Source organism: Suncus etruscus, chromosome 18 (genome assembly GCF_024139225.1).
Source record: "Suncus etruscus isolate mSunEtr1 chromosome 18, mSunEtr1.pri.cur, whole genome shotgun sequence".
In the NCBI taxonomy this organism is placed as follows: Eukaryota; Metazoa; Chordata; class Mammalia; order Eulipotyphla; family Soricidae; genus Suncus; species Suncus etruscus.
Genome location: NC_064865.1, coordinates 38,484,106 through 38,625,912, shown reverse-complemented (window position 1 = coordinate 38,625,912; position 141,807 = coordinate 38,484,106). Strand labels below are relative to the sequence as shown.

Genomic DNA, 141,807 nt, shown 5'->3' with positions numbered 1-141,807 from the left:
ACTACACTTCTTTTGACTATCGTAATTAATGTTTTTCTATTTTAGTTTTTAATATTAGGAATCGATGTTGTATTACATTAAGGTTTTGCTTTCTTGACTTTAGGTTTGTGAGTTATATATTATTGTCTATAATTTCCCAAATGATATTTTTGTCTGTTCTCAGGGTTTTTTGCGTGGGCGCATCATAGGCAAAATACTAGGTTTATAGAAGGTTCCATCCATTTTGGATGGGCCCTCAAGTTGTTTATTTACACAGGGAGGGTCTCTGCCTTAAACATTTTGTTTTGGTTTGTGACTTAAGCTCCCATCTATAAATAGTCGACATCAATTTCAGACATCTTATGGACTTCAGACTGGATTAAGAACTTGGACTAAGTTCAGATACCTATTGATCATCATTGCAGTGGCTCCCCACTGTGCAGAGGGTGTATGTGCCTCTTCTTCCGAAATAAAGGCCTAGTTCAATGCCCTCAAAGATGGGCTTTCTGGTCTACCTGAACTTGAATGAAAATGGAGCTGGAGAGATAGCATGGAGGCGAGGCGTTGGCCTTTCATGCAGAAGGTCATTGGTTCAAATGCCGGTATCTGCCAGGAGCAATTTCTGAACGTGGAGTCAGGAGTAACTCCTGAGCACTGCCAGGTGTGACCCAAAAACGACCACCACCACCACCTACAACAACAACAAATAAAGAAAAGGTGCTTCTTCTTGCCTGCTACACAACCTTTCTGGTGTCTCTTCGAAAGATCTATGTACGTCTTAGATTTATCTTCTCAGGAGCTTGTAGTTGATTCCTTGATACATGTTTCTGGTTTTAGACACCCTGTGCTTAGGTTAGAAGTTTTTCTTTACATTTTCCTGTGATGCGCTTATGCAAACAGCCGCTCTTTTATTATTGACTAATTTTTCTTTTAAAAAAAAAAAAAAAAAAAGGGCTAGACAGGGTGGCAGACACGTGCTCCGAGCTGGAAGAAAAGGGCCTCATTCTCCATCCCTCCATCAGTCAACCTCTTCAGGGGCTGTCCTGCTACATAATGGCGCCCGCATAGCCTGAACCTGGACCCTCAATAACTGTAAGTGAAATACTTCATTGGAAATTTCCTATGCTGACCATCAAATGGTTTCTGTGGTTAGTCATGTGGATTTTGCCACCCTTTGTCTTACGCATTGGTGCTCTAGTATACAAGTGGATTATTCCATTTTGTTTAGAACTAATTGGTTTTGATCTAAGGACAATCACTGCAGTTGGATGGTTGTGGTCTATATTTCAAATGAAAACTGCAGTGTCTCCAGCCATCATAGTTTGTGGAATTTCTGTGTTGACTAACGTTATTATTGTGAGCATAGTTATTGGCTGGTATTTAGGAAATAGAAAGTGTAGAAATGGTGAGGCTAAAACCAGTATAGATAATAAGGAAATCTATCTGATGAAAACTCAGACCAAGGTGTGGGCTGACGAATCCAGCCCCACCATCAACAATATAGAAATTTTTGCTGGAAGAAAAACAACTCAAAATGTTAAGCCTGATTCTAGTAGTGACTCAGGCAATAATCAACCTCCAGTGTTAACTCCACAAGTGAGGCCTCGTTCTATTCACAAAATTGAATTGCACAGCAGTGCAGATTCAGACGATGAACCACATGCTCGGTCTCAGAGCTCTATTCAGAGTAATTTTGCTAATCCGGCCTCATCCCCTATAGACCGGGTAAATGTTTCTAACTATGTACCCTATCAGATGGAAGAATTAGATTGGTTTAAAAGAGCATGTAAAGAGCATGGGCCAAAATCACCATACAGTGTGGAGTTATTAAGACTTTGGAGTCATAACTCATCTTGGACTTTGTATGATTTTAAAAGAATCGCTGAAATATGCCTGTCGTCTAAACAGCGAACTGAATGGGAAATGTACTATTCAGAAGGGGTAAAAGCTAAATTATATAGCCCGGATGGTACGAAAAAGCAAGTGGCAGGTGTTACTCTATCGTATGAATTATTGATGGCAGAAAATCAATTTGCAAATATTCAGACACAAGCAGCTTTACCTAAGGAAATCTTAAATTTAATTAGGGATATTGCATTGTCATCATGGGAAAAAATTGATTCTAACAGCATTGGTAGAGGAAACTTTTTAAAAATTACCCAAGGCCCTTATGAGTCATTTCCAGAGTTTGTAGGTAAGATTAAAGATGCTCTGAAGTTACACGTGGAAGATGAGGAGATGAGAAACTTCCTAGTAAAATCTTTGGCCTATTATAATGCAAATTCAGCCTGTAGATTAGTATTGAATACATTAAATGAAAAGGCAGATGTGAATGATTACCTTTATGCCTGCCAGAATGTCTATGGGGAACCCCCACCCCCACCCCACTTAGACTCAGTACAAACCTCCCCAGTTACCAAGGGAACAATGCCTTACTCCCCTCGGGGACAGAACACTTTCCGGAAACCAGGTCTTTGCCCAAAATGCAAAAGGGGTCACCACTGGGCGAAAGATTGCAGATCCAGAAACCTCATTAATAATAACCTAAGTAGAGGTTTCAACACAGTTCCCAGGAGGCAAATCGCCTGCTACCATTGTGGAAAACAGGGACCTATCAAAAGAAATTGTCGTCTCCTTATAAATTCAGCTCCTCAAGAACACACATACAAGATGCAGGGAAACGCCCACAGGGCCTCCCCCCAGGCCCTTCAAAATCAGGGTCAAAGTTCACAGACAATAATCCTTCCAAGCCCAGCCCAAGAAAATTCATCACGATAAGAGAATTAATCCACTCCACTTCAGGGAGTGCCGGATTAGATATATTATGCCCAGAGGACATTACAATTTACCCAGGAGCATGCCCTTACATGTTAGAAACTGGCATTGTAGGCCCGCCACCCCCAGATACCATGGGTTTGATCCTTGGCAGAAGTTCCCTCAACATAAAGGGTATATCAGTAATCACTGGTGTCATTGACTCAGATTCCATGGGAGAAATCATTGTAGTTATTACTGTACCAGTTACATGGACCTTTAAAAAAGGAGAAGCGATTGCCCAGATAGTAATAGTGCCTTATGTCAAATTTGGAACTTCAGATAAGACTAGAATTGGAGGTTTTGGAAGCACAGATCCGGGTGCTGCTCAAAACCCAATCGTGGCTCTGGTTACTAAATGTAAAGATGAACACCCAATGATCAAACTTCACTTGGAAGGCAAACCCTTTGATGGAATGATAGATACGGGTGCTCAGGTTACTGTAATTTCTGATAAAGAATGGCCAGAAAATTGGCCTCTTCAGGAAATCCCGTATTCCCTAGAAGGAATAGGAGGCCTGAGTTCCTGTCTGTTGAGTACGAGGACTATACTATTTTACGGCCCAGAAAATCAAAAAGCAATAATCAGACCTCACGTGGGCCCATTTTCACCATCCCTGTGGGGCCGTGACCTACACAAACAGTGGAAAGCAGAATTCCACATCCCATTAGCTCCAGAAGAGCCCGAACCTTCTTTTGATTTAAAAACCCAAAATTTTTAGTGGGGGCCACTACCGTAAAAACACCAGCACCAATAAAAATAAAATGGAAATCTGATGAACCAATTTGGACAGGTCAGTGGCCCCTTAAAACTGATAAATTAAAGGTGCTGACAGAATTAGTGGAGGAACAGCTAAGTTTAGGACATATTGAACCATCTTTTTCTCAATGGAATTCACCTATATTCACTATAAAAAAGAAATCCGGTAAATGGAGACTTTTGATGGATCTTAGAGCTATAAATTTATCCATGATACCTATGGGCAAATTGCAGACTGGTTTACCATCACCTGTAGTTATTCCAAAGGAATGGCCACTAATTATAATTGATCTGAAAGACTGCTTCTACCATATTCCTATCCACCCAGATGATAAAAAACGTTTTGCATTCTCAGTTCCTTCTCTCAATAATACCCATCCCTGCAGACGTTTCCAATGGACTGTTCTCCCCCAAGGCATGCTGAATTCCCCAACCATGTGTCAGTTTTTTGTAGATAAGGTTTTGAGCCCTGCTCGTAAAAAATTTCCTCAAGCCATGATATTTCATTATACAGATGATATCTTGCTCACAATGAACAACGAAACAGATTTACAGGAATTATACTCTTATGTTACTGACTGTTTACAAACATCAGGACTGAAAATAGCTTTAGAAAAAATACAGATAATGCCACCGTATCAATATTTGGGTTTTATTTTGGACCGGACGTCTATACGTCCACAAAAATTTTCTATCAAAAAAGAAAACCTCAGAACGCTTAATGATTTTCAAAGACTTTTAGGTGACGTAAATTGGCTACGCCCTGCACTAGGAATCCCAAATGCAGAGTTATCTAATCTGTTTAAAACGTTGGAGGGTGATCCTGCTTTAGATAGCCCGAGAAATTTAACAACAGCTGCAAAAAATGAATTGGACATCTTCTTGAGCAGATTACAAAAATCGTTTCTCTCAAGATTCATCCCAGGAGAAAAGGTATTACTGTTAATCTTCCCTACTATAGAAACCCCCACAGGGGCCTTGATGCAACAGTCAGGATCTTTGGAATGGGTGTATTTACATAACAAACAACCTCGCTCAGTTGTCCCCTACTTACAACTGATTTCAGAGATTATTATCAAGGCAAGACTCAGATCTATATCTTTACTAGGTTTTGATCCAGATATAATAGTTTTGCCAGTACCAAAAAAGGAAATTGAGTCAATATTGCCAATTAATGAATCTCTACAAAGGGCCCTCTCAGATTTCACAGGAGAAATATCCTCCCATTATCCAGCAGGAAAAATTTGGGACTTTTTAAAGAAAACTCAGTTTGTTATTTCTTCAATTGTTCGGGATTCCCCTATTCCCAATGCCAAGGTTTTTTACATTGATGGATCCCAAAATGGAAAAGGAGGAATAACTGGAGACAACATTAATATGACCATAGATACCAAATATAAATCTGCACAGAAAGTTGAATTAGCAACGTTAATTTACCTATTAGAAAATGTATCTGAGGGCCGGGTGGTGGCGCTGGAGGTAAGGTGCCTGCCTTGCCTGCGCTAACCTAGGACGGACCGCGGTTTGATCCCCCGGCGTCCCATATGGTCCCCCAAGAAGCCAGGAGCAACTTCTGAGTGATAGCCAGGAGTAACCCCTGAGCCTCACAGGGTGTGGCCCAAAAACCAAAAAAAAAAAAAAAAGAAAATGTATCTGAAGCCATGAATATAGTTTCTGATTCTTTGTATGTGGTAAATTTATGTCATGTGATAGCCACTGCATCCCTTAATGCTAATAACCCGATCATACAGGACTTACTTAAACAATTACAGCAGCTTCTTCAAAAACGAACTGAGCCCATCTTCATCACACATATTAGAGCCCACTCAGGTCTTCCAGGACCTATGGCTCAAGGAAATAAAACTGCTGACTTGCTAGCAATGCCTATATTTAAATCACCTGTAGAGGAACATTCAGCCCTACACACAAATGCTCGCCGTTTACATGTGAATTACCAAATTCCATGGAGGCAAGCTAGAGAAATTGTAGAAAACTGCAACGTATGTGCACCGTTAACAAAAAAGACTCACATAGCAGGAGCAAACCCAAGAGGCTTACAATCTAACGAACTTTGGCAAATGGATATAACTCAAACAGATTTATTTCCAAGGAAACCTTATCTTCATGTTGTGGTGGACACTTATTCTCGGTTTATGTTGGCAATTCCCATGTCTTCTCAAAAATCTAAGGCTGCTTGTAGTTTTCTTTTACAATGTTTCTCTGTGATGGGTATTCCATATTCTATAAAAACTGATAATGGGCCAGCCTATGTTAGCAAAACTTTTGAATTTTTTTGTAAGGAATGGCAGATAAGACATCTCAGAGGAATTCCTTACAATTGTAGGGGACAGGCCATTGTAGAAAGGACTCACAGAACCTTAAAAACTCAATTGCAAAAAAAATAGAAAAAGAGGTTTACCACCAACGGATTTGCTATCTTTGACTCTTATCACACTAAATTACTTTAACTTACCCCAAGGGGAAAGCTACACTGCAGCGGAAAGACATTTTAAAGAAGATATTCAGAGACAAGAAACAACCCATAAACCTATTTGGATCAAGGAGGATGAAAAATGGATAGCTGGCTATCTTCTCCTAAGAGGAAGGGGTTATGCCTATGTTTCTATAAATGATGACCCTCCCAAGAAATTTTGGGTTCCATTACGTCTTGTTAGAAATCGGGCTAGCACAAATGATCAGGTTCAGACTACAAACTCCCCTTCAGAGAAAAAACAGAATACTTCAGACACTAACAGCAGTAATATTACTAAGGTCTCTGGGGCAGGGAACGATTTAGCTGTCACACACCATACAATGAGTGAGACTGATGGTAGTGATAAACCCTTACACTCCGAGATGCAAAAGGAAAGACAGGAACCTGTCTTAACTGGGCTCCAAAATATAGAAAACTCTTGCTACATGAACTCAATATTGCAATGCTTGTATAATATTTCAGACTTAACTCAGTATTTTTATAAAGATCATTATAAAAAGGATATTAACAAGAAAAATCCGATGGGGCATGAAGGTAAATTAGCCGAAGAATTTGGTCGGCTCATCAAAACCATGGGAAATGGATTTCATAGATATATTAACCCTGAAAGCTTCAAAGTAACAATTGGTTTACTTAATGACCAGTTTGCTGGACACAATCAGCAGGATCCTCACGAACTACTGATGTTCCTAATAGAGGGATTACATCAGGACTTGTTTACTGTAAATCTAATGACAGACAAAACTACACATCTCATGGGAAATGAAAATTATGAACAATTTAGTCCAGAACACCAAAAGGCTCATAAATCTATTATTTATGATCTCTTTCAAGGACAATTCAAATCTATACTCCAGTGTCTCACTTGCCACCAAAAGTCTGAGGTTTATGAGACATTTGTTCATTTGTCTTTGGCTGTTACATCTACAGATAAATGTACATTACAGGAATGCCTCTCTGAATTTTTTTTTTTTTTGGGGCCACACCCGGCATTGCTCAGGGGTTACTCCTGGCTGTCTGCTCAGAAATTGCTCCTGGCAGGCACGGGGGACCATTTGGGACACCGGGATTCGAACCAACCACCTTTGGTCCTGGGTCGGCTGCTTGCAAGGCAAACACCGCTGTGCTATCTCTCCGGGCCCATCTCTGAATTTTTTAAAGAAGAAGAATTAAGAAATGACAACAAAGTTCTGTGCAACAGTTGCAAAAATAGAAGGGATTTTTTCAAAGAAAACGTACTTATGGAAACTGCCACCAGTACTTATAATACACTTGAAACGTTTTGCTTTTGATGGCAAACAAATAAAAAAATTGCATACTTACGTAGATTTTCCTTTAGAAGACCTCAATTTAGAGGAATTCACTTCAGAGAATAAAAGCAAGATTAAGAAATACAACTTATCATCGGTGTCAAACCATTATGGTAAAGTTCACTATGGACACTGTACTTCATACTGTAAAATTGCTGCAAAACAACACTGGATAAATTTTGATGACAAGAAGATCAAAAAAGTCCCTAATACATTGGTGAAATCCACAGCAGCATACATCCTGTTTTATACTTCTTAGAGATCTACAATGAACACCAGATAATCATTTTACTTCCTTATCAGTTGCTATTAATGCTCTAGGATTCTTTCCACAGGCATGATCAATGAATATAGATTGAAAATCATGAATCCCCAATGTGTTTCCTTGTAGGATGGATTTATGTCTTAATTTCATTATTGCTCTAGGTCTCAGTTAATCATGAAATTTTACAAATTAATTTAGTCAAGGTTCACCTGAAAGAGAAATTTCTCATCATATTAATGTTGTTTTTCTTTCTAGGTATACTCATTTAACGACTTTTACTCTTTTTATTTTAACATCATTGCTTTATTTCCCTCAATTTAGGTTTTAAGACGCTTACATAATGATAATTTTAGGTGGACTTTCTTCACAGTGCTTCTTGCCTATGATTGATTATCATAAAGTTACTGTTATACAATAACTTTGTATATATACTGATATACACGTATAGTAGAGTTGTCCATGTTTGTATTATGCATGAAATTCTCTTTCAGATCTGCTAGGCAAAACCATAAAAAAAAAAATTTTTTTTGTGAATTTGAAATGATTTATCTAAACAATTGCCGGCTATTACATTTTAAGGAGCTTTTAATTGATTCAGCTGAATTCTCTTTTCTTTTGCTCTATTTTGGATCCTTTCCAACAAATATTTTTTAGTATGAGTGAGTGTTATGGCCATATTTTTTGTGAAGTCTGTGTATGTATGTCTTGTTTAGTGTCTGTCTGTTCTGCATATTTTGTATATAGTTTCCTTTTTCCTAACTTTATCTTCCCCAAATTAGTCTTCCTTATCCTTCCTTCTCTCTTCCTAGTCCTTAACATTTTAATTTTCAGGATTTCACATGTGCAACCCATCTCCTTCACCCACAACTACAAGCTTCCTGATCTCGGCGGGAAGAAGAAATCCATGACTGTTGGAGTTTTACACCATATATGCTGCAAACTTGTTGGAAATGAAGCCACCTGGGATTTGTGTCACAATGTAACACCAGAGAAAAGATCCATGGACAAGACCCACAGTCTCTGGATCCCAGTTAAACTGTGCTATCTGAATTTCTGGTTTTCCATCCACATACAAAATGCTATTGTTGACCGTTTCTACAATGGCTACCCCAAGATTGCACCGATCCCAAAGGAAATACAGAAGCCCAACCAACTTATGATGTAATAATGTAACGCTTGGGGATGCCCCAACACATGGATGACTGTACTGGCCTTCCTTCTTCATTCAGCTTGATGTTATCTCCTGTACAAGGCTTCAACCGGCTTTTCCAGACCCATCAAGTGTCTTCTGCCGGTCTTTTTGGAGTTCCAGACCCCTCATATTTACAGATTGGTATTGAACTCTGTAGAAATTACATCTGTTGTTTTTCCTATAACTGTAATCCTTTGAAGTTATGTTTGGTACTACACTTCTTTTGACTATCGTAATTAATGTTTTTCTATTTTAGTTTTTAATATTAGGAATCGATGTTGTATTACATTAAGGTTTTGCTTTCTTGACTTTAGGTTTGTGAGTTATATATTATTGTCTATAATTTCCCAAATGATATTTTTGTCTGTTCTCAGGGTTTTTTGCGTGGGCGCATCATAGGCAAAATACTAGGTTTATAGAAGGTTCCATCCATTTTGGATGGGCCCTCAAGTTGTTTATTTACACAGGGAGGGTCTCTGCCTTAAACATTTTGTTTTGGTTTGTGACTTAAGCTCCCATCTATAAATAGTCGACATCAATTTCAGACATCTTATGGACTTCAGACTGGATTAAGAACTTGGACTAAGTTCAGATACCTATTGATCATCATTGCAGTGGCTCCCCACTGTGCAGAGGGTGTATGTGCCTCTTCTTCCGAAATAAAGGCCTAGTTCAATGCCCTCAAAGATGGGCTTTCTGGTCTACCTGAACTTGAATGAAAATGGAGCTGGAGAGATAGCATGGAGGCGAGGCGTTGGCCTTTCATGCAGAAGGTCATTGGTTCAAATGCCGGTATCTGCCAGGAGCAATTTCTGAACGTGGAGTCAGGAGTAACTCCTGAGCACTGCCAGGTGTGACCCAAAAACGACCACCACCACCACCTACAACAACAACAAATAAAGAAAAGGTGCTTCTTCTTGCCTGCTACACAACCTTTCTGGTGTCTCTTCGAAAGATCTATGTACGTCTTAGATTTATCTTCTCAGGAGCTTGTAGTTGATTCCTTGATACATGTTTCTGGTTTTAGACACCCTGTGCTTAGGTTAGAAGTTTTTCTTTACATTTTCCTGTGATGCGCTTATGCAAACAGCCGCTCTTTTATTATTGACTAATTTTTCTTTTAATAATTGTAGACAATATTGTTTGTTTACTAAAAACAAAAGGGGGAATTGTTGTGTATGTAAATATTTTGGGGGATTACTATGTTGCTCACCCTAATCTGTGCCCTACCCTAGGGTGTGACCTGGCATTCTGCCCCCACCCTAGGGTAGGACCTGATTCTGCTTCCACCATTGGTTGGTATCTGATCCCACCATTGGGTGGGACCTGACTCTGGACTATAAGAGCAAGGGTCTGTGGAAGGCGGGGGCTTTTTTGCTGGCTTGAACTGAAGCTGAGTCTTTGGACTTCAGTTTTGTCCATCCGAATAAAGCAAATATTTCCACGAGCCTGATTGTCTGCGAGCTGTTTACCCGCCGTTTCACCTCAGAACCGTGGGCTAGACAGGATGGCAGACACGTGCTCCGAGCTGGAAGAAAAGGGCCTCATTCTCCATCCCTCCATCAGTCAACCTCTTCAGGGGCTGTCCTGTTACAACTCCTGACTCTGTGCTCAGAAATCACTCCTGGCTTGGGGAACCATATGGGATGCCTGAGGATCAAACCAAGATCTGTCCCAGATCAACCATGTGCAAGGCAAATGCCCTACCTCTGTGCCACTGCTCCAGCCCTTTGGCCAGACTCTTCAAGGCTCCCAGGGGTCCCCCACGCCCAGAATCGTTGGACTCCCATGATCCTGCTGGGCCCTGCAGGGTCCCTGTGGACGAAGCAAGCATCAGGGAAGGCTCCATCCTTCCTATCCAGGCTCTCACTCTTCCCTGGCTTTGTAGTCTTTGTGTTGTGTTGCTGTGTGTCTTTGGCTCCTCTTTGACCTCTCTAAATGCCTGTTTCCTTTCACAGTCCTGGTGTAGGTCTCTAATCACACATAGAAAAAGTTAAAAATCCACTGAAGGTGTCTCCTTTGAAGCTTCCCTTTCCCAGGAAGAAGTTTTTGTTTTGGGGCCAGAGCAGTGGCACAGTTGGTAGTCATTTACCTTGCACATGGCTGACCCAGGACGGATTTTGATTCAATCCCTGGCATCCCAAGCCAGGAGCAATTTTTGAACATAGCCAGGAGTAACCCCTGAGCATCACTGGGTGTGACCCCAAAACCAAAAATATTTGTTTTGTTTTGTTTTGTTTTCACTGGGGACCACACCCAAGGACGCTCAAGGGTTACTCCTGCTTCTGGGCTCAGAGATCACTCCTAGCATGGCTCCGGGGACCCTATGCAATGCTGGGGATAGAACCTGGGTCAGGCGTGTGCAAGGCAAGTGCCCTTTCTGCTGTGTTATGGCTTAACCACCCCACCAAGCTAACTTTCCCTGCCCTCAGTCTTCACCCACAAGGATGCTTCCTATCCAGCCAGCTGCTCAGTCTTCTGGTACCACAGAGCTGCAGTGTCCCCTGCATCAGGCCAGTACTGGCATCCTCTCTGCCCACTGGGCTGTCCTGCCACCCTGCATCCTGCACTACTAGGACATAATAGGTGTTCAGCCAACACTGACTGAGGTATGACAGGGCAGGGAAGCTTGTAGCCATGAGGGGCCTGAGGCCTGGTGCTGAAGATGACCTGGTGGCAATGGGAAGAGATGGGGTGAGGGGCCTAAGAATGCTGAGAGCAAAAGTACCTTGGGCAAGGAGGGTCCCCAACACACAGGTCATTCTCCACAGAGGACAGGGAGCCCCTCTGGCGTAAGGGACCAGGCCTCCTTCCCCAGGTGTTGTTCTCACACTCACAGATGCACATGTGACCCACACATGTGCACACGCACACACGTGAGCGCTCACATTTCCCATCCCCCGACATTTCTGGCCCTGGCCAGGCAGGCAGGCAGGCGGAAGGTCTCATCCAGGCCAGGGCTGGCTCAGCCTCCCGCGGAGAAGGTAACCCCGATAAGGGATAAGGTGGGTAAATTTCAAAGGGGCTCTGGCGGTGGGCAGGGCCCAGATAGTCTCCCCACTTCCCGCCCTGAGTCCAGCCCCCAGGCTGCGGGCAGAACAGGTTCTGATTGTGCTCTTATCTGCTGCGGTTGGGAGAATGGGGGGAAAGGCAGCCACTCTGGGGTGTGGGAGTGACGCAGCCCCTCGGCTCACCCCCCACGGCCAGCTGGCAGCTGACGCACAAGCGCCCTCCAGGAGGGCAACTCTGTCTCCACCCTGACTCAGTTTCTTCAGAAGGGAACCCTAGGGTGCTGAGGAAAAGGGATGGGGTAGGGGGTGCCACAAAGGACGGTGGGAGCACTGGGCCCCAGCAGACCCAGACTGTGGGGTGTTTCCTGGGGAGATGCTAGAAAAGAAGGGTTCAGGACTCCAGCCCCTCACTGCCCTGTGTTCAGCCTGCAGCTCTGACCTCTCCAGATGTGCCCAAACCAGGGACCCCTTTTGTCCCAACTGACACCTCATTCAGGGCTGGCTGCTCCCTGTGACCCACATCCTGTCCCCCACACAATGGGGAGAGGTATTTGCTCTACACAAGGTTGACCCTGGTTGCAGGGGTCACTGCAGCTCTGTGGCACCAGGAGGCTGGGCAGCTTGCTGGATGGGAAGCATCCTTGTGGGGGGAAGGCTGAGGGCAGGGAAAGTCGGTCTGGGGGGTGGTTAAGCCATAGCACAGCAGAGAGGGCATTTGCCTTACACACGCTTGACCCAGATTTCATCCCTGGCATCCCATAGGGTCTCCCGAGCCATGCTGGGAGTGATCTCTGAGCACAGAGGTAGGAATAACCCCCGAGCATCCCTGGGTGTGGTCCCAAAATAAAAACAAAACAAAACAATTCTTCCAGGGAAAGGAAAGCTTCAAAGGAGACAGCCCCAGAGGATTTTAACTCTTCCTATGTGGGATTACTCACCAGGATTGTGAAAGGAAACAGTTCAATTGCCGGCATCCCATAGGGTCCCCGAGCACCAATAGGAGTGACTTCTGAGTGCAGAGCTAGGCGTGGCCCAAATCCCTGAGCATCACCAGCTGTGGCCCTAAAACCAACACAGAATGAAGCTGAAATATTCTGGGGAAGGAGTGGCCCTTGGGAAGGCACCTGCCATTGTGAGTGCAACATACTCCCCCAAGTCCATATTTTCGGAGGGTTGGGGTTCGGGTCATACTCAGCAGTGCTCAGGGCTTACTCCTGGCTCTGTGCTCAAAGATCATCCCTGCTGGGGCCTGGGGAACCATACGAGGGTGTTGGGAACTGGCCCTCAGGCTGGTTGTGTGCAAGTGCATTACCATGTCCAATGCCCCCGATGTAGCTGATACAACAGGATATCAAGTAACTCCAGGGTCCCCTATCCCACTGTTGTGGCAGCCCCCTACTCCCCAGGCTTGGAGAAGGCAGAGGCTGAGACTGTTATCTCAAGGGTCAGAGGAATATTCCACCACAGTCTCCTGGATCAATGTGGGAGGGTTCAGGACCCCCGTGAAGGGAGGCCATGGAATGGGTATTGTCCTTGTGTTATGGGTGGGACGTAGGGAGAAATAGGGACAACATTGTCCTCCTAAGGAAGACTAAAGAGGATTTGGGGCCACAACCATGCTCAGGACAGCCTCCTGGCTTTGCTCTCAAGGGTCACTCCTAATGGGCTCAGGGGACCATATGGGGTACTAGGGATCCAACCTGGCAGGGAGCAAACACAGGTTGGACACATGTAAGGTAAGCCCACTTCCTGCTGTGCTATGGCTCCAGCCTGGGAGCTCAGAGAACAAGCAGGGGAACTGGAGGATCTAGGGGTTCAGGAAAGAGTCTGCAACTGACCCTTGATCACACAGGGGTACTGACCGGGGTCGCATCAGAAACAGGTGATGGCAGGGCACTGCAGATAAGTCTGAATCTTCTTCCCAGATATGACCTTAAATAACATGGTTTAAACCCTCAGGCCTCCAGACCCCAGCCACTAGATTGCCACAGAGTGTGGTACAGTGGGTTAAACAGGCAGTGCATGGCTGTGGGTGAGCACAGAGTGGGGACAGGGTGCCCAGGCTCCCCAAGCTGACAGCCTGGCATTGGCTCACCCTTCAGCAGCACTGGGGGTTCTTTAGGGACAAGAAGGAGGGGTTTAGCTGGTGTCAAATACACAGCCAAAGGGGTTGGAGTGGTGACACAAGTAGTAGGACGCTTGCCTTGCATGCACTAACCTAGGACAGACGGCGATTCGATCCACCAGCATCCCATATGGTCCCCCAAGCCAGGAGCGATTTCTAAGTGCATAGCCAGGAGTAACCATTGAGCATCATAGGGTGTGGCCAAATAAAGCCAAAAAAACCCCCCCAAAAAAACAGCTGAAGTCTCAAAGTGTAAAGGCATTAAACCAAGATGTGTCTTTGGGTCAAATCCCGAGGTGGTGCTAGACACTGAACAGTGCCCAGAGGTGGGGTGTCACCCCCAAGTCTAATAATGGGCTAAGGGTGGGCTCTTTCCTCCCTCCCAGAGCCCACTAGAGTGCCCTGCCGAAGCCCCCCAATGACAGTCCGTGTCAGCCCTGCTGGGCCCATGGCAGCTTCTTGTGCCCTCCTGGGCCTCCTGCCTCCAAGCTGATCTTTGCTTTTTCTCCTTCAGACTCGGTCGAGAGTGCAGTTGGAAGCCTCTGACACCCACTGGACTGCTCATTCCCGGAGACATCCTGAGACGCTTCCTGGGCCCCAGAGCGAGGCTGTGCCCATTGGTCAGTGCTCCCTCTCTCTGGTGGTCTTTCTCAGTAAGGACTAGATTTGGCTTTGAATAATGAAACTCACTTCACAACAGCTAAAAGCCTATTTCTTGTTTGTTTGTTTGTCTGGGTCACACCCGGCAGTGCTCAGGGGTTCCTCCTGGCTCTACGCTCAGAAATTGCCTGTGGCAGGTTCGGGGGACCATATGGGATGCCGGGATTTGAATCACCGTCCTTCTGCATGCAAGGCAAACTCCCTACCTCCATGCTATCTCTCTGGCCCCCTAAAGCTTATTTCTTAAAAGTCACAAGGAATGCCGTCAGCAGAAGGACGGGTTTTTTATGGAGTGGGTTCACAGAGTACCAAGTTCTTTCCAGATCTCGCCATCAATCACCCTTTGTCCTAATGGTCTCCAAATGGTAGCCAGAACTCCAGCCATCACAGTTGTGTTTCAGGTAGCACAATAGAGAAAAAACAAAGAAGGGAGCAAATGGTACCTGCCCGTTTACTTAGAGGAAAGAGTCGTAGATATGGAAGGGTCATGTTTCTACTTGGTCACAGAGTTACAGCTGGCGCTAAGGGATTCTGGGAAAGTTGTATTTCCAGGAAGCCAACTCCCCAGTTCAAAATTAGGGTCTCAGGGGCCAGAGCAATAGCACAGCAGGTAGGGTATTTGCCTTGCATGCAGCTGACCCGGGTTTGATCCCTGGCATCCCATATGGTCCCCAAGCCTGCCAGGAGTAACCCCTGAGTGCTACTGGGTGTGGCAAAAAAAAAGTAAATAATAATAAATAAATAAGGGTTACATGGAACCAGAGAAATACCATCAAGTAAAGTGCTTGCCTTGAATGCAGCCCACCCTGGACGAATCCCCAACATCCCATATGGGCCTCCCCTCCAGGAGTGGATCCTGACAACAGATTCAGTAAGAACTGAGCACAGAGGGTGGGGTTCAACCTCACCCCAAAATCAGGGTCAAGGTTAGTGGGGGGCTTAGTGGCTAAGACCCCCCAGCCTTTCCAGCCTGAGTCCAGCCCGGTGCTGCCCACAAGCAGGTCCCACTCTCTGCTCTCTGGGTTTACCAGCTCCCAATCTATGTGTGGCCAGAAGGAAGAGGTGTGAGCGCAGCCAGGCCTGTGGCATTGCGACCCTATGTGTGAGCCCCACAGCAGCCTCCAAAGGGCTGGAGCGTTCGATAGCACACCACTTGCCTTGCACATGAAAGGCCTGGGTTTGCGTCCTGGCACCCTATATGTTCCCCTGAGCCCTGCCAGGAGTGATCCCCAAGCACAGAGCCAGAAGTCAGCCTTGAGCACTGTGGGTGTGGCCCAGAACAAAACAAACACATTTAAGAAAAGACACAATATCAAGAGAATGTAATAACCAAATTGTGTGAGCACCCCAGTACCTCGACTGTGAGTGTGACTCCAACTACAGTGAGTGTGACCCTGGCTAAGTGTGACTCTGATTTGCGTGACCCCAACAAGTGTGACCCTAAATGCAGCAAGTGTGCCCCAGGCATAGTAACTTGGTGCATGAGGCTGTGAGCTCTTGCCCAGGCATGTGCTGCCCAGTGACTGCAGGAACCCCATCAAGAGGCAGGGAAGAAAAAAGAATTTGGGGCTTGATCACTGAGAAAGCGGGGAGCTGACAGACCACCACGCTGGCCCAGCGCCTGCCAGTGATGCTGGGGCTGCTGGCAGTGCCTGGTATGATCAGAGCTCAGCGTCAGTCAGGGCTCCCCCAAGACCCTCCTGGTAGGGAAGAATCTGGCTTCAGCGGGGCAGTGGGGGTGCGGGCATTCTGAAGACCATAGAATCTTCCAGAATTCCAGGAGACTCACTGTGGGCAGTGGCACAATTGATTCCAGAATAAAAATGACAGTGACTGAACCTCACACTTGTCCAGACCTACCTCAGTGATAGTCCAAGGAGATGCAGAGAAGGAGGGGGCCCTAGAACAGCCCTCAGCCCTGGGCAAACAGGACCAAGGCTCCCCCACTTGCCCGTCTGGGCCTCAGGGAGAGGCCTGGACTGGGTGGCCTGGCATTGCCCCTGCCTTGCACGGCTCCCAGTCCTCAGAGATGTGGACATTGAGTTGTCCGGCAGCTGCAAGCTCTGAACCCTGAGCACAAGTGACAGGCCAAGCACGAAGGCCTGGGGCATGAAGGCCAGCTCCTGCCATGGCAGCACCTCAGGGTCCTTCCCCAGGCTTCTCTGCCACATCAGCCAACACCTCCTTCAGGAAGCCCACACTGACTTTCCTAGCTGGTGCCCACCTCTGGTACCTTTCCCACTCACTATCGGGGCATGGATGACTCTAAACTTCTACTGATGCTTCTGGATGATCCTGGCCCTCCCCTCCTAGGAGGAGGGATCCTCTTGATATAGTCCCTAAACCCCACACATAATATATACTCAGGAAGTTTGACTAAACTCCTTAGTAAATGGGAGAGTCAATGAATGAGTAGTGAATGAATGAATGAATGAATCAGTGTATGAATGAATGAGTGATGAGTGAGCTCGTAAATGGCAAAGTGAATGAATGAATGAATAAGTATATAAGTGAATGAATGAGTAAATGAGTTGGTGTGAATGAATGAATGGGGGTATGTGTGAATGAATGAATGAGTGTGAGAATGAGTGAATGAGTGAATGAATCTGAGTGAAGATGTGAGTGAGTGAATAATCACATGAGTAAGTGAGTGACTGGATAAGAGTAAAAGAGTGAGGGGCCAGAGGGATAGTGCTTCGGTAGGGCATTTGCCTTGCACACGGCTGACCCCTGATGAACCTCGGTTCGATCCCCGGTGTCCCATATGGTCCCCCAAGCCAGGGGCGATTTTTTTCTTTTTTGGTTTTTGGGCCACACCCGACGGTACTCAGGGGTTCCTCCTGGCTGTCTGCTCAGAAATAGCTCCTGGCAGGCACGGGGGACCGACCATATGGGACACCGGGATTCGAACCAACCACCTTAGGTCCTGGATCAGCTGTTTGCAAGGCAAACGCCGCTGTGCTATTTCTCTGGGCCCTGGGCAATTTCTAAGTTCGTAGCCAGGAGTAACCCCTGAGCTTCACCGGGAGTGGCCCAAAAAAAAAGAAACCAAAAGAAAGAGTAAATGAGTGAGTGATTAAATGAGTTAATAAGTAATGAGTGAGTGAATAAATGAGTGAGTGAACGAGTAAATGAGTGAATGAGTGAATGAATGAGTAAATGAATGGATGAGTGAATGAATGAGTGAGTGAATGAATAAGAGTAAATGAATGAGTGAGTGAACAAATGAGTGAGTGAATGAATAAGAGTAAATGAATGAGTGAGTGAACAAATGAGTGAGTGAATGAATAAGAGTAAATGAATGAATGAGTGAACAAATGAGTGAGTGAATGAATAAGAGTAAATGAATGAATGAGTGAACAAATGAGTGAGTGAATGAATGAGTGAGTGAACAAGAGTGAGTGAATGGGGCCGGAGAGATAGCATGGAGGTAAGGCGTTTGCCTTTCATGCAGAAGGACAGTGGTTCGAATCCCGGCATCCCATATGGTCCCCCGTGCCTGCCAGGAGCAATTTCTGAGCATGGAGTCAGGAGTAACCCCTGAGCACTGCCGGGTGTGACCCAAGAAACCAAAAAAAAAAAAAAAAAGTGAGTGAATGATGGAGCCAGAGCAATAGCACAGCAGCCAGGCGTTTGACTTGCACGTGTCCAATCCCAGACGGACCCAGGTTCAATCCCCAGCATCTCACATGGTTCCCCGAGCCTGCCAGGAATGATTTCTGAATGCAGAGCCAGGAGTAACCCCAGTGTTATGCTGGGTGTGGCCCAATCCTCCCCAAAGTGTGAGCGAATGAATGAGACTAAATAAATGAGTGAGTGAATGAATGAATGAGTAAACGAATGAGCGAGTGAATGGTGAGTGAATGAATGAATGAGAGTGAATAAATGAATGGGTGAGTGAATGAATGAATGAGAGTGAGTAAATGAATGAGTGAATGAATCAGTGAATGAGTGAGTGAATAAATGAGTGAGTGGATGAGTGAGAGAATGAATGAGTGAGTGAATAAATGAATGAGTGGAGTGAGTGAATGAATGACAGTGAGTAACTGAACAAATGAGTGAGTGAGTGAGTGAGTGAAGGAGTTAGCGTGTGTGAAGATCCCTGCAGCGCCAGGGGTGGGTCCCCAGCGAGGAGGAAGGCCTGCAAGGGTTAACTGGGAGCCCGCGTGCGGTCTGAGGTAAGCGGGAGTATTTGTTCAGGTAAATAAGGAAGGATTACTTATAATGGGAAATCAGGCCCTGGCCAGCTCTTCATCTCCTCGGCCGACTTCCTCCCAGGACATTCCTGCACTCGGCCTGCGTCCACACTGCCTGTGGCCTGCACCCTGCGCGAGCCCCCCAGGTGCCCCCCAGAGCCCATCGCACTGGGTCTTGCCACAGTGGCCGCAGGTGGCCAAGTGGGGCCTGCCACTTCCTACTGGGCTCACAGCCCTGAGACCTCAGCTGGTCCGTCCTCGTGAGGGTCCAGGCCCCCCAAGGCCCACCCACGTGCCCTCTCTGCCGCCAGCCCTGCTGGCCCCTGGGCTCACTGGCCCCCCAGATGCCTGGCTGAACTGCCCGTGCTTCCTTCTGGGCCCCAAGGTTGGCACAGCAGCAGACGACTCGTGGGGCACCAGGCGGCTAGCGGGTAAGTCTGGCGAAGCACCGACTTGCGAGGCTGGAAAGCGGGGGGCTGCTGGCAGGCAGGGAGGACGTGAGCATGCCTGGGGTCGTCTCCAGGGACCTCACCCTCAGATACCCCTGACCCTTCTGCCTGTGGCTTCCCCTGCCTCCTGGGGCGGACCCCACAGCTCGGGGAGCCCTGGGGCCTGGTGAGGCCTGGGGTGGTGGGTCCATGGCCCCCTCTGGGCTCAAGTGCATTTGCCCATCCAGCCTGCAGGAAGGCAGCTCTGAGGGTGCAGTGCCCTGCACCCAGTTCTGCTTGGCTAGAGAAACACAAACAGGCTTTTACCGCCGCCACCAGTCCCGGGGCCACGGCCAGGCAGGGGCCAGCTGGAGAGTGCTGGGGGTGGGGTGCACCTGGAAGTGAGGGAGTCAGGGTCCCAGGAGTCCCATGATAGGATCATTATGGTCATGGCTACAGGGGTCCTGGGGTAGCCAGGCAAATGCAAGGCCTGAGACCTGGTCTGGGCCAAGGATCCCACCTGTGGTGCGTGGGGCCTGCTGATGGATGTCAAAGCAACACACTGAGGGTGTGGTGGCAGGGGACGAATGTTTGTGTGTGAGTGTGTGTGAGAGCCCATGTTAGTGTATGCAAGCGTGTGTTGTGTGTATACCCAAGCACATGTGTGCTTGTGTGAGCACATGCATGGCTTATAAACACACACGTACCCGAATGCCTCTGTGTCGGCTCACATCACCCTGCCCTGCCAGCCCACCCCGCCCCTGACAGTCGCAGCCTTTTCCTCCTTGGCCAGGCCTCGGGCTTGGCCTCATTTCCTCCCCACCTCCCCAATAAACAGCTTCACAGCAACCCCCAATAAAGCTGCCTCTCCGCAGGGCCAGCTGCTGGGCTGAGTAACTAAGCAAACAGGCTCGGGCTGCCCCAGGCCCAAGGGGAGGTGGTGGAGGCTCCCCACCAGCCAGGCCTGGCCTGCTCACCCCCAAACCCTCAGCTTCGGGTATCAGTTGCTACAGATGCAGGGGAGATGTCTTGAACACGCCTTTCACAAGGACCCTTGCACTAGGTCCAAAGATCCCTGAAAACCCCCTCAGAGTGAGCTGAAAACGGCATGAGGGCAAGCCAGGCACTTGCTGTGTGCCCCTGACACGCAGTGTCGACCCTGGAGCAGCAGAGCCGCAGGGGATCACTAGGGCCAATGCAGTGAGATGGTGGCTTCTCAGGCTGCGGCATCCTCAGGAAGGGTCATGAGGAGCCAGGGAGCTGGAGAGACAGGTCAGCAGGTAGGGACAGTCCAGATCGCCTTGCACAGAGCTGACTGGGTTCCATCCCTGGCTCCCCATATGGTCCCCTGAGCACTGTCTGAATATAGTCAGGAGAAAGCCCTCATGGATGTGGCCCCTAAAGGAAAAGGGAAAAAAGGCAAGGTGCGGGAGATGCGGTGTGGGATGGGGACAGGAAGGCTGTGCTTCCTGCCTGCAGGTGCAGTTCTTCCTCTAGGAAACGAGGCAGGACGAACGCTGTTCTCTGTAAGGGGAGCTTCATGGAGGAGGCCACCTGGAGCCGGGTTTTGCAGGCTGAGTAGGAACTGGGGCAGGCCAGCTGGTAGAGGATGGCTGTGCCTGCACTGTGCTGTGCGTTTTATTTTTTCCCAGACGTGGGGTTGAGGAGGTCTGTGGGTGTTCAGAGCCCTGACCATAAAGCCCTCAGCTCCCCGACTCACCCCAACTCTTCCTTTGTTCTTCTCACTGCTCACCCATTGCCTCTGTCTCCACCTTTTCTCCTGTCCCCTTCCTCACCTGCTTTAGACCATTTTCCTGCAGGCCATCCTCCAGAAATTTCCACCCACTCTCCCCATTGAAGGCTCGCTCTTATGGATTGTTGCTTCTATGGTCGAGCAGAGCACTATAGTGCGAGCTCCTGGGCTGGATCTGAGGCACCCCAAAACACCCCACACCCAACAGGATTAGCCCCAATCCCAGCACCACCGAGTGACTTAAGCAAACATTAAAAAAAAGCTCTGACGACCCAGTTAACAGACTAAATCTTGGGGAGGCTAGGTCCCAGAGCTGGAGAGTGGGCAGTTGGGGTTCCAACCTGGCCTGGCCCCCACCCTTGCCTGCCCCACCCAGTGCCCCAGCCAAGCAAGCGGCCTGTCAGGTGAGGTAACTCTTCCCAAAGCAAACTTTGCTCAAGCTGAGTTGCCCTGGGCCCTTCCTGACATTTAATGCCAGGCTCCGTCCCCACCTCCCGGTTTGCATGGGCCAGCCCAGGAGGTGCCCACTGCCAGGTTGTCCTCATCCCTGTCCCCCGAGGGAACCTCCAGAGAGAGGAAGGTGAGTGCCCCCCCCCATCTCCCTCAGCATCGCACCTTCTGGGCTCAGGACCTGAACGTGACTTTGGGGTGGAGGGGGACCCACAGACCAGACCCCACGCTGGTCCGCCGAAAGGGGTGATGAGGAGCCCGAGCGACAGTTCAGCTGGAGGGCATTTGTCGTGCCCGCATTTGAGGTGTTCGATCTCTGGCACCCCAGATGAAACCCTGAGCCCTGCCAGGAGTGGGACTGATCCCTGAGCATAGAGCCAAGAGTAAGCCCTGAGCACTGTCAGGTGTGGTCTAAGAAGCAAACAAAAAAGAGAGGCCGGAGCAATAGTACAAGGGGCAAGGTGTTTGCCTTTCACAAGCTGACCTGGGTTCAATCCCTGGCATCCCCTATGGTCCCCTGAGTTTGCCAGGAGTAATTCCTGAGTGCAGAGCCAGGAGTAATCCCTGTTTTGGGACGTCCCCAAAACATAAACAAAACAAAACAAAGGGGCAGTGAGTATTCTCAGAACCAGCAGAACTGAGAAAGTACTTCCTGGCCCCCTCTGCTCTGGAGTTGAGGAGAGGGGATCTAATGGTGACTGCCTAGGTTAGGTATATCTAGGTCTCTGTCTTGGGCAGATTAGCAGACCAGATTATTAGAAGATCAGAGGTCATCTAGTCTCTTCCCCTACAGCAAAGGGACAGGCAGGACGGGTCCTCCTAATCCCCCCATAATCCAGCTCACCCAGTTAATTTAAACTTTGCTGGTATGTGAGGGGGGGGACCTCCCAACTATGCTCAGGAGCCTCCAAGTTTCTTTTTTTTTTTTTGGTTTTTGGGCCACACCCGGTAACGCTCAGGGGTTACTCCTGGCTATGTGCTCAGAAGTTGCTCCGGGCTTGGGGGACCATATGGGACACTGGGGGATCGAACCGCGGTCCGTCCAAGGCTAGCTCGGGCAAGGCAGGTACCTTACCTTTAGCGCCACCGCCCGGCCCCTGGAACCTCCAACTTTCATCCATGCAGTGCCAGGGTTTGACTTTGCCAGGGTTAAGACTCGGTGCATGTAAAATGCTCTGCCTTTGTGCTTTCACAAGTCAACCTTCTAGTGAGAGAGAGGTTGGGGCCCCCCTCAGACGTGCTCAGGGGCTATTTCTGTGCTCTTGGGGAGACCCCTGGAGGTGCTTGTGGGTGCCAGAGATTCAAATCAGTGTTTTAGCTGTCACAGCCTCAAGCAAGACTTGAGCCTTGACCTCCTGCTCTAGGTTTTTGGCAGGAGCAATTTCTGTTCTCAGCTGCTCTGCTCACACCCTCTGGACTCTGGTCTCTACTCTGTGTCCAACCCCCTTCCCAGCTTCAAGCCCCATAGATGGGGTCTTGCTCATTTAAAGGGTCCAACTTGGTAAAGCATGCACTTGCCTCACAGGTGTTGGATCTCCAGACTCAAACAGAGGGACTGAGTTTACAGATTCATCAGCCAGAGTTTCTGAGCCTCTGGGCCAGGCCTGGGGGCCAGAAAGACCAGTAATTCTTGTGGGTGAGTTTGTGGGTCTCTACAGTCAGAGCTAAAGGGAGGGAGGAGTGTGGGCCCTTCGTGGTCCTGGTGTTGACAGCCAGGGTGGAAGAAAAGGCCCAGTGCAGCCTTAGGGAGCACCCACCAGGTGGGGTCTGTGCCCACTGCATTGGAATCGGGGCGCCTCTCACACTCTTCATTCCCAGCTCTGCCTGGATCAGGGTCCCCTTAGCAGGAGAAAGTGGGGCGTAGGGGCTGGGCAGGACCCGATGAGTTGTGTGTGCTGTGGGGGCAGCTGGGGAGTGGGGCACCCAGGCACCAAGCCCAGAAGGGGGCCAGCCACACCCATTCTGCCAATACAGCCAGCCCTGGGTCTGGCACTTCAACTGCTCCACCCACCCTCATGTAGGCAGTAGGGTTAGGGGTTCCCAAAGGGATCCTGGGTCCCAGAGTGGAGACCACTCACCTTCAGTAAAATAGAGCAAGGGGAGCTGGTCTGTCACAGACTGGGCAGGTCAGACTCAGCTGGTGTCTCCCGAAGCCCCTGGCATTTTCTGTCCTCTTGCCCTATGGGGCACACTTGAGTATGGAGTGAACCAGACTTGAGAGGGGGTCCCTGAACTACTCTGAGCCCCCCACAATAGTCCCCTGTAGTACTGGTGTTTCTGGGCATCTGGGTCAGTGAGTTGCCTGAGCAGAGGCAAAAGGGGCACATGGGGGCGGGGTAAAGGTGCCAGGAGGTGGGGATCCCTGGAACAAGGTGGACTCAACTCAAGCCCCATCCTTTCTCAGCATCCAAATACTTCTGAATCCACGGGCAAGGGTAACTAACCCACTGCCAAGGGCCTAACGGGGCTAGTGACACAGAAACTTGGGGGCTTTTGTTTGATCCAAAGGGGATATTGGAGACTTCAGTGAGGGCATGTATGGGTGCCCTATAGACCAGGCTACATCTGGTTCCCTGACATCTCTCATGTCCTGTGACCTGCTTCCCCAAACCTCTGACCCTGCATTCCTGGGTCTTCCCCCAAACCCCAGGCCAGAGATCCTCTGGTTGCCACCACTAAAGCCTGAAGAGATCAGAGCACCCCAGAATGTAGGACAAAGGGCTTGAGGGGCTGCGAGAACATCAGGGACCTTGGAATCAGGCAGCTCCCCTGAGCGCAGAACAACCCAGACCCCTCAGCTGCCCCCACACTACCTCCCTTCTCTATACCCCTAGGTATCCCAGGTAGGGGGCAGCTGAGCTGCCCAGAAGGGTTAATATGAGAAAGTGAGTTCTGTCCAGTGGCCATTTCTCAGGGTGCAGCTATGGACAGAACAGAGCCTGCTTACCAGTTGGCCAGACCCCCACTGTACCCCAACTCTGACATGTCAAAGAAGCATAGAGATGGGGGTGACTAATAGTGGTAGCAGTCACAGTGGGGAGGAGGCTAGGGCAGGTCTCCTCAGTTTGTGGAAGGGGGTCAGCCCCAATAGACTGACCAAATTTCCAGGGGCCCACAGCTGGCTCTGGACCCGAGATCGCCATGGAATCTGGGGTGCATTCAACCATACCCAGTCTCCCAGACCTGGAGCATCACTGACAACAAAAATAGAAGCCAGATAGGGACCTCCAGAACAGCTAGGGCCTGTGTCTACTTCCCCAAGGCTGTGCAGGCCCAGCTCTGTACTTGAGCACAGGGTGGGGGCCCAGGTTTGTAGGGTTTGTAGGGCCCATCCTGGCTTGGAGAGGGGTGGACGGCAGCAGGAAGCAGCAGCCTGGATCACTGACCGGGCCCTTCTCTGTCTTCCATTGGGGCCATTGAGGGAAGAGTCCTAAGCCCACATGGCTGATCCCAGGTGAAGCCTCATGGCTCAATTCCAAGGGATTGGTGGAACACTGGTCTGGGAGCAAATACCAACACAGGAAATAATCCACACAAAGTTGAAGGGAATAATACAGGTGCAGGAAGATTCCACCACAAACTTTTCACTCCAACCAGGCCAGCCGGCAGTTGTGGAAAATCAAAAACTTGAGCAGTTTCTTCCTGAGACCCCACGGTCTTTATTGGGAAGCAAAAGAAGTACATCCAAGGGTGGAGAACAGGTAGGGTAAGGCACCAATCCAAAAGGTGCTTCAATCCAAAGGTGCTTCCATCCAGCGAGCGATAAGCAGCAGCAAAGAAGAATTGTCCTGAGTAGAATAAAAACCGGTTATTCCAATATCCAGGGTCTGCCTGCTGCTACCAAACTGTGTGAGTGCTTGGGTCCCAGAGAGGCTGGAGGGAGCCAGGTTCTAAATTTCAGTCCAGACAAGATCAGCATGAGACTGGGAATGGCTCAGGAAATGGCAGCGGCTGTTTGGGGCCTGGATCCCACTGCATCTCCAGACCCCCGTTCCCCGCCCATGGGCCAGCACACATGTGGTCAGGCCCCCTGGCTCTGTGCGCTGCTGCTCACGGGGCCTGGTTTCTCCCAGAGACCCTGTGTCCTCTAGGAAAACCATCCTGGGAAGATCTGCAGGGCTGAACTGAGTGTCACAGCCAGGAGCCTAGGGAGCAAGAAGGGGCAGGCTGGGAGGCCTCCCTGGAGAAAGAGAGCTTTGGGCCCAACTAGGATGGAAAGAAAAGGGGCATCTTCAGCAAAGAGCCCATGGGCAGAAACACAGGAAAGAAGGTCTTGTCCTGTGTTGGGTCTTGCAGATGTGGTCCCTTACGTGACGCAGACCCTGCCTCTCTTGGGGGTGTCAAAGAAAAGGTGCTGGAGCAGAGGAAGCTGGGTAGTAGGGTGAGGAGAGCAGATATCTGGCAACCCAGGGCTGGGGATGGGGGGCCTGGGAGGGAATTTGGTAGGAGGCCAGATCCTTGACCGGCCATGGGTGGTGAAGGGGAGGAAATGCCCAGAGAAGCTTCTCTCCTCCTGAGTCCCGCTGGTGCCTGAATATGCCAGCCAACTTTCAACCTCTGACCCTTGACCCCAAGCTGAGGTTACTCTAACCTGGCCTGTTGAGTTCAGGTATGATCTTTCCCCCACTTACAGATCATCAGATAAACCTGTGCTTTACTCCACCTTTTTGGAGGAAGCAAGATGCAGTGCTCAGGAGCTACTCCTAGCTTCTCCTGGCAAACTTGAGGGACCATTTGCTCTGAAATGGGTTGGGCCACATACAGAGCAAGTGCCTGGCCCGAATGATGTCTCTCCGGCACACTGCCTGCCCTTTCAGCCATATCCCATCTGTCCCTGGGAACATATGGGAGCTGGAAGGTGTTGGAGCGTGGGTGCGAGCAGGTCAGGGGGCCAGGGAGCTGGGGCTGTGGAGGAGCACTGAACCTGGAGTCTGGAGATGTGGATCCCAGTCTCTGAGTTTTCTGACCCTCACGTCCCTGAGGAAGCAGGGCATGGAACAACCCAGTCTCCCCTGGCCCGGGCAGAGGATGCGTTTGAGCGAGTCCGAGCTCAGGAACTCACTCCCTGAATATGTCAAGGCAACAACAAGCCTTCTGTGCCAGCCAACACCCCAGTCCTCACAGCCATCCATAGCCCCCTCCACATACCCTAAATAAAGCCCCTGCCTCCCGGCCCCTGCCAGCAGGAGGGCACCTGGAGCAAGTTTGCCTGCTTCTTGGAGACCTGCCATCTCTCTGGCACTCGGCCCGAGCTGTTGGCAGAGACGGTCTTAACGTGGCAGGGACAGGAGAGCTGGGACCTGGCTGGGGCGGGTGGGAGGCACAAGAGGGCCAAGGGGGGTGGGCATGGAGAGGGGTCACTGCAGGGGTGGGGCCCCAGAGGGAAGGGTGTGGGCCCTGAGCAGGGTGGGGACCCAGGGCACAGAGGGCTGCTGGTGTCGCCTGTGTAAATAACACGGGCCCACAGCACACACATGTGTTTGCACAGAAGGACTTGACATGATTCCAGACCTGCCCTCTGTCCCCCGGGGGACCCAGCCCCTCCTCTCTGCTCCCCCTGACCTTTCCTTCCTTGGCATCAGAAGGCGCTCTTCAAAGGGAAAGTGGAAATTACAGGGCGTGCCCTCCTCTGTGCTGGCACTCAGTGCAGGGCACGGTGGGGCTGCCTGGGGCAGCTGGAAAGGGTGGGTACAGCCCTGGGGAGGGCAGAGAGGGCTGCAGGGTCACGGGACCCCGGTCTTAGCACTCTGATCTTCAGACATTTCCTGACTGTGGGAATCTGGCTGGCTGGAGGCCGGAAGCTGGTTTCACTTCGCCACTGACCTCCTGGGTCAACCTGCAGCCACAGCATTAAGCTGGGTCATGCAATGAAGGCCCGCACCTCCTTCTGTCCAGGGAGGATCCACATGGGTATGCACCCCAAAGAGTCTGTCCCCCAGTCTCAGAGCACCATCCTTCTCTCCCTGATTACTTCTTGAGCCTCAAGCACACAAAATATGGCATCTTCCAGAAAACTTGAGGTTCTGGCGTCTTGTTTGCACTGTCTACTAAAGTAAGGACTTCAGAAAAGTAGGCCCAGGGCTGGAGAGAGAGAACAGTAAGGAGCCACTTGCTTTCCATGTGGCTGACCTGGGTTCTATTCCTGGCACCTGATATGGTCCCCCAAGCCCACCAGGAGTGATTCCTGAGCACAGAACCAGGAGTCCCCTGAGAACCACCAGGTATAACACAAAAACAAATAAGAAGAAAAACAAAAAAGAAGGGCCGAAGTGGTAGCACAGCAGTAGGATGTTTGCTTTGCATGCAGCTGACCCAGGAAGGAAACAGGTTCAATCCTCAGCATCCCATATGGTCCCCTGAGCCAGGGGCAATTTCTGAGCACATAGCCAGGAGTAACCCCTGAGCACCGCTGGGTATAGCTCCCCCCCCAAAAAAAAAATTAAAAAGAAAGAAAGGAAAGCAAGCAGGTCCAAACTCAGCCAAATCAGAGTGGCCAACAGCAAGGGAAATCTTGAACTCAGGGGCTGAGCTACAGCACATTTCTGGGGTACAGTAGGGCACAGGGTGCATCATAGTTGCTGAAGGGACTCCTCCACACCCAACACGCTCCTCCAGGCTATGGGGAGAGATAAAATATCTCAGGAAGGCTTCCAGGGAAGGACAAAGAGGGGGGCTGAGCCCAGCTGAGCATGGAGATCTAGCCCTGTCCCACCTGCCCAACGACCCAGGAGCACCCATTCCCCAACCATGACACTGCCCGTTCAGCCCTCGTTTCCACAACCAGCTTTGTGGTCCCCATGGAGACAGGGACTCGGAGACAGATCTTTACTCTCCTTCCTCTCTGCCCCCCAGACACAGCCTCCAAGTTGAGACAAGGTGCCATGGGCAGTGCCAGCCCGGGCCTGAGCGGGGCACCCCCCAACCGCCTCCTGCTGCCCCCTAATGCCGTGCTGCGGACTGGCCTGGAGAAGGTAGCATCTACAGTGGGCCCTGCGAGGCAGGACTGGAGCCCCAGCCCACCGGGCACGCCTGAGCAGGGCCTGTCTGCCCTCTACCTCTCCTACTTCGACATGCTGTGTCCCGAGACCAGCAGCTGGATGCCCAAGGGCCCTGGGGCTGATGCCCGGGAGGAGACACCGGAGGAGCCAGAGCAGTGTCCAGTCATCGACAGCCAGGCCCCGGGGGGCAGCCTGGACCTGGTACCTGGCACACTGGCCCTGGAGGAGCACTCTCTGGAACAGGTGCAGACCATGGTGGTGGGGGAAGTGCTCAAGGACATTGAGACGGCTTGCAAGCTGCTCAACATCACAGCGGGTAAGTGCTGGACATGGGGGTGTGGCCAATTCGAGGAGCCCCAGCTGCCCACTGTGTCCCCACCTGGAAGGTCCTAGACAGGACACTGGGCCTCTCTGAGCCTCCTCTCTGCTCCGCCCCTGGGCTCAGGAAATTCAGGATGTGAGGGGTGTCACCTGGTCCTTCTAGAAGCTTCTTCTCCCCTAGCTCCTTGACTCTATTCTCACTCCCGAGCTGGCTCAGACACCATGCCCACGAGGTGTCTCTGTCTTAATTAAACTGACAGCCCTGAGCTAGAGAGATAGTACAAAGGGTAGGCCACTGGCTTTGCATAAAACCAACCCCAGGGTTCAATCCCTGGCACCACTGGGAATCAGCCCTGTGCACAGAGCCAGGAGTAAGGTGTGCATTGCCTATGGACCATGCACCCAAATAAAAAAATAAATAAGCTTTGGCCTCCACTTAGCCCCCCTCTGCCAATGCCCCATGGGTCCTGCTGTACAGATGGCCAGAGTTGTACCGATGCATGCTGAAGTCTGTCTCTCTCTGGAATGTGCCTTCCTGGTCCCTTCCACAGGCACCTCATCAGGCTCCAATATGGCTTCTTCCCAGTTCCAGGAATGGTGCTTTGCACCCAACAGTCTCCCCAAATAGGAGCTTTTGCCCAGCCCAGATCATGCAGCAGCTCTGGGGTTAAAGGGGTGAGCCTGCCAAAGCCACTCAGTTTCTGGAGTAGCTGTTACAGGGATGTGGAGATGTGAGTGGAGAGATGGCATGAGAGCATGAGGAAGATGGGGTTTGGTTGATCCCTGACACCAGAGGGTCCCTTGGTATCACTGGGAGAGATGCCCAGCACCACTGAGGATGGCATCTCCCGCACCCCTAATCAATGGAATTTGCAAAGGGTGGACAGCAGGAAATCACATGTGTGTCTGCTGGCCAGAAGTTGGGGTATAGGTTCCTGCACCCCATTAGTCCCAGGTAGTATTCCTGCTTGTGACAACTTTATGCCCACAACCCAGCCCTTCTTCTTCCTCTTGTGCATGCACATGCAAATACACACACACACACACACACACACACACACACACACACATACGGTTTCCCACGGTGCTCTACTCCTGGCTGTGTCCTGGGAACAATGGATACAGAAACAAATGACCCTGACCCCGGACTGGGCAAGAAAATGGGTTTGCTCAGTGCGGGCACCCTGACCTGCAGGGCACCAGCTCAGAGCCCAGTGTTGGCTGGGAATCCCCATTGTCACTGCCTCCACCCTGACCCCTGAGGGCCTCCTGAGCTCCTAGGGGGACACAGGCCTGCCAGGGACTTTATCCAGGTCATCTGCTACTTTCAGGGCCAGCTCCAACACTCAAATTTTGTTAGGACCTGGACAAGACAACAGGTTGCTCTGTGCCTCAGTTTCCTTATTTTTCAAATTCAGTCAGGGTGAGGGGAAAGTAACTCCTGGTTGGATTTTACTCTGGCTCCTTGAAAGCCAGTAGCAGCCAAGGGAGAAATTCTTGACCTAGTAGCACCTTTCCCTCCTTGGGGAGGTTTGGTTTTTGTGTTTTGGCCACACCTGCAGTGCTCAGGGCTTACTTCTAGCGGGGCTCAGGAGACCATCTGGGGTGCCAGGAATTGAACCCACTTCGACCTGTCATGCCAGGCAAGTGCCCAGCCTGCTGTACTGTCTTCCCTCCCACCCCCCAGCCAGAAGATTCTTTGGACGGGCTGGAAGGACTCAAGGTCTGAAGGTGGGAGGGGTGCCCAGGGCCAAGTGTGCTGAGGGTCCAGATCCCTCCTCACTTTCCTTCTCCTTGAGCATCCCTGCTCTCTGGACTGCTCCAGTCCTGCCAACCTGGTTGGGCCCCACTCAGTACAGAAGTGTCAAGTCCCTCCAGGAGCCCCCTGAGTGAAGTAGGCCACTTATGTGGGACTGGGGTGCTCTCATGCAGCTGGGATCTGAGGGGTGTCTTCTGCACAGACCCTGTGGACTGGAACCCTGGCAACGTGCAGAAGTGGCTGCTGTGGACGGAACACCAGTACCGGCTGCCCCCCGTGGGCAAGGCCTTCCAGGAGCTGGGGGGCAAGGAGTTGTGCGCCATGTCGGAGGAGCAGTTCATCCAGCGCTCGCCGCTAGGGGGCGACGTGCTGCATGCACACCTGGACATCTGGAAATCAGGTAGGCATGACAGGGGACCCTTCATGAGGTCCCAGCCAGAAGGCGGATGAGGCTAGGCTGCCTTTGGGAAGGCAAATCCGGGGTCCAGCCCCTACTGCGGCTCTTTGCATGGAGCCCACAGAAAGTTCAAAGGGGCTCTAGGGCCAGGATCAGGTAGGCGAGCAGCCAGTAGGTGTTGGTACAAGCACCTATTTCTCCACCTCTGCACCAATGCGTTTGGCCCCAAAAAAGCAATTTTAAGTTAAGGCTGTGAGGCCCCTGATGTCAGGTTCAACATGAATTTTGGGACTAATAAAGTATTTCTTTTTCTTTTCTTTTCTTTCTTTTTTTTTTTTTTTTTTTTTGGGTTTTTGGGTTTTTGGGCCACACCTGTTTGATGCTCAGGGATTACAATCCTGGCTAAGCGTTCAGAAATTGCCCCTGGCTTGGGGGGACCATATGGGATGCTGGGGGATCGAACTGCGATCCTTCCTTGGCTAGCGCTTGCAAGGCAGACACCTTACTTCTAGCGCCACCTCACTGGCCCCTAAAGTATTTCTTTATACTCAAAAATTGTTGTTTCTGGGGCCGGAGAGATAGCATGGAGGGAGGGCATTTGCCTTGCATGCAGAAGGACGGTGGTTCAAATTCTGGCATACCATATGGTATCCGGAACCTGCCAGGAGCGATTTCTGAGCGCAGAGTCAGGAGTAATTCCTGAGTGCTGCCGGGTGGGACCAAAAATAAAAACAAAACAAAAAAATTGTTTCTTTCTTTTGGGGGGCCACACCCATTTGATGCTTAGGAGTTACTTCTGGCTATGCACTCAGAAACCGCCCCTGGCTTGGGGGGACCATATGGGACGCCAGGGGATAAAACCGTGGTTTGTACTAGGCTAGCGCTTGCAAGGCAGATGCCTTACCTCTAGTGCCACTTCTCTGACCCCAAATTGTTTCTTTTTTTTTGGGGGGGGGTTTGGGTCACACCCGGCAGTGCTCAGGGGTTATTCCTGGCTCCAGGCTCAGAAATTGTCCTGGCAGGCATGGGGGACTATATGGGATGCCGGGATTCGAACCAATGACCTACTGCATGAAAGGCAAATGCCTTACCTCCATGCTAGCTCTCAGGCCCCAAATTGTTGTTTCTTAAGCCAGAAAGATAGTACAGGGATAAGGCACTTGCCTTACATACATGAGGTTGACCCCAGTTTGATGCTTGGTACCTCATATGGTCCCCTGAGTCTGTTGAATATCCCCTGAATACAGAGCCATATCACCTTCCCCCCTTTTATTTCCTCAAAAAGAAAAATGTATTTCTTTTTGTGTTTTCATTAGAGAAATAGTCAAGTGCATTTTTAAAAAAGCCATCGTGGGCCCGGAGAGATAGCACAGCGGTGTTTGCCTTGCAAGCAGTCGATCCAGGACCAAAGGTGGTTGGTTCGAATCCCGGTGTCCCATATGGTCCCCCGTGCCTGCCAGGAGCTATTTCTGAGCAGACAGCCAGGAGTAATCCCTGAGCAACGCCAGGTGTGCCCCCCCCCCCAAAAAAAAAGCCATCGTGCAGTAGTGATACCATAATAGGTAGAGGTTTGCTTTGCATGCACATGACATAGGTTTGATCCTCAGCATCCCATATGGTCCCCTGAGCCTGCCAATAGAGATTTCTGAGCATAGAACCAGGAGTAAACCCTGAGCAATGCTGGGTTTGGCCCCCAAAACAAGCAAACAAACAAAAATATTCAAACAGTGAAAATCAGTAGTTGGGGAAATTGGGAAAGTAATCTTGCCTCACAGCCCTCTGGACAGGCCAGTGCAGCAGGAGTGAGTGCACTTGTGTGTTTTTTGCTTTGCTTTGTTTTGTTTTAGGCCATACCCAGTGTGTTCAGGGCTTACTCCTAGCTCTACATCAGAGATTGATCACTCCTTTCAGGGCTCAGAAGACCATATGGGGTGTTGGGTTTAGGCTATACCCAGTGTGTTCAGGGCTTACTCCTAGCTTTACATCAGAGATTGATCACTTCTTTCAGGGCTCAGAAGACCAGATGGGTGTTGTCAGCTATGAGCAAGACACACATTCTACATGCTGTATTATTGCTTTGGCCCATGTGGGGGCTTTTTAACCTTTGTAAAAACACAGATTGTACGAGTGTCCCACTGCTCTGCCCTCAGACCCCAGGGGTCCAGTACCCCAGGAGATGCTTTGTGGAGTATTGTTTGTGGAGGAAGCACACCCAGCTGTGCTCAGGGCTTACTCTTGGCTCTACACTCAGGGATCACCCTGACAGGGTCGGGGGATCAAATGGGGGTGCCATTTGATCAGACCCAGATCAGCCTCTCTCAAGGCAAACATCCTACCTGCTGTACTATAGCTCCTGCCCCACTTAAGTCACTTTTGAAAGACTGTCAGCTGCTTCCTGATCAAGATCCCATCTCTGGGGCCCGGAGAGATAGCACAGCGGTGTTTGCCTTGCAAGCAGCTGATTCAGGACCAAAGGTGGTTGGTTCGAATCCCGGTGTCCCATATGGTCCCCCGTTCCTGCCAGGAGCTATTTCTGAGCAGACAGCCAGGAGTGACCCCTGAGCACTGCCGGGTGTGGCCCAAAAACCAAAAAAAAAAAAATAATAAAAGATCCCATCTCTGACCCTCTCTGAACATGTAAAGAGCTGGGGGAAGCACAGAGCCCCTTGTGGGTGGCAGAGCTCACTCCAGGGTCCCTAGATCATAGTCCAGTGATAAGTGAGGGGCAAGGACTTAGGGGGATGTCCTGATCCAAGACAAAGGTTGGCAGAGCCAGCTGAGAGATAGAAGCAATGTGGGCACAAATTATCTTGAAGTTGCCAGGGATGGGCAAGGTGGAGACAGGAGAGGTGAAAGGGTAGCAAGCAGAAAGGAGTGATGGGATGAGGAATAGAGCAACAAAGAGGAGGAAAGGTGGAGGCGTGCAGGGATGTTGAGCAGGAGGAGTGAAGGGTAGAGAGAGGGTGGAGAAGAGGAAATGTGGAGGGCTGGGTTGATGGAGAGGTAGAGGAGTGGAGGGGTGGAGGGCCTGGGTCTCCCCTGATCCTGTCTTGTTGTCTTGCCCCACAGCGGCCTGGATGAAAGAAAGGACTTCCCTGGGGGCCATTCACTATTGCGGTGAGCATGAGTGCGGGGCCTAGAGGAGTTGAAATTGGGAGGGGCAGAGCCTGGTCCAGGGGCCTGGCCTGAATGGGTAGGGCCTGTTCATGAGGGTTGGGCCTGCTTGGATCTGGAGGAGGAATCTCTGGGCTGCAGGGCAGGGGCAGATGGAGTAGCCACCATCACAGCAAGGAGCCTCCCTGCTCACTGCCCTTCTGTCCCCCTGTTGCCCAGCCTCGGCCAGGGAGGAGAGCTGGACAGACAACGAGGTGGACTCTTCATGCTCCGGGCAGCCCATCCACCTGTGGCAGTTCCTCAAGGAGCTGCTGCTCAAACCCCACAGCTATGGCCGCTTCATCCGGTGGCTCAACAAGGAGAAGGGTGAGCAAGGGCCCTTTGGGGTGCAGGGAGGGGTGCGGCAGGGAGACCATGAGCTGAAGGCCAGGCGTTATCACCACTCTTGGCACGGACCCAGGGCAGTTTGGGATCCCCAGAATTTGGAACCTCAGAGCAACTGAGACTCAGCTTTACCCCCACCCCCCCCCAATCGCAGCTTCCAGGGGAAGTGGACAGAAGCTGATGAGAAAAACCCACTTTACCCATCCACTGGGGCTTGTGCCACTGAGGACATCTCAGTTGATGGCTGCATGCACCTTAGAGGATGGGTGGTGAGGGTTGTTCCACTGGGGCTGGGAGGTTACCCAGTTGACATGCACACAGCAAATGTGACTCTTTCGTTACATACTGAGTGTCTGTCACTTGTCAATTATGGGGGGTGGCGTTTGAGGCCATACCCAGCAGGGCTCCTGGGCTCTTCCTGGCTGTGCTCAGGAGTGGTGGAGTTCAGGGAGCCTATGCCATGAAGGAATTCAAGTGAGCTGATGCAAATCAAGATCTTAACCCTGGACCATTTTCCTAGACTTTCAGGATGCTTTGTGCAGTGTATGTGTGGGGATGAGAGGTTTTGGGGACAAATGTGAGCGGAGGGGGTGTAAATCCACAGAGGTGACCTTGGCCAGCCCCTCAGGGTCCTTGCCCTCGACCAGTGTTCCACCCCAATCCTGCAACCAGAGTCTTGTGACTTGTATGAGACCTCACATTCCAGGGGGTCCTCTCTTTTATTGCTCCTCTCTTCTGTTGTTGTTATTGTTATTATTTTGGTTTTGGAACACACCTGGCGGCACTCAAGGGTTACTCCTGGCAGGCTCAAGGGACCATATGGGGTGCCGGGAATCGAACCCCTATCAGCCGTATGCAAGGCCAACATCATGCCAGATGTACTATCCCTCCAGCCCCACTTTGTTCCTCTCTTTATCCAACTTGGGGGTGAGGTCCAGTGCCCCAGCCCGCCCAGCTCCCTGGGCTTTTCGAGAGGCTGATGGTCATACTTCCTTTTTCTCCCTTATGCTGCCTCACATTAACCCCGGCGGGGCCTTCCTGCTCCCCCAGGTATCTTCAAAATCGAGGACTCAGCCCAGGTGGCCCGTCTGTGGGGCATCCGTAAGAACCGCCCCGCCATGAACTACGACAAACTGAGCCGCTCCATCCGCCAGTATTACAAGAAGGGGATCATCCGGAAGCCCGACATCTCCCAACGCCTGGTCTACCAGTTTGTGCACCCCATCTGAGCCCCGAGGCCTCCGACGCGCCCCCGCCCTCCTGCCTGCCTGGGAGAGGGCAGTGGTTTGGTCCAGTGAACCCCAGGGGTGCTGTTTTGACTTCAGGCCTGACCACTAGTGCGACCCTCCATGAAAACTCTGGGGGGTCTCCTTTGTTCATTGGCCCCAAGGCAGGCCTGTCCTCCACCCCACCTGCTCCCAGAGTTTCCAGAGTGGGGGCAGAGCTGCAGTGACCTGGTCACAGTGACTCATCTTCCAGTGCTCTGTGCTGCCCGCTTTGCACCATGCCTGGCGTGGTGCTAAGGGACATCTGCTCTCCTGAGATGACAAGTCAGGGGGGCCTGGATTGAATAATAAAAATGCTAAAAGGCTGGCATACCCCACTGCTGTGTCTCCGCAGTGAGGGTAACTGGCTGGCCAGGGCTCAGTGCTCAAGTGTTTATGGTTGCCAGGTTCTAGGGTGGTTAAGGGAGGTTTCCTGGGGGAACAGCGTTGAGCTGAACCTAAAAGGGAAGGATCAGGGGCAGATAGTACAGTGGTTAGGGCACTGCTTGGCTCGCACTGGACTTGGGCTCCATCTTTGGCATCCCATAGGGTCCCCCTGGCACTGCAAGGTGTGACCCCCCCCCAAAAAAAAGTAAGGGCTGGCTCTTTTGGCTCAAGGGGCTGAGGCACATGTGAGAACTCCAGGCTCAGCTCCCAGGTGAAGTTTGCTCTATAAGCCTGTGGGTATCCCGGGAATATGGATCTCATTCACCTGTTTTGGCTCTGGAGAACCCTATGTTCTCTCTTTCATGTGTATTTCTCCTCTTTTATTAGTTTTTGGTTTCTGGGCCACACCTGGTGACGTTCAGGGGTTACTCCTGGCTCTGTGCTCAGAAATTGCTCCTGACAGTCTCAGGGGACCATATGGGATGCTGGGAATCGAACCTGGGTAGGTCCTGGGTCGGCTGCATGCAAGGCAAGCTCCCTATCCCTGTGCTATTGCTCCCCTTTTCTAAACAAGTTTTGGTCAATAAAAACTATCTTGTGTCAGTTCCCAAATTGTGTACCCAGCACTACTAGAAGTGACCTGAGCCCCCTGAATGTGCCTGCCCTCTCCGAGTCCACTCAGGTGGAAGTCCCTGGTCTCCTGACTCAATGCCAAAGCCATTCTCTGCTGTTCCCACAGGCAGCGTTTTGAAGAGGGTCTCTACTCCCTTCAGCTCTGTGGGACTCGGGAAAGGACCAGGAAATGGGCTGCCAGCTCAGTGAGGCTGAACAGGGTGTGCCCGTCCGAGGACAGGGCCATACAGGAGCCCCCCACCAGCTCCCCAGTGCTAATGCCTAATCTCCGTAACCTCCTCAGGTCTCCCACCTGAGACTCCAGGCCAGCCGGTGGCTTCAGGGACTCCACAGGGGTAGGGAAGCAGTTGGAGACAAAGCCAGTTCCACAGAGCCCTGCTGGGTTCTGGCCAGGGGCCCAGACAGCTTGGTCCCTGGGGGGATGGACAGACAGCAGGGAGGGACCAGCAGGAGGGCCAGGGCACCCTTCTCCCATCCCTCAGCCAAGGTGCTATTTGCTCTATGCCAGGAGCAAACTTGCTTCTAGAGACAATAAAATTGCTGGGGGCAGAAGGTTCCTTCCAGGGCGGCACTTAACCCTTGGTGGTCTAGCCACATGGCTCCCTCTGGGGTATCTGAGGCCAGGGCTGTGGATCTTAGGGGAGCAGGATAGTGGGATAGAGGGTTGCACTCAGGCTGCTATGCTGTTTCTTCACCCAAGAAAAGGGGGACTGACCCCATGGGAAGGGTATCATGAGAAAAGCTAGTGGAGACCCTGAGCACAGAGACAGCCTGGGGGGGGGGAGAGAGAGAGAGAGAGAGAGAGAGAGAGAGAGAGAGAGAGAGAGAGAGAGAGAGAGAGAGAGAGAGAGAGAGAGAGAGAGAGAGAGAGAGAGGAGGAGGAGAATGGGCAGCATGCCAGGACAGCTCCATACCCATGAAAAATCTTGGGAGCGCCCCTTTTCCCACACTTGAGCACTCACTTATGGGTTTACAGAGGACACCCTAACTTCACTCCTCAGGAAAGAGGAATTGAGAGCCCACAGCTTTACTCCCACCCTGTTGGCTACAGAGCTAGCACCCCATGAAGGAAATGAGCACCCCCACCCTCACCTCCCACAGTACCAGCCCCAAAGACCCCACGGCACAAGGAGCTCTGGTGGCAGGGTCAGCCTTGAGCCCACCAGGTAGAAGCTCAGCAGAACAACAGGACTGACAGGGAAATTGATTTATCCTCTCTTGGATCCAGTCACCCCCTTTCAGCTTCTACCAAGGTGAGGGGAATTGGGGTATCCATTCAGTCACCTCCTTGACCTTCAGGACTCACTGCCTCTCACAAACCTCTTGGAATTTTGCTTTAAAAATCAACATCTTGGGGCCGGAGAGATAGCATGGAGGTAAGGCATTTCATGCAGGAGGTCATCAGTTTGAATCCCGGCATCCCATATGGTCCCCCGTGCCTGCCAGGAGCAATTTCTGAGCCTGGAGCCAGGAATAACCCCTGAGCACTGCTGGGTGTGACCCAAAAAACCACACACACACACAAACAAAAATCAACATCTTAATTGGGGCACAGCCGGAAAGGCAACCACTCCCTTGCCCGTCAAGCAACACATGTTTGTGGGGAACCTGGTGCTAAACCATTCGTAGATGATCTGCTTCTGGGTCAGGGTTTTGTATGTAGCAGAGCAGCTCCCTCGCTGTAATGTATTCAAAGTTGGCCCTTGACACAAGGGCTTGTGAATAGAAAATAATTAATTAAAAAGAGGAAAGAAAAGAATATCAACACCTTAGGTGAAGCGATAGACAGTGGATAGGGTGTCTGCCTTGCATATGGCCAACCCAGATTCAATCCCCGGCACCCCAAATAGTCCCCTGAGCAGGTGGCCAGGGCCAGGAGTGATTTCTGAGCATAGAGCCAAGTGTAACCCCTGAGTGCTGCCGGGTGTGGTCCAAAAACATAAAATAAGCAAACAAAAGTCAATACCTTGGTGGGGCCAAAGAGATAGAACAGAGAGTACTGTACTGCACACAGCTGACCTGAGGTTCAATTCTCAGTACGCCATATGGTTCTACAAACCCCTGCCAGGAGTGAAAACTGAACACAGAACCAGGACTTAGCCCTGAGCACTGCTGAGTGTCAGCCCCGCTACCAAAAATATCACCTCGGGAAGGAGAGAGAATGCTGAGAGCTGAACGCAGGGTTTGTCAGCAGGAGCTCCAGGCCCTATCCAGTACCATATGGTCCCTCAATACCTTGGAAAAGACTGATAAGCCTGAAGTTACCCCCAGCATCACCAGGTGTGGTCCCAAAACAGCAGAACCAAGCCTCTTGGGGAATCCATTTCAACTGAAAATGGTGTGTTTGAGACCTTAATGCCCTGCCCTCTGAGTCGGGCTAATCACTGGGCTCCCAGAAACAAGAGGGGTGTGTGGGGGGAGCCCCAGAAAGCATCCGGGCCTGAAAGATCCATGCTGGTCTCAACCCCCAGGCCTGGAGCTGGAGAGATAACACAGCGGTTGGGCATTTGCCTTGCAAGCAGCAGATCCAGGATGGACATTGGTTCGAATTCCGGCATTCTATATGGTCCTCAGCCTGCCGGGAGTGATTTCTGAGCACAGAGCCAGGAATAACCCCTGAGCACCACCAGATGTGACCCAAAAACAAACAAACAAAACTAAACTAAATCAACCCCCAGGACCCAGGGGTTCAGTCAGCACAGCACCCAGGTCTCTGGGGACCCCATTCCCAGACAGACCCCCCAGTGAGATGGAAACACACGCCAGAGATGAGCAGGTGCAGGCCGGGTGACACAGTCTGGACTTTATCCACAGTTGTACAGTCACGACTTATATATATATATTTGTATTTATATACCTTTAAATTACACAGTCATGTACAAAACAGGCGCATTGCTGAGACCACAGCACTTCTCAGAGGTTCACAAGTGTCGGACTAATGGAGTCAGGAAGCCGAGGGCGAGTGATGGTGGTTCACTGGGGACAAAACACGGTGTTCGCCGAGCCCCGTGGGTGGACCCGTGCAGCATCGAGGGTGCGGGCGGGGGCTACGGAGGTGGAGGGCACAGCAAGGGGCGCGGTCCCCACGCTTGGTGTGGGGGCCCTGGCACCGCACTGAGGGGGCCTCGCCCCTGAAGCTCAGAGGCCATCTGGGGGGAAGCCCTCCCATCCCCCTGGTCCTGAAAAGCCTGGGGAGCAGGTCAGAGGGAGTCTGAAATAGAGCCCCCCAAGGTGGGTGCTTAGAGAAAATGGGGCTTCGAGTCCCTGCCCCCCTAGGGGGCAGCTGAGTTCTGATGGGGACAGGCCTAGGGTCCACAGCCCCTCCCCTGTGCTGGAAGACAGTGGCACACGGAGGGGGAGCCCAGGCCCCACGTGCAGATGTGCCAGCTTTCTGCCTTCCATGAGTCCCCCATCTTCCATGCTGTTCCTGGAAGAGGCTGAAGAGCCTTTTGGGGGGATGAGTGGGGTTGAGGTTACCCCATTTGCTCCAGGATCTGTAGAGCTGCAGATTCAGCTAGCTGAAGCTAAGGACCCAGAGCAGTCAATGAGGAAAGGGTGCATGGGCCCCCCTGTGCCCTGGCCACATCCCCACCACCCTGGCCCCAAGGGTGGCAGCTTCAGAACCGCCAGGACCCGTGGCACCCACCTGAGCAGGGTCAGGGCCTGTGGCTGGGCCGCTGCCACTCGGGGAATGAGCTGTTGGGGAAGCAAAAGGGACTGGGGGACATTTTGGGGGTATTACTCGTTGTTGACCGAGAAGGCCCAGTGGGCCAGGGGATGCAGTGCAGGGTGGGGAGGGTCCTGCAGGCGTAGGAGAGGGGGCTACGGAACTTTCAGCAATTCACCCCCTTTCCTGCCAGTCCCCCTTGCCACCCTTGGGGTCTTGTCATGCACCAGCTGGTGGTTTCCCAAACACCCTACTTCTGCCTGCCTGCCTCTTTCCATTGCCAAATCTCCCACTCCCAAAAGTTCTTTCACTGAATCTCAGGCAGAGGCAGGTGGGGGTTGCCATGGGGTGCTTGGGGAAATCAGAAGAGGACAGAGGGAGGTCATTGTCCTGACTTCTTTACAGGAGCAAAGGCTCTTTCCTCAGCCTGGGCCCTGCCTCCCCTTTCCAGAACAAGCTCTCCCTGCCTTCCTCCCCAGGTTCCCCTCACCCTGAGGGTGGCAGCCAAGGGCCTAGAGTCTCCTGCACAAAGCTGCTTTTCTCGCAGGCTGAAGCGCCTTAGAAAGACTGGCAGGAGGTGCAGGACAGGGGCTCCCCAGAAACGGAAAGGGGGACTGCTACTGTTGCTGGCTATGCCCTGGGCCTGAAGATATCTGGAAAGGGTTCAGGGGTCTCCATGGGTTGCTAAGGTGTGTGGCTTGCGGGAGAGCCTGCGTCAATTGATCAGGCAGCGGGGAGGACGGTCCAGTGGGAAAGATGGGGGACCTGGCTGAACTGAGAGTTAGGGGGACAGGCCTATCCTTCTTCCTTCATCTCTGGTACCCCGGGAAAGCCAACACCAACTTCAGCTCACCACTCCCCATATGGGGGAAAGTCGAGATATCCAGGAAGATACTGCTACAGGAAGAGAGGGACCCCTCTTCCTCCTCCAGCTGCACCCCAGTCCCAACGATAGGGCTAGGAGATAAAAGGGGGCTCCCCAAGACAAAGTGGAAGACTATAGACCAGAAGCTCCCTATTCCAGGGTCCAGAGTGAGGGGGGGTCCTTTGAGAGCAGGTAATGGGGAAGAGAGATCAGATCATCAGGCCTGGAGAGTGGCTGGTTGCTGGCAGCCCAAGATGGGGAGCTCTAAGGGTCCAGGAGAAGCCCCTCTCTCCCAGCTCACGAGACTCTTTGGTGGGCTCTGGAGAGCAGATGTGATATCTGTTGGGCTAAGACCCTCACCTACCCTGGGGTGATCCTCAGCCCAAGCCCCAGCACCCTGGCCTCCAGGCGGCCCTGCAAATGCTCTGTCTCTTTGTAGTTTTAGTTTTGTTCTGTTTTGACTTTTAAAAAAATAAAAGCTTGATCGGAAAATATGTCTGGAACTCTATGGTGTGGGGAGGGGGAGTGAGGAGGGGCGGCGGTGGGGCAGGGGAAAGGGGAGTGTGTGGAGGGGCAGGACAGCTAGATGGCCTCCACGTAGTTGGCGGGATAGAGGCCCAGCTGCCCGCTGTCCAGCCGCCCGCGGCACCAACCCTGTTCGTCCTCCTCTCCCAGCTTGGTGAGCTCATCTCCTGGAGGGGAAAAGAGAGGGGGACAGTAGATAAGGGCACCAAGGGGGGGGGGTCCCAAATTCTATAACCTCTATGGGGTCAGTTAAGCATGAAGATCCCAAATGGCCCTGTTCATCACTGCCTTGGGCTAGCCCCACATACCAGCCCAGGACACCCCACTAGCCACAGGCCTCATTTGGATCTCATCCACTCCCACAGGCTCAGGCCACGCTCCATTAGGTTCCCTCCACCTGACAGGGTTGGACTCTGATTTTGCCTCCCAGCACCGAACTACTCACCACCAGGTCCTTGCTTTCTGTTTTTTGTTTTTGTTTTATTTGGGGGGGACCACACCCTGCGATGTTCAGGGGTTACTCCTGGCTCTGCATTCAGGAATCACTCCTGGCACAGTGCTCAGGAGACCATATAGAATGCTGGGGATTTAAACTGGGTCAGCAACTATCTGTGCAAGGCAAGTGCCCTACCCACTGTATTATAAATCAGGACCCACTTCTTGCTTTTCTAAGACCCCCCCGGGGTGGGGCTCTTGGCTAGGGGTACAGGCCATATTACAGGTGTTGACCTCAACCCCAGCAGCATCCTGCAAATCTGTGTTGCCTGACTTGGGCCCCACCCCCAAGAACATTTCAGCAAATCGCTGCGTCCCCTACCCTCAAGCCCCGCCCCCAACAGCATTCTAGCCAATCTCTGCATCCCCTGCCCTCAGGTCCCGCCCCCAGCAATATTCTAGCCAATCTCTGCATTCCCTACCCTTAGGCCCAACCCCCAGCAACATTCTAGCCAATCTCTGCACCCCCACCCCACCCCCAGCCCTTAGGCCCCGCCCCAGCAACATTCTAGCAAATCTCTGCATTCCCTGCCCTCAGGCTCCGCCTCCAGCAGCATTTCAGCAAATCGCTGCATTCCCTGCCTTCAGGTCCCGCCTCCAGCAACATTCTAGCAAATCTCTGCATTCCCTACCCTTAGGCCCAACCCCCAGCAACATTCTAGCCAATCTCTGCACCCCCACCCCCCCCCAGCCCTTAGGCCCCGCCCCAGCAACATTCTAGCAAATCTCTGCATTCCCTGCCCTCAGGCTCCGCCTCCAGCAGCATTTCAGCAAATCGCTGCATTCCCTGCCTTCAGGTCCCGCCCCCAGCAGCATTCTAGCAAATCTCTGCATTCCCTGCCTTAAGGTCCCGCCCCCAGCAGCATTCTAGCAAATCGCTGCATCCCTTGCCCTCAAGTCCCACCCCTAGCAGCATTCTAGCAAATCTTTGCCTCCCTTGCCCTCAAATCCTGCCCCCAGCAGCATTCTAGCCAATCTCTGCATTCCCTGCCCTCAGGCCCCGCCCCCAGCAGCATTCTAGCAAATCTCTGCATCCCCTACCCTCAGGCCCCGCCCCAGCAACATTCTAGCAAATCGCTGCAGCCCTTGCCCTCAAGCCCCGCCCCCAGCAACATTCTAGCAAATCACTGCATCCCTTGCCCTCAAGTCCCGCCCCTAGCAGCATTCTAGCAAATCTCTGCCTCCCTTGCCCTCAAATCCTGCCCCCAGCAGCATTCTAGCCAATCTTTGCATCGCCTACCCAGGCCCCGCCCCGTTCCTGTCTTCCGGTCCCGCCCCTCGCTTACCGGCCTTGAAGCTGAGCTCATCCTGCTCCTGGCCGTCGTAGTCGTAGAGCGCGCGCACGCGCACACCCTTGGCGTCGTCCTCGAAGGGGTTGGCGCCCCCGTTGGCCTCATTGCCTCCAAAGGGGTTCCCGCTCTCGTCGTCAGACCACTCTGTGGCATAAGTCTGGCCCCTGTCGTAGCTGCTGACGCTGCGAGAGAGAGGTCCCCCACCTGAGTTGCCTCCAATCCAGAACCCAAATCCCACCAGTGCTCAGTAGAAAAGGGCCAGGGATGCCCATAAGCAGAAGGGAAGAGGGGGACCCTTAGCAGTCACACCCTGAGGCAGTTCAACTTCATGGTCAGAGCAAAATTTCTGGGTCAAAAACAACTCCAAGGGCCGGAAAGCGTATGCCTGCCAGCACAGGGTACCACCAGGTTCCAGGCCTGGCACTTTCTAAGTGCTGTTTGTTGGGTATCAGACGCCCCTTCTTCCCTGCCCTGATGAAAAAGTGAAATTCCAGGAGCCAGATGCCCCCTAAGCTCTCTGGGGTTCAGTTCTTCCATCTGCAACATGAGAATACTCAGTAAAGGCTTGCCAGGGTGCTGGGAGACTTGCAGTGGCTCTCGGCCTGTATTGGCACCGGCCATGTGTGACCTGGCCATCAACTGCACGGCCCCCTGTCAAAGCCTGCAGCCTGCAACATGCAGCAATGTCAGCACAGAGCATGCACTCTAGAAGTAGGGTCAGCTCAGCCTGATTTGGGAGGAACCCAAAGTTGTTAGGGTTTGGATGAGCATTTCTCCACCGGGGCCATATGGCCTCCAAGAATAGTTTAAGTCTGAAAAACTCCTATGAGGGAGGCCATAGCATGAGACTGGGAGCCAACTAGTAGGACAGGAAGAAAATGAGTGGATGTGGTTGGTTGGAAAAAGATGAGAAACACTGCTCTAGACCACTTAGTAAAATTCAGGTGCCTTACTTGTGGGCACTCACCTGCCACGGTCCCCTGCCTGGGAAGTGGACTCCACCACCCCGGTGGCATTGGCCATCGATGCTCCCTCTGCCTTCTTGGGCACTTTGTCCTTCTTGGCGGCGGTGTGAGGGAGGTCTGGGCTCCACTCCTGCTGGGCCAGGCGCATTGTCAAGCTGGGGGCTACCCCCTGAGGCCCCAGCCACCCTCTTCATTTTCCCCATCCCACACATCCTCCTCACCTCAAACTGGGGCCAGTTCATGGGCATGCCAGGCCCGCTGGTGCTGCGGAACCATCGGAGGTCTTCCTGGGCGTCAGCCCCCCGGATGGCCTGTTCCAGTTCTCGGTACACGTGTATGTAGCTGTGTCCAGGGAAGATGGGGGCAAAATTTATTAGGGACCCTCCCACTCCCAGAGAGCTGGAGAGATGGCTCAGCCTGATCTAGGAGTCAGGTGCGCTCAGGTAGATGCCCTTCCCAAGGTACAAAAATCAGCCATGGGCAGCTCCCAGTATGCCCCGGGCATCCTTTCCCTCCTATACAAGCCACTCAGCATCTACCAAGCATATTTACCTGTGGAATTATCCTGTTTCTTGCCCCCACTGGATTAGGCACATCTACCTCTTTATTTTATTTTATTTGGTTTTTGGGCCACACCCGGTGATGCTCAGGGGTTATGCCTGGCTATGCGCTCAGAAATGGTCCTGGCTTGGGGGACCATATAAGACTCCAGGGGATCTGACTACGGTCCATCTTAGGTCAGCCATGTGCAAGGCAAACGCCTTACCACTGCACCACTGCTCCAGACCCCTATCTTCCTCTTTATTTTTTTAGGGGAAGGGTGTGGCTGGGCCACATATGGCTGTGTTCAGGACTTACTCCTGGCTCTGCCCTCAGTAATCACAGCCTGGTGGAGCTCAGCAGGCCATAAGTGGTGCTGATGATGAAACCCAGACTGGCTACTTGCAAAGCAAGTGCCATAATCCCAGTGCCAGAAGAGCCCACACTGATCCTTCCTGAATGCTGCAGTTCTGCCCGCCCTCCTCCTGTCCTTATTCCACAGGGCCTGGGGTGCTTTTGAAGTGATGTCAGTGCCTTACACACTGCCACACCCACTACCTGCTATTTTCCGCCAGGTTGAGGTGACGTTTGATGTCCAGCAGCACCTCCTTGAGGAAGACCAGACGTTTTTCCTCGAATTGCTGGCACTGTTCAAACACCTGCTCCATGCCCTCCATGTACTGGGGGGTGGTCTTGCCCACGTCATCCAGCACCTTTTCATATTTCTCCTGCGTCTAAAGGCGAGGTGGGGGCAATGAGAATCAAGTCTGCAGGGACCCCCACACATAACCCAGCACCTTCCAGCCCGGTCAGCACCTTCTGCACGTCCTGCTTGCACTTGTCCACTTTGTCCTGCAGCTTCTTCTGCTGCTCAGGGGTCACCGATTGCTCGGACTTGCTGTTCATCTCTCGAGCCACAGCCAGCTTCTCCTCTTTGCAGGCCAGGTGGTAGGCCTTCTTGGCTGCCTCTAGCTGTGGGGAGGTGGGGGCTCAGGGGGCAGCGCTGGGACTGGTGAGTGGAACCCAGGGGTCACTCGCCTGTATGTACTGGCCATGCTGCTGGACTCTAAGTATACATCCACATTCCAGTTGGGCAAAGGGATAGAGCCGGAACAGTGCCCAGTTCTGTGGCCCCACTGGGAGGTGCAGATCTAGAAGGCACTGACCTATACCCCTATACCTCTGACCTATACCCCCAAATTTCTTCCTAACAGGCAGACCTGCTCTCTGTAAGCATAATGCTGAGAGATAGAAACCTCCTCCCTCTGACCAGACCTCCTCTCCCAGACCAGATACCCCACCCCACCCCACCTCTTGATCAACCCCCCACCCTCAGCCTCTATTTTCCTGCCAGGTACCTCCTTCATCTTCTTGGCCCAAGGTTTCTGGGCCTTTCGGAAACCGTCCTCTGCCTCCTTGGTCTCCTTGAAGCCACCCATGATCTGCTTGTGGTAGGCATCCTTCTGCCAGTTCTTCACCTTCTCTAGGTCCTCGTTCAGCAGGCTGTTCTTCACCTCCTGGTGCAGTTCGCTCACCTTGTCTGCCTCGGTCATCATGGCCCCCCAGGCACGTTCCAGGCTGCCATACTGTGGGCCTGAGGAACCATCCATGGTGGCGTCACAGGCCCTCACTGCCCCATAGGCACCTACCTCCCCAGGTCTCCCCTTTCTCTGAGGCACTCCCTTTTCTGTCCTCTGCACAGTTTCATCTTCCCACCGTCCACCCCCTCAAACCACCTCCCTGAGCCCTCTCGCCTTTACCTCTTTACTTGCTCCTGTCTTTCCATTCCTCTGCTTGTGAATTCGATGAGGGAGTTTGTGGGGGCAGGTGATCTGGGTCCCAGAGCCTCTCGTGAACCCAGCACCAGGCACACAGAAGGGGATCCCAAAATGAGGGCTAATAAACAACTGAAGAGCCAGGTAGTGATGGAGGCCAGAAATCTCTGGGACCAGCTGGTCCCAGACAGTCATTTGTTCTATGTTCTGGGCCCTAGGCCAGGCATTGTTCTAGGCAGAATGGACCTTGCCTCTCTGCTCTGGGACTGAGAAACCAATAGCAGAGAAAAACAGTAGCTCACACATATACACCCCAACTGAAATTGTTCTATATGACAGGAATCTAGAGATTTCCATCTAGGAACCTGACAATGAAAGGTAGGCTGAGGGTCTGGACTGGATCCTGGAACCAAACTGAGGCTGCAGGAGACTCTACAGAGGCCCCTTGTAGTATATGAAAAAGTTTCCATAAGATTATCCTTGGAATTGTTGTATATAAAAGTGTTTCCTTAGGATTGTTCTGTGACTATTGCCCCACCTAGCCCTTCCAGGAGTTGGCAATAAATAGCTTGATGGACAGGGGAGAGGGGCCTTCTGCGAAAGCTGCCGGCTGCAGGAGGATTCTCTGGCTCTCTTTGCCCAATCTTTTACACCCTATCCTTCTTGTCTGTGTGGATTATTATTTGCTGCGGATAAATATTACCAAGGTCTTCCCCCGAAAGGGGACAAGGGGATGGGAAGTAATTTCTCATTCTGGGGACTGTTCTTGGATTCACAAATACCCAGCAAAGTTAACAGCGAAGATACCTTACAGCCCCTTAACCAGTTGGATTTACTAGATGAGCTCTGATTGCAGACACAAAGATTTCTTGTTCTTGGGAGCTACAGGAAGGAAGAACTAAGGGGGTGAAGGTCTGGTCTCCCACTGAAATAGTTGTGGGATATAGGCCTTAAGGGGCTGAAGAGATAGCCCAGCGGTAGGGCATTTGCCTTGCATGTGACCGACCCAGGACAGACTTGGGTTTGATTCCTGATATCCTATATGGTCCCCTAGCCTGCCAGGAATGGTTCTGAGCGCAGAGCCCAGAGTAACTCCTGAGTGCTGCCAGATGTGGCCCCAAACAAAACAATACAAAACAAAACAAAACAAAAAAAATAGGCCTTTAGAGTAAGAAAATAGAAGGTGAAAGCTTCTTGCAACTTTTCTGTTTAAATTATTTCTTTTTTTTTTTTTGGGTCACACCTGGCAGTGCTCAGGGGTTATTCCTGGCTCCAGGCTCAGAAATTGCTCCTGGCAGGCACAGGGGACCATATGGGGCGCCGGGATTCGAACCGATGACCTCCTGCATGAAAGGCAAACGCCTTACCTCCATGCTATCTCTCCGGCCCCTGTTTAAATTATTTCAAAAGAATGACCAATTGTCTCAACTATGTGATATATTTTCTTTAAATAAATTAAAAAGAAAAAAGAAAACGGGGTCATTGGTGGTGGGAAGGTTGCACTGGTGAAGGGGGTGTTCTTTTTTTTTATAACTGAAACCCAACTACAAACATGTTTTTAATCAGGGTGTTTAAATAAAGATATTATTTAAAAAATTATTTCAAAAGAAAAAGCTGCTGGTTTGCTTTTGCTTGTTTTGTTTGGAGCCAACTGGGCTCAGGGCTACTCCTGGCTCTGTGCTCAGGGCTCAATCCCTGGCAATTCTCACTTTACACATGCGGCACTGGGCACTGAACTCAGACAGAGTTGAACAAGGACAGCAAGAGATGATTTGGGGTGAAAGAGGGATAAGGTGCAGGAGTGGGGGACAGGCCCTACAAAGGCCCTGGAGCAAAATATAGGTATATTCGGGCACTGCAGGACACAGGCAGAGGGGTCAGAATAGCACAGGATGGGAAGCAGGAGGCACCTTTCTCGATGAGCTGGCGCCAGCGCTTGGCCCAATCGGTGAGCTGCTGAGCATAAGCCTTCTCGATCTTGGCGCGTTCCTGCACGCAGCTCATCAGGTCATTGCACAGGCGATGGCCGTCATCGATGCGCTTCACCGTCCGCTTGTAGTTCCCCACCTGGTGGCCAAGCAGGTAAGCTGAGCTCCCGGGGTTCCCAGCCAACCATCCAGCCCCGTGTGCCCACACTCCTGCCTCCACCAGGCCCCTTTAGACAGCATCCCACCCATCCCACCCCATCACACCTCATTCTACCCCCAACCCACCCCGCTGTCCATACAGACCCTCATCCCACTTTATGTACGATTTCCTAGTTGCTACAAACCTAGTTGGATCTGGGCTAGAATGAATTATTCATTTTGTTCCTGTGAAGGGAATCTATGTTATTTATATAGAGTCATATAAGCGTGAGTTGAGCTGCGGCTTCTTGACACAATATTATGTTTTGTAGATGTCTCATTAAACACTTATTAATTTAGCTTTGGCACTTTTCGGCTGGGGTTTCAGGAGCTGATAAAAAAGACATTTTTTTTTATAATCAGGGTAAGAGCGATAGTACAGAGAGCAGAGCATTTGCCTTGCACATAGTCCCCCACCCCAAGACTGGGTCGCCAAGGCTCACCTCCCAGAAGCTGTCTGTGGTCTCCTCTGCAGTAAGTGAAGCCTCATCGTAGGAGCCGGACATGGCGTGGCCGTGGCTGGGTGGACGTCGGTGGTGTGAGGGTCAGCAGGCCCGGCTGCTCATGCGCTGTGGGGCAAAAGAGAGACCCCCTAGAGATGAGGGAAGTGTCCTATGCATCCCGTTTCAGACCTGGACCCCCAATAGCTACTGGATGGGAACTTCCTGCTCAGGCATTGGTTCACCATCCAACAGTGACCCTGAGATTCCTCATCAACATTTCAACTCAGGGAGTCTCAGACAGTAGGTCTCTCCACATCCAAACAAAAACAAACCACTACTTAGGTTCTTTGGTTAATTTTGTTTTTGTTTTTTTTTGGAGGGTCTCCCTAGTGATGCTGGAGGCCATTATGGATGCTCCTAGAGGTGCCCAGGAAACCATGCAATGTTGGGGACAAAACCCGTCATCTTGAGCATGCTCAGTTGGTGCTCTTCCCCCATCCTCTGGGCCATCTCCAGGGGTCAGAACTGACTTACTCCCTATGGGCCGTGACTATTGGCTGGTGGGGGGAGGCTGGAGCAGGAGGTGGGGAAGGAAATGCTTGTGGAAATGAAGGTCACAGGCTCAAGACAATGAGGCTACAAACCCAAGGGGGAAACTGGTGTCTCCTGGCCTTCACCAAGTAGGCTTCAGGGGACAACCATCAGGTAGGTGACCAGACTTTCTTCCTGTGTCAGCGTCACCCAGTCACCAGCCTATCCAGGGAAATAAGGTACAATGGAATCTTCTGGTCGTGAGGGGCCCCTCCCGAGCCCTGTCACTGAGCCAAAGTGCAACAGAGCAGGTGCTGAGGTCGGGGAGTATTTCCAGAAAGCCAGCGTGACCTTCTTAGAGCTGAGTGAGTGGACGGGAGATAAGTGTCTCCACACTGGCTCCTCTGTGTTTTTCCCCTTTGCTTATCTGCACAAACTGCACCATTTTAGGGGTCAGAGAGATGGTACAGCAGGTACGGTGCTTGTTTTGCATGTGGCCCACCCAAGTTCAACTCCTGTCCCCCTTATCATGGTCCCCTGCATCCTACCAGAAGTAATTTCTAAGTGCAGAGCCAGGGTAAGCCCTGAGCACAGCTGGTTGTAGTCCCCAAATCAAATAAAAAAGCCCAAAAACAGTTCTGTATTTTTTTGTGTGTGTGTGGTTTTTGGGTCACACCCGCCAGTGCTCAGGGGTTACTCCTGGCTCCATGCTCAGAAATTGCTCCTGGCAAGCACGGGGGACCATATGGGACGCCGGGATTCGAACCGATGACCTTCTGCATGAAAGGCAAACGCCTTACCTCCATGCTATCTCTCCGGCCCCGGTTCTGTATTTTTTTAAAGCTCCCTATCTCCCCAATCTGGGTTGGAGGCATCCAGGGGAGCTGGGAGTTGGGACCAAGACAGAAGGGACAGTGCAGCTAAGACCTGGCATGACGAGCCAGAGAGGAAAGAGTGATGGCAGGAACCACTCTCTGCCCTGTCCAGACCTAAGGACAGTGGGACATCTGGGTTCCCACAGTGGCATTGACAGGTCATGGAGCTGCCAGCCTCCAACTGAGGTAGACTTGTAGTGGAAAGACCTCTCAGATTAGGGCCCTGATGGGACCACTCTGCCATGTGACCCTGGACAATTCCCTTGCTGAGAAATGAGGCTGCTAGAACTCCCTTAAGAAGGTTAGGGCCACAGATGTGGCTCAGTAGTAGAGCAATTGCCTTGCACGTATGAGGCACTGTTTTTGCAACACCAAAAAGAACATAAAAGAGGCTGGAGTGATGGCACAGGGATAGGACGTTTGCCTTGCACAAGGCAAACAGGATGGACCTGAGTTCAATCCCCAGTGTCCCATATGGTCCCCCGGGCCAAGAGCAATTTCTAAGCGCATGGCCAGGAGTAACCCCTGAGTGTCACTGAGTGTGGTCCAAAAACCAAAAAAGAAAAAAATAGATTCTAATAAGCATCACAAAAAAGATCAGGGGTCAACCCCTGTGAGCACCATGGCCAGGACATAAGGCCCTCTCTGAGCTTGTATAAGCACCACAGCAAAAGGACCGTGGGTGGATATGCAAGCATCCCAGCCTGCTGTGGGACCCCACAGCTGTTATTGTGACCCCCTCACCACTACAAAACAACAAGGAAGAGAGGCAAGACCATCAGAGCCAATCACCCTTGCAGGTTGGATTTCTGCTCTGCATCCCAGGGCATGAGGCCCCTTTGAGTGTGGGGAGACTTGGGGCTCTCAGCCTCAGGTGCCCCAGCCTGGTTGCATGTTCATCCCAAGGGGTATGGAGCCCCAGTGGCCTAGAATCTATTTCCCCAGGATAATGCCAACAAGGCTGGGCACGAGATCTGTATGTAGGAGCCTCTGTTCAATTCCAGCACACTGGGAGCAGTTGTGGGGTCCGCCCCCTGCCCCCATGACACGGACACCAAGGGGACACACGCTTCACACTGGAGGCCCCCATGAGTCTCGCTGAGCTAAGATGGCCCCACAGTGCACAAGGAGAGGCATGTTCGTGTGTGTTTGTTTGGTCTGTTTTTGTTTTTGTTTTTTTTTCTGTTGTGTTGGATTTTTGTTTGTTTCAGGCCACACTGGCTGTGCTCAGGGCTAACTCCTGGCGGTATTTGGAGAACCATATGTGACTCTGGGTTGGCTACATGTAAGGCAAAAGCACCTTAATTTCTGCACTAGCTCTCTGGCTCCTTTTGTTGTTTTGTTTTGCTTTTCATGTTTGTTTTGGAACCACACCCGACAGTGCCGCAGGGTTACTCCTGGCTCTGTGCTCAGAAGTGATCACTAATGGTGCTCAGGGTCCATATGTAAGTATCCAGGATTCAAACCAGGGTCTCAGCCTCCACTGGCCATAAAGCTATTCTGGACCTTTCCTTTGGGATAAAGTCCCAAGGAAAATATATCCATTCCTCTTTGGGTAGCTGTCTAAAGGATTCTGGACCAGAGTGATAGACAGCAGGTAGGACCTTTATCTTGCATGCAGCAGACATGGGTTCCAAATCCAGCACCAAACACAATACTCCGAGCACTGCCAGGAATGACCATCTAAATACAGGGCCAGGAGTAAGCCTTGAGTACAGTCAGCTATGACCCCCAAACTAAAAATTAATTCATTTAAATAATTAAAATTAATTTTTTTTTTGGTTTTTGGGCCACACCCAGTAATGCTCAGGGGTTACTCCTGGCTATGTGCTCAGAAGTTGCTCCTGGCTTGGGGGACCATATGGGACATCGGGGGATCGAACCGCGGTCCGTCCAAGGCTAGCGCAGGCAAGGCAGGCACCTTACCTCCAGCGCCACCGCCCGGCCCCAAAATTAATTAATTTAATAAATAAAACTCTGGGGCTGGAATAATAGTACAGCAGATAAGGCACTTGCTTGCCTTATATGTGGCCACCCAGGTTTGATCCTTGGCATCCCATATGGTCCCCTGAGCATCTCCAGGATAATTCCTGAGTAATTCTAATAATTCAGATAGTTCAGAACTAGATAATATCAGATTATTCTGATAATTCAGAGCCAGGAGTAAGCCCTGGGCACCACCAGCTGTTGCCCCCCCCCACCAATAAAAAGTAAAATTGCAGGGCCCGAATGATAGCATAGTGAGTAGGCATTAGCCTTGCACGCAGCCAATCCAGGTTCGATCCCCAGCATCTGATATGACCTGTCAGAGTGATTTCTGAGTGCAGAGCCAGGTGTAATTCCTAAGCAATGCTGGGTGTGGCCCAATTATAAAAATTAAAAATTTATATCAACTCATTAGCCAATCCTGATCTTTCTATTTTTCTTTTTTTGGAGGGAGGGGATGGATACACTCAGCAGTGTTCAGGGCTTCTTCCTGGCTCTGTACTCAGGGATTGTTGTGTATGTAAATATTTTGGGGGATTACTATGTTACTCACCCTTAACTGATTGGTGATTGTGCCCTACCCTAGGGTGTGACCTGGCATTCTGCCCCCACCCTAGGGTAGTACCTGATTCTGCTTCCACCATTGGTTGGTATCTGATCCCACCATTGGGTGGTACCTGACTCTGGGGGATAAAAACAAGGCTCTGTGGAAGGCGAGGGGCTTTTTGCTGGAACTGAAGCTGAGTCTTTGGACTTCAGTCTTGTCCACCGAATAAAGCTAATATTTCCACGAGCCTGACTGTCTGCGAGCTGTTTACCCGCCGTTTCACCTCAGAACCGTCGGCTATACAGGGTGGCAGAAGCGTGCTCCGAGCTGGAAGAGAAAGGCCTCATCCTCCATTCCTCCAACAATATTGTCTACAATTAGGGATCACTCCTGGCAGTGCTCAGGGGACCATTTGGAATAGTGGGGACTGAGCCTGAGCCAGCCACATAAAAAGCAAGTCAGTGCCTTACCCACCTCTGTGTCCCGAGCTTCACCCACACCCTCCCTGCACCCTGCCCTTACTTCCTTCTTGCTGACCTCACTGTCCTTGACCTCACTGGTCCCAGGCTGCTGCCCAGCAGTGGAAACTGTTCAAATCCACATCAGACCCCACCAATCCCCAGAAAGAATCTTTAGAATCATCCCATGGTTCTCAATTTCCTCCAAGTTTACCTTTCAAGGGGTGTCCCCAGACCAGCTGGCCTATTGCTCTTACCCTCTGTCTCCCCTCAGGTTCCTGCTCCACTTTCTTGCTGTTCTAACCTCAGGGCCTTTGTACTTCCTTGGAATGGCTCCTCCAAGATTTCCCGGTCTGCTTAAATGATCTAACCTCCCTCCACCTCAAGATGCAACATCCTTGCCCACCCCTGTGCCCGGGCTTTGCTCCCTCTCCCTGTGTCTGAGAGCGTGTGGGCAGGCTCTTAGCGGGGTTGCTCATCCATCGTGCGTCTTCTTCTACCCCTCGAATGTCAGCTCCGTTGGTTTTGTCTGCCTGGTTCTCTGCTGAGTTCTCAGCATCCAGAGCGGCGTCTGGCACAGCTTGGGTGATACATGTTTGGTGTTTGTTGAATGAAGGAAGCAATGCCAAGGACCTTCTGGAACGTTCATCCACGAAATAGCAAAAACACGGAATTATCTAAACCTACCTCCATGCCAAATAATCCCCCTGCACACAGCAGGTACCTATTATATATTGAGAAAAATGGTAATGCCAGCAAAAGGCAGGCAGACCAGCGAGAGAGAAACCCCCCGGCCTACCTGTCTCAACCCCCCACCCCTGGGCTTCTCATGCCTCCTCATGCCTCTTCTTTTTCGGTGGTGGTTTTATTTTGTATTTGGGCCACACCCTGTGGTAATCAGGGGCTACTCCTGACTCTGCACTCAGGGCACAGCTGGTAGTGCTCAGAGGACCATATGGGATACCGGGATTGAAGCTGGATTGGCTGAATGAAGGCAAACGCTCTAACCACTACTCTATCTCTCTGGCCCCTCCCATCTCTTCCCCTCAGGATCCAGTTCCAAGAGCTTCTCTCTCCTGCCCCCCTTGACACGTCTTAGGATGCTTTCCCCCTTACAGGCCCAATAGGCAACCAGAGACAGGGATATCACAGTGGGGGGGTCATAGCACCACAGTCCTCAATCTCTTCACAGCAGTGAACACCGCCACCCCGAGCACCTGTTGTGTACACGGTTGTGTGATCCTCACACAACCTCACAACTCCCAGCAAAGCTCTGAGACTCAGAGAACTTAAGCAACTAGTCCATGATCACACAGCAAGGAGGAGTTGTTAGGCCCAGTCCAGGGGTCTACTTTCACAGGGCCAGTCCAGAGCCAGCACTCGTGTAGCAGGGGTCACACCCTAGTCCTCCTGGCCCCAAGACCCAGCTCAGCTCTTCTCTTGAGAAGTCAGAGATGACTCCTTTGGCCTTAGATGGGAGAGAGACCCCCACAAACATCCCAGTAGCTGCCCAGATCCCCGCACACCCAGAGATGGACAGACATGCTCCTCAAGCCCACCTGGAAACTACAGGAGTGGAAGGAACCAAAGGAACTGCGAGGAGATTCTGCCGCCATCCCCTGAGACAAATACCCCACCAGGTGTCCCTCTCCTTACTTCCTCTCCCACAAAGAACCTTGCCACCCCCGAATGCCAAGCCCTCTGCCACGTCACCTCTGCCTTCTGTGTGTCCTTAGTAATAAAGTTGGAACCTGCTCTCCCAACAATCATGACAACTGCCCCCAGAGAGCCCTAAGAGCAAAGTCCGACAGAGCTGGGTTCAAACTCAAACCAAACCGTGCTGGTGGCCTAAGGATATGGTGAAAACCTGAGGATAAGACCAGGGCCACCCAAGCAGTGCTGAGGTGTCCAGGACAACCCCAGAGAGGCTCAGGGGAAGCCTGGGTCAGTTCATGCCTTGCAAGTGCCCTAGCCACTGTGGAACTCAAGCCTCTATGTCCCAAGGAGCTCGCTCTGGGTACAGTAGCTGTGTGGACAACAGGGGACTCAGGAAGAGGAAGGGGCCCTTCTCCGAAGCAGCCCTGGGTGCATGCACACACACACACACACACACACACACACACACTCACGCACGCACGCAAACACACATACACAAACACACACATCCTCAAGGCACCCAGGCCCCACATCCCTTCCTTCCTGTCTGACCAGGACCAGGATGGGGGTCTCCAGGCTACTGAGATGTAGGGGCAGGGTCACTGGCAGGAACCAGACTTGAAGTCCTGCCTGACTCTGGAAGTTCGCTCTGAGGGACCCTGCCAGCAGGAAAGGACCCCCAGCTCCCAGGGACAGTCTGGCAGGCCAGGAGCCTTGGACAGGGAAAGAGAAGCCGGATGAGAGCAGGTGACAGGCAGGTGGGGATGACTAAGGCGGGGACCAGGGTGGGCAGGACACAGAAGGAGCTGGCTCTGGAGTGTGAAAGTGGCAGCTGAGGTGAGGGAAGCCCAGAGGGCTGTGAGTGGGGGAAGGTAAAAGGGGGAGGCCCAGATGGCACCGCTAGGGGAGGAGTAGGGGGAGCAGGGAGGGAGGGACCGGCTGCAGGGAGGGCCTTGAAGGGCAGATTGGGGGTGATGGGTGTCAGCACTGAAAGGAGCCTTGGTGGCCGGGGAGCAGGGGCTGCAGCCCCTGGTGATGGAACATTCTAGAAGTAGAGGGCAGAGCTAGCAGAGCCTGGAAACATGGGGCTGCCAGCAAAAGCAACAGAAGAGGAGCCAGGGGTCTTGGGGGGAGGGAGGGGGTCCCAGGGGTGCTGCTTTTTGAAATGCAGGGCACCGTGGGATAAGAGTCTAGGGGAGACTGGGCTCAGTGTAGGCCAGGGGATTAAGCCCCTCACTTCCCCGAGGGCATGCCTGTATGGGGGGGGGGCTTGGGAGGGGACAAAACCTCTCTTTAGCCCATCCTCAGCAGGACCCAACCTGGACAGTGGGTGAGCGGGGATGGGGTATAGGCTCCATCTGGGGGGTTACAGGTAGAAAGAAATGGGGGTACAGCCTCCATGAAGCAAGCAAGAGGGGAGCAGGGGCAGCTGGGGGGAAGGCAGAGGAGCTGCATCCACGCAGAGGGGCAGGATCTTGGGGTTCCCAGGGGGAAGTTGGAGCCGCAGTCATCACAGGCAGGCGCAGGGAGAGGCGAAGGAGGAGGGGCGTCTCAGCCGGGGACTCCCCAGCTCCCCACCTGGCTCCCAGTGCCCAGAGGGAGGAAAAGAGTCAGAGGGTTGCAGGGTCCAGCCAAGCCCTGGGGTGTGTAGAGGTGAGAAGACAGGCCCCTGGGCCTTCAGCACCCCAGAACTCCTGAACTCCCTTAGCGGCCCAGTTCCTGGGGCATCCCCACCCCCATGCAAGGCTCCACCAGGCCTGTCCCAAATTGCCGCAGAGGGACTCAGTGGGGCCCAGAGTGCATCCTCATGCATGCCCGCATTTCTGCATCCCCGCCGGGTTGCAGGGGGGTCCCCGGTACCCAAGCAGCCCTTCCCCGAGATGCCTACCTGGGTCTGTCCTGGTGTGCGCGTGGCCCCCGCTGGGCCCAGCCCAGGCCGTCCCTCCCGGTCCTGCTCCGTGGTGGGGGGCTCGTGCCCGGGGGTGCCAACCCCCCCCAGAAGCAGCCGCGCCTGCACCCCGCAACCAGCTCCTTGCCGTGCCCACCTCCTGCCGCTGTTTCCACAGCAACCGGCAAAGCCAAGCAGCTCAGTGGCCACCGGGGGGCCGCCCGCCTCCCCACGATGCGGTCACGAACACGCGTGGCACCCCAGGGCGCCCACCACGGTCCTGCCCGCTGTACTGTACCACCGTGCCCCGCTCGTCCTGCTGGCCACCCCCGGCAGAGCACCCCAGCCCTCCCAGACCCCACGGTCCCCTTATCTCTAGGCTCTCTCCAGCCTCTACGCGCGTGCACCCCGGTTGGGCTCCCCGCACCCCAATCCTTGCCGACTTGCTGAATCATGTGTCTGGGCATTAGAAGGCGAGTTAGAAGCGAGTAGCTCCGGGCAGGCTGCGGGGGTGGCTCGGCTCTGCGAGCCCGACTTACATACAAGGTGGTCAGGAGAGGGAAAAAGGGGACACTGGGGGTCCCAAAGGTCAGCTTTGGGGTCTTTCCTCCCTCCTTCTTTCCCTTCCTTTCTTCTTTCCTCCCTTCCACCCTCAGTCTCTTCCTTCCTTCTTTCATTCCCTTCCTTCCTTTCCCTTTCCTTCCCTTCTTCCCTCCTTCCCTACCCTTCCCTTCCATCCTTCCTTCCCTACCCTTTCCTTCCCTTCTTCCTTCCTTCCCTCCTTCCTTTGCCTTCCCTTCCCTTCTTCCCTCCTTCCTTCCCTCTTTCCTTACCCTTTCCCACCTTTCCCTTCCCTTGTCTCCTCCCTTCCATCTTTCCTTCCTTCCCTACCCTTTCCTTCCCTTCTTCCCTCTTTCCTTCCTTCCATCCTTCATTCCTTCCATCCTTCATTCCTTCCCTACCCTTCCCTTCCCTCCTTCCTTCCCTACTCTTCCCTCCTTCCTTCCCTCCCTCCCTCTCTTCCTTCCTTCTCTTCCTTCCCTCCTTCCCCCTCCCTCCTTCCCACCTCCCTTCCTCTGTACCTCCCTTCCTTCCTTCCTTCCTTCCTTCCTTCCTTCCTTCCTTCCTTCCTTCCTTCCTTCCTTCCTTCCTTCCTTCCTTCCTTCCTTCCTTCCTTCCTTCCTTCCTTCCTTCTTATTTCAGATTCTGTGCTCAAGCACTTATCTGAGACTAACAGGGTGCCTGAGATGGAACCCAGCAAGGACCTTCCCAACAGTATTATTCACCACCCCCCCCCCCCCAACCACACAACACATTTCTATCCAGGAGCACTCACAGTGTGTCTTTGCACCCTACGAGGGTATTTGCTCTCCTTGCATAGGTACGCATGTGAAGCCATGCTCCAAGTGTCAGCCCACACCCCTCTGAGTCACTTCCATGCCCCTACTTAGATCCAGAGCACCAGGCCTAGTCCCAGCGCCACCCCCAACCCCACACCCCTCTCCTGGGAAGTTCAGTGAGGTGAGTCAGTGTGGCAGTTGGAGGAGAGGTGACATCTGTATGACACCCCCGCACTTTCTCGAGGTCAGACACTGGTAGGGGTGCAGACAGGCCTTCCCTCCCTTCTCTAATCCTTTCTGAAGGCCTCTACCTAATCTAGACTAGAGCCTATCTCGAGCCCACCATCCCAGGGTTGGGGAGGGTCACACTGACCATCCCCAAAGGGTGCTGGCCTGTCCTGGTGCTTGGTGTTATGACAGAATATAGAGAATTGGACCACAGCAGCACCCCATCTCTCCCTACCTCCACAGCTGGGAAACCCCATAGCTGGGGCAGGTGTGGGATGTGAGGGAGTAGTCAGGGAGACCAGGACTGGACTTGGGCCCACCCAGTTACAGCATACATCGTCCCCACAAACATACCATCCTGAGCCCATCACCCCTTTGAGAGACACTGGAGTTCCAAACCCCTGGAAATTCTCAGGGACCTCAGAATAAGCCTGGAAAATGTGATGGGAAAGAAACAGAGTCCAGGGTCAGAGCCATAGCACAGTGGTTAGGGTGTTGGCCTTGCGAGAGCTGAGATGCTGTTGTTAGGTGATGCCCAGCTAGTACCCAAAACAAAAGCATCCCCCATCTTCCTCTTTTCTTTTCTCCTCTCCTTTGATATCTAAAAGTCCACCTGGAGAGGTCCTTTTGTGTCTCACCGGGCCTTCCCCCTCCTGATGAATTTGTACTGCTTTGATAAAGAAAAGCCAGTCTAGCTTGCCTCAGTCTTTTTTATTGTTGTTGGGTTTTTTGTTTGTTTTGTTTTGGGGTCACACCAGGTAATGTTTAGCGGTTATTCCTGGCTCTGTGCTCAGAAATCACTTCTGGCAGGCTCAGGGACACCAGAATTCGAACCACCATCCATCCTAATTCGGCCACATGCAAGGCAAACACCCTACCACTGTGCTATCTCTCTAGCCCCTTGGCCTCTTGAGGCAAGAAGCAACTGATTCCATGATTCTCTCCTGACTGACTTGGTTTACTAATTCTTCGAAGCTAACTGCTTCAGACCTATTCACCTGGGACTGGAAATACAGTATGTGGGGTGATTTCACAACATGGATAATTTTACAAGCTGGGTTCAATTCCCAGCATCCTATATGGTCCCCTGAGCTTGCCAGAGTAATATCTTTTTTTGTTTTAGATTTAACTTTTCTTTTTTTTATTAATATCTTTATTTAAACAACTTTATTAAAAATATGATTGTAGTTGGGTTTCAGTCATGTAAAGAACATCCTCTCCTTCACCAGTGCAACATTCCCATCACCAATGTCCCAAATAAGTGCAGAGCCAGGAGTAACCCCCTGGCTTTTTTGGGTGTGGCAAAAAAAAAAAAAAAAAGAAAAGAAAAGAGAAAAAGAAACCTAAGTCCACTGAAAAATGAAACCAAAAGCTGCTTAGTAATAATCTCTTTCATTGGGCCCGGAGAGATAGCACAGCGTCGTTTGCCTTGCAAGCAGCCGATCCAGGACCAAAGGTGGTTGGTTCGAATCCCAGTGTCCCATATGGTCCCCCAAGCCTGCCAGGAGCTATTTCTGAGCAGATAGCCAGGAGTAACCCCTGAGCACTGCCGGGTGTGGCCCTCCCCCCAAAAAAAAAAAAAAACAAAAACAAAAAAATAATCTCTTTCATAGGAGGAAACACACCAAAGGGAACCTAGGAACTCCCACCTCAGTGCTCAGTGGTTACTTCTGGGAGTGGACTGGAGCTGAATTTGGGGCTCCTGTGTGCAAACCTGAGGCCTGCTGAGCCTCTCAGCCCCCTCCTCCATGTCCCCACACTCTCAGGCCCCTCACCCCCTTTCAATCAAGCTCTGTCAGCTGCAGGCCTTAGTGGCAAGTGTGGGGGAAGCAGCTCAGGCACATGATGCAGGATTTTCGCTCAGCCACAGCAGCTGTGCCGGTGTCCTTGGCCTCAGCATGGGACCCACCACAGCGTTAGTCCCTTCAAGTCTCTGTCCTTGAGGGGATAAGTGATTGCTCGCTTTTCAACTGCTGCTCTGAAGGTGGAGACTGGCCAGCAGAAATGTTCTCTGGTTGGTGGAGAAGTCATTGCTCTCGGGTGCCTGGAGCAGAGGGCCACGATGATGGACACTGACCTGATGATTCTTTTCTTTTTCTTTTTTTGTTTTTTGGGTCACACCCATCAACACTCAGGGGTTACTCCTGACTCTACACTCAGAAATCGTTCCTGGCAGGCTCGGGGGACCATATGGGATGCCGGGATTCGAACCACGGTCCTTCTGCATGGAAGGCAAATGCCCTACCTCCATGCTCTCTTTCCGGCCCCTAACCTGACAATTCTGATGATGACGCTTCTTCAGTTTTATTTGTCCTTGACCACTCCCAGCAATGCTCAGGGGACTTGTGTTGCTGGGAATCAAACCCGGCCCCCTGCAAAGCACTCCAGCCTCTTCAGCTACTCTTTGGCCCCAGCTCATTGTTTTTTCTTTCTGTCTCAGTATAAATCATGGTTTTCTCCTCTTCACTGGCGCACTGTTGTTGAAAGGTGATCACTGGTGGGTTTTGTGTGTCTGCTCTCAGTCTGGCTATCACGGTGGTCCTGTAGTCCAGACCATGGGGCTGATCTGGACAATGAGACTGAGAGAGGGAAGCTAGCACTGCCCGAGCTGGGACTTGGCCCTACTCGCTGCCTACCAGGTCTTTCCCCACTGTCCTGTATCGAGTCCCTCAGAAAGGCTGACTGGGGCTGAGGACATGGCTTAAGGGGCTGGTTTGCAAGCTGGATTCTTGGTTTCAATTCTAGTACTGCAAGGTCCTTTAGTGCCTTTAAGAAAGACCCCTGAACACTAAGTTGGAAAGGTCCCAGTGACCACTACAGGTGTTGAAGAAAGGGAAAGAAGGGAGGAAGAAAAGATAGGAGGAAGGAAGGGAGAGAGGGAGGTAGGGAGGGAGGGAGGGAAGGAGGGAGAGGGAGGGGGAGGGAGGGAAGGAGGGAGGAAGGGAGGGAAAGAGGGAGGGAGGGAGGGAAGGAGGGAAGAGGAAGAGGAAGGGAGGGAGGAAGGGAGAGAGGGAGGAAAGAAGGGAGGAAGGGAGGGAGAAAGAAAGGGACGGAGGGAGGGAAGGAAGGAGGGAGAGATGGGAGGGAAGGAGGGAGGGAAAATAAAGAAGGAAGAATCTGATTAGAAAACATAGTAACTACATTTTCTAATAATAATAAATGCTACCCAGTTTCTGCCTTTCCCCCTTTATTTCTTTGTTTTTTGAGTTGGGCCATACCAGGAGGTGCTCAGGGTTTACTTCTGGCTTTGCATTCAGGGATCACCCCAGGCAGTGCTCTGGGAACAGTACGGGGGTCCCGGAGATTAAAACCCAGGTTGGCCACATGCAGGGCGAGCACCTTTTCTGCTGCTTTCTGGCCAGCCCCCAACTACCAATTTCTAAAAGTTTCATGACTAAATGCTCTACCTTAGACCAAGGATAGGACATGTACTTGATTTGACTTGTCAATCAAATAACAGGTACAAGCGAGGACCCCAAAAAGCCACAGGCTACTTCCAACCCCAAGGTCAGGCCTCCATCCCAGGCAGAGGGGTCAGAGAAAGCCCAGGCCTTGAGGGCGGGGAACTGGAGCTCATGAACTGAGGCTGCTAGAGAACAGGGGGGCTCAGGGTTGGGAGGGATCAAATTCCAGTGTGGTAAGTGGAGCCCCTGCCCACCTGCTGGCCCCCCAGGATCATCTTTCCCCTAAAGAGTGGTCCCTGCACCCCCGTCAGCTGACCCAGCCCATCTGCTGCCCAGCAGACCTAGAGCTCAGCTTCCACCCTCAGGGGGCTCTGTGGGAGACGTGACCCCTCTGCCAATCCCTCCCCTCGCCTAGAGGACATCCACCCAGGCCCGGCCCCCATCTGCTGTGGAAAGGATCCCTATGTCACCCACCTGGAACATTCTACTGAACTCCCATGGGAAGATTCCTGGTGGGTGCAGGGACACCCCAGCATGCTCTGTTCCCCCACCCCACACTTACATCATTTTTTGTTTGTTTGTTTGGGGGCCACATCCAGTGCTCAAGGGTTACTTCAGAAATCGCTCCTGGTGGGCTTGGGGATCCCTATGGGATCGAACCCGGGTCAGACATGTACAAGGCAAACTTCCTATCCACTGTACCATCACCTCGTACCCCCCTTTCACTTCCATCTTCTTCCATCTTGTCCCTTCATATTCCAGGCAGAACCAGTCAGTCCACAGTGAAGAGGGGTCTCCCCCTCCCCACAGACTAGCTGTCCACTTGTGTCCCCAACTCTGCCACAGACACTCCCAACTGCAGCAGCATCCCTGCCCCCTTCTGGAGCCCAGTGCTGATCCCACAAATTCCAGCACCAGGCCTCTTCCACAGCTGCTTTGCAAGGCATTTGTTTAAGGTGGCCAGGACTGTCAAAAGGACAGAAAAAGGCAGGAAGGAGTTCAGCAGCTGAGAATAAACAGGGGGACCCTCTCCTGCAGGTCTGCGGAGGGGATGAAATACAGGCAATGGGGACCTTGGAAGAAGACAGACAGAAGGGACCCTGAGGGGCAACCCTGGGCAGGCGACAGGGATCAGACACTCACAGCCCCTGCTGGGGCAGGTGAGCAGGCTTAGGTGCTTTATATAACCAGCTGTCCACAATGAACTATCTGCTAAGTCTAGAAACTGAGGCTCAGCAAAGTTAAAGGCTTTGTCCCAGGACAAGGGCACCCACCCCCTGCTAGCAGCTAGGGGAGATGCAAAATCTATCAGGTCCCACTGTATCAGCCTCATCCACAGACTCAAGATCCCAGGATTGGGGCCGGAGAGATAGTCAGTGGTAGGGCCTTTGCCTTTCATACAGCCAACCCTGGACGGACAGTGGTTCAAATCCCGGCATCCCATATGATTCCCCCGTGCCTGCAGGAGTGATTTCTGAGCACAGATCCAGGAGTAAGCCTTGAATGCCGCCGATTGTGACCCCAAAAACAAAAACAAAAAAATAATCCTAGGGTTAAGAGACTCATCCTGCCAAGGCTGGAAGATGAAGCTGTCGCCCAGGCTGAGCTGTGTCTCACCTTGGGCCCTGCAGCGACCCCTGCCGGTCAGCAATGATTTCCTGAGCACCTACTGTGCACAGCACAATAAGACCTGGGGGACCAGCATGCACTCAACTCTAGGGGAGACTAATAGAAGTTAAGGGGAATTTCAGACACCCGCAAGTTCAGATCAGAGCTAGACAGAAAAATAATGGAGAGCAAAGGGATAGAGGGGGTAAGGGCATTTAGAAACCCTCTGAAAAGATGGCATGTGAGTTGACACCTCAATAAAGGGGAGAAGGGTGAGAGGATTTGGGGGAATTATTCTTGGCAGAGGGAACAAAGGGCAGGCTGGAAGTATCCAAGACTGGATGGATGGATGAATGGATGAATGGATGGATGGATGGATGGTGAAGGCAGCAGTAGGGAGAGATAAATGGGGTACAGAGGAGGATGAGGCTCGTTGGGAGACCCCTATGGCTGTAGGCGGAACACACTGTGTTGTATTCTGAGGATAAGGTAAAGCAGGGGGCCTTTCTGACCTGGGGGAAGAATTCAGTTTGTTATCAAAAGATCATTGTGGGGGCAGAGCCAAGGGTGATTCCTGAGTGAAGAGCCAGGAGTAAGCCCTGAGCACAGCGGGTGTGGCCACAAAAGCAAATAAATAAAAGATGATTGTGGCTTTTATGTGGAAAAGTAACTAGAAGGGCCTAAGCCATAGTTCAACAGGTAGGGGATTTGCTTTGCACACTGCCAACCAGGGATAGAACTCTGGCCTCCCATATGGTCCCTAAGCACCACTAGGAATGCCGAGGCAAGAGTAACCCCTGAGCATCGCCAGATGTGGCTTAAACAACAAAAAATGAAGAGAGAGAGGAAAGAGGGGAGAGAGAGAGAGAGAGAGAGAGAGAGAGAGAGAGAGAGAGAGAGAGAGAGAGAGAGAAAGAGAGAGGAAAGAAGAGAGCGGAAAGAGGAGAGAGGAAAGAGGAGAGAGAAAGAGAGAGAGAGGAGAGAGAGAGAGAAAGAGAGAGAGAGGTAACTAGAAGGGGTAAGAACTGCAACAAAAAAACCAGAAGGGGTTTTTATTTATTTTCAACAGAAATAAGTGTCCAAGGTGACTAAAACAAGTAATTCGGAACTGCTAATTCTATCCAAAGTGGCCTTGTCCACAATAGCTCCAAACTGGAAGCCGTCCAAATGCCCCTTGCCCCCAGTCACCCACAGTACGATTGATCAACACACTGACTAGTCTATTTATGGCACCTGGTCAAGGCCATTTGCTTTCTTCACTGCTGTATGGGATTCCACAGTGCAAATTCCATGGTGAGACCTAGTCATTCAGCTGAATGCTAACTGTGCAGCAATAAAAAAAAATCTAACTGCACAATCATTGGGGAAACTCTCTGGGTCTCATGTTTAGCATGAGAAGTCAAGTTCAAAAACCATACAAGGTGAGTTTTATTCATGTTAAGTTCCAAAGCAAGTCATTGAACTTCTGGTTCTGGGCAAGGTGTAACACATGTTAATCCCTAGCTCTCCTGCAAAGTACAGCAAAAGTCAGCATTAGAAACAAAAACGAGGGACCGGAGTGGGAGCACAGTGGTAGAGTGTTTGCCTTGAATGCAGATGATCCAGGATGGATGTGGGTTCAATTCCCAGCATTCCATATGGTCCCCCAAGCCTGTCAGGAGCAATTTCTGAGTACAGAGCCAGGGATAACCCCTGAATCCTGCTGGGTGTAGCTCAAACAAACAAACAAATGTGGCTTAAATATAAGGTTCTGAAAGAGGGAAATAAGGCAGATTGGCTGGGGATCCCAGGACCCAAAACAATAAATACATCAGTTCTCTGGGGCTCTGTCCAACACTGGGTTTGAAGCTGGAAAAAATAAGACAATTCAGAATTATCACCAAGTTTGGGCTAGAGCCATAGTCCAGTGGGTAGGGTGTTTGCCTTGCATTCAGCTAGCCCGGGTTCTAAGTTTTGCATCCTCTATGTTCCCCCAGCCCACTAGGAGTGATTCCAGAGTGCAGAGCCAGAAGAAAACCCTGAGCACTGCCAGGTGTGACCCAAAACAAAACAAAATTTTAAAAAAGAAAGAAAAACCATCATGTGTTACCAAACAGCCCTAAGAAAACCTACTCTTTCTAGGCAAAGGACTAGAAAACTGCCATTAGCAAGACATCTATAACTTTTTAAGAAAGAGGCAGTTTGGACCTCACCCAACTCTGCTCAGGGATCACTCCTGGCAATGCTTAGGGACCACACATGATACTGGGAATAGAGATGATGTCATCCTCAGGCAAGGCAAGTGGCTAAATGCCTGTATGCTATCTCCAGCCCCAGGATGAGCTAGACAGAACTGTTCTGGGAAAATTGAGGGGAAAAAATAAAGCATAATTGACAATAACATTATATTAGTCTCAGCTGTACAATATAATGTGATATTTATTTGTATATATTGAAAAATGATTTCCAGATTAAAACTAGTTAATACCCATTACCATGGAAAGCTATAAAAGGCATTTTCTTGGGGCCAGAGCAATAGCGCAGTGGGTAGGCACTGTGGGTTAACCCAGATTTAATTCCTAATATCCCATAGAGTCCCCAAGTCTGTTATGAGTATTCACTGAGTATAGAGCAGGTATAAGCCCTGAGTACCTCTGGGTGTGGCCCCCAAACAAAACAAAAAATGTGCCATTGTTGTGATGACTGAGGGTTTCACTCTTGGTCATGGAGCTGTTATACTTGTTGACCATAATGGAGCCCCCAGAGTCAAGTAAACAATGGGCAATCTACTCTATTCATGATTCTGTAGTTTGGCTGAGTTCAGCTGGGTAGTTCTTCATTTGGGTAGTTTGGTTGAGTTCAGCTGAGTGGTTGTTCTCTTGCATGGGTCTCAGGCAGGCTAAAATGTCTAAGCAGCTTCTCCATCCACATCATGAACCCTCATGACTGATCCCACATACATGGTAGCTCGGAGCTCCTCGAGCAAGTAGTCCACTAGGACAAGCCTCATGTATGAGCAAGGATCAAGGATCTGTTCAGCTTTTGCTGTAATCATGCTGGCCAGTGACTCGTGGGCTATAGCAAGTCGCAAGCTCAAAACCATGAATCAAGGCAGATTGAATCCTGCCAAGGCACTGCCTTTGGAATCCAAAGGCCCCATTCAGGTCACCTGGTGTTGTGCCAATGCTGAATTTCTTAGCATCTCTCTGTATTCCAAAGGGCAATTCCCTCCCCTGAGAGTAAGGAGGAACAGAGTGCCTCATGACTCCAAATGACCCGGTGGAAATGAGGGGAGGGGGCTGGAATGCTAGTACAATATATAGGGCACTTGCTTTGCATTTGTTTTTTTTTTTTTTTTTTTTTTTTTTTGGTTTTTGGGCCACACCCGGTGACGCTCAGGGGTTACTCCTGGCTATGCGCTCAGAAGTCGCTCCTGGCTTGGGGGACCATATGGGGCGCCGGGGGATCGAACCGCGGTCCGTCTCCTAGGCTAGCGCAGGTAAGGCAGGCACCTTACCTCGAGCGCCACCGCCCGGCCCCCTTGCTTTGCATTTGTGACCTGAGTTAGATACCTGGTACTACTTATGGTCTTCTGAGCACTGCCAGTTGTGGCCACAAAACAAAGCAAAAAAAGTAAGTGAGGAGTTAAGGAGGATGAGCATGGCAGGCCATGCAGGAACTTACATTACGGCATTGGGATGCCCAACACTAAGCCTGGATGAACTGCCGTGTCAGGCTGTGGTAGGATTTAACAGAGGCAAGAAATGGCCAGCCAGGGTGCATGGTGGGCAGAGAAAGGGGGTCACAGTCTTCTAAACCACACTTAGGTCCTGTAGATACCCCTCCCTAGTATCCTGTACCTTCAGCACTGCCTTGGAATATTACAATTCCCCAAAAATAAATTTTTAGTTAAATTCTGAGGTCTACAGATTCTAAGTATACAGCATTACATGTCTGTACATGTGTGTGCATTTGTTAAAGCTGTATCTCAGATCAGAAGCTCTCCAGCACCCAGGAAGCACCTTCTCAGAATCTCTGTGGAGAGATCCCAGAGGAACAACTATGGTTCTCACTTCTACCTGCAGAACTTCTATTTGGTTTGGGCTTGAGGGTCACACCCAACTGTGCTCAAGGCTTACTCTTAGCTAGCTCTGCATTCAGGAATCACTCCTGGAGGAGGTCGGGGACTGAATCTGGTCCAAGTACAGGCAAGGCAAACACCCTCCTCACTGTACTGCTTCTTTAGTTCCATCAGTAGAGCCTTTGAGTGTACCTATGACTCAATATATCTTCAAGTTATCAGATGCTGTCAGAATTTCAGCAGTTCAAACAAAATGTAGAGAATTATGGGGCCAGAGTGATGGCATAGTGGATATTCAACCTGGGGTTCAATCCTCAGCATTCCAAATGGTCCCCTCACCTAACTTTTTTGCTTTTGGGGTCATACTCGGCAGCACTCAGTGGTTACTCGGGCTCTGTGCTCAGAAATCACTCCTGGCAGGTACAGGGGACCATATGGGATGCCGGGATTTGAACCACTGTCCATTCTGGATTGGCTGCATGCAACCCTACCACTATGCTATCTCTTTGATCCTGTGTCAGGAAGTAATTTCTGAGCACAGAACCAGGAATAACTCCTGAGTGTTGCCAGGTATGACCCAAAAGCAAAACAAAACAAAAAAGTAGAGAATTGATCTCTTGAGGACTCTACTTCAACCCTATTAATAATCTGACTTTCTTTCCTTCTTTGGGGGGGTTGGGGAATGGTATTGAGGCCATACCTGGTGGTGCTCAGGGCTTCCTCCTGACTGTTTCAGAAGCATTATTGATAATAACTGAAGGACATGTTTAGTGCCAGGGATTGAAACTGGGTTACCATGGGCCAGGCAATCACGTTTCCTAATAATGTACTATCTCTCCAATCCCAATACTCTCATTTTCTTAACTATTTCCTCTACATATTTTGAGAAGTACATCAGACAATATTTTAATTTTTGCTTCAACCCTCAGACCTAATTCAGAAAACACCAAGGGTACTATGAGTCTATCATATCTGCACATATTTCAACTCTATTGTGCTTCCTTCCTCCCTGATATTCCAAGATTTCCCCCATCATTTCCTTTCTGTTTTAAAAATATCCTTGAGATATTCTTTCAGAAGAGGCCTACGAACAACAAATTCTCTTTGTTTTCATTCCTCTGACAGGGTTTTGATATCTCCTGTGTCCCTGAAGGATATTTGCACTGAATCTTGTGTTTGGGGATGATAAGTCTTTTCTTGTGCCAATTCAAGAACATTCTTCTGCTTCTGGCCTCCAGTTTCCGATGAGAAATCTGCTGTCATTGAATTGTTTTTCTCCAAGGTGAGGTGTCATTTCTCTCTCTGGCTTTCAAAACTTTCCCTCTGTGGTTGATTTTCAGGAGTTAGATGATGCTATTGTCTCTGGAAGTGGGTTTTTGGGGGCCGAATGGTTTGGGATTCGCTAAGCTTTTCAAAGCCAACCACAGCTTTATACCCTTTGCCAAATTTGGAATATTTTTCAGCCACTGTTGCTTTGTTCTCTCCCAGGTCTCTCATATACCCTGACTGCTGGATCATTTTTCTTCACCCAAGGATTCTTGAGACTCTTCCAGCCCATCTTCTGTCTATTGTTCAGGTCATTTCTGCTGTTCTGTCTTCAAATTCTCAAGTCTTTCTTGTCGCCTCCATTCTGCTGTCAGGCCCATCTTGTGAGCAGTGTCTATTCTTAAAGTTTGGCCACAGCAAAGGATAGGGTCAAGCCCAGAATGAAGGTAGGGTGAAGGGTACTACAGGAGAGTGTGGACACATGAATTTGGGACTCATGGGCCAGGTAGGAGTCACCAGAACTCAATATTAGGTGTGTGGTGGGAACAAGAATTGGCTCTTGGGGCTGAAGCAATAGTGCAGCAGGTAGGACATTTGCCTTGCATGCAGCTGACCTGGGTTGGATCCTCGTCATCCCATAAGGTTCCCTGAGCAACACTAGGAGTAATGAATTCCTGAGAGCCGAGTCTAAAGTAACCCTTGAGCACTGCCGAATGTGACCCAAAAAGCAAACAAACAAACAAACAAAAAAACCCACTTGCTCTTTCCTGACCTCCTTTTGAGGTGTCCCTCATTCTCAAGAGCATATGTTCTCTTGACACCCTACCTTGAAAGGGGCCCTCAATTCTCCCCATGGTGTCACAGACACAGGAGTGGTCCTGGGCAACCCCAGGATGGGTGCTTGGAATATGGCATTTAGTCTCACCTGGTTCCACCTCAGCCAGGATTCCTGCATGGGTCACACTCCACTGTGGGTGCTGGTTTGCTTCTCAGAGAGGGGTGGGGGGTGTCACACCTAAGCTTTTTGTCCCCTGAACTGCATGTGCAAAGGCCTTGTCACGTATTAGGCATTCTGCATGGCATACCTGACATTCCAGGTTGAACTGGGAACCACCCCACCAACAGCAAAGCGCTAGTATAAACCCGACTGGCTCCACTGGGGAAATGTTCAACCTGAGTACAGCTTCTCACAGATTCAATGGGAACAAAGCAGGGCAGGGAGGGAGCTTGGTAGTAGAGCCCTAGCCTCAAGTGTGAGGCCCTGGCACTGCAAAAATGTAAAGGAAAACAAGTAACAAAGCACCCCCTTTTTCTTTGATGGGGAAACCTCCAGCTGAGGTGCATTGCACAGTTTCTAGGTAAGACCTAGAGTCCCAAGAGTCATGGAAAACTTGGGGTTCAGTAACCCTAAAATAGCACTAATAATACTAGTGAGCTATAAGACCAAACACCAACAGTGTCCCCAGCTACTTCCATCGTTGTGCTCAGGGGTCACTCCTACAGTGATTAGGAGGACATATACGGCATGGGGAAATCGATGCCTGGCCTCCAGCATGCAAACTATGCACTGAACCCTTTGTGCTATCTCCTATTTAATTATTTAAGTGAAATTAAATGAAATAAAATGAAAAATTCCCTTCCTAAAAAAAGATTAGGTCTCCAGTTATACTTAGCTACCTTCCATGTGCCCAGCATGTGGCAGTTACATAACACAGACACGTAGCAAGTTTGTCCCTGCAGAAAGGTCAAAGGGACCATGAAGAAGGATCTGGTGTCAAGAAGAGAGATAGTACAGTGAGTAGGGCACTGGCCTGGCACTCAGCTGACCTGCCTTTGATCCCAGGCATCACATCTGATCCCCCAGTACTGCCAGGACTGATCCATCCCTGAGCACAGAGTCAGGAATATGCCTAAGTGCAGCCAGGTGAGTCCCCAAAACAAGACAAAACCTGGACTAGAATGATAGCACAGTGATAGGGCATTTGCCTTGCACACTGCCAACTGGGACAGACCCAGGTTCGATCCCCGGCATCCCATATGGTCCCCAGAGCCTGCCAGGAGTGATTTCTGAGCACAGAGCCAGGGGCAACCCCTGAGCACTGCCACTGGGTGTAACCCAAAAACAAAAAACAAACAAACAAACAATAAAAGACAAAACCCAGAAAGTACAGAAGTATGTCCAGCACAACATGCTAAGGCAGCCTGAAGGAGAGTTCTCTCTCTCTCTCTCTCTCTCTCTCTCTCTCTCTCTCTCTCTCACACACACACACACACACACACACACACACACACACACACAGACACACACACACACACACACACACACACACACACACACGGGATTCCATCTGCCATATAACTACTCAGATATTATGATGAAGATGCATTTCTGGGATCAAAAAAAAAATTGGCTCCAAAACCATACACACAAAAAAATCACACTTAAGATCCAGCCAACCTTTAAAACCATGTGCTATATTTAGGAAGATGGTTGAGCGCCTGACGAGACAGCGCTACTAAGTAAACTCAAAATAAGTCATGAAGTAAGCAGCCTTGCTGAGTCTCCCCTCCAACAACACCACCCCCAGATATACAGGAACACACACAGCTTCACTGCAAGGAAATCTCTCTCTCTCTCTTTCTCTCTCTTTCTTTCTCTCTTCTCTTTTACTCCTCTCTCCTATTCTCCCCCATCTCCTCTCTCTTTCACGTGTGTGTGTGTGTGTGTGTGTGTGTGTGTGTTTGTATGTGTCTTCCTCTCTCTGCTTACTCCTGGCTCTATACTCCTGGTGGGGTTCGGGGTGCCAGGGCTGGAAACCAGGCCAGTGTTTGCAAGGCAAGCACCTTTCCTGCTATCTCATCTCTCAGGCCCGTTTCTGTTTCCTATAGCAGGGACAACTCTGCCGGGGGTGATGTGGAGAAGATGGTGAAATGTGATGTCTGTGGACAGTGGTTTTCTCTAGAAGATACTGTTGGCTTCACCCTTACTGACCAAATCCCAGCAGGCATTCCAAGCGACTCAGAGGGAAGACAGACTGAAGATGGCGGGGTGGGGTTTGGGGATGTTTCTCCACTTTGGCATCATTGACTTCTGGGCCCAATTGTTCCTTAACATGAAATTGTCCTGTCTCTTGTGGAATTTTTTTGATAGCATCCCTGGCCTCTACCCACTACATGTCAATGGCGCCCAGTGCAGACGCTGCCATATGTCCTCTTGAGAGAAAAATCAACCCAGGTTGGGAGTCTCTGGAGTAGGTCTAAACTCAGCTGTTCTAGAATCCGAACATGCATAAAAATCCTCAGTATCCACCTGGCTCTAGCCCATGGGCTGGTGGTCTTAGAGAGTATCTTAATGCACATGGGATGTACTAGAACATTTTATTTTATTCTGGGAGCCTCGTGTTATAGCAGATCGTTGGGGTTTACTTCCAAGGTTTCTGATCTAGTTAACTGCTCAAAAACCTGAATTTCTAGGGAAAGTTTGTGACTTGGCAATAAAGCATGTTCCTTTTAAGTTTTATTTTTGCTTTGGTGCCACCCCAGGCAATGTTCAGGGGTTATTCCTGACTCTGTCCTCTGGAATTACTGCTGGCAGTGCTCCAGGAACCATCTAGAATCGAACCTGGGGAGCGCATTATCACTTTAGCCCCTGGAGTATTTATTTTGCACATGTGCAGCCCTGAGTTTGATCCGTGGCACTGACAAAAAAATTTTTTTTCTATCAATGTTCAGGTGATGTTGAAGTTCCTGATGTAGAGATTCCACTTATTCAAGTCATTTGTTCCCTGAGTCAGTGACACTTGGAGAGAAAGCAGTTCTTGTCTCCCTGGACACTGTGGGGGAATGTTTATGTAATGTCTGGGATATAGCATCCATTTTGTTCCCTTGGGGTGAGACCATTTGAGGGCCATACTTGCCCAATGAGGATGGGAAGAAGCCAGTTCCTGGAGGTGGCTGAGTCGCAGAAATAATCTCCTACCTGACCATTTCACACAGACAAGAGGACCATATGGGATGGCTGGGATCGAACGAACCCAGGTTGACAAGGCAAGTGCCCAGCCTGCTGTGCTTTCTCTGCAGTACCTTTTGTGGTTTTTAAAATAATGACCAGAGTGGGCAGAGGGAAAATAATAATAAAATAAAACAATGAGGGGCTGGAGCAATAACACAGCAGTAGGGCGTTTGCTTTGCACAAGGCTGACCCAGGCCGAACCCAGGTTCGATTCCAGGCATCCCATATGGTCCCCTAAGCCTGTCAGGAGCGATTTCTGAGTGCAGAGTCAGGAGTAACCCGAGCACCACCGGGTGTGACAAAAAAATTAATTAATTAAATTAAAAATAAAACAATGACCATCTTAGTGAATGTAATGTAGACTCTCATTATAGTTTTTTGATTGGTAGTTCCCTAATGCTTGAGGCTGAACATCTTTTCAAGTGCCTGTTTGCCATCTGCCTACCTTCTCTGAAGAAAGTCTATTCAAAACCTCTAGAAGGTTTATAAACAGATTGTTTGGTTTTTATTGTCGAAATTGTTTCTATATTCTGAATTTTCTTTTCTTATCAGATATGTGATTTGCCAGTGTTTTCTTCCATCCTATATGCTATATTTTCACACTTTCAATGATGTCATTTTCATAGAACATATTTCCATGCAACACAATGTATTTATTTCTGCTTTTCTTTCCTGGGCTTTTATTGTCACAGCCAAGAAATCAGCCAAATAGAATGCCAGAAGAGTTCCCCATATGTACATATTCTTCGGAACTTAGATCTTGGATTCACCTTCAGACCATTTTTGTATGTGATGGGAGAAAAGGGTGAAACTGCATTCCCCCAGTTTTCTTCCAAAGGGAGCATTTCTTTCTCTACCTTCTTTTTATTTATTTTGCTTTTTGTTTGTCCTAGGTCAGAACTTAACTGCTCAGGACCTACTCCTTGTTGTGGTGTTGGGCCAGGCTAGAGTGCCTCCAGCCTTTCAAGGGCACTCAAGTCTCCCCTTACTCTGTGGTGGAGCACAGACCTCAGTAACTGAAGCTTCTCTTGGGCACCCCAGGCAGAGTAGCCACAATAGCCACTGTGAAGTGGCAGATCCTCTAATCCAACCACTCTAGATACTTGTCCTGTGATGGTGTGACCCAGGGAGGAATTTAATGGGTCACAGCTGAGTTTGGGAAGATGTGGAAGACACTGTCTCTGGAATCCCACCCAGAGGCTCTGTAACATTTTGCTTCCCTGCCTGGTGCCAGGCCAGGTGCCAGCAAGGAATGAACAAGCCCACATCGGGATCAGCCAGAGGAGTACCAAGGAGCTGGCTCAGGAGAGTTACTAAGTGATGTAAATGGGGGGCTGGAGCTCTGAGCCCTGATACATGACGACACACTAACACATATGCACACTGACATGTGTCATGTAATATACCCTGTGTCATACATACAGCATCATAAAATACATACTGACACACATATGCACAGCACATGTACTTACATTCATATACATACATTCTCTCTCTCTCACACACACACACACACACACACACACACACACACACACACACACACACACACAGAGCCTCCAACTAACCCAGGAAGCAGCCAGGCAGGCGATTGTGGATGCCCTTTGAGGGGTAGAATACAAACTAGATCTTATTTCCTGGGCAATCTTCATAATTAGTACAATAATTATTCCCAGCGAGCCTCTGTGAACAAGACTTTTGCACAGGTGCTGACACCCCCCAAGGATGCTTCAGCCTACATTTTCCCCAGCACAGGCTGCCCTTGGCCCCATGACACAACCCTGCATTCGCCCATCCTCACCCCCAGCTACAGTCGCAAGGTGGGTTGTGGGCTACTGGTCCAACCCCCTGCACTGACAACACAGGCCGCACGGTAGGAGTCAGGGATTTCACAAACTTGCACATATCATCTCCGTTATAAAAGAAAAAAAAGAAAACTCTACATTCCAGGGGCCGAAGAGATAGCATGGAGGCGAAACATTTGCCTTGCATGCAGAAGGACGGTGGTTCGAATCCCAGCATCCCATATGGTCCCCTGAGCCTGCCAGGAGCAATTTCTGAGCATAGAGCCAGGAGTAACCCCTGAGCACTGCCACATGTGACCCAAAAACCAAAACCAAAACCAAAAAAAAAAAAAAAAAAACCTCTACATTCCATGGGGCTGGAGTGACAGAACAGTGGCTAGCACAGCACAGTGCTTGCCTTGCACACAGTCAACCTGAGTTCAATCCTCAGCATCCCATATCTGAGGACCAACAAGAGTGTTTCCTGAGCACAGAGCCAGGAGTAACGCCTGAACATAGCGATGGCCTAAAAACAACAACAAAGTCTACATTCCTGGTCTCCATTCTGGAGATTCTGGGACTTGCTAGTCCAGAGTAAAGACCAAGCAGTTCTGTTTCCTGTTTGTTTTTAAAAGTTTCTGTGTAAAATTGAAATCATCACCTTAAAGTCTGGCAAATGTTAGGGACATGGGAAAATAAAGAATTTCTTTATTTTTTTTTTTCCTCTTCCTCACACTGCCAACTTATCCAACAACCAAAAGCTCCTTTTTCACATCTAAACCACCACTGGAAGAGTCAAGGCAAGAAATATGAGTCATTCACACTTCAGTATAAATAAGTTGACTCAGCCAGTCCCCCACCACCACCAAGGTTTAGCTGAGAATTTGCCTATTTGTGAGGAGAGGAGTGTGAGAATGAAAAATGTTGATAGAAGAGGGAAGAGAAAAGAGAAGGAAGCTGAAGAAAAGATGCCTTTTTTGGTGGGGGGCCACACCCAGCGGCGCTCAGGGGTTACTCCTGTCTCTGTGCTCAGAAATAGCTCCTGGCAGGCTCAGGGACCATACGGGATATGGGGGATCGAACCTGCCCCCCCTCCCAGGTTGGCTGTGTGCAAGGCAAAAGCCCTACCGCTGTGCTATTGTTCTGGCCCATGAAAAATGCTTCCAGGATAGGTGTTACCCCTCCCCCAACTTTCTGCCTATCTCACCTGGATGGTGAGACCCTCTCACAGCAGGGAGGGGTCTATGGTTGGTAATTAAGGGGTTGCCTGGGTTGAGGGGAGAAGAAGATGCAGCAAGGGGAGAGATCTGACCCAGGATGGATGCAGAGCAGCAGGAAAGTGGCTGCTTACCTTAAAGGCCATGAGAAAAAAGCAAATGGCGATTAGGCCTTGTAATAAAGCTGGATGTCTCCTGAAACATCACCTGACTGCCTGTGGATCATTTCTTCACCATTATTCTGAATCTACAGACCTACTGGCCAAAAGGGTTGCAGATTCTGGGCCAAGCTGAGAGAGGCCTCACTATCCACACTAGGACTTTATTATTAATAATTAATACAACAATAGGTGTTGAGAGGAAGGGGCTGGGGCTGCAGAGATAGTCCAATGGGTAAGTAAGGGGTTGGCCTGGCATGTGGCCTACCTCGGTTTGATTTCCAACATCCTATATGGTCCCTGGAGTACTGCCAGGAATGCTCCCTGGAGGCTGGAGAGATAGCATGGAGGTAGGGTGTTTGCCTTTCATGCAGAAGGACGGTGGTTCAAATCCCGGCATCCCATATGGTCCCTGTGCCTGCCAGGAGTGATTTCTGAGTGTAGAGCCAGGAGTAACCCCTGAGCACTGCCGGTGTGACTCAAAAACCAAAGAAAAAAAAAAGGAATGATCCCTGAGTGCAAAGCTAGGAATAACCCCCAAATAAAAAAGAAAACAGTAGGGGGCAAGGGAGGGGCTAGAAAGATAGTACAAGGGTTAAGGTGCTTGCCTTGAACATAGCTAACTCTACTTTGATCCAAGAGTAAATCTGCTGGTCATGGCCCCCCCCAAAAAACCAAAAATCTAAAACAGGAGTCAGGAGCATTTTCCTTGCATATACAGATAGGGCCCCTGAACTTGATCCCTATGCACAAGCGCCCAAGACCTCAAATGCATATAATAGACACCATTAGTTTTTGGCAGGAGAAATTAACTCCAAGAATTAGAACCCAGGCTTTGCATGTGTAGCCTTTTAAGATCTAAAGTTTGATTTAACTGTAAGTTTAGCTTTGCTGTGAACCTAAGTACAGCCATGTCAAGGCTCAAGATTTTTGTTTTTTGTTTTGTTTTGTTTTGGGGTCACACCCGGCAGTGATCTGGGGTTACTTCTGGCTCTACACTCAGAAATCACTCCTGGCAGGCTCTGGGGACCATATGGGATGCTGGGATTCGAACCACTGGCCTTCTGCATGCAAGGCAAACACCTTACTTCCATGCCATCTCTCAGGCCCCAACAGGCTCAAGTTTTAAGCCAGTTTCTGGAATCAGACCATAGGGGTACATACCAGAAAGTACAGTGACAGACAGATGGTCAGTTGACACCCTGGGGTTATCTGATACCACACCCTGATTCTGGAGATGTAAGATTTCCCCTCAGAGCCTATAACCCACCCTAGCTCTTTGTCTGGTCCAAAAGCCCTGGGTTTGATTCCTGGCACCATACAGTCTCCTGAGCATCAGGTGCCCCACCAAAAATAAAAGAGTGAGACAAACGGTACCTTCCACATGAGGAAAAATGAGAGGCTTGAACTTACTTTTTGTTTTAAATACATTTATTTGTTTTGTTATTGGGCCACACCCAGTGATGCTCACGGCTTACTCCTGACCCTGCTTAAAGTGCTCAGGGGACTATATAGAGAGCCAGAATCAAGCCTAGGTCAGTCCCATGCAAGGCAAACACCCTCCCCGATGTACTGTATCCCCAGTCCCCAGGCTCCTTCCAAGCCCAGACTAGCCAGCAGCTAACTAGTACTTGTAGGAGCAGTATGGAGGGGAGGAAAAAGGAAGAGCAAGTGAAGGGACTCCTCCCACCCCCATCATAGGCATCCTGGGTTCAGCTGCTGAGCACTTCCTGGAGGCTGTCAAAAATGCAGATTCCTGGGTCTTGGCCCTCTAGACTTAGAACCTTCTGGAAAGCTTCAGGGGACTCCTGAGTACAATGAGATTGGGAACTACTGGTCCAGCTACCTCTCATGCAAGGTAAATCCCTTCACCTGGTACTTTACCTTCAATCCCCAATTGAGAGTTTAGGACTTAGAATTCAAGTCTGGGCACACTGGTCATTTTACCACTAACTTGCCCTTGACTTGGCCCTCAGTTTCCTCTCCTGCACAATGGAGCCGATCCAGAGCTGCTCTTCAGGGCTGTTGTGCGGCACTGAAGGAGCTGAGATGAGGGAGCGATTTGGAGAGGCTGCGACTTACAGGAGTGAGTCATCGTGGCTGCTGGCTGTGTCCTCGAGAGACCCGAGTGAACAGTCCAGTCTCTGTCCCCCACAGCCCAGTAGAGCTGGAATATTCTGCAAAGAGCAGTGCCCACCACGACATGACAGGATGTCCCAGTGAAATCAAGTTTCACGGTGCCTGCTAGGACTGAATTTTGAAGCTGACCCTGGGACAGGTATAGTCAGGGGGACATGCTCCCAGGAGCCTCCCAATCTCACATTCACCCAGTATCATCAGTGCTTTCCCTACCAGATTACACCTAAATGTCCTGAGGTCTGACCCACAGGAGTGGCTGAAAGAGAAGAACAGACAGTAGCAAGTGTCGGCAAGGACACAGAGCAGCCAGCATGGAGGGCTGTTGGGAGGAGTGTTGTTAGATACACAGACATCCAGGAAATAAATACGCTCAACCGGAAAGAGGAGAAGAGGGGCTGAAGGAGAGGGTTGAAAAGGTGATTTATGCTGGAGAGATAGCATGGAGGTAAGGTGTTTGCCTTGCCTGCAGAAGGACGGTGGTTCGAATCCCGGCATCCCATATAGTCCCCTGAGCCTACCAGGAGTGATTTCTGAGCGTAGAGCCAGGAGTTAACCCTGAGCGCTGCTGGGTGTGACATCCCCCCCTCCCCCCAAAAAAAAGAAATCACTCCTGGAAGGCTCGGGGGACCATATGGAATGCCAGGAATCAAATTCAGGTCCATCCTGGGTCTGCCGCTCTCTTATTTCAGCCTGTTTCCTTAACCCTGCTTTGGGCCCTTTCGCCTAGGCTGAGCCCTTTTGCTAAAAAGCCACTGGGAATGCCACTGGACCACTGACAAAAGGAAGCTGAATGTGCAGGTACTTAGCCACTCAGCACCACTGACTGCCCACAGGCACAGAGACAGAGAAAGCTGAAGGGCAAAATCAATCCTGTGGGCCACACTGCCCAGAAGGCAGCTTAGGGCAAAGGTGCTCCTTGGCCCAGCCCCAGGAAGCAAATGCTCCCTTCACCTTCCCATCCCTCCCTGTGATAGCTCATCTCCAATCACTGGCATAGACCCAGCCCCCAAGTTCCAACTGTGTTCAAGACTGCTCCAAATAGAGGGCCAGAGTGATAGCACAATGGGTAGGGTGTTTGCCTTGCATGCAGTTAACCTGGCTTTAATCTGTGGCATCTCATATGGTCCTCCAAACCCACCAGGAGTGATCTCTGATTTAAGAGCCACATGTTATCACTATGCAAAGCCGGGTGTGGCCCAAAAACAAATAATCCAAAAAGGATTGTTCCAAGTGTCATCCCTACTGGATCCAGGGAAACTGGGTCCGGCCCTGCCCACCCTCCTTGCTACAAGTGCTCAGTGAGTGCCAGTCCTTCCTCTGCCCTGCGTCCTTCCCATGTGTCTTCCTGCCCTGTGTCTGCCCAGGCCCCACCCTGCCAGCTGGTGTCAGGAATGGTTCTAGCAAGAAGGCCCTGAGCACAGGGTTCTGTGAGGATCCAAGCTGCAAAGGAGGGCAGAACATGGCTGAGCCAGAACAAAGTGGGGAGCACCCTGTAGGCCATAGGGTGAAGCAGAGTATTTATGAAGCCCACAATAGAGCCAGAGAGAGAATGTAGCTGAGAAGCCTTGCCTTGCACTCAGCCAGTCTGGGTTAGATCCCTGGCAGCCCAACAGGTCCCCAAGCCCCAACAGGAGTGTTATCCCTGAGTACAGACCCAGGAGTAAGCCCTGAGCACCACTGGGTGTGGCCCCAAAGCTCCCCCCAAATCAAAGTCCACAAATGTTGCATGGGAGAGGGGATGAGGCCTCTCATGCCCTGGAGAGACTATAATAAAAGGTCTGGAAAGAGGCACTAAGTTAAGGCCAAGCATAAAAGCCCAGGTCCTGCTTAGCTGCACCCAAGTGACCCTATCCTAAGCCGGGCAGGCTCAGGGCTAAATACAGAGAGCACAAGGGCAGAGGCTGAAGCTTCAGCTCATGAGAGGTCAGGGGCATCAAGGTCACTCTCAGTGGGGGATTAAATGGGACTGAGAAGGAAATCGCCAAGCATGGCACACTACTAAGGATCCTCCTGCAATCTGCCCCAAGCCTGACTAGGATGGGAGTCTAGGAAGCTGTATTCAGACACTGAAAGGTTGTAGGGTACAATCAAGGGGCCCAATCCTGGAAAAGGTTGGGGAGGTTGGGGTAAGGTCAAGTGGGATGGGAGAAATAAAGCTGGATGAGGGGGCAGTATGATAGCACAAAAGTAAGGCATTTTGCCTTGCATGTGGCCAACCCAGGTTTGATCCCCTGCATCCCATATGGTCCCCTGAGCCTACCAAGAATAATTTCTGAGCACCAAGCCAGGAGTAATCCCTGAGTGCCACCAGGTGATTATACAAGGGACAGCATACATGCTGAGCATGTACAGAGCCTTGAGTTCCATCCCTGGCACCAGCCAGTGATTCTCAAGCATTGCCAAGTGGGACAGCAGATGTGACCATAACCCCCTTGAACTGTATTCCTCAGATGACTCTAGAAAAACATTAAAATGGTGTCCTAGGTGGGGCTGGAGTAATGGTACAGCAGGAAGGGCATTTGCCTAGCAAGAAGCCGACTGAGGTTCCATCTCTGACATCCCAGAGTCCCATGAGTACTGCCAGGAGTGATGCCTGAGTGCAAAGCCAGGAGTAACACCAGAGCATTGCTGGGTATGGCCAAGTTCCATGTCCCCCCCCCAAAAAAAAAAATTGGAGTTCTGAGAGGCTAGAGCAATAGTACAGCGGTAGGGTATACTGTTTGCCTTGCACACTACTGATCTACTTTCAACCCCCAATACTCCATATGGTCCCCTGAACCTCCCCTAGGAGTGATCTCTGAGTGCAGAGTTAGGAGTCAGTAAGCCCTGAGCACTGCTGGCTATACACAAAAAAATACTAATATAAATAAAACAGAGGTGGCAATAGCACAGGGTGTTTGCCTTGCATGTATTGACCTAGGTTTCATCTCTGGCATCCCATATGGTCCCCTGAGCCCTCCAGGAGTAATATTTGAGTGAAGAGCAACAAATAACCCCTAAGCACTGCTAGGTGTGGCAAAAAAACAAAAACAAAAACAAAACAGGGGCCAAAGCAATAGTACAGTAAATAGGATATTTGCTTTGCACATAACCAACCTGGATTCAAACTCCGGCATCCCATATATATGGTCTCCCAAGCCTGCCAAGAGTAAAAATCTGAGTGCAGAGCCAGGAATAACCCCTGAGCACTGCCAGGTGTAACCTAAAAATAAAATCAATAAAATGAGGGTCTGGAGTTATGCATCACACCAAGGTTCGATCCCAGCACATATAGTCTCCTGAGCACAGCCAGGGATGATCCCTGAGTACCAGAAAGTATGACCCCCAAACCAAAATAACAACACAAGAATAAGAATAATAATGGGCCGAAGTGGTAGCACAGCAGTAGGGCATTTGACTTGCACGTAACTGATCTAGGACGGACCACAATTCAATCTCCAGGATCCATATAGTCCCTCAAGCCAGGAACAATTTCTGATCACAGAGCCAGGAGTAACCCCTGAGTGTCACCAGGTGTGCCCTGAGTATGGCGCCTCTCCCAAAAAAAAACAATAAAAAAAGAGTAAGAATAATAAAATTGGCCAAGGAAGCATGAGTTCTGCGATGAAGCGTCCTGGCAAGTATATAATTAGTGTCTGTTGGGAGAAAGTGTGGCCGGCCAGGGTAAGTGGAGGCCAGAACATCTGCTGAACAGCAGCAGCCCAAGATGGGGAGCAGGGGTAAAAGGCTGTGAGGAGGCTCAGGCCAGTCTACTTCCCAGCCCCCCACTTCTCCAGGGTCTGTCACAGGGCTCAGTGGCTGGAGAGCTATAGAGTCTGGCATGGGGCAGGGAGGAGGTGGGCAGGAGTCTTGGGACTTTCCAGGTCCCATTCAAATCTTGCCCATCCATCCCAGTAAGTTTCCCCCACTTTAAGGGCCCCACTTTTTCCTCCTGGCAGAACCAGGATGCCTACAACCACTGAACCCCACAGTCAGAATCTGCCAGGAGTGATTTCTGAGTGCAGAGCCAGGAGTAACCTATGAGAACTTGGGGAAGGAAGAAAGGGAGGGCGGGAAGGAGGGAGTTAGAGAGAGAGGAAAGAGAAAGAAGAAAGAAAGAAAGAAAGAAAGAAAGAAAGAAAGAAAGAAAGAAAGAAAGAAAGAAAGAAAGAAAAAGAAAGAAAGAAAAAGAAAGAAAAGATAAAAAAGAAAGAAAGAAAAGAAAGAAAAAGAAAGAAAGAAAGAAAGAAAGAAGAAAGAAAGAAAGAAAGAAGAGAGAAGAGAAGAAAGAAAGAAAAGAAAGAAAGGAAAGAAAGAAAGAAGAGAAGAAAGAGAAAGAAGAGAAGAAAGAAAGAAAGAAAGAAAGAAAAGAAAGAAAGAAAGAAAAAAGAAAGAAAGAGAAGAGAAAAGAAAGAAAGAAAGAAAGAAAAAGAAAAAGAAAGAAAGAAAGAGAGAGAGAAGAAAGAGAAAGAAAGAAAAAAAAAGAAGAGAGAAAAGAGAGAGAAAAAAAAAAGAAAAAGAAAGAAAGAGAGAGAGAAAGAGAAAGGAAGGAAGGAAGGAAGGGAGGGAGGGAGGGAGGGAGGGAGGGAGGGAGGGAGGAAGGAAGGAAGGAAGGAAGGAAGGAAGGAAGGAAGGAAGGAAAGAAAGAAAGAAAGAAAGAAAGAAAGAAAGAAGAAAGAAAGAAGAAAGAAAGAAAGAAAGAAAGAAAGAAAGAAAGAAAGAAAGAAAGAAAGAAAGAAAGAAAGAAAGAAAGAAAAAGAAAGAAAGAAGAAAGAAAGAAAGAAAGAAAGAAAGAAAGAAAGAAAGAAAGAAAGAAAAGAATCTGGAGCTGGAGAACAAGTACAGCAGGCAGGCCGCTTACCTCATGCAACCAATCCAGGTTCAATTCCAGGCAACTGCCAGAAGTAATTCCCTAATGCAGAACCAGAAGTGGCCACATAATAAACAAACCAACAACAAAAATAACAACAACAACAACAACAAAAACCAGGGACTGGATTGATAGTATCACAGGCATTAGCCTTTCTCTTGAACCCTAACCTGGGTTCAATCCCCAGCATCCCATATGGTTCCCTGAGCCCCACCAGGAGTAATTCCTGAGTGCAGATTCAGGAATAAAACCTTGGACCAGGGGCTGGAGAGATAGTATGGAGGTAAGGCGTTTGCCTTTCATACAGAAGGTCATTGGTTCAAATCCCGGCATCCCATATGATCCCCCGAGCCTGCCAGGAGTGATTTCTGAGTGTAGAGCCAGGAGTAACCCCTGAGTGCAGCAGGGTGTGACTCAAAAACCCCCCCAAAAAAACAAAAACAAACAAACAAACAAAAACCCTTGGACCAGGTGTGATTCAAAACAAACAACTTCCCAGATTATACCATAGTCCCCCACCCCCAGTCAACACTGGCATCCAAAAGCCCCCAATCCCTTTCCAATCCTCAGTCCTTACCCCATACATCTCACTTGGCCATTTGGCCACACCCCACTCTCCTTCTATCCACTCCATATGTGGGGACCCAGACTCAGGCCTGAGACCTCTTTTCTCCTTTCTGCTCACAGTGGTCTCCTCAGGTCTGGGGCCTTCTTTAGTTAATCTGGGGACTCCTATACAGTTCTCAGTGAGCTCTGGACTATTCCAAGCAGTAGTCACCCCAGAACTACTGCAGGCCAGTGATGCTCAGCTGGTCATGGGGTACTAGGAATCAAACCAGGACCCCCCCCCCCCACCTGCCCTGTATGAGCTCCAGTCCTGGCACCATCTCTTGGGCCACCCTGGAGCTGAACTGATGTTTCAGAGATTAAGGCACTTACTTGCCTTGCATATACCTGCAATAATGTTTGACTCCAGGTACCACATATGGAGCCCTGAGCTCAGAGCCAGATGTGATCCCTGAGCTCAGCTAGAAGTGTCCCCCCAAAAAAGATTCAGTCTCCTATTTGCAATTCCACTCAGGCCACAGAATTTCAGCCTCTGTAGCCCACTTGAGTAGGAACAGATTGTCACATGCCCTAAAGTTTGGGGTCCATATTTGCCTCAGAAAACGTTGCTACTATTCTTCCAAAGCTCAATCCAAAGACCTTACTTCCTCTCTCTTCCTCCTTTATCCCACATCCCCTGCCTTCTCCTTTTATGTGTCCAGAGTTCAGCCCCATTTCCCCATCACAGCCACAGACAAGTGGGTGGTACCCCATCTTCTCTCGCCAGGAGGAATTTCTGCTTCCAGTCTGGCCCCTTCCTGCCTCTTTGCCAACAAGCTTTTAAGAAGGTTAATGAGATCTAGCGTGCTTCGTGCCGGTGCCATGTTCCCCGGAGGCCCCCAGCATTTGGGTATCCCTGGTACTGCGTGGCCTGAACAGTATCGAGTCTTCCTTGCCCTAAACCCACCAACCCTAATGGCCAAGAATCATTAATGGAGGGTGGGGCAGACTTCCTGAGCACCACTTTGGAATCATTTAATCCCAAAAATGTAATGGGGCCATAAATTCAATACACCACATCCTTGCTACTATGCCTAGCGATAACACCATTTTAAAGATCCCAGGAGCTGGAGGCCGGAGAGATAGCACATCCTGATCCAGGACAAATGGTGGTTCGAATCCCAGCATCCCATATAGTCCCCCATGCTTACCAGGAGCCAGGAGTAACCTCTGAGTGCCACTGGGTGTGACCCAAAAACAAAACAAAACAAAACAAGATTCCAGGAAGGACCGATAGTACAAGGGATATGGTACTTGTCTTGCACGCAGCCGACCTGGGTTTGATTCCAGCATCCCATATGGTCTTCTGAGCACTGCTCAGATTGATTCCTGAGCAAAGGACCAAGAGTAAGCTCTGAGCACTGCTGTGTGTGTCTCAAAAACAAAAATTCAAAAAAAAAAAAAAAAAGATTCCAGGGTTCCTTCCAACAGGGGGCGCCCCATGATCCCGATCTGTTTGTTTGGGCGCCTGACAATGTCCCTGCTTCACCCAGGTGGCCCAGCCAGTGACAGTTCTCTACTCCTGAGGCGTTTTTTAATTTCCCCTTAATGTGCATCGCTCCCTGCTCCCTGCTGTTATGTTTTAGATTAATAGTACTGGGGTTTGTTTGTTTAGCAGTTTAAGCTGTTTGGCTTCATTTTGCAAAATTGGAATTGCCTTCCCCAACCTCCTCGGCTTCCCCCCCAACCTCCACCCCAACCCCCCGCCGCTCCCTCACTTCCCTGAGACACCCACGATGCTTAGAATCCCAGAGCCAGCCATGACACAGCATTATCAACCAGAGCCAGGATTCCCTGAGGGGGCCTCGGGGGTTCACATCCTACAGATCTTGGCAAATGTAGAACGACACGCACCTGCCCTGAACAACATCAGACACGACAGGACCTACTCTGTACAGTGTTAGCCATGACAGCTGTTTCCCTGGACGTCCCCTGTCCCCTGCTCTGCATTGTCTTTCCATACTTCTTGAGCTCCCAGCAACCCCATCATTTCATTCACTCCAGTTTCTCCTTTGAAATCAAACAGTATACAGCCTTAGGGCCAGTGTGTGTGAGTGTGTGTGTGTGTGCATATGTGTGTCGGTGTGTGTGTCTCCCTCCCCAAACAAACAAAAAAATCAGTATACAGGGGCTGAAGTGGTGGCGCAAGTGGTAGGGTGTTTGCCTTGCACACACTAAACTAGAACGGACTGCAGAGTGAGTGATCTCTGAGAGTATAGCCAGGAGCAACCCCTGAGTGTCACCGGGTGTGGCCCCAAAACAAAACAAAAAAATCTAGTATACAGCCTTTTTAGGCTTCTTTCTGGTTTCTTTTACTTATTTCCTTTTGTTGTTTATTTGTGTGGGGGCCATTTCCAGCAATGTTTAGGGACCACTCCCAGTTCAATGCTTGGGGGGCCATGTAGCACTGGAATGAAACCCAGGGCTCCCCCATGCAAAACATGGGCTCCAGTCCTTTGAGCCATTTTCCTGGCCCTATTAAATTAGTATCGCCACTCCATGTCTTTTGTAGTTTGACAACTGACTTTTTCGGGGCGGGGGAGTTGGTTCCCTTTTTTGGGGGGCCACACCCAGCAGGGTCTTACTCCTGACTATGCACTCAAGAATTACTCCTGACAGTGACAGGGAGACCATATGGGATATAAGGGATTGAAACCAGTTGGCCACATGCAAGACAAGCACCCTACCCACTATACTATCACTCTAGCCCTTGATATTTTTTCGATACTAAATAACATAGCATTGGATGTCAGCACGGATGTCTGACTGCTTATTTATAATCCCATTCACCCACGGAAGGACGTCTCAGTGGCTTCGCAGTTTTGACAATTTCGTTCCTTGACAGTCACAACACACTCCAGCAGGTTAAAGGCACTGATGAGTCATCAAAGAAAGAAAATGCTTTGCCTCCACTGTGCCCAGTTTTCCCCAAAGTGGACTGTGACAAATGTCCAAGTGACACAGGATGTCCAAGGATCACAGGAGGTCATCTGGAAGGACAAGGCCTCTGGGCTGGGGCAGAAGAGAAGGGCTGGAGTTTGGGGGTTTGGAGAGGGCGGGTCAGGCTGGCATGAAGAAGAAAATCCCAAGAAGACCAAAAGGAGCCACGCTGGGGAGGTGACTCAGTGCCCACAGCCACAAACCATACTGAAAAGCACAGAGACTGGCCAGCCCTGGTCACTGCAGCGTCTGGGACTCTGAGTAGTTTCTAGAATTCGAAAAGCCTGCAGCCTCCAACACCCGCATGGACCCCCATTATACAGGGAAGCAGGGAAGGACCAGCCCCCCAACATGGAAACAAATACTTGCATGTAAATCTAATGAGTGTCTGATACCAAGAACATATAAGCAACTCTGGAAACTCAGTGAGGATCCTGGAAGATGGCTTAGTGCCTTACAAAATGCCACTGAGCACAGAGCCCAAAGTTCAAATCCCAGAGCGGCCCAGAAGCAGGAGAAGATCCTGATGGTTCCAAAGAAGATACACAAAAGACCAACCAGCATTTGAAAGATGCTCAACATGATTAATCATTAGAGAAATGCAAATTAAACCTTGATTAATCATTAGAGAAATGCAAATTAAGCCATAAGTTATCCCTTCATGCCTTCTAGGCCTGGTCAAAAGATGGACAATTGCTGGAGAGATAGTCCAGAGGGTCAGGCACTTGCCTTGCCTATAGCCCACTTTGATTCAAACCCCACACGGCATAAGGTTTCCTGAGTATCTTCAGGAGTGATCTTTAAGCACAGAGCCAGGGTTAAGCCCCGAGCATGGCTGGGTGCAGCTCAAAACAAAACAACAAAATAGAGCATGACAAGCATTGGCAAAGAAAAAGAAATCAGAACTTTTGTAAATGGCTCGTGGGGGATGTCTCTGGAGCAGCCTGGGAAATTGGCCAGTGGCCCTTTAAGAGGTTAAGCTCATCATGTGACCTAGCCATCCTTGCCCTTCAGATATGTCCAAGAGAAAGAACATTTGGCCACAAAGACCCTTGTGGATAAATGTTCCCTCAAGCATTTTTCCATTGAAACTGAAAGCCTAGTGTCATGCCAATGTGCACCAACAGCTGAATGAATCAACGAAGTGTCTATGCCCACGCAGTGGGGTATTAGTAGTCACAGAAAGGGAGGAAGGGGCCAAAGCAATAGTAAAGGGGGTAGGCCTCTTGCCTTGTACACAACCAACGTGGCTGACATTCCGCATTGATTCCATATGATTCCCTGATTCCATATGATTTCATATGATCCCCTGAGCCTGCCAGGTGTGATTCCTGAGCATAGCATTGTTTGTGGTTCAAACAAACAAACAAACAAAATATGTACATGATTTTTGGGTTTGTTTGGGGTTTTTTTTTTTTTTTGGCAACATCCAGGTCTGTGCTTAGAGATTGCTCCTAGCAGGGCTCAGAGGAACAAATGGGGTGCTAGGGATTGAATCAATCCATTACTTGCAAGGCAAGCAACCACCTTACCAGCTGTATTATCACCCCAGACCAAAAGATGTGTATAGTTCAGGGACAGGAAAACAGTGCAAATGGTGCTAAAGTGATAGCACAGCAGTTAGGGTACTTTAAAGGCCTTGCATGTAGTCCACCCAGGGTTCGATCCCTAGCATCCCATATGGTCCCCCAGCCTGCTTGAAGAGATTTCTGAGCACAGAGCCTGAGTGCCACTGAATGTGGCTCTAAAAAAACAAACAAACAAAAAAAAAAGAAAAGAAAATAGGGGCCGGAGAGATAGCATGGAGGTAAGGTGTTTGCCTTGCATGCAGAAGGACGATGGTTCAAATCCTGGCATCCCATATGGTCCCCCGAGCCTGTCAGGAGCAATTTCTGAGCGTAGAGTCAGGAGTAGTCCTTGAGTGCAGCTGGGTGTGAACCCCCCCCAAAAAAAAAAATTAGTGCAAAGGTTTCAATCCTGGCACCACCAGGCAGGGCTCCTGAGCACTGAGCCAGCCAGGTGTGATCCTTGAGAAATGCCAAGTAGGGCCCCCAAAATAAATGAACAAAGTAAAGCTGTACCTGATGTCATGTGTATCAAATATCTCAAATAGGCAAGTTTATAGAAGCAGAAGTCTGGTGGGTGGTTGCCTGGAGCTGAGAGAGGGAGAAGAAAGGCAAACTAGTGATTGCTCATGAGCCCAGCATTCTCCTGGAGAGACAGAGATACTCTATAATCAAAAAATGGGGATGGGTGAGGAACCTTGGAGATATGAGGAAACTAATGCATTTTTAAACACTGAACATTTTTTATGGGAGATCAAATATATGTCCATTTTTAAAAAGTTGATGGAGAAATGGCTGGTTGGTTGCAGAAGTAGCTCTGAGGAGTCCAGAACATCTTCATTCAGGAGAGACCAATCTTGGGGATCAGTGTGGCAGTCAGAAAAGAACATTGGGGTCCAGGAGGAGGGTCAGGGCTGAGCCGGAGCTTTCGCTCCCCAGCATTACCTGGTCTCCTGAGCATACTCAAAGGGAAAATGTTTTTTCTTTTTGCTTCTTTGGGGTCTCACTCAACAGCACTCACTTCTGGCTCTGTGCCCAGAGATGTCTCCTGGCAGGCTCAGGGGTCATGTAGGGTGCCTGGAATCAAAATGAGGTCTGCCACGAACAAGGCATATGTCCTACCTGCTGTACTACCTCTCTGACCCCTGGAAAAATAAATGTTTGTTCATTTGTTTGTTTGTTTGTTTGCTTGTTCGTTCATTTGGGAGGCCATACTTGGCAGTGCTCAGAGGTTTCTCCTGGTTCTACATTCAGGATTTATTCCTGACAGTGCTCAGGGAACCATATGGGATGCTAATGACCAAACCTAGGTCATTTTGATAAACTAAATAACCAAATTCTTGCAAGAATGTGAAGTAGGGAATGTAGCAGAGCTCCTCATGATGTGTGAACTGGTCCGACCATCTTGGAATAGCCCAGCATCACTTCCTCCCTCTTCTACACAAACCCATGGGCCAGCAATTCCACATCTAGGAATGCACCTGGACACGTATGTGCTTACCTTCAGAGCAGTTTTCACAGGAGTCACCAATCATAAAAAACCCCAGTTGGTAAGACGGAGAAGTCACAAAAAGTTCACATGTTGGGCTCTGTGGAGCGATGGAGAACTGAAAGGAGTCTCTCCACCAAAACAGTTTGGGTACATGGCATAAAAGAACATTTTTGAGGCTGGAGAGATAGCATGGAGGTAGGGTGTTTGCCTTGCATGCAGAAGGATGGTGGTTTGAATCTTGGCATTCCATATGGTCCCCTGAGCCTGCTAGGAGCGATTTCTGAGTATAGAGCCAGGAGAAACCCCTGAGAGTTTCCAGGTGTGACCAAAAACCAAAAAAAAGAAAATTCTTTAGAACATTTTCATGGAAAAATACCGGGTATTAAAGAATAAACAAACCCAAATAGCACAGAGGTAGGGTGTTTGCCTTATATTCTGCCAACCTGGGTTCAATCCTGCATCTCCTAAGTACTATCAGGAGTAATTACAAAATATAGAGCTAGGAGTAACCCCTGAACATTGCTGGATATGGCCCCAAAACAGAAGAGCATACAAATCCAGTCATTAAAATTCAAAGAAAGTATCTTTTTGGATTGGACGCATACATGGAGGTAACTCAAAACAAAGCCATAGATAGGAAAGCCTTTCTAGAAGAGACAGTTCCTCCAGAACAGAGAGGGACCTTAGGGTCCAAAGGATCCCAGAAGATCTTTTTCATTGTTATGTTGTTGTTTGGGTCATACCCATCAGTACTCAGGACTAACTCCTTGTTCTGAGCTCAGAAATCACTTCTGGCAGGCTCAGGGAACTATATGGGATACCAGAGATTGAACCCAGAGTTTTATGCAAACAGGGAATCTTTTGAACTGACTTTTTTTTGTTGTCATTGTTTTGGGCCCACACTGCATAGTTACTTAGGGGTTAATCCTGAAGAGTTACCAGGGATTGAACATGGGTCTGCTGTGTTCATTCAGGGCAAGTGCCCTACCTGCTGCACCTTCTCTTTGGCCTTGAACTGTGACGGTATTCTGTTATTGTCTTTTTTGGAGGGGGGGGAGCCCACAGACGGTGACGCTCAGGGGTTACTCCTGGCTATGCGCTCAGAAATTGCTCCTGGCTTGGAGGACCATATGGGATGCCGGGGGATCGAACCTCAGTCTGTCCTAGGTTAGCGTGTGCAAGGCAAATGTCCTACCTTGCGCCACTGCTCCGGCCCCTGTTATTGTCTTTTTATAGCAAGCTGTCAAAATGCATAGCCTGAGGATGAGGAGATGATTCAAGGATCTAGTATACATGTTCTGTGTACAGAAGGCCTAATTCAATTCCTAGCAACAAGAATTTCCCTGCATACTGCCAGAAGAGCTCCTAAGCATAGGCGGTATGGCCCGCTAATCAAACAAAGAAAAGTCAAGTCTACTAATACATATTCATTTTAAAAAGTGAAGAAATATATGTAGGTCACCTGTGGAGGTTTCTCCAGAACTGGGTGAATAAGGAGGAGTTGCTGAACCTTTACCCCACATCGGTACCTGATTTTAGAAAAACCAATAAGTGAAGAGTTGTATTTATAGAAGTCTAACGCAAACAAAATGATCAAATTAGAAAAAGCACCATCTGGAGAGGAGGACAAGCGTGACAGGGACAGAACGCAGGCGGACAGCAGAGGCGGGAGCCGCTGCTCACAGCTAAAGTCCCTGCACCCAGCGCTGCAGGCGGCCACCAGGCTGTGAGCAGAACCGCCCCAGAACGTGCCAACAAGTAGCACAGGGGATTGGACGCTTGCTTTTGCATATGGCCAACCTGGGTATGGTCCTCTGATATGGTCCCCTTAAGAGCAGAGCCAAGAGTAAGCCTTGAGCATGCCTAGGTGTGGCTTAAAAACAAAAGGGAGCCCGAGTCTGAGTACAGTGCGGTACAGTGGGGTAGGGTGTTTGCCCACCACAATGCTCTTAGGTTCAACCTTGAGCACTGAGTCTGGAGTCAGCCCTGAGCACTGCCAGGTGTGGCCCCAAAACCAAAACTAACAACAAAGAGCATGCTATAACAGGGAGAGGGGCTTATCTGCATGTGCTTCGCATACACACAACTATTCCCAAATTGGAGGTACTTGAGTATAGAGGGAGCCCCCAATTATGACTCAGAGGAGCTTAGGGGTGGAATCCTAAGTTGGCAAATGTATTTATTAGAGACAGGCTAAAGCCATCTGGGACCCACATGTCTCCCTTCACCTTGCCCACTTCACCATGGGCTTGTCTTGGTCCTCTTTGGGGTAGTCTGAGGCAGGGAGGAAGCGAAATGATTCACCACCAGCCTCTGTTCCACCAGGGCCAAGCCAGCTGTGCAGTTTCCAAAAACAGCTGGTGCAAGATGTAGGGATGCCATGCCAGGCCCTGCCTCTGGGGTGGAGTAAGGACCCAGCCAGCCAGTCAGGGCCTAGGACAAAGGGAGGTGGGCAGGACCAAAGACCCAGGCGCTGTAATGGGGATGTGTCGGGGCCAGAGGTGCCCGGCCTGGGGCAGGGCCAAGTAGGGCAGGGGAGCGGCGGCCAGTCACCCAACACTGAGGGAGCGGGTGTCCGATGGGACTGCTGATAGAGGTGACACTAGATCTCGGGCCTGGGAGGCAGAAGGCAGAAGTGGGGAGACCCAGTTCTAGGGATCCTGAATCTCAATTCTATCACATCCCCCTTGAGCTTCTGTGCAGCCTCAGTTTACCCATCTGGAAACGGGGTACCGAGGGGAAGGTCAGCATGGTGCCCAGACCCTGGTAAGTATTAGTGAAGTCACATGTACTCAAGCCTCAGCTGTGACCCTGCCTCACTAGGCTACCCCAGGCCAGACCTGCCACCCCAGTACCCCGAGTTTTATGGGGGTACACCTCAGAAGTTGCAGGATGGTGATGAATAACAGTTGTAGGGTGGACAGCTGGTGGGGGGACCTGGGCACCTCCTGCAGAGACCCTCCTGAAGGCCCTGGGCCTCAGTCCTGGGAGTATGCTGACCTCTGACCCTGAGAGATAACCCACCCCCCTCAAATGAGATGACGCAGATACAGAGGCTAAGATCCGGGACCTCACCCAGACTGTACAAGTGTGTCCTGTCTTGGCAATCTGTCCAGTGGGCCTCAGTGTCCGTGTCTGTGAAATGGGCTGGCTCATACTGGACTGGCCAGACTAGAATAGCTCATGATCTGAAGGGAAAGTCACGCTTGGTTCATGAGTGCGGATCTCAGACCTGCCTCCACCATCCTCCCTGAGACAGTGTCACTCACACTCTGGGTGTTATGACCACTTCTGTGGCCTCTCCTGACATCCAGAAGTACCTCAGCCCCTTTCCATCCCTCCAGGACTAGAAGGAGGAAGCAAAGACATAAGAAAACCAACTAGAAACATCCACAAATTAAAACTGTAAAAGAGTCATGACTGGCTGGTCTGACTCAAGAAGGGGGATCTGTGGCCAAAGCAACAGTATAGCAGACAGTGCACCTGCCTCAAATGTGCCTGAACTGGGTTCAATCCCTGGTACTCCATATGGTCCCCTGAGCCCACCAGGAGTGATCCCTGAACCCAGAAGCAGAAGCAACCCTTAAGTACTGTTGAGTATGCTCCCCAATTTTTTTGATTTTGGGACTACACCCAGCAGTGCTCAGGGGTTATTTCTGGTTCTGCACTCAGAAATTACTCCTGGCAGGCTCAGGGGACCATATGGGATGCAGGGGATCAAACCCAGGTCCATCCCAGGTTGGCCACATGCAAGACATACGCCCTGTCACTGTGCTATCTCTCTGCCCTCCTCCCAATTTTTTAAATGGGAAATGCAAGTTAAATGTCAGTTTAACCCAGCAGCACTTAGGGGTTACTCCTGGCTCTATGCTAAGAAATCACACCTGGAAGGTTCAGGGGACCATATGGGATGCTGGAGATTGAATCCTGGTGGTCCCAGGTCAGCAGCAAGCAAGGCAAATGCCCTACTGCTGTGCTATCACTCTGACCCCCACAAAAACAAATTTTAAAAGGAGTAAGGAAGATAGTATAAATGATAGAGCATATACCTAGTATAGTGAGGCCCTAAGTTCAGTCCCTGGCACCACATTCCTCCCTCCCCATTACCTCTGGATTATGGTCCTGGTGACTTCTCGCACCATTGGAAATGGTCACTACTAAAATAATGTTTGTGGGCCATCACAATAGCGCAGTGGTAGAGTGTTCGCCTTGCACGCGGCAGATCCAGACAGATGTTGGTTTGATCCCCAGCATCCCATATGATCCCCCAAGTCAGGAGTGATTTCTGAGTGCATAGCCAGGAGTAGCCCCTGAGCGTCACCGGGTGTGACCCCCCCCAAAAAATAATGTTTGTAATATTTGTAGTATCAAACAGCAGCACAGGTTGGAGGCTTAGAGGAAAGACCCCCACATCTAGCATCTAGCACCTGACTTTTTCTTTTTTTCTTTTTTTTTTTTTTTTTTTTTGGTTTTTGGGTCACACCCAGCAGCGCTCAGGGGTTACTCCTGGCTCTATGCTCAGAAATCGCTCCTGGCAGGCTCGGGGGACCATATGGGATGCCAGGATTAGGATAACCATCCTTCTGCATGCAAGGCAAATAAATGCCTTACCTCCATGCTATCTCTCCGGCCCCACCTGACTTTTTCAATACCTGGGTCCAACTAAAGTTGACTCTACATTTGGACTTTTTTTTTGTCTTTGGGCCACACCCAGCAGTGCTCAGGGGTTACTCCTGCTGTCTGCTCAGAAATAGCTCCTGGCAGACACAAGGGACCATATAGGACGCCGGGATTCGAACCAACCACCTTAGGTCCTGGCTGCTTGCAAGGCAAACGCCGCTGTGCTATCTCTCCGGCCTCTGGACATTTTTATACAAAAATAAACATGAACACACACATGTCTATATTTTTTTTTATTTAATTTATTTGTGTTTGGAGTATGTAGGGCTTACTCCTAGTTTTGTGCTCAGGAATCACTCTGCCAGGGCTTGAAGGACCATCTGGAGTGCCAGGATCTGACTCAGGTCTGCTGCCCACAAGGCAAATGTCCAGACGCCAGTATTACACTAAAGACACCATTCTACAAAGTCACTTGTTTTAGCTGCCCAGGATACTCTGCCCACCGCTCCACTGGGCTATTAGGCTCCTCTCTGTTCTCTCTCATGGGCACCTATAGCATCTACATTGGTGAATGGCCCACAGAATACAGTCCTCTGATGTTCAATGGCCAGAGGAAAGAACCAACAGCCACCTAAAACTGCTTCTTCAGAAGAGGCCTTAATTATGTCACACACATACACACCCCTGATGGGTCCCCTCCAGTGTGTTTTCTTTGCAGCTCCAAGATGAGAATCCTCAGGGTGTAATGACAGGTCAAAACTGTGATCCTTGAGGCTAGAGTACAGAGGGTAGCAGGCTTACCTTCATGCAGCTGACCCAGGTTCAATCCTCAGCATCCCATATGGTCCCCCAGCCCTGCCAGGAGTAATTTCTGAGTCTAGAACCAGGAATAAGCCCTAGGCACTACCGGGTGTGGCCCCAAAACCAACAAAACAAAACAAAAACATGATCCTTCTGCCAAAAGATGATGCTAACTTAATCTCCCCGCTGGTGGAGTTCCGGCTTCCCACAAGCATGGGCCTCCTGCTCTGATCCTGGCAATGTCTTCAATTTCTCAAACAGATTAAGCTTATTTAGCAACTCCACCTTTGATCATCAAATCTCCTTTGGTCCTTCCTTGAGTAGATGAGAGAAAACATCAGTTTTATTATTTCTGAGATATCCAAGGAGCCCCAGTCAATCAATAGGGCCCTTATTCCTCAGACAGGAAATAGAAACAATTTCCAGGTGCAAAACTAGAAATGACTTTTTTTTTTATTTTTCCTGGTTGGTTGGTTTTTTTGAGGGGCTTGGGATGGAATTCTGGGCATGACCCACCCACACAAGTGGAGACTCCCATAGGAAGTCACATCCACAGCCCTTGAACTCATTAACATTCTGAAAGATTATCAAGGGGGGTGGTGGGGAGAGCAGTGGCACAAGCGGTAGGGCGTTTGCCTTGCATGTGCTGACCTAGGACAGACTGCAGTTTGATCCCCAGCATCCATATGGTTCCTCAAGCCAGGAGCGATTTCTGAGCGCATAGTGCTTGCAAGGCAAACGCCGCTGTGTTATCTATCTGGCCCTCAGGAGTGACTAGATTTTCAAAGACTCTACATTTGAGGTAGTTTTTTTTTTTTTTTTGGCGGGGAGGGCACACCTGGCAGTACTCAGGGGTTATTCCTGGTGTGCCCTCCCCCCAACAAAAACCACCTCATATGTAGAGTCTTTGAAAATCTAATTGGGTGGGAAAGGGGGAATACCTGGATTTTATTTAGTATTTATATTAGTTTGGGTTGAAGACTACATGTGCCAGTGTTAGCCCTGTGTGCTTGGCTCTGTGCTCAGGAATCACTCCTGGTGGTGCTTAGGGGACCCTACATAGTACCAGGGATTATGCCAGGGTTAGCTTCATGCAAGACAAGGTGTCCTACCCTCTGTACAGTCTTTTCGGCTGGCACTTGTATTTTAACTCTGCCATTGCTTTTCCCCATCTGGGTACCCACCACCATCAAGCATTTTACTGCCAAATGAGGTTTAAATAGAAGTACAGCGCTCCACTCCCACCGCCAGTCTCCCAGTTTCCTACAGCCTCTCACACCAGCCTCCAGGTCTCTGGACATCCTACCCCAGCTCCAAGCACAAACTCCACACATCCACCAGCCCGAATTAAACTTCCTGTCCCCTCAGCATCACATGCTCAATTCTGTCTGCACCACATTTCATGCAATGAAGGACGGAATCATCCCTTGGGCATCAAGCCAGTGGCACCCCTAAGGCACTCCAGCCCAGGATGAACTCAGCTCTCCTTGGCACTGCAAAACAAACAACTAGGGTGACTTGCTCTCTGGCCATCTTTCTTTATTAGGGTGGTCTGGCGACACACCCTCATTTTTGATATCAGCCTGCATTGGGTTTGCCGGCACCTGAGCATTATTTTGGTGAAAGAAAGATAATAAAAGCTCTTTTTGTTTTTGTTGCTCTGTAAGAAAACTGCAAAAGCAAATCCAGCAGAGCTGCTGTGGGCCCCCTCTGATCCTCCCCATTTCCTTCCACCTGCTTCCCTGGAGGTCAGCCCCCCAGAGGACTTCCCACCCCCCAAGTTTCCCCCATCCAGTTTCACTTCTCCAGTGCAAGTTTCCTGACCCTAGTGTGGCCCTGCTGGGGGGAAAGTTATGCAAATTTCTGTGTGTGTCTGCACATTTCTCACAGGAGAAAAAAGATGCTAACTGAGTCCTGAGAGAGAAAGAAGGTCCAAGGCATGAACAAAATTTTGGGCAAATCCACTCCAGGCTCGGGGGTTCAGTGAGACAGAACAAGGATGCCCGGGGCCCCACCCTGGACTTCAGGGTAGGGAAGTCACAAGGGTCTGGGAGCGGAGAAAGGGGAAGGTCCCCCAGGGGAGGCCAGCAGGGTGTAGGGAGAGGCACTTCAGGGGCTCCCAGTCCAAGCCAGGAAGCTTCTAGAAAGAAGTCGGAGGTCTGAGCGGAAGGGAGAGGAGGAATGGGCTGGGTGGAATAGCCTTTGCGAGGGCTGCAGGTGACTGAGGAACTGATGCAGCTGGGAGCTGCAGGGGTGGGTAAGGAAGGAGAAGAGGCACAGGTGTTGGTGATGGGGGGGGCAGCAAGGCCCTAACGGGACTCTGCACTTGTCCACGTAGATGTGGGGGAGCAGGGAGGCCGCACTGACACTAAGAAGCATCTTTAAAGATCACCGTGCCTGGGCCAGAGCAATGGCACAAGCTGTAGGGCGTTTGCCTTGCATGCGCTAACCTAGGACAGACTGTGGTTCAATCCCCTGGCGTCCCATATGTTCCTCAAGCCAGTAGCAATTTCTAAGCACATAGCCAGGAGTAACCCTTGGAGACTCACTGGATGTGGCCCAAAACCAAAACAAGCAAACAAAAAAAAATCACCGTGCCTTGCACACAGCCTACCAGGGGTCCATCCTCAGCATCCCATATGGTCCCCTGAGACAGTCAGAACTGATCCCTGAATGTAGAACCAGGAGTAACCCCTGAGCACTGCCGAGTGTCACTACCGCCCTCCAAAAAAAAAAAAAAAAAAGTCACTGTGCTTGTCACATGGGAGATGCTTGAGGATGCTTGAAGCAAGATTATGCTGCACACCCACAGTCTTCATGCTCGCCCCAAATCCAGGAGAGGCTGTGACACAGCAGACACAGAAGGCCTTTCGAAACTAAGCTCCAGCCCAGTTCAAATCCGCCTCCTCCACTTCCCAACTGTGACCCCCAGGACATGGGGTCCTCTCTGTCCTTCCAGCATTAGGTGCTCAATTCTGTCTGCACCACGATGTTTCATGCATTGAAAGATGGAACCATCCCTTGGGCATCATCCGTCCTCTGTCTCCATTTTTCCTTTTCTTTTTTTTTTTTTTTTTTTTTTTGGTTTTTGGGCCACACCCGTTTGATGCTCAGGGGTTACTCCTGGCTATGTGCTCAGAAATCGCCCCTGGCTTGGGGGGACCATATGGGACGCCGGGGGATCGAACCGCGGTCCTTCCTTGGCTAGCTTGCAAGGCAGACACCTTACCTCCAGTGCCACCTACCCGGCCCCCATTTTTCCTTTTCTTGCCTGAAACCTGGGGGCAATAAGAGCACCAACTTCCCACACTGTGTTCTCAAGGTTCCAGAGGACCTGGATGGGTTCAGGCACAGGGGTATCCGGGCTACAGCTGTGGATTAACTTTCACTGACACCTAGCAGCCTTCATAGCCTAGCAATGTGGTCAGAAAGGAGCCCAGGGGCCGGCGTGGTGGCACTAGAGGTAAGGTGTCTGCCTTGCCAGCGCTAGCCTAGGACAGACCACGGTTTGATCCCCTGGTGTCTCATATGGTCCCCCAAGCCAGGAGCGACTCTGAGCGCATAGCCAGGAGTAACCCCTGAGCGTCACCGGGTGTGGCCCAAAACCAAAAAAAAAAAAAAAAAGAAAGGAGCCCAGGGAAGCTTCTGGGGCTCAGGCCAGGAAGACACCAGGAGATGAGTCCATATCTCAGGCTCCACGGAGCATGCCCAGATTAGGACAGGAACCCAGGACACCCTGAGTTGCTCTCTGGACAGGAGCCCCCCCTCAGCCACCGGCGGGTCAGCACGTCTGTCATAGACAAGAGGCCATAGTCTTTCCCTAAGGCAGAGGAGCAATAGCACAGTGGGTAGGGCGTTTGCCTTGCATGTGGCTGATACGAGTTTAATCTCCAGCACCCCATAGGTTCTCCCAAACCCACCAGGAATAATTCCTGAGCACAAAGTCAGGAGTACCACTGGATGTGGTCCAAAAACCAAAATCAAACAAATAACCCTGACTTTAGTACAGGACCCCCCAAAGTCCCTTAGGCTGGGCACGCACAGCCAAGCACACCCAAACCCACATCAGAACCATACATAGTCCTCCCCAAGGCCGAAGGCCGCAGCCAGAAAGAATCTTGAAGGGACTGTCCCGGGGTGACAAGGAGGTCTCCAAGGAGGAGAAAGGAAACCCAGGAGAAAGCTCACCCCCGCCCTCAGGGGTGACTTCCCCAGGTGCAAGTTCATTCCCTGCTCCTTTACTCCATGCCAAAGCCCAGGGAGGTGAGGCCCAGGGCAGACAGATATGAATCAGACTTTTGCCCTGAGGCACTTGAAGGCTAAAGGGTGACAGACAAGACAGAAATAACAGAAATAACCAGCCACGAGACAGGAGAAAGGGAAGCTGGAGGGAAGACACTCCGCTGGAGAACCTGGGAGGCTGCCTTGGAGATAGTGGCTGGTGACTGGTGACTTGGGCACGGGAGGGAGTGAGAGGGGCCGGTGGGTGACAGCTAGACCCCCCAGAAACCACTGACATCTGTGTAGCATAGCTCCAGGCTGCAGAGAGTCAGGGCCATGTGGGTGATTCATGGTTGAGCCCCGAGAAAAAGCTGCATGATCCGTGCAGCTGGGTGAAAGTGGGGAGGGTGATGATGCCCGCTGGGGCTGTCAAGGTCGGGTCTGTCACTATGTCCCTTACACCCTGGTGACATTTCTATCTTTTCTTTTTGGGGGGGTGGGCACAGCCAGCGGTGCTCAGGGGTCAGTCCTGGCTCTGCAGTCAGGATTCACTCCAGGCGAAGTGGGGGGGGGGGGTGGAGGGTATCACTTGGAATGCCAGGGAGGACCGGAATCCAAAATCCAGATGGAATTCAAGGGGGGAGGGAGGGCTGGAGGCAGGCGTGAAAGGCAAGTGGCCTGCCCACTGTGCTATCACTCAGGCCCCCCTGGTGACCTTTTCATCTTTTCATACCAAAATAAAAGAAGGCGGGCGGGCGGGCAGGGAGTGCGGGGGCAAGCTGGCAGTGGTGCCAGCACCCCCAAGCAACCAAGCAACCAAACCATAAGGCTGGCACAGACCATAGGACTAGCAGGCCTCTGGGGCCCGCACTGCCTCCCTCCTCCTCCTCCTCCTCCTCACCCCAGCTGCAGGAAGGGATGCAAAGGTGGAAGGGGGGGTGATTGGAGCTCTTGAGCTGCAAACCTGGGGCACCTCGGTGCCAGCTTCTCCCTGGCCCAGTGGGATCCGTTAATAGCAAGTGAGGCCCCAGAGGGCCTGGCCCGGTTCGACCCAACACTTGGGGGGCACAGACCCCCGCTTCCTAGGGAACCTATTCCTTGCTACGTCGTTCTGCACTCCAACCCCCCCCCCAGGCCTCCCCGCAAAGCAGCCAGGGTCCACCCAGGGCGCATCCTGGCCGGGCCTGGGTGATGCCCAAAGACCCAGGACTGCTCACACCTGTGTCCAGGTAACTGCGTGATGGGTGATCAGGGCCCCCGCAAACCCTTGGGGCTCTGCCCGCACCCCCCACCCCGGGGCCAAGAAGAGCCTTACCTGGAGCCCGACGCGCTCCGCAGCATCCGGAGGCGCCTGGCTGGGGAGAGCGGGGGTCGCAAGCCCGGCCGACAGCCCGGGGGAGGTGACGGGGGAGGAGGAAGGGGAGGAGGAGGAGCGGCAAGGCCGGCGGGCTGCGGGAGGAGGAAGGTCAGAGGCTCGGCGGGAGGAGGAGGAGGAGGAGGAGGAGGAGGAGGAGGAGGAGACGGCGGCAGATGGGAGCAGATTAGAAGCCGCTTTGGCGAGCCAATGGCAGCCCGGCGGGGCCTGCGCAGGTGCAGGCGGGGAGGAGAATGGGGGCTCCTCCTCCTCCTCCTCCTCCTCCTCCTCCTCCTTCAAGGGGGTGCTCCCTCCCGGCCAGGCCAAAGGCGCTGCGGAGCATCTCCCCGGAGCAGCAGCACCACCACCACCACCTCGGCCCCTTCCCCACTTTGCAGCTCCCTCTGGGCCCCCTGCCTGGCTCTGCAGGGCCTCTCCTGATCCCCAAATTTGCTGCTGCGTGTGTGGTGGGGATGGGGGTTCTTGCTCATCACCCACCCACCTCCTACTTGGCATGGCCTGGATTGCAATTACCCCCCCCCCCCACACACACACACCCTGACCCTTCAGGGCAGGTCTCCAAGGTGTGCCCTTGTTCCAGGAGGGTCTGCAAAGCCCACACCAGCTATGGGGAGGCTCTCCCGCTGATGGCTTGGGGCCTAAAAGGTCACCCCCTAGGGCTGTCAGTGTTCCTGACTAACACCTGAATATGTCCAGGGGTCTGAACTCTGCTGGTTGGGCTGGGCTGGGCAGGACCTAGTGACCTACCTGGCTCTTTTGTGGCAGATAATCCGGGGGTGGGGGGGGGCAGATAATCCGAAGGCAGCTTTGTTTCAGCCACCAAAAGATCCCTAGCGACCAGGTAGGGGCCCAGAACATCTAATCTGGGCGGGAGACAACGTGGCCACTTGGAGTATAAGAGTTAGATCTCTTCACCTCACATAGGCACACACAGAGACACAGACAGACAGGCAGGCAGGCAGGCAGACAGACACACACACACACACACACACACACACACACACACACACACACACAACTAAGGCCAAATCTCTCTGCTCCCAGGGAAGTACCCCATTCGGAGAGGTTGACCCTCATTGCTTATCAAGGAATTTTAAAGTGCTAACAACAAGGCAGGGGTGCCAAGCACGGACCTGACCGGTGCCCTGAGCTTCGTCCCAGGCCTGCTCGGGAACTTTCACGCCTGAATTGGTCAGAAGCTTCTCAAAGAAGGCCGTGAAGACTGATTTGTCTCAGACCTCACCCCTCTCTATTATTGCCCCAGCTGCTCTTTCTCTCCCACCCACCCCTCACTACCTTGCCTTCATTATCATTCATGGTCTCATGCAGGAAGAATTCTGCATGGGGTGGGGAGTGCAGGGAGACAGCTCAGCCTGCTGGAGCTCACACACACACACACACACACACACACACACACACACGCACACACACACATTGCATGTAGGAGACCTAGGTTCAGTCCCCAGCATCACTTGAACCTAGCAGTGCCAGGAGTGACCCCTAAATCCAGAATTGGAAGTAGCCCTCCTAGATAAGGCTCCAAAACCAAAACATGATTAGTTGATTACAAATAAATTTCTTTTTTTTTTTTTTTTTTTGGTTTTTGGGCCACACCCGGCGGTGCTCAGGGGTTACTCCTGGCTGTCTGCTCAGAAATAGCTCCTGGCAGGCACGGGGGACCATATGGGACACCGGGATTCGAACCAACCACCTTAGGTCCTAGATCGGCTGCTTGCAAGGCAAACGCCGCTGTGCTATCTCTCTGGGCCCACAAATAAATTTCATTTTAAAAAATTTCTCAGAGCAGGGTTAGAGATGCAGCTTAGCAGTAAAGCACTCCCCTACCTGTGCGGGGCCCAAGAACAAACATACATAGTGCTCAAAGAACTCTCAGAGCCATGGACCAAAGCTATAGCATAGCGGTAGGGCATATCCCTTGCACATGGAGACCCAGGACAGATCCGGGTTTGATCCCTGGCATCCCATGTTGTTCTCCTAGCCTGCCAGAGCGATTTCATAGCACAGAGCCGGGAGTAACCCCTGAGAGTCACAGGATATGGCCCAAAAGGCAAAAAAAGAAAAGAAAAAAGAAACTAACCTGCCTGGGGTTAAACTGGTCATTCGTCATCTGCATGCAAGGCAAATGCACTGCCCATTGTACAAACTCTCTGGCCCTTACCCACTCCCCATAATAATTATGTGACCAGACACTAAATTGGTGCCCATGCTGAACTAACACCTGCTGCACAGGTTGTGTGAATCTGTAAGTCTGAGCAAGTTGATCCCAGCAAGCACTAGGGCACCAGCAGTCTAGTCATCACTGTGAGGGCCTCAGCATCTCTGCAATTACTGTAGCAGCACCAGCAAGCTGCATGCTAAAGGCGTCTGTTACTGTTCCCATTAATTACTTGCACTCTCCCCTTTGGGTCAGCCAGTGCCGTGGAAACCCCCTCTTCAGCAGCACTTCCTTTTTGTGGGGAGGGTTTGGGCCACATTTGGCAGCACTCGGGGATTACTCGGCGTGGCTCTGTGCTCAGAAATCACTCCTGGCAGACTCAGGGAACAATATGGGATCGAATCCAGGTCGGCTGCATGCAAGCAAATCCCCTACCCACTGTGCTATATCACTCCATCCTCATCAACAGAATTTCTCTTTTTTATTATTTATTATTTTATTTTGTATTTCTTGTTTTGTTTTGTTTTGGGGCCACACCCGAAGGTGCTCAGGGCTTACTCCTGGCTGTCTGCTCAGAAATAGCTCCTGGCAGGCTCGGAGGACCATATGGGACACCGGGATTCGAACCAACCACCTTTGGTCCTGGATCGACTGCTTGCAAGGCAAACGCCACTGTGCTATCTCTCCGGGCCCATATTTCTTTTTTTTAATAAGCTTTTTAGGGCCAGCGAGATAGCATGGAGGTAAGGAGTTTGACTTGCATGCAGAAGGACGATGGTTCGAATCCTGGCATCCCATATGGTCCCCTGAGCCTGCCAGGAGCGATTTCTGAGAGCAGAGCAAGGAGGAAACCCTGAACACTGCCGAGTGTGACCCAAAACCCCCCCAAAATAATAATCTTTTTAAAAGTTTGGGGGTTCCCCCCCTTTTGGGGACCCTGAGACTACACCCAGTGATACTCAGGACATACTTCTGACACAGGCATCACTCTTTGTGTGTGTGTGTGTGTGTGTGTGTGGTTTTTGGGTCACACCCGGCAGTGCTCAGGGGTTACTCCTGGCTCCATGCTCAGAAATTGCTCCTGGTAGGCACCGGGGACCATATGGGACACCGGAATTCGAACTGATGACCTTCTGCATGAAAGGCAAATGCCTTACCTCCATGCTATCTCTCCGGCCCCAGGCATCACTCTTAATGGAGCTCAGGGGATTGTGTAGAGTTCCAGGAATCGAATCTGTGCAAGGCAAGCGCCCTGCCTGCTGTGCTATCTCCAGCCCCTAATTTAAGAAAAGTATTTTAGGCACATGTATGTTGCCAGCCCATAGACATGGAGCCCACACACATGGAAAGAACACACATGATGCCCACACACATGTGTCACCCGAATCTCCCCTGATGAGATGTGGACTCTATAGCTTTCTTCCTTCATCTCTGGAATGTATACCCAGGCCCAGGCTCTATCCGCCTTTGGAAAATCCACGCACTCTCTCTTGGGTGCATTCCTCTCTCTCTCTCTCTCTCTCTCTCTCTCTCTCTCTCTCTCTCTCTCTCTCTCTCTCTCTCTCTCTCTCTCTCCTTCATTTTTTAATTTTAATTTGATTTCAACAATGTGGCTTACAAAGTCCTTCATAGTTGGGTTTCAGACATACAACGAATCAGGGCCAATCCTGAAGAGAAGTAAAGTTAAGTAAAATAAAAACTTTTCCTACAGCCTCCTGGGCCCCACCTTATCTAAAGCCCCTCCACCCTCATGACGAACTGTTACCTAAAGTATGCAGGCAGGGGCCGGAGAGATAGCATGGAGGTAAGGCGTTTGCCTTTCATGCAGAAGGTTGGTGGTTCGAATCCTGGCATCCCATATGGTCCCCAGAACCTGCCAGGGGTGATTTCTGAGCGTAGAGCCAGGAGGAACCCCTGAGCGCAGCCGGTTGTAACCCCCCCCCCAAAAAATAGAGCAATCAAAGTTAGTTTGTGGTATTCTATCTTAGAATGGTGTTACTAAAGGCATTGAAGACTGGAGCAGGAGCGATAGCATGGAGGTAGGGTATTTGCCTTGCATGCAGAAGGACAGTGATTCAAATCCCAGCGTCCCGTATGGTCCCCTGACTCTGCCAGGAGTGATTTCTGAGCATAGAGCCAGGAGTAACCCCTGAGCGCTGCCGGGTGTGACCCCAAAACCAAAATTAATAATAATAAGTCATTGAAGATTTTCTTGGATCCCTAAGTAAAGAGTTTATTTATTTATTTTATTTTTGGGAATACATACCCAGTGATTTCCAGGGGTTACTACTAGCTCTGTGCTCAGGGATCACTCCTTACAGTGCTCAGGAATATAGGGAATGCTGAAGATTGAATCCAGGTCAGCTAAGTGCAAGGCAAGCTCTCGCCCTACCCACTCTGCTATCTCTACAGCCTCTGATAAAAATAAAAAATAAAAAAAAGTAAAAACAGGTTTTTATTTAAATAGTGTGAGGAAGAGGGATGAGAGAGAAACAAAGACAGAGAGACAGAGAGAATAACTTACTCAAGAAAGAGCATAGTTGGGGCCAGAGAAATAGCTAGTGGGTAGGGTGTTTACCTTGCATATGGCCAACCACGTTTGATCCCTAGCATCTCATATGGTTCCCCAAGCCTTCCAGCAGTGATTTCTGAGAGCAAAGGTAGGAGTAACCACTGAGCCCAAAAATAAAAATACATATGCTGGAGCGGTAGCACAGTAGGTAGGGCATTTGCCTTGCATATTGCCTAGCCAGGTTCAATCCCCAGCATCCCATATGGTTCCCTGAGCCTGCCAAGAGTAATTTCTGAATGCGGAGCTAGGAGTAATCCCTGAGTATCTCTGAGTGTGACCCAAAAACAAACAAAATAATAATAATAATAATAATAATAATAATAATAATAATAATAATAATTTAAGAAGAGGCTCTTCTGCTCTCTATCTCTTCTTTTTTATTATTATTATTATTTTTTTCTTTTTGGTCATACCCGGTGGTGCTCTGGTGTTACTCTTGACTCTGCACTCAGAAGTCACTCCTGGCAGGCTCGGGGTCTGTCCTGTGTTGGTGGCTTGCAAGGCAAATGCCTTACCCCTGTGCTATCGCTCCTGCCCACCTTCATGATTTTATTTTAGTGAACCTCTGTGAGGGGCCGGAGTGGTAGCACAGCAGAAGGGCATTTGCCTGCACACAGCTGATCCAGGTGGATGCAGGTTTGATCCCCAGAATCCCATATTGTCCTCCGAGCCAGGATCGATTTCTTTTTTTTTTTTAATAAATATATTTTTTATTTAAGTAACATGATTATAGTTGGGTTACAGTCACAAACAGAACACCCCCCTTCACCAGTGTAACATTCCCCCTTTCCGATGCCCCCCCTCCCATCCCCTGCCTGTATTCGAGACAGGCATTTACTACAGTTATTTGTTTTTAAGTTCAGTAAATTGTTCTTTTTTTTTTTCTTAAAGAATAAGTGTTAAAAATATATATAGTAAAGGTGTGACAGTGGCAATCACCATTGTTTGCATAGGCCTAGAAAAATATGGGGAAAACGGAAAAAAAAAATCCTTGACCTGATTACAAGAAGGCCTCACCCCTGAGGTTTATTGGCATAAGACGGACTCTGGGCTCCAGGCATACCAGTCTGTCCAATCTGAGTCATTCTCCGAGGTCCCAGTGAAACTTTTTCACACTTTAGCTTTGTGATACCACACTTTGTTGTATCAGGTTCCTATATTTAAAGATTCTGGATTCTATGCATTTTTTTTTCATCGAAGTCAGGCTGATGTGGAGCATCCTCTAGTTTCAGCACATCATTAGATGTGGAGCGATCTGCCCTGCAAGCAGGCTGTTGCTGAGACCTCTGGGTGTTGAGAGCACTCTTTGGAGTAAGTCAATGCCAGAGCAGTGGTAGTTCTTCCCTGGTAGAGGTTTGGATCCTGGTAATGTTATAGACAATTGGTTGTTTCCATAGATGGTATCCATTGTTCAGGGGTGTATGGGCAATGCCCATTCTTCTGAGACCTATGCCAAATTATTATGCCAATGTTCAGGGTATAAGGCCTAACTGCATTACCAAATTTGTGTTCCCATCTCTATTAGATAAGAACGTATTTGCATATGTATTATTTCCTCATTTTAATGTGCCTATGCAAAAGAGAAGCAATGCCACAAGATATTGTTGGTGCACCTGGGAACCCATGAATCAAGTCCAACATTCCCCGTAACTTGGTTCAAACATACTCTTCTACCAGTATTGCTTATAAAACAGATCTTATAGGGGAAAAGCAAACAAACAATCAAATAATAAAACCAGTGGACAAAATTGCCACTATATGAGGATATTCAAAAAGAGTTATAGATGTTAAGGGAATATACCTGAGATATACAAAGGAGATACACATGTCCCTTTTATGTTTTAAAAATAGTCAAGAGGGAGGGTGTTGTTTCTGAGACACCACTTTGGTCTGTGATTTTGCCAAGTGAAGAGTGCATGGAGCCATGGTATCCCCGTGTTGCCTGCTGAAGCTTTCGACTCCCCAAGAGGCATTTGCTTCCTAATTGCTGGAAGCCGAAGTTCACCAGTCTCCTCCCCGCCCTCTGCAGGAACGGGGGAAGCCTGGGGGTCTCCTTTAAACTGCTCCTTGCTGGAACCCACTTGCTGGGACCCTGAGCAGGTGGCCAGGGGTAACCTCCAGGATCGATTCTGAGCAAAGAGCCAGGAGTAACCTCTGAGCACCGCCAGGTGTGTGTGTGTGTTCCCCCTACCCCCACTGGCCAAAAAAAAAAAAAAAAAAAAAAAACCTCTGTGATTTTTTTGTTTGTTTGTTTCTGGGCCACACCCGGTGAAGCTCAGGGGTTACTCCTGGCTCTGTGCTCAGAAACTGCTCCTGGCTTAGAGGACCATATGGGATGCTGGGGGATGGAAGTGCAATCCGTCCTAAATAAGTGCATGCAAGGCAGACACCCTACCGCTTGCATCACTGCTCCGGCCCCTTCTTTTTCTTCTTCTTCTTTTTTTTTTTTTTTTTTTTTTTTTTTTTTTGGTTTTTGGGCCACACCCGGTGACGCTCAGGGGTTACTCCTGGCTATGCGCTCAGAAGTCGCTCCTGGCTTGGGGGACCATATGGGACACCGGGGGATCGAACCTCGGTCCGTCCTAGGCTAGCGCAGGCAAGGCAGGCACCTTACCTCTAGCGCCACCGCCTGGCCCCATTCTTTTTTTTTTTTTTTTTTTAATATTTTTGTTTGTTTGTTTTGGGGTCACACCCGGCAGCGGCAGCACTCAGGAGTTACTCCTGGGTCTATGTTCAGAAATCACTCCTGGCAGGCTCAGGGGACCATGTGGGATGCAAGGAATCAAACCCAGGTTGGTCCCTGGGTCGTCCGCTTGCAAGAAAAATGCCCTGTTGCTATACTATCGCTCCGGCCCCCAGAACATTTGTGAATTTCAAATTTTCAAAATTGTTTATGATTGAATTTCAGCATACAATGTCCCAATACACATCCCTTCACAGTGTCCCCTTCCCTCCACCTATGTCCCCAGTTTCCCTCCTGCCCCCTACCCTATCTCTATGACAGGCATGTTAGACCAACTTTCAGCTTTCCATCCCCTCCAGAGTGATCATGTGCCTCGGACCCTTCCTGACCCTCCCCATCCCACTGGAAAAGTTTCCTACCAGAAATCAGTTTTCTTGCTCATGGCTTCTATTTTCTGGACATCAGTTATTCCCTTACCATGATCAAAGAGGTTCATTTCATTTGTCTCCTGCTGGGGTGATCAGGACCCCCTCCCCCAGCAACTACTCTTGCTGGCCTGCCCCGTACCATCTTCCAAGCCACAGCGGGCTTAGAACGCTTAACTTTATGCTTGCCAGGCACAGGGCCATCTTTCTGGCCACTCTAGAGGGTCTTAAAATGCCAGGAGGCCAGCCAAGGCAGAAATATCCTCAGTCTTTTCTTTGGGAGCCAGTTGACCAGGTGGGACCCAGGACCTGGTCAGTTTGGAAATGCAGTTGTAGGAAGCCAATAGAGAGGACATTAGGTCACTCGACCCTCCTTGGCAGTTGGGCACTTGGCTGAAAATGGCAAGAGCTGGCAGTGCTCCTGGGGCCCCGAAGACATTATGCAGAGGGTGAGGGGGGTCACCTGGGGGTGGTTAGGGGAGGGCAGAGAGGTGGAAGGGAGGTGGTGGGAGGGGAGCTAAGAAGCTGGATCTGAAGCTGAGAGCAGAGCCAGGAGTAACCCCTGAGCACCACTGGATGTGACCCAAAAACAAAAAAAGTCCAAGCCTGTTCTTTTGGAAACCTGGATGTTGTCACAGAACTTCGATGCTTGCTCCAGTGAAACTCCTTCCTTGCTGCCTGGCAGCCTTGCTCTGGCTTTCTTTCTCCTGACTGTCTTTCTCCCCTTGCTGCTCTGCTCTGAGCTTCTCAAAGCGCTCTCTGCATCTCTCCGCTCCTCTCAGCCCCTGAGCCATCTGCGGTTGCAGGGCCCTCTCTTCCTATCCAGGGCTCCCAGCCAGGCCCTGCTCAGCCACCCTCCCTCCCCACAGAGCTTTTTGATGCGGGCAAGACTGCAGGACAAGGGCATAGGACAGCAGGACAGCCAAATGCATGCAAACACCGTGTGAAGATCAAATGGCTGAGCTGGTAGAGGGAGCTTGGGAGGATGGAGTCGAAGCCAGCAGCGGGTGGGCAGGGGAGAAGGAGGGAAGACAGGACTGGGCTTGGAGGTTTCTTGAAATGACTTTTATTTTTTAATAAGATAGAGGGAAGTGGAGAGCTCTGGGACCCCATTGTTTTTTTTTTATTATTTTTGAAACCTATTCTCTTGCCCAGAGTATTGAAGGATGGAAGTTTCTGAGTTTTTGCTCTGTCCTTATCCTGCCTCTGGGTTGGTAGGGAAGGGCAGAGCTCTGGAGCCCAGAGAGGAAAAGGGATGAGTTCAAGGTCACACAGCACAGCAGAGCCAGAAGCTGCTAAAAACAGATCTGACTTCTGGTCAGCTGCTCCTGTCACTGGATTCTTCTTCCTTCCCCCCCCCCCCCCAGAACTGCGTGGCAGCGATTGGCCTGCGCCCTTGCACCCTGCCGTGCTTGTTTCTCTGAGCTGCAGCCCTGCAGTTTGTGCAGAGCTGAGCAGGGCCCCCACATGGGACAAAGTCTGTTGAAGAAATCTCAGTCCATAGTGCAACCACATCATAGGACAGCGGGGAGAGCTTTTGTCATGCACGTAGCCAACCAGGGTTCAATCCCTGATGTCCCATACTGTCCCCTGAGTACTGCAAGGCATAATTCCTGAGAGCAGAGCCAGAAATAGCCTCTGAGTATTGCCCGAGTCGGCCCAAAAACCAAAAAGGAAGAAAAAAGAAGTTCCCTGTCCCTTCTGCACACCCCCATTTCCCAGCCCACCCCTGTTGGCTTCACACTTGCTAATCAGCTTCTGTCGCTGCTTGCCTGTGCACAAGGCTGTACCCCTGAACCCAGAGAGGAGGGTGTTGTTGGAATTCTGGGAGTTGTGACTTCTTACTGACCATGATTCGTGTGTGTGTGTGTGTGTGTGTGTGTGTGTGTGAGAGAGAGAGAGAGAGAGAGAGAGAGAGAGAGAGAGAGAGAGAGAAAGGGGGAGGGAGAAAGGGGGAGGGAGAGGTGTGAGGGAGAAAGGAAAGAGGGAGAGAAGGAGAAAGACAGGGAGGAGGGAGAGAAATGGAGAGAGAGGGAGAGAAAGGACAGAGGGAGAGGGTTTGCCCCAAGATTTACTCACAGTGGCAAACTCGGCACCTGCCTGGGACCGGCCACTCCCTTTACACTTTTAAACTGAGGGTAGGTACAGCCCAACACTCAGATGGAGAAACCTAACCCAGAGAGGTTAGGTACCTTGGCCAAGGTCACACAGCTAGGAGTAAGGAGTGGGGCTCTCAGGCTCTCAGTCACTCTGCTGGGAAAGCAATACTTTGCCCATGCATGGGAGGATTTTCTGTGGGCTCCTTTTGTACTGCTGCCCCCCCCCCCCAATTTACAGATGAGGAAGCTGAGGCTCAGAGAGAGCCTCCTTAAGCCCTGGAACTGGAGTCAGTGGCCAGGACATACCGCCATCTAATGGCATCGTACCTTAAATGCAGGTACCATAATGGATATTGAAGCCTACTGCAAGTAGGTTCTGTTATACAACCAAAATTCCTGCTTGGTTCTTCTCCCCTTCTTTGTCCCTCCCCTTCCTATCCCCTCCTCTCTCTTCCCCTTCCCTTTGTGGCTATGCTGACGGAGGGTAGCAATTCTTTGTTGTTTGTTTTGTTTTGTTTTTGTTTTGGGGTCACACCCGGCAGTGCTCAGGGGTTCCTCCTGGCTCTATGCTCAGAAATCGCTCCTGGCAGGCTTGGGGGACCATATGGAATGCCGAAATTCGAACCATAGTCCTTCTGCATGCAAAGCAAATGCCCTGCCTCCATGCTATCTCTCCGGCCCTAGTAGCACATTCTTGGTCATGGTGTTTCAGACTTATCCTCTGAGCTTATGCAAAACCTGGTTTGCTCTAGTCTGGGGCAGTCACAAGAAAGCACTCAGCACAGGTGTGGGTGGGCCCCAGGAACAAGGGAACCCCTGCCTCATGTGCTGAGTGATCCCTGAGCCCCTGGTTTGATTTGGTTATCAGATAAGGGTCACTCCCAGCACCTCTCGGTCACGTGGGACCCTTACCAGCAGGCACATGAGGCTTGGGATTCCTTTAAGGGCCTCGTGCGTTTGCTCCCCTTATCTTGAACCCAGGTTTGTTTGTTTGTTTTTCTTTTTAGGAGCACACCCAGCAGTGCTCAAGAGCTTCAACCCAAAAGATGCTCAGCGGACCTTGTGGTGACAGGAATTAAACCAGGCATGAGCCTAACCCCGACTAATTTAGACTTTCTGTTCTTCTGGTTTTGTAATTGTTTCTTGAAGGCCACCCACACTTGTCATGGTCACTCCTGGAAGACTTAGGGGACCTTTTAGGGTACTGGGGATCAAACCTTGGTTGGCTGCATACAAAGCATGTACCTTACCTGCTATACTATTCCTTTGGTCCCAACTGTTCTGGAGGACTTGGGGAACCTTATCTGGGGTTCCAGGAACTGAATCCAGGTCAGCCTTGTGCCACTGTGCTATTACTCTGAACCTCCTGATCCTTTTTTTTTCTTTTTTGGGCCACATCTGGTGGCCCTCAGGGGTTATTCCTGTCACTGCCCCCAGAATTTATTCCTGGCAGACTTGGAGGACCATATGGGATGCCAAGGATCGAACCCAGGTCCGTCCCAGGTTGTTTGCATGTAAGGCAAATGCCCTACCCACTGTGCTATGCTCTAGCCCCCTCTGATCCTTTTTGATCCTGCATCATTTCTGTCTCTCTCTTGTGATTTAGTCTTGGACTAACAAAGAGATGTGCAGACCAACAGGGCTCTGCCCACAGCCTCCTTCCTTCCATTCATGGAAGCCTATTGTATCTAGACTCTGCCCTGCACCCCACAGATGCAGCCCAGAACAAGATCCCTGCCCTCGTGGGGCCCATAGTCTGGTGGGAACATGTGCTCAAACGACTAACAAATAAATATAACAGGATGCCAGGTGATGATATTCCTGTGAAGAATAACAAGGGATTTAAGAGTTAGAGTGCATCGGGGAATTGTCTTCATTAGGCCAGTGATTGTTCCAGAGAAATCAACGCAGCATCAAGATGACTCCAAGGACGAATCAGAGGAGCCGGAATAAATGGTACAGCGGGTTGGGCATTTGCCTTACATGAAGCTGACTCACGTTTAGTCCCTGGCATCCATTATGGTCCCCTGGAGTGCTACCAGACAAAAAAAAAAAAAAAGAGAGGGCTGGAGAGATAGCACAGTGGCAGGGCATTTGCCTTGCATGCAGACAATTCAATATGGACGGTGGTTCAAATCCCGGCATCCCATATGGTCCCCCATGCCTGCCAAGAGCGATTTCTGAGCACACATAGCCAGGAGTAACCCCTGAGTGTCAAACAGGTGTGGCCCAAAAACCAAAACAACAAAAGGAGGAGGAGGAGGAGGAGGAAAAAAAGGAAGAGAAGGAGGAGAAATCAGATTGGTGGGGTCACACCTAGCTGTGCTAAGAATTGCTAAGAATTTACTCCTGGCTTGTGCTCATGGGTCTTGCCTGGCAAAGCTTTGAGGAACCATGTGAAGTGACAAGGATTGAACCTGAATTAGCCAGGTGCCAGGCAAGAGTTCTACCCACTGTTCTATCTCTATAGCCCCAAATCAAAACTTCTTTTTTTTTTTTTTTTGAGCCACACCTGGTAACACTCAGGGGTTACTCCTGGCTATGCGCTCAGAAGTTGCTCCTGGCTTGGGGGACCATATGGGACACCGGGGGATCGAACCGCAATCTGTCCAAGGCTAGCGCAGGCAAGGCAGGCACCTTACCTCTAGTGCCACCGCCAGGCCCCAAATCAAAACTACTTCATCTTTTTTGTTTGTTTTTATTTTTGTTTTAGCACCACACTCAGTGGTAGGTACTCCGGGCTCACTCCTGTCTGTGCTCAGGGCTCATTGGCAGTGCTTAGAGGACCATAATAGGGTGCAGGTATCCGACCCAGCTTTGCTGTGTGTAAGGCATAAACTTTATCCGCCGAACTATCCCTTCGCCCGAATTAGAACACTTAACGGGGAATGAAAATAATCAGCTCACAGGTACAGAGCATGTGACTGCAAATGCTGGGCTTGGGTTCCATTTCAGCTCCACACGCCCTGTTCCCAGCTCCGCAGGTCAGAGTAGAACCAGGCGGCATTAACCCTCTCATGGCTGTCTTATTTCACTTGGCAGGATGTCCATGAGGTTCGTTCATACTGTAGCATGTCACAGCAGTTTCTTCTGTTTTCCTACTAAAGAAACATATTAACAACTTTATAATAAATGTATAACTAGATATGAGGATACTACATTATGGACAAATTCCTAAATGAAAGTTCAAAAGAGGGACCGTGGGGCTGGAGAGATAGAACAGCAGTAGGGCATTTGCCTAACACGCAGCCAACCCAGGAGATGGTGGATCAATTCCTGGCATTTCGTATTGTCTCCCGAGCTTGCCAGGGGTGAATTTCTGAGCACAGAGCCAGAAGTAACCTCTGAGCACTATCAGGTATGACCCAAAATCCAAAAACCAAAATAAATAAATAAATAAATAAATAAATAAATAAATAAAACAGACACACACACACACACACACACACACACACACACACACACACACAACAGGGCCCGGAGTGATAGCACAGGGGTAGAGCATTTACCTTGCATGCGGTCAACCCGGAACTGTCCCCAGGTTTGATCCCCAGTATCTCATATGGTCCCCTGAGCCTGCCAGGAGCGATTTCTGAGCGCAGAGCCTGGAGTAACCTGAGTGCCACTGGGTGTGGCCCCCCCAAAAAAAAACAAATAAAAATAAAAGTCCAGGGCCCGGAGAGATAGCACAGCGGTGTTTGCCTTGCAAGCAGCCGATCCAGGACCAAAGGTGGTTGGTTCGAATCTCGGTGTCCCATATGGTCCCCCGTGCCTGCCAGGAGCTATTTCTGAGCAGACAGCCAGGAGTAACCCCTGAGCACCACCGAGTGTGACCCAAAAACCAAAAATAAATAAAATAAATAAATAAATAAATAAAATAAAAATCTGGGACTAGAGGGGCAGGAGAGATAGCATTGAGGTAGAAGTTTGCCTTGCATGCAGAAGGACGGTGGTTCGAATCCTGGCATCCCATATGGTCCCCCGAGCCTGCCAGGAGTGATTTCTGAGCATAGAGCCAGGAGTAACCCCTGACCGATGCCAGGTGTGACCCAGAAACAAAAACAAAAAAATCTGGGGCTGGAGTGATAGCACAGCAGTAGAGCATTTGCCTTACACATGGCTGACCCAGGATGAACCTGGGTCAATTTCCAGCATCCCATATGGTCCCACAAGCCTGCCAGGAACAATTTCTGAGGGCAGAGCCAGGAGTAACCCCTAGCACTGCTGGGTGTGGCCCAAAAAACGACAGAGAGAGAGAGAGAGAGAGAGAGAGAGAGAGAGAGAGAGAGAGAGAGAGAGAGAGAGAGAGAGAGAGAGAGAGAGAGAGAAATGTTCCTTTGGAAATTTTCTTATTCTTCATCATTTCAAAGTGATGGCCTTTCAGCAATCTGAAATCCTTTGAATCTTTATTTTTTGTTTTGATTTGTTTGTTTTTGGGATACTGAGGACTTACCTGGGTTGGCCACTTGCAAAGAAAGTGCTCTACCCTCTGTGCTATATTACTCTGGGCCCAGACACTGGGTCTTTGGAATCCGTAGGCACATTTCTCAGTAGTGACAATGGCTTGTCATCTTTTCTTGTGATTTCTCCCTGTCTCTGGATAGAGCTCATCTGCTGGAGCCTTGGAGGGACCTCAGGGCACATGCAAGAGCTTCATCTAGCTGATTTCTTGATCTGCCAGTTCTGGGGGTTGAAATCCCTCATGGCGCTCACGCATCACCCAGGCCCTCATCTTTTCACACCATACACCAAGTTCACACCACACATGGACCAGCCAGGCCTGAGGCCCTCCAGAATGCACCAGACATTTGGACCACACACAGGACCATACTCAAAGCTTACACCTGACTTTGAATCCAGAGATCATTCCTGGAGGGACTCAAGGGATCATATGGGATGCCGGGAATCAAATCCAGGTCGATCACTTGCAAGGCAAGTGCTCTCCCCATTGTATGTACTACAGCTCTGACACCGCATGTATTAACTTTACTTATTTCTTTTTTTGGGGGGGGGGCCACACCCAGTGGTGCCCAGAGCCAGGTGCTCCTGGCTCTGCACTCAAACATCACTTCTGTCAGGTTTAGGGGACCATATGGGATGCTGGGAATAGAACCTGGTCGGCCACATGCAAGGCAAATGCCCTGGACATGCTTTGTTTCCGCTCCGGTCCTTCATGTATTGATTTTAAGCATAAAAGAGACAGCCTGTGAGGGTAGAGTGGAAGCAGAGTCAAATTTTCACCTTGAAGAGGAAGGAGAACCAGGCATAGAGATGCCAGAGTGTGGCCCAGGGCCTGCTCCAGAAGTCCCCTTGCTGGTTCAGGGAAGCGGCTCTGCCATCTGTTGTGGGCCTGTCATGCCCAGCAGCCCTGGAACAATAGCTAAGAGGGGTCGGTCAGAAACCTTCAGTCCTTCAGTGGGGGCAGGACTAAAGCCAGTGGGAGACACCCAGACCATAGAAATAGCAGAGGAGGAAGACAATCATGGCATGGAGGGTTGGCCCAGCTGCTAATGCCTCTGCTTCTCCTTCAGCCGTCCTGGCTGCCCATGGAGGCAAAGGCAGACACGAGGGAGAGGGCCTCGCCTAGCTCTTCCCTGGCCAGCAGTGGGTTCACGGTGCCTGCCAGGAGGCTGCTCTGTGCCTCCCTCCTGCTCCTGCTCAAGCTGGTCTTCCCTGGCCTTGCTCCCAGCTTGGCTAGGACCACACAGCCATATGTCCACCGGTCCTCCGAGGGCCTACACATGACAGGCAGGGAGGAGAGGAGAGTTTATTTTTCTATTTCCCCAGCACCTGCCCTGTATGTGAGGACCTCACTCCTTAGGGCACCCCAGAGTCCCATATGGATGCTTCCTACCTGGTGGAGATGGTCAACGCCTGATTTCTTCTAGAACAAGAGGCCAGGAGCTAACCCCCTTCTCCCCGCCCATCATGCAGTCAGCACAAGCCCTGCTTGACCCTGAGTGGGCCAAGCCTGCATTGGGGTCTCCATCTGTCTGCTTGTGACTCCCCCAGCAGGAGAGACCTGTGTTCCTTCCCTGAAGTCTGGCAGGTTATATGACTAGCTGTGACCCGCAGGTTGCATTCGAGCAATACTGTGGCTGTGAGTGGCCCCGCCACCATTAGCACAGGCAGAACTGACCTCACCTCTGCAAGCAGGGGGTTCTCACACAGCCCAAGGTACAAGGGAAGACAAGAGGAGTCTGAGTCATAGTACAGCAGGGAAGGCGTTTGCCTTGCACATAGCTGACTTGGGTTCGATACTTTTCATCCCATGTGGTCCCTGGGCACCGCCAGGAGTGATTCCTTAGTGTAAAGTCAGGAGACATCTCTGAGCATTGTGGGATGTGGCCCCCCCCCAAAAAAAAAAACACAGAAAACAGAAAAGGGAGTAGAAGTGTGATGTCAGTGAGAAGCCCTGCATCCACAGGGAGAGATTCAGGAGGAGCTGAAAACTGCAGCGCCCCAAAATGAACAACCAGTGTCTGCAAAGCTAGGGCCACCTGGTTGAGAAGAGCCATTGAGATGGGAGGGTGACAGGGGTGGGGCTTGATGGGACAGGAGGCCTCGAGTTCCTGCACACCCTGGAAATCACCCAGCCTAAGGAACAGCACCCACTCTCGGGAATAGGACCCACACAATAGCACCCACACTAGGGGAGAAGCACAGGCTGTGGAATAAGGTAAGGGCACCAGAACAAAGGGAAAATAAGAACTAAGAAAAAGGTAGATGAGGGGCCAGGGCAAAGGCACAGTGGGTAGGACATTTACTTTAAAAATGGCCAACCTGAGTTCGATCCTTGGCATCCCATATAGTCCCCCAAGCCTGCCAGGAGTGGTTTACCAGGAGTAACCCTTGAGCAGTGCCAGGTGTGGCCCCAAAACAAAACAAGATAGATTGGGGGATCGGAGAGATAGTACAGTATGTAAGGTGCTTGCCTTGCACGCAGCCAAACAAGGTCTAATCCTGCACCTATATGGTCCCCTAAATCCCCCCAGGAGTGGTCCCTGAGCACAGAGCCAGGAGTAATCCCTGAACACTGTTGGGTATGGCAAAGTTGATGTGGGCCAAGGAGATGGCATAAAGGAGCAGCGTAGAAGCTCTATATGGGGGACCGATGGTTTCACCCCAGCACCTTCTGAGCCCTGAGATGAGCAAGTGCTTTACTTGCAGGAGAATGAAGTTTAACCCTAGGCATTGTATGACCACCACCCCCAAGCACTGGTGGGAACAGATGCTCAGTACCACCAGGTGTGGCCCAAAAAACAGAAGAAAACAAAATAAAGTGAACTCAACCATCATCATTTCCTCTCCCAACTCAGTAACTTTTCTTCCTCATATCAGATGAATATATGTGGGTATATGAATGTATATATGCTTCCTTGTTTATATTTCTGCCATGTATATTCCATCTATGTACATATGTATATCTAACATGTAAATAATACTTTCTTTGTTCTTTTCGCCAAAAGAAACAACAATCAATTCAACATTAATGCACATCTCTAGAGTATGTGTAGTGGTCTTCAAATTGCATTTCTTGGGCTGGAATCATAATACAGTGAGTAGGGTTTTTGTCTCGTATGCAGCCATCCTGAGTTCGATCCCTGGCATTTCATATGGTCCTCTGAGCACTGCCAGGAGTGGTTCCTGAGTGCAGAGCCAGGAGTAGCCCCTGAGCACTGCCTAGTGTGGCCCCCAAACAAAAAAAAATAGCATTTACTATATAAAAAAAAAGAGCAATAGACAGTAAGAGACAATAGACAGGGGCCGGGCGGTGGCGCTGGAGGTAAGGTGCCTGCCTTGCCTGCGCTAATCTAGGACGGACCGCGGTTCGATCCCCTGGCGTCCCATATGGTCCCCCAAGAAGCCAGGAGCAACTTCTGAGCGCATAGCCAGGAGTAACCCCTGAGCCTCACAGGGTGTGGCCCAAAAACCAAAAAAAAAAAAAAAAGAGAGAGACAATAGACAATAGCAATAGACAGTAAGAGGTTCTTTATTTTGAGGGAGGGTCACACCTGGCAGCGTTCAGGGGTTACTCCTGGCTCTATGCTCAGAAATTGCTGCTCCTGGCAGACTTGGGGGACCCTATGGTATTGCTAGTCAGCCCCTGAAGAGGTTGGCTGATGGAGGGATGGAGGATGAGGTCTTTCCCCTTCAGCTTGAAGCACACGTCTGCCACCCTGTCTAGCCATGGTTCTGAAGTGAAACGGCGGGTAAACAGCTCGCAGACAGTCAGGCTCGTGGAAATATTAGCTTTAATCGGTGGAAAAGACTGAAGTCCAAAGCCTCAGCATCAGTTCCAGCCAAAAAGCCCCTCGCCTTCCACAGACCCTTGTTTTTATCCCCCAGAATCAGGTACCACCCAATGGTGGGATCAGATACCACTCAATGGTGGGAGCAGAATCAGGTACTACCCTAGGGTGGGGGTAGAATGCCAGGTCACACCCTAGGGTTGGGCATAATCACCGATCAGGTTAGGGTCAGTAACATAATAATCCCCTAAAATATTTACATATACAACACTATGGGATGCTAGGATTTGAACCATCATCTTTCTGCATGCAAGGCAAACACCCTACCTCTCTGGCCCTGAGACAGTATGAGTTTTAAAGCATTTGCCTGTATGAAGCCAAGCCTTGTTGAAATCCCTGGCACCACATATGGTACCCTGGGGGCTGCCACTTGTGGCCCAGCCCATCCCATACAAATATAATAAGAAGCTTGTCTTATTAAAAGTAAGCAGGGCTTCTTTGAGAAATGCCTGTTTTGAGTTTGGAAAAAGAAGGTAAAAGATACACAATGAGCTGATGTGTCTGAAGTTCCTGCTGGCCGGAAGCTCTCCAGACATCTCCAGGAATGACCCTCGAAATAAAATAAATAAAACAAAATCTCTATAAGTTTGGGACTCAATTCATTAAAATAAACTTTTGTTTTGTTTGTGGGCTAAACCCAGCTGGGCTTAGGACTTATGTCTGGCTCTGCCCATTGTTTCTGGGGGTTTTTGTTTGTTTATTTGCTTGTCAAAAGGATCATTTCAAAGGGACTTAGGACCTGTTGAAAAGTCTCCCACTGGACCAAGGAGAAGGATCACCATGGAATCAAGTCAATCGAAGGAGTTTGAATCTATGAGTCCCTAATGTTATTAAGAAATCATTGGTCACTTTGATAGGAAACCAATTCATTATCTTGAAAACTGGTAAATAAAAGAAGTGAATCAATCATTCATCCAGCCTTCCCGTATGAACTATCTTCCGTCAACTAAATAATAGATGAGAAGAATTTCTACAAAAGCATTGCCTGGGGCCAGAGAGAGTAAAGGGACTAAGGTGCTTGCCTCACATGCAGCTACCTGCTTTAAATCCCTGACACTGGGGCCAGAGCAATAGCACGGTGGTAGGGCATTTGCCTTACATGCAACCAACCCGGGACAGACCAGATTCAATCCCTCAGCATCCCATATGGTCCCCCAAGCCTGCCAGGGACAATTTCTGAGCAGAGAGCCAGGAATAACCCCTGAGTGCCATGGGGTGTGGCCCCCCCAAAAAACAAAAATAAATAAATCCCTGACACCATGAGATGGTCCCCAAGCCCTGAGTAACTTCTGAGCATCACGGGCTGTGGCCAAACCTGTCCCCTCCCCAAAAGCATTGTACAGCAGTGAGGGTGGCTCAAAGGGCTAGAGCACTTGATTTGCAAACTGGAGCCCCAGACTCAACCCTTGTCACTGTCTGACTTCCCAAATATCTCTGGGAATGACCCTCAAAATAAAATAAATAAAACAAGATCTCTATAAGGTTGGGACTCAATTCGTTAAAATAAACTTTGTTGAGTGGAGCTGTGGCACAAGCGGTAAGGCATCTGCCTTGCCAGCGGCGCTAGCCTAGGATGGACGGTGGTTGGATCCCCCAACATCCCATATAGTCCCCCAAGCCAGGTGCAATTTCTGAGCCATAGCCAGGAGTAACCCCTGAGCATCACATGGTGTGGCACCCCCCAAAAATAACAAACAAAAACAAACAAATAAAAAATAAACTTTGTTTTGTTTGTGGACTACACCCAGCTGGGCTCAGGGCTTATTTCTGGCTCTGCCCCTTGTTTTTTGTTTGTTTGTTTTGTATTTTTGTTTGTGGAATGTCATCATTTTGCTGAGTTTTTCATGTGCAGGTGCTACCCCTACCAAGAGACACTGCACCCACACCGCCACCTCACGCTGCCATGGGAGCCAACCACAGTCTGACCAGCCCTCTGTGTCCCGCTGCCAATTTTCCAGTAATACTGGGAACAGAAAACATGCTGACTGCATCTAGCCAAATCCAAACTCTAGGAAACTCTCCAGAGCAAATGGCCCAGGTGCTTCAACAAATTTGCTGTGAAAAACAGAAAAGGAGGGACACGGGGTGATAGCACAGAAAAAGGGTGCTTGCTTTACACTGGATTCGATCTCCAGTATCCCATTTGTTACCCCAAACTTGCCACCAGGAGTGATTTCTGCACACAGAGCCAGGAGTAACCCCTGATCACTGCTGGGTGTGGCTCCAAAATAAAAACAAATCAAAAAAAAGAGAGAGAAAAAAGGGAGGACAGAGTGATAGGACAAAGGGGCGGGTACTTGTCTTGCATGTGGCTCATCCAGGGTGAATCTTTGGCACCCATATTTGAGTCCACAAGGAGTGATCCCTGAGCACAGAGCCAGAAGTAAGCCCTGAGCAATGCAGGTTGTAGCCCCCCAAAAGAAAAGAAAATGGGAATTCAGAGTGATGGAACAGTGGTAGGGTGTTTGCCATGCACGCAGCTGACCCAGGATAGACCTGGACTCGAACCCCAGCATCCCATATGGTCCTCCGAGTCAGGAGCAATTTCTGAGCAAAGAGCCAGAAGTAACCCCTGAGCATCACCAGGTCAGATATAACCCCCCCCCAAAAAAAAAAGGGAAAAGAAAATGAGGTGGGGAACATGATTCAAGTGAAGAGTGAGTTTAATGCCTGACCACACAGCCCCTAGGTACCGCTGGGTTTAAGACTGTGCCCCCTTGGGGCCGGAGAGATAGCATGGAGGTAAGGCCTTGCATGCAGAAGGTCGGTGGTTCTAATCTCGGCATCCCATATGGTCCCCCAAGCCTGTCAGGAGCGATTTCTGAGCCTAGAGCCAGGAGGAACCCCTGAGTGTGGTGTGACTCCCCCCCCCCAAAAAAAAGACTGTGCCCCCAAATAAAAGAACAAGGAAAATGGTGTCAAGTCTAAACACGCCAGGTAACCCCAAGAGAGAGAGAAGCGGTGGGGTCGTCCCTTCCTCTGGGGTGAAGGTGGGACTTGTGACAGCTCCATCTGGCTCAAAGGTGACAAGGGTCACTTCCTGTGCAGTCTTAGTCACTGTCACCTATCAAAGGGACACATCCAGTGATGTGAGTCTTTGGCACTCTGCGGGATGCTGAATGAATCCTGGCAGGTGGTTCCACCCCTGTATGCATGCCTGTGCCTTAAAGACAGGCCACCCATGGGGATCTCACGTGTAGTTCTTACTAGACCAAAACAGTGTTAAGTGGTGTGCTTATTGAATGAGGAAACAGCAGAGCTATGAAAGGCCTGCTACAGGGGGCTGCTCCGATGGGGTCTCCCGCTGCCTCCAATCAGGGCCGGCACACTGCAGGGGTCAGGGAGGAGCCATCAGGCAACCTGATGAGTTGAGAAGTATATTTCCTTCCTCGATCCTCTTTTTTTCCTTCCTTCTTCCTCCATTCTTACTCCCTCTCACTGCTCTATTATTCAATCCCTATTCAACATTTTTTTAATTTTTATTTTGGTTTTGGATTTTGGGTAACACCCAGCAGCACTCAGAGGTTACTCCTGGCTCTACACTCAGAAATCACTCGTGGCAGGCTCGGGGGACCATATGGGATGCCAGGATTCAAACCACCGTCCTGCATGCAAGACAAACGCCCTACCTCCATGCTATCTCACCAGCCCCAACATTGTTTATTTTGAACTAACTTCTGACCTAAGGAAAGACTTTTTTTTTGTTTTATTTTTTTGTATGTTTGTTTGTGGGCCACACCCAGTGATGCTCAGAGGTTACTTCTGGCTATGTGCTCAGAAATTGCTCCTGGCTTGGGGGACCATATGGGTTGCTGGGGATCAGACCCAGGTCCATCCTGGGTGAGCCATGTGCAAGGCAAACACCCTACTGCTGTGCTATTTCTCTGGCCCTCCCCCAAATATTCTTATTTTGTTTGTTTGTTTTGGGGTCACACCTGGCAGCACTCAGGGGTTACTCCTGGCTCTATGCTCAGAAATTGCTCCTGGCAGGCTCGGGGGGACGGGGGGGACGGGGACACCATATGGGATGCTGGGATTTGAACCACCATCCTTCTGCATGCAAGGCAAATGCCTTACCTCCATGCTATCTCTCCGGTCCCCAAAAATATTCTTAAGCTCCAGACCTTCCTTTCACTTCATGTTTCAGGATCTGATGCAGCCTCCTACACTGCTCTCAGCTGCACAGACAAGTTAGTGATAGTCATTCAACCCACACTACTCAGAAGGAACATGAAGACAACTCTTGGATGAACTTAGAACCATTGCACCAAATTTGATCACCAGCAATTCTGAGACCGAGCCCCAAAAGACTCCTGAGTTCCTCCTGTGTGTCAGACATTGTTGTAGGCTGCTGACACCCCAGTTTTGGACACTTCAGCCAGAGATGGCAGGCTTTAAAAAGAAAGCCTTCTGAGAATGTATGAGGGAAATGGAGAGCCTGTTTAGAGTACAGGCGGGGGTCGGGTGGGGAGGAGGGAGACTTGGGACATTGGTGATGGGAATGTTGCACTGGTGATGGGTGGTGTTCTTTACATGATTGAAACCCAAACACAATCATGTATGTAATCAAGGTGTTTAAATAAAAAAAAAAAGAAGAAGAAAGCCTTCTAAATCTGCCCACACTGGAGTGATGGCATAGCAGGTAAGGCATTTGCCTTGCATGCGGCCAACCTGAGTTCAATCCCCGGCATCCCATATGATCCCCCAAGCCTGCCAGGAGTAATTTCTGAGCATAGAGCCAGGATTAAAGTCTGAGTGCCACCCAAGTTGGCCCCAAAACAAAAACAAAAAAACAAATCTGCCCACACAAGATCTCTATAAGGTTGGGACTCAACTCAACTCTATTCCAAATAGGGTTTCCTGCTGTAAAACAATTATTTGAACTACAGGTCGGCTGTTTTGAATCAAGGAGCTTGAGAAACATACAGACAACAGCAGGTGGAGCCAGCCTGGCTGTGACAGGCAGCACCTCTGTAGTATCCAAGCAGGGACACTGGGCAAAAGATCCAGCAGTAGCTGCTATAACTGAGCTGTTCAGAGAGGCCCAGGCCTAGGAAGGTCATCAGAGCACCTCCAGGCACGGAAAGTCAAGGACCCCTACAATGCAGGCAAGCAGGTGGCAGCTACTGGGGGTCCAGGTTGCCAATAGTGGAGTGCTGGTCAGGTACCATTTATTTTTGAGGGTCGGTTTTGACCACATCTGGAAATACTCAGGCTGGCTCTATATTCAGGGATCACTCCTGATGCTACTTAGGGAACCAAATGGGAGCTGGGAATCAAACCCAGGTCAACAGTGAGCAAGGTAAATGTCCTATTCACTGTAGGCCCCCAAAGCTCAGGCACTATTTAGAGGAGAAATCATGCCATTTATGAATGTGAGCATACGTGTGTTTGATTGTGAGGGCAAATGTGTCTTTGAGTATGTGTTTGAATATGCATGTGATTGTGTGTGAGAATCATGTTTGTGAGCACATATGAGTGTGTACTGAGTATGTGTGTCTGTGAGGGTAAATATATGTGTGTGTTTGAATATGCATGTCTGTAAGTTTGTATGAATGGGATGTGAGGGTGATCTGGCTGCGACTTCTGTCACCCCATTGATCGCCAGGGTTGATTCGGCTGATCTGGCTGGCTAGGCCGATGTCCCCTTCCTCCCTCACCGCTACATGTGCGTCCCTCCCGAAGCTGTGAGCTCGGTCGAAGAGGACGGCCTTCCCCCGAATAGAGACGGACCGTTCTTCCATCTAGAGTATACGAGTAGCTGCGCTCCCCTGCTAGAACCTCCTAACAAGCTCTCAAGTTTGTATGAATGTATTTAGGTGTGATTCTGATTGCTTGTGAGTGCGAGTGTCTGAGTGTGTGGGTAACGGTGTGTCTGTGAGTGTATGAGCACATATGTGTGTTGTGTGTTTGCGTGGGTGTTTCAGGATGTATCAGCAGCCACCAACCCACTTACCCCAGATTCGCGTCTGCCTTGGAGTTAAAAATGAAAACTCGCAGCACAGATGGCTCTTTTGAGGAGGTTTCTGGGGTGTGGGAGGAGGTGGGATGCTCCAGGACTGGGAAGTTATTCTCGACACAGGGAGGGATGCATTGAGAAAGGTAAGGCATAGGGTGTGAACCTGATGTCCATGGCGCTGGACAGGTGCCTCACAGCACGTAGGCCTTGAAAAACCAGCCCTCAGCCCAGCCACTGGGCCTTGGGAAGGGAGGTCGACTGCTGGTGGTAAAAGGGCACTGCCCCACTCTAACTGCATTGCTCCTATGATACTCATTTTGGGGGGGGGGTCACATCCACAGTGCACAGGGGCTACTCCTGGCTCTGTGCTCAGTAATCGCTCCTGGCAGGCATGGGGGACCATATGGGATGCCGGGATTTGAACCACAGTTGGTCCTGTATCGGCCGCTTGCAAGGCAAACGCCCTATGGCTGTGCTATCTCTCCGGCCCCATGTGACACTCATTTTCTCGGAAACACTAAGAACAGGGAACAAGTCTGATGATCCTTGAGTGCAGAACAAAAGTAAGCCCTGAACACCGTTGGTTAAGGCCCCAAAACTTGTGGGGGTAAATTCTGGGCTTGCTGGTTGGCTGGCTTCCTGGGGTAGATGGCTGTCACCTGCAGCTTGCTTTCAGCCACCTGCAATTCACAGTATTTGCTGTGTTCGTGTTCATGCCAACCCTGGAAATGACAGGTCGGCTGCACTGAGTGGTACACAAAAGCCAGACAGAGTCACAGGAGAAAGTGTACTTCGACCAGGGGATGCTGAGCAGTTTCTTGGATCTTACTGAGCCAGTCAAGCTTCTAGCTTCTACTGCTTTCCTTGAAACTTTATTAGCTAGATTTTTAACATAAGCCACCTGCGGGTCAGGGTTGATGTAATTAAGGGTATTTGTGCTAATTAACTCAGAAAGGGTACAAGGAAAAAGTAAAGTGATTTTACAGGCATGACAACTAAACTGGAAAAAACAAACTAAGAGGCTGGAAAATAATTTTAGGGATTGGAGGGGCTGGAGGGATAGCAAAGCAGGGAGGGTGTTTGCCTTGCACATGGCAGACTGTAGAAATACATATTCATTATAGAGTCCTGGATGGTGCTGATGATGATGAGATGGAGGGGTGAGATCTCTCCTGGCCAGGCCAGGCGCCTACAACCCCTTCCAGCCAGCAGGTCAGAAAGTTCAGGGTAGTGGCAAGGAAATGATCCACAGCAGTCATCAAGTTTCAGGAGACATAAAGCTTTATTAATAAAAGGCCACATGTGTGGCTTCTATGCTAAATCTTTTTTTTTTTTGGGGGGGGGGCCACACCCGGTGAGGCTCAGGAGTTATTCCTGGCTATGCGCTCAGAAGTCGCTCCTGGCTTGGGGGACCATATGGGATGCCGGGGGATCGAACGGCGGTCCGTCCTAGGCTAGCGCAGCCAAGGCAGGCACCTTACCTCTAGCGCCACCGCCCGGCCCCTCTATGCTAAATCTTTTAAGCAGGCTCCATAAACAGCCCTGCAATTAAACCTGTTTCTTTTCTTTTCTTTTTTTTTGGGTCACACCCAGCAGCGCTCAGGGGTTACTCCTGGCTCTATGCTCAGAAATCGCTCCTGGTAGGTTCGGGGTTCCACATCTGATGCCGGGATTCGAACCATCAACCTTCTGCATGAAAAGCAAATACCTTACCTCCATGCTATCTCTCCAGCCCTAAACCTGTTTCTTATCCCTCTATGCTGCCAATTCGTCCAGCTGCTTCTTGCTGAATCTCTCTGATCCTCTTATACCCCTGAGACAACCCTTTTGTTACCTTGCATACCTTGCATCCCAGATGTGGACAGGTCTGACCATAAGGTAAAATAAGCATTTAGTCTAGGGCGGGGTGACAGCAGGTCTAGGTTCAATCCCCAGCATCCTGTATGGTCCCCAACCCTGTCAGGAGTAATTAGTAAGTGCAAAGCTAGGAGTAACCAATGAGCACTGCTGGGTGTGGCCCCAGAAAACATTTGTAAAAAGTAATTTAAAGAGGGTCCAGAGTGATAGCACAGCAGTAGGGCATTTGCCTTGCAAGTGGCTGACCCAGGACAGACCTTGGTTCTATCTGCGGCCCCCATATGATTCCCCAAATCAGGAGCAATTGCTGAACACAGAGCCAGGAGTAATCCCTGAGCATCACCCGGAGTGGCTCAAAACAAAACCAAAAGTAAACAAACAAACAAAAAAAAATAATTTAAGGAACTGGAGCTCATGCCTTGCATGTGGTTTTCTGGGTTTAGTCTCCAAAATCACATGATCCCAGGACCACCTATGAGAGAAATGCCCAAGTGAATCCCAAGCTAGCCTCTCCCTATCCTCAGTACCCCTAGGTGTGGTCCCAACCAAAAAACAATTGAATTTAACATCAAGACTGCACAGGTTGGGGCCAGAGAAATAGCATGGAGGTAGGGCATTTGTTTTACATGCAGAAGGAAGGTGGTTTGAATCCTGGCATCCATATGGTCCCCCAAGTCTGCCAGGAGTAATTTTTTTTTTGGGGGGGAGTCATACCTGGCAGCGCTCAGGGGTTATTCCTGTCTCCACGCTCAGAAACTATTCCTGGCAGGCACGAGGGACCATATGGGGACGCCGGGATTCGAACCAATGACCTTCTGCATGAAAGGCAAACACCTTATCTCCATGCTATCTCTCCGGCCCTCAGGAGCGATTTCTGAGTGTAGAGCCAGGAGTAACCCGAGTGCTGCCAGGTGTGACCCAAAAACCAAATAATAATAATAATAATAAAAAAGACTAGAAATGAGATTGATATGACTTATTAGTTGAGGTTATTTAGAAACAGATAAATTGTCTTCTGAACATGCAAGGTAAGTTCGTATTTCCAAACCTGGTGTAATGAACATCTTTCCCCAATTTCAATGACCTACATACTGCCAGACATAGTCCTCCTCTCCAGATGAGCTGGAGGGCCTCTCTGTCAGACCAGCACCACTGCTCAGAAAATCATACCCTCCACTATTGGTGGCACTCCCTGCAAAAAATAAAATAAATAAATAAAATAAATAAAAAAAGAAGGGCCAGGGGCCAAAGCAATAGCACAGTGGTAAGGCGTTTGCCTTCCATGAGGTCAACATAGGATGGACCCCAGTTCGAATCCTAGCATCCCATATGGTCTCCCGAGCCTGCCAAGAGTGGCTTCTGAGCACAGAGCCAGAAGTAAACCCTGACCAATGTCAGGTGTGACCCAAAACAAAAAAATAATAAAAAGTGGGGACAGAGATATAGTTCAGGAATTAAGGTGTTTCCCTTTCATGCCACAGACCCTGGTTCAAATCTCCACCCAGCACCATATTTGGTGAACAAAAAACCTGAAAAGCAAAGAAACAAAGGAAGAAGAGAAGTGAGACAAGGGTCTCACTATAGACAGACCTCCCAACATTAGAGAGACCACAGGGAACTGGTAGGAACATAAATGTTAAAAACTTGTATAAAAAAGGAGCTGGAGAGATAGCATAGCAGTAGGGGGTTTGCTTTGCATGCAGCCAACCCCTATGGACTCCAGTTCGATTCCCGGCATCCCATATAATCCCCCGAGCCTGCCAGGAGCAATTTCTGAGCACAGAGCCAGGAGTAACCCTGAGCACCACCAGGTGTGCCCCCTCCCCGAAAAAAGACATTGTATGAAATCAATGTGTTTCTTGGAAACAACTTCCTTCAAATGACTCAAAATAACTCAAAATGAAATAATCTGAAAGTAGTGAAATGCTTTTTAACAGAAAGATCTATTTTAGGGGGTACCCACCTATCAGTGCTCAAGGATCACTCCTGGCAGGACCAAAGGGGATTTGGGGGATCAAACCCAGGTCTGGCATGTACAAAGCAAGAGCCCTACCTTCTGTAATATAGCTCTGGCCCAGATTTATTTTAAAAGACTAGAAATGAATTGAAAAAAAAAACAACTGAAAGATAGGCTATCTGAAATATAAAATTCTCTGAACTTGGGACCGGAACAGTGGTGCAAGCAGGGGCTCGCAATAGCCTAGGACAGACCGCACTTCAATCCCCTGGCGTCCCATATGACATCCCATATGGTCCCCCAAGCAATTTCTGAGTAACCCCTGAACATCACCGAGTGTGGCTGAAAAAACAAACAAACAAAAACAAACAAAAATAATTAAAAACCAAAAAAGAAACTCTGAATTTAACAAAATACAGGTAACAAGGAAGGAATCAGAAAAGTTGAAAATAAATCCTTTTTTGGGGCCGGAGAGATAGCATGGAGGTAAGGTGTTTGCCTTTTATGCAGAAGGTCATCGGTTCGAATCCCGGCGTCCCATATGGTCCCCCGTGCCTGCCAGGAGCAATTTCTGAGCATGGAGCCAGGAGTAACCCCTGAGCACTGCCGGGTGTGACCCAAAAATCACGAAAAGAAATCCTTTTGTTATACTCTTCTCTCACACTCCCACGTTTTGTTTTTTTAGGTATTTTACTAATCTAACGTGGGGTTTCTAATTTTTGTTTTTAGAGTCACACCTGGTGGTGATTCAGGGCTATTCCTGGCTCTGTGCTCAGGAGGGACCCCTGGTGGTGGATACTCAGGGAGTCATATGAGTTCTGGAGATTCAAACTAGGTTTGGCACTTGCAAGGCAAACACTTTAGCTTCTGCACTATTTCTCTGGCCCTTCATTTCCTTTTGTAGAAGCCTCTCAATATTTCATGGATAGTCCAATTTGGTGGCAATGAAATCATAAGCTGGTTTTGAAAAGCTTTTTTTTTTTGGGGGGGGTATTTGGGTATAGCCCAAAAACCAAAACAACAACAACAACAAAACCGAAGTTGTTTTGTTTTGTTTCTTTGTGGGTCACACCAAGCGGCACCCAGGGGTTACTCTCTGGCTCTGCGCTCAGAAATCACTCCTGGCAGGCTCAGGGATGCTGGGATTAGAACCACTGTAGGTTCTGGGCCAACCACGTGCAAGGCAAGCACCCAACTGCTGTGCTATCTCTCTGGCCCCTGAAAAGCGTTTTTGGTGGAAGAGCACGCTAGCTGTGCCCAGGACCCATGGTTCTCAGGGATCACTCCTGGCAGAGCTCTTGGGACCATAGGGAGTGGCAGGTCCTTAGGGGGCCAGAGAGATAGCATGGAGATAAGGCGTTTGCCTTGCATGCAGAACATTGGGGTTCGAATCCTAGAATCCGATATGGTTCCCCCGAGCCTGCCATGAGCGATTTCTGAGTGGAGAGCCAGGAGTAACCCCTGAACGATGCCAGGTGTGACCCAAAACAAACAAACAAACAAAAAACAATAAACACCACTCAGAGTACCAAGGCAAACAAAGGCCCTACCAGCTGTACTATCAATCCAGCTCCTCCAGTTCCAAGTTCTTGAGTCCTATGATTTCTCTGTGAACTTTTCTCAGACTCTCTCCTTTTATTTAAATTCTCTTTCCTCTACCCTTCTTTGATGGTCAGTGGTGGCACAGGCCTGAATGTGGAGTTAACACACTTTTCATTGTGGTTTGCTTGAGGCTCTACATTAGCTGCCCCAAGAGGTGCAGTACTTGTGAATGTGCTCACTCAGTCACACTCTTGGTTGAGGCACACATGTTATGGTTGTGGGGTTCACCAGGGTCACTGTGATGTTTGCACATGTGCTGGCCAGAGTCATATGTAAACACTATATATATAAGGGCTGGAGTGATAGTGCAGTGGTAGGGCATTTGCCTTGCATGCAGCCCACCCCAGATGGACCAGGATTTGATCCCCATCATCCCATATGTATCCCTCGAGCCTGCCAGGAGTCATTTCTGAGTGAAGAGCCAGGAATAACCCCTGAGTACTGCTTCCCCCCCAATTTATATGAGGAGGCGGGAGAGATAGCATGGAGGTGGGGCGTTTGCCTTGCATACAGAAGGATGGTGGTTTGAATCCCGGCATCCCATATGGTCCCCCGAGCCTGCCAGGAGCGATTTCTGAGCGCAGAGTAAGAAGTAACCCCTGAGCGCTGCCGAGTGTCTCACACACACACACACACACACACACACACACACACACACAAATTTATATGGGCACTTTGAGGTGTATTTCAGGGCTACTCCTGGCTCTCCTGTGCTAACGGATCACTCCTGGTGGTGGTAAGAGAACCCACATGTGGTGCTGGGGACTTGAACCAGGGTCACAAATGCAGCAAAGCCCTTGTCCTCTGTACCTCCTGCACTATCTTTCTGCCCTCCCTCACCGCCCCCCTCCACCAATGGGACCAAACCCTGTGGGACCAAAGTCCCTCCTCTAGAGGTCTGATTTCTGGACTATGGTTCTCTGCCCTACCTTGCTTCCCACAGGAAGCCTATAGCAAAAAAGCTGCCGGAATCTCAGAATCTGCAGTCAACTTCCACCTCTCTCACCTGGACAAGAAACATCTATTTCTCCAATACTTTTTTTCCTATTTTTCCCCTCCCAAACATGCAGTAGATGGTATCCCTTAGCTCAAGCACAATATAGTATGAGAGTAATAAAAATGGGTTAATCTGGGGTGGAGAGATAGCATGGAGGTAGGGCGTTTGTCTTGCATGCAGAAGGTCGGTGGTTCGAACCCCGGCATCCCATATGGTCCCCCGAGCCTGCCAGGAGCGATATCTGAGCGTAGAGCCAAGAATAACCCCTGAGGGCTGCCGGGTGTGACCCAAAAACAAACAAACAAACAAACAAAAAAGGGTTAATCTTTTCAAAGATATTAAGGACCTTGAAAACATACTTTAAAAGAAAAAAAAAGGAAAAATAAAAATAAAAGAAAACATACTTTATTTGAATAAAGTAAAATAAAATAAAAAGTACATATGGGAGTGATTACTACAGTAAGGTATTTGTTTACAGGTGAGCAGAGTTAGATACCCAGCATCCCATATGGTCCCCCAGCACCCCAGTAGGAGTGATACCTATTGTGCAAAGAGATAGGAGTAAGAGCTGAGGTCTGCCAGAAATGATCCAAAATACAAAAAAGGAAAGAAAAAGAAAGAAAGAAATCCATATTCTGGTCTTTGCAAAATTCCTTGAAACCTTTCTGTGTCTTTTCATTGCACTTTGAATAAAAAAAAAAAAAAAAAAAAAAAAGCCTGCTTCTCCCTAAAGCTCAGAACCTTATGGGCAACTTTCCCACTTTTAGTGTCCTAAGGGCATTCTGGCTTCACAAGGCCTCTGGACAACTGCTGCTGGTCGCCCATCAGGCACCGCCGAAGCCACCTAAGGCGACGGCGGCGCGCGGGTCCTTCCTAGCCGGGGGCGGGGCATGCCTGCCCGGAAGAGACGCGTCGTGTTGCGCATGCTCTTTCCTTTTCAGCTCGGCGCCGGACGGAGCAGCCGCCGCGGTGAGTGTCTCTGGGGTTGCTCGGCGGCCATCGGTCCCCATCCTGGTTACTGTGTCCCCGTAGTCGTCGCCCTTCGCCGGGATCTTGCCGAAGGGATCCCTCTCTTGCTCCCCACGTGCCCATTGAGCCCGTGGCGGCGCCTTTGGGGACGTGCAGGCGCAGATTAGTGTCCCGCTTGGGCCACCATCATCCCTGCCTGTCCATTTTGCTGAAGGGGTTGGGATAGTGCAGGAAATGAGGGTCGCTTGGCCTGCAGGGGTCTCTTTAAAACTCCCCGCCTGGTCTTTGCTGCTGATCTGAAGGTGCAACTCACTGTACTGCCCAGCTTGCAGAGTTGGGGTGACCCAGGGCCTTGCTTTCCTTTCCCCCTGCTTGTTATGGGGCTATTGAACTGATATTTCTCAATGCTCCTGATTCTCTCCTTGCAGATGTTGATGCCCAAGAAGAACCGTATCGCCATTTACGAGCTCCTTTTCAAGGAGGGGGTGATGGTGGCCAAAAAGGATGTCCACATGCCTAAACACCCGGAGTTGGCAGACAAGAACGTGCCCAACCTTCACGTCATGAAGGCCATGCAGGTAGTTGGGGGGGTACTGGGCACTTTTCAGGGGTGAGTGGAATGTGGGTTTCAAAGTTCCTCCAGTTGGTGTGTGTTTTAGGTTGCTTGTCAGGGTTCCTGGACCAGCCCTGTTGTTGGAGGAACTCCGTCTGCCTCCAGGTTTGTTAAGTCTTTAAAAGCTTGTGTTTTTTTTTTTCTCTCTCTTTCTTTAGTCTCTCAAGTCTCGAGGCTACGTGAAGGAGCAGTTCGCCTGGAGACATTTCTACTGGTACCTTACCAACGAGGGTATCCAATATCTCCGGGATTACCTCCACCTGCCTCCAGAGATCGTGCCCGCTACCCTGCGTCGCAGTCGGCCTGAAACTGGAAGGCCACGGCCCAAAGGTACGATGCCCAAGCACAGTGCCTTTTTGGGGTACCTGTTCTGAAACCTTAGGGAGGGGGAAGGCATGGCAGGCTGCGATCCAATTCTGGCAACTTGGGCTTGCCCAGCACTCAAAATTGAGTCGCACTTGAAGCTTCAAGCTGCTGAGGTTAGTTCTCTATACCCAGACTTATCTGGTAGCATATTGAATATAACTTTAAGGAGAATGGGTGTGTGCTTGGGAGCAAAAAATCCACAGCAGGACTTTGTAAACTGTAGTTTTTTGGCTACAGCTGTTGATGCTCAAGAGGTTAAGCCTGCCCTGCATTTAGGGAACACTCTTGGTGGGAGAGGGACAATGAAATGAATACTTTGGATCCAACCTGGGGTCATTGAGGGTTGGCTGTGTATCAGGTAAGCCCTTACCTGCTATGCTATCTCACTCCAGCCCCAGTGAAAGGGAGTCAAAGATAAAAAGAAGTTGGATTCAGATATGGGAGAGTGGGTGTGTATATGGCATGAACTAATTTACTTTTGGAAGAATCTGGACCCAGATCACATCTCCGTGTTCTTAGTTTCTGAGAAAACTTAGACAAACTTTGTAAGGAGTTTGGGTATTGGAGGAACAGATTGCTAACACCTGGCAGGCAGACTTTTGCTTGGACAGTTGCAGGGGGTCTCTTAACAAGAGCTCTGCAGGTCTCTGGATTGTGTGTTAGAAGCAAAGATATCATCGGGAAAGGGCTAAACATGGTTTGCACCCCATGAATTCTGGTACTTGTCCTAGGTGGAGCCTGACGTTTATTTTGCTCTAAATATGATCATTCCTTCTACTTAGAAAAACTAACTCTCGGGGCCGGGCGGTGGCGCTGAAGGTAAGGTGCCTGCCTTGCCTGCGCTAGCCTTGGACGGACCACAGTTCGATCCCCCGGTGTCCCATATGGTCCCCCAAGCCAGGAGCAACTTCTGAGCACATAGCCAGGAGTAACCCCTGAGCGTTACCGGGTGTGGCCCAAAAACCCAAAAAAAAAGAAAGGAAGGAAGGAAGAAAAAGAAAAACTAACTCTCAGGGCTGGTGCGGTGGCGCTAGAGGCAAGATGCCTGCCTTGCCTGCGCTAGCCTAGGATCGAACCGCGCCCCTGGTGTCCCATAAGGTCCCCAAGCCAGGAGCGACTTCTGAGCACATAGCCAGGAGTGACCCGGGTGTGGCCCAAAAACCAAAAAAGAAAGAAAAAAAGAAAAACTAACTTTCTGTATGCCTTTATGGAGGAGCCCATTGGGAAACTAAGAGATTCTTGGTGACTTTTCTGTTTTTTTTTCGGGGGGGGGGAGCCACACCCGGTGGTGCTCAGGGGTTACTCCTGGCTGTCTGCTCAGAAATAGCTCCTGGCAGGCACGGGGGACCATATGGGACACCGGGATTTGAACCAACCACCTTTGGTCCTGGATCAGCTGCTTGCAAGGCAAACGCCGCTGTGCTATCTCTCCGGGCCCGACTTTTCTGTTTCATATAATCATTGTAGGTGGGAATCTTTTAAGTTTTATCTGAGCTGTGAATTTTGAGAAGGCAAAATGTTCTGAAGATGCTAGTTTGCCATTCTGAGTGTAGATATTTCTGGCCCTCTTAACTACTCACATCTAAGTTCCCCAATAACCATGAGACTAATTATCATTTTCTTCTGAAGCAACCCATTCACTATGTGGTATATTTTTCTGTAGGTCTGGAGAGCGAGAGGCCTGCAAGATTCAACCGAGGGGAAGCCGACAGAGATACCTACCGGCGGAGTGCTGTGCCCCGTGAGTGAAGGAGGGATCCGGACTGAGTGGTTTGGGGTTTGGCTTATTGCGGTTAGGACATGGGGCTGGGGGTCTGACCCAGGAGGCCTCGCATAGCCAGGGCCCTGGGTGGGGGTGGATGGTTATAATCTCTTATTTTCAACCAACCCTTGAGATCAGCGTCACTGGAAATCATTTTCTGTCTCCAGAGCCTCTCCGATTCTCACCCCTGCAGCTGCTTGTGCTATGCAGTGATTTGGTGGGTCTTGAGGTGAAATCTGAGGCTAGGGCTCATATAGCCGGAGGTGATGCCAGGTATCCATCTGCCCTGGGCCTCCTGCATGCCAAGCAAACACTTAGCCCATGGACCTAACTCTGGTACCTCCATAGCTATTACCTTTTTTGGAATTTTTTTAGTTGGTGTGGGGACCCTTCTTGGATGGCAGCTCAAGGGACCATATGGTCTGTAGGGGATCAAACTTTGGGTCAGCAACCTGCAGAGCAAATATCCTACCCTCTGTACTATCACTCCAGCCCCTATCGTTACTTTCTTACTCTCTCACCTGTCTTGGTTCACATAGTAGATATTTGTGATTTACGCCTACTCAGTAGCCTGCTTGTTGGTTCAAAAAGTATATTTTGGGGGCCAGAGAAAGCATGGAGGTAAGGCATTTGCCTTTCATGCAGAAGGTCGGTGGTTTGAATCCCAGCATTCCATATGGTCCCCTGAGCCTGCCAGGAGCGATTTCTGAGCATAGAGCCAGGAGTAACCTCAGTGCTTGCTGAGGTTTTCGTGTGACTCAAAAACAAAAAAGTATATTTTGCCCTGCATGGGCTGACCTAGGACGGACCTCAGTTCGATTCCCCTGGCGTCCCATATGGTCACCAAGCCAGGAGTGATTTCTGAGCGCATAGCTAAAAGTAACCTCTGAGCATCACTGGGTATGGCCCCCCCCCCCCCAAAGTATATTTTGTTTCTTGGCCACATCAAGCAAGCTGTTGGCTCAGGATCTCCTGGTGGGCTTGGGAGACCAAATGGGGTGCCAGGTATTATGCCCGGATCAGGTTTCATACCTGTTTAATACCATTCTTGCCATCTGTAATTTTTTTTAATGCTCGACTCCTGGAAGCTTCAGTCTTAGGAAAGTGAAACCGTGCCATGCAAGAGGTCAAGGCTCCTGGCCAATTTATATTAGCATTTCTCATATGATCTTCTGTGGGAACCACATGATAATTCCAAGTGGCCACAAGTTGAAATCATATAATTGGATGTGGTTGGGGAAAGGTTGAGCAGGACTGGTGGGAGGTTTGGGTATGAATAGAGGCTCTGCTCTGCGGACTAGATAAGACTTGGGGTGACTTGAGGGAGTGGCATACTAGCCACTGGTCATTCTGTTGTGAGAGTGGTTTGGTATAATTTTACAGGCATAGATAGGCTAGTGCAGGGTGATAAGAATGAGCTCTAAGAAAACACAGAAAGTGAGATTGCTCTTTGTTTTGGGGCCACACCCCACAGTACTGGGATCAAACCCAGGCCTCCTACTTGGCAGTTCCTGTGCTCAGCCCTTTGAGCCCTTCCCTGCCAGGTAGGCTCTTGTTAAAAGTTATGCCACACAGGGAGTCAGCCTGGGATGGCTCTCTGAGGTTAGGTCTGGGTCACAGATACCTAGTTTGTGAAGACGAGATGGGCTTGGATCATAGTGTAGAGAGGGGAACAGTAAATTCTCTGGAATGGGCCAAAGAGAGACCCTGACTTAATGACACAGAAACCACATCTCTTTTCCTCTCACACACACACCAAGCAATTGGAACTAGATTATGAGGATTTTCTTGTCTACACTCCGGGCTCTGCATGCTGGAAATCACTCCTAGGCTTGTCCAGGATCTATCAGGGCTGCTGTTCTGGTGGATTCTACACATCAATTTGGGCAGAGAGCTCTGGAGCTTACATTTGTTTGACCACATGAGGCCACGGTCAAGTTTGTTCCCAGGGTCTCTTGCCTGCCTCCTTGCTCTTTTCCTCCAGAGTTAGACGACCTTCCACGGGTGATAGTGACTGGTAGCAAGTGAATTGGTTCCTCTCTGCTCTTCATTCATACTTTTTTTTTTTTTTTTTTTGGGCTCAGGGGTCACTCCTGGCTGTCTGCTCAGAAATAGCTCCTGGCAGGCACGGGGGACCATATGGGACACCGGGATTCGAACCAACCACCTTAGGTCCTGGATCGGCTGCTTGCAAGGCAAACACCGCTGTGCTATCTCTCCGGGCCCCATCCAGATTTCTTTTCTTTCTTTTTTTTTTTGTTTTTTGTTTGTTTTGGGTCACACCCGGCAGTGCTCAAGGTTACTCCTGGCTCCATGCTCAGAAATCGCTCCTGGCAAGCTCGGGGGACCATATGGGGTGTTGGGATTTGAACCTATGACCTTCTGCATGAAAGGCAAACGCCTTGTCTCCATGCTATCTCCAGTCCCCCCATTCAGATTTCTTTTTTTTTTTTTTTTTTTTTTTGGTTTTTGGGCCACACCCGTTTGACGCTCAGGGGTTACTCCTGGCTATGTGCTCAGAAATCGCCCCTGGCTTGGGGGGACCATATGGGACGCCGGGGGATCGAACCGCGGTCCTTCCTTGGCTAGCGCTTGCAAGGCAGACACCTTACCTCCAGCGCCACCTACCCGGCCCCCCATTCAGATTTCTTGACCAGCCTGGCCTCCTGAGACATGTGGGCACATGATTTTTTTTTAGAACAATATTTTTTATCCATAATGTTAAATTCCATAAAATCTGCCTTACAATGTAGAGAAAATTACATCCTGACAATGACTGACAAAGTCACAAACACTAACGTGAACAAGGAAAGAACAGCCAACACTAGCTTTTTTAGTTGATTATATGAGTCAAGAATACTATTCCGGGGCCGGGAAGGTGGCGCTAAAGGTAAGGTGTCTGCCTTGCAAGCGCTAGCGTAGGACGGACCGAGGTTCGATCCCCCAGTGTCCCATATGGTCCCACCAAGCCAGGGGCGATTTCTGAGCGCATAGCCAGGAGTAATCCCTGAGCGTCAAACGGGTGTGGCCCAAAAACCAAAAAAAAAAAAAAAAAAAAGAATACTATTCCAGGGTCTGAAGCAGTGGCACTAGAGGTAAAGCGTCTGCCTTGCAAATACTAGCCTAGCGTCCCATATAATACCCCCCACCCGCAGCCAGGAGCGATTTCTGAGCACATAGCCAGGAGTAACCCCTGAGCGTCAAATGGGTTTGGCCCCAAAAAACAAACAAGAAACAAAGAATACTATTCCAGGTGTTAAAATCAACATATTTTCCTTCTCTGGGTGGGCACATGATTTAAGGGAGGTGTGAGGTGTCTTGAGTGCTCCAGGAGAGGATCAGGGTGGGCAGAGATGGTGTGAGGAGGCATGCATCTGTGACCAGCCTCTCTGGGAGCTCAGCTCAGGCCCTTCACTTGCCCTTGCAGGGAGTGTCTCTTACCACGAATTTAAACCCCTCTCATTCCAGCTGGTGCTGACAAGAAGGCCGAAGCTGGTGCTGGGTCAGCCACAGAATTCCAGTTTGTGAGTATTCCCCTTAATGTCGCCTAGTCTGACCACAAACCTCCCTGTGATCCTGTGGCCTTGTAGATCCTCAGGAGGCAGTATTTGTGGTCGATCCCACCCTCAAAAAAGAAGCCCCCACATTTTTATATTGCAGCATAGTATGAAAAAATTGAACCAGTAAAGGGGCGTTTGAAATTGTCACTCTCCTAAGGGGTTTCATTAATCTGAGGAAAGCAGCATGTAGGGGTAGAGGCGCCTCGGGCCTCATTTGTGAGTGGGATCGTGTATTTCCTGAGTACAGCTGGGGAGAATGAATTCTAGCAGTGGAGATTCCAGAGGCCGGAAGAGACGATTCCTCTCAGAACCTCCAGGTGGCCAGTGCTGACTCATGTGCTTTTCTTTTTTGCAGAGAGGCGGATTTGGTCGTGGACGTGGTCAACCCCCCCAGTAAAGTTGGAGATTCTTTTATGCTGAATAAATCTACACCAGAAAGTTTATCTTCCTGTTTATTTGTACTGTATGGCCTAAACAGAATCAGGTTTGTGGGTCAGAATATAAACTGGGAAAAACCTGATTGTTTTGGTAACATGTTTGGCCAAGGAGCTGTTACTAATTTACTTTGGCTATTACTGAATCTGCCTGCTAACTGGGAACATTTATGGGAAGTGGGGTCAGGGGCAGGGTAGAGATGAGGAAGATCTTTTTTTTTTTTTTCTTTTTTTTTTCTTTTTTTTTGGGCCACACCCAGCGGTGCTCAGGGGTTACTCCTGGCTGTCTGCTCAGAAATAGCTCCTGGCAGGCCCGGGGGACCATATGGGACACCGGGATTTGAACCAACCACCTTTGGTCCTGAATCGGCTGCTTGCAAGGCAAATGCTGCTGTGCTATCTCTCCGGGCCCAAGATGAGGAAGATCTTACAGAGATGAAACATCGCAGTGTTGAGGCCATGTGAGCTGCCCAGGTTTGATCCCTGGCATCTCATATATAGTCCCCACCACCCCCGAGCTTGCTAGGAACAATTTCCGAGCGTGGAGCCAGGAGTAATCTCTGAGTATCACCGAGTATGGCCCACCTCAACTCCCAAATAAGTCAGGAAGAAGCAGTTGAGGATGTACAGTGACCATCTGAAGACTAGCTGGGATTTCAGTGGCCATGGGTGGGTGTTCTACTATGTGTACAAAGGCCAGAGCTCAATCCCAGCGCCCCAAAGCAGACCAACTAGGTTCCAGTTCCTTGATGGATTTTTCTTGGAGAATTCCTAGGGTACTGGGGACCACCAGGCCTGCACCTGGCAGTGTTCCTTTAGGGAGGTCTATTACTAATCAGGACCCCATATATGTAGCAGGAATCGGGACTATTTTTCTTTTAATCGGGACTGGTTTTCTTTTAGTGGGGTCACCTGCCATCTTGGTAAAGGTTCCAAATCTCTCCTTTTTGGAAGCCATATTCCTAGCACAGGGCCAGGAATGGGGATCCCTTTATGATGCAGCCCACAAATTTAACCTCATTTCACACATAAAGGGAGGGTGAGTTAGGGGGATCTTGGCTCCATGGTCCCATGAGGGCTAGTTTCCTTCCCTCTGGACTCAAATTAATATTTGGGTTTTGGGCCATACCCAGTGATGCTCAGGTTACTCCTGGCAGGCTCGGGACCATCTGGGATGCCGGGAATCAAACCCGGGTCTCTCTTGGGTTGGCTACATGCAAGGCAAGTGCCCTGCCACTGTACTATCGCTCCGGCCCCAGCCTCTCAAGTTATTTTATATGCAATACCTATGATGCTCGAGGCCTGTTCCCTGCTCAGTACTTGGCGATTATTTCTGACTGTTCTGGGGGCTCTTCCAGTGTTGGAGCCCAGCATACACATGCTGATGCATTGGTTCACTATGTCATCTTTAAAGTTTTGTCTTTGAGGCCATACCCCACTGGTACTGCGGACTTACTCCTGGTTGTGAGCTCAGGGATTGCTCTTTCATTAGTTTTCAATTTGCAGCAGACCTCAGATGAGCTAATCTTGCCCTCCGCCCTTATTTTTGGTTTGGCCACACTTAGCATTACTCAGGAGCTGGTTATATCTGGCTCACTACTGTTGTTGGGGGACATGCCAGGATCCAGTCGAGATGATACCCGCCTATTGAACAGTCTCTCTGACAAGGGAGGGGGTTAGTTTTGGGCCATACCCAGCAATGTTCAGGACCATATGGGGTGCTAGAGATTGTGTTGGTTGATTTGCATGCAAGACAAGTGCTCTACCCACTGTGCTATCACTATAGTTCTTTTGGGGTGGGTGGCATAGGTGGTGACAGGTGTTTTGGAGCCACTCAAGATTCTGGTTTTTGCTTTATCTCTGGTTCTGCAATTGGGGCTCACTCCTGGCGGGTAGGGGGCAGATACTGGCGGTCAAGCCCAAGTTGGGCACCTGCAAGGCAAGTCATTTAACCTTGGAGCTATCTCTTGACTCCCTAAAAGTGGAGGGGCACCCAGTAGTGCTCCGTTGTTTGGGCCGCATCTGGCAGTGCTGAGGTTATTCCTGGCAGGCTTAGGGTCAAACTTGGGTCGACCGCTCATGAGGCAAGTGATCTCTCCAGCCCTAGAAGTAGATATTAGGGACTTAATGTTTATTTGTGAAGTTTTTGGGCCAAGCATTGTAAAAAAAAATTATATCTGGTCGGAGTAATGGTGCAGTGATAGGGCGTTTGCCTTGCATGCAGCTGACCCAGGATGAGCCTTGATTCGATCCCCTGGTGTCCAATATGGTCTTCCAAGCCAGGGACGACTTCTGAGCACATAGCACATAACCCCTGAGTGTCACTGGGTGTAGCCCAAGAATTAAAAAAACATAATATCAGCAAAGTGATATTGCTTAAAAAAGCCTGGACTGAAGTGTGTTTGTGTTGCTAGCCATCTATTCCACACTTGCTAATTGTGGCTTTAGGC

The 141,807-nt window shown here is 50.1% G+C and overlaps 3 protein-coding genes across 5 annotated transcripts; 2 read left to right on the top strand and 1 right to left on the bottom strand.

Annotated features, from left to right (window-relative positions):
- Positions 1 to 28,318: 28,318 nt before the first annotated feature.
- SPDEF (SAM pointed domain containing ETS transcription factor) lies at positions 28,319 to 35,639 on the top strand. Of its 2 annotated transcripts, XM_049765277.1 has the most exons (5): positions 28,319 to 28,751; positions 30,718 to 30,915; positions 33,982 to 34,029; positions 34,246 to 34,392; positions 35,461 to 35,639. In XM_049765277.1, the coding sequence occupies exons 1-5, from the start codon at positions 28,319 to 28,321 to the stop codon at positions 35,637 to 35,639; spliced, it is 1,005 nt and encodes a 334-aa protein (XP_049621234.1). The 2 variants fall into 2 exon arrangements, with proteins under 2 accessions (XP_049621234.1, XP_049621235.1); XM_049765278.1 differs by lacking the exon at positions 33,982 to 34,029.
- Positions 35,640 to 41,689: 6,050 nt separating this feature from the next.
- PACSIN1 (protein kinase C and casein kinase substrate in neurons 1) lies at positions 41,690 to 101,166 on the bottom strand. 2 transcript variants are annotated; one of them, XM_049765262.1, is made up of 10 exons: positions 100,955 to 101,166; positions 49,389 to 49,514; positions 48,730 to 48,886; positions 46,403 to 46,638; positions 45,861 to 46,016; positions 45,603 to 45,778; positions 44,726 to 44,846; positions 44,507 to 44,634; positions 43,534 to 43,721; positions 41,690 to 41,919 (listed from the first exon to the last, which is right to left on the bottom strand). In XM_049765262.1, the coding sequence occupies exons 2-10, from the start codon at positions 49,449 to 49,451 to the stop codon at positions 41,810 to 41,812; spliced, it is 1,335 nt and encodes a 444-aa protein (XP_049621219.1). In that variant the 5' UTR covers positions 49,452 to 49,514; positions 100,955 to 101,166; the 3' UTR covers positions 41,690 to 41,809. The 2 variants fall into 2 exon arrangements, with proteins under 2 accessions (XP_049621219.1, XP_049621220.1); XM_049765263.1 differs by lacking the exon at positions 100,955 to 101,166 and adding an exon at positions 57,330 to 57,376.
- Positions 101,167 to 132,560: 31,394 nt separating this feature from the next.
- RPS10 (ribosomal protein S10) lies at positions 132,561 to 139,366 on the top strand. The gene is made up of 6 exons (XM_049765291.1): positions 132,561 to 132,622; positions 133,051 to 133,200; positions 133,394 to 133,565; positions 135,265 to 135,342; positions 138,832 to 138,887; positions 139,279 to 139,366. The coding sequence occupies exons 2-6, from the start codon at positions 133,051 to 133,053 to the stop codon at positions 139,318 to 139,320; spliced, it is 498 nt and encodes a 165-aa protein (XP_049621248.1). The 5' UTR covers positions 132,561 to 132,622; the 3' UTR covers positions 139,321 to 139,366.
- The last annotated feature ends 2,441 nt before the right edge of the window (positions 139,367 to 141,807 follow it).

Excerpts from the sequence above, each read along its gene's own strand:
- PACSIN1 (XM_049765262.1), bottom strand. The coding sequence starts at position 49,451 with ATGTCCGGCTCCTACGATGAGGCTTCACTTACTGCAGAGGAGACCACA. Across the intron at positions 44,635-44,725 it reads TGAACTGGCCCCAGTTTGAG|GAGTGGAGCCCAGACCTCCC; the intron begins GTGAGGAGGATG and ends CTGGCCCAGCAG. Across the intron at positions 41,920-43,533 it reads TGAGCTCAGCTTCAAGGCCG|GAGATGAGCTCACCAAGCTG; the intron begins GTAAGCGAGGGG and ends TTTCCCCTCCAG.
- RPS10 (XM_049765291.1), top strand. The coding sequence starts at position 133,051 with ATGTTGATGCCCAAGAAGAACCGTATCGCCATTTACGAGCTCCTTTTC. Across the intron at positions 135,343-138,831 it reads CCGGCGGAGTGCTGTGCCCC|CTGGTGCTGACAAGAAGGCC; the intron begins GTGAGTGAAGGA and ends CTCTCATTCCAG. Across the intron at positions 138,888-139,278 it reads CAGCCACAGAATTCCAGTTT|AGAGGCGGATTTGGTCGTGG; the intron begins GTGAGTATTCCC and ends TCTTTTTTGCAG.
- SPDEF (XM_049765277.1), top strand. The coding sequence starts at position 28,319 with ATGGGCAGTGCCAGCCCGGGCCTGAGCGGGGCACCCCCCAACCGCCTC. Across the intron at positions 34,030-34,245 it reads GGGGGCCATTCACTATTGCG|CCTCGGCCAGGGAGGAGAGC; the intron begins GTGAGCATGAGT and ends CCTGTTGCCCAG. Across the intron at positions 34,393-35,460 it reads GTGGCTCAACAAGGAGAAGG|GTATCTTCAAAATCGAGGAC; the intron begins GTGAGCAAGGGC and ends CTGCTCCCCCAG.